Below are 117,580 nucleotides of genomic sequence, written 5' to 3' on the forward strand. Positions count from 1 at the left end.
GGTGAGAGCTCACGCGCCTGTTTTAGTTTATTCCAACCGTTGATGAAGTCAGTCAAGAACAGCCATTCATTAGCCCAGTCTTGCTAGATTGTTTACGATTCTTCTCTCTCCCTTGTCTACCAGCTTCCAGTTGGGACTATCTTGCACCAAAAAATGGGACAAAGCAGGAATTTTAGTACTAATGGCAGAACAAATGGAGGAGACTGGACAATACAAAATAAATAGTTTACCCTCAGCCTACTTTGTTACATTTTACTAGCCTAGAGCTCTTCCTTTTGGTCTCCATTGATGCTCGTACATACACACTGTTCTATTAAAGATAGTAAACTACTTGAGAGTCAGAGTACATTCTGTGCTTGCAAAAAGATCAGCTTGGTCCACTGGTGGCATCACACCTCTTTATAAGGTTTCCAAGCAATGTGAGTTTGTTCTGGTTGTGCTCTTTTATTCAGTCCTTGTGGAGTGCAAAAGCTTTACATTCAGTTATCAAAAAACTGGTCATTCAAAGTCTCAAACACTAGGATATATTGAGGAGTGGATTTCTTTAAAATTTAGTAGGAACTGCCAGTCAGGATTTGGAATGCACAATAACCCAGAGAATCCATCTCCTCCTCCATTTTCCTAAGTGCTTTACATGGGAACCAGATCCTGAACAGATTTCTAAGATGCAGCTAAGGACTCACTGAAACTTCAAAAGAGGTTTTACTGTCACATCTTAGCCCTTCATTTTTTGTTAGCATCTGGACCATCATCACAACATCTAAGTTAGTTTGTTGACCAGTTATCTGTGAAGTGAAACAAACAGTGTTGACTGCAATGCAGCATGAATGCAGTTGTGGAGATATGTGATCCAAGAGATAGAGTTATAAAATCATTTAGGTTGAAAAATACCTCTGAGAACTAGTCTAACTATTAACCTAGCACTCCCAAATCCATCACGAAACCAGGTTCCTAATGGAGATGACTCTCCATGGGCATTACAGGCAACTTGGTACCAGGCTTAGTCTTAGCTCTGAAGTGTTTAAATACTGACCCCAAAGGCCTTTCATCTCCCATGTCTGTATAGGCACCATGAATGCTGACTGCAACATATACACACAGTGTCATGCTACAAAAAAAATCTGTTAATGAACTGAAATACAACTTCCATGCCATGACAGGCTGTATGAACAAAACTTCCCTCACACCTGCACAAAACTGTCCCTAAGGCATAAGGGAACAAAGAAAAGACCTGGATTGTGTGTTTGCTCTCTCTGTAGAGAGCTTGTCTCCAAGGCTTAGCTTACAGCAAGGATTAAGGTACAGTTAGAATTAGGGTTGAGGGAAGGACAGCCTGCTGCTTCAGTTGGAATGGGCTTGCAGAAGAGCTTCAGAGAAAAGCAGTGCAGAGAGAATTTGGAAGGGAAAGTGTTTTGGTGTGGGCATTGTTGGGGTGTCCTAGTCTAAGGGTCACCCTGTGGTCATAGTTAGGGCTGAGGAAAAGAGAAAGCCTAGGGGAAGGCTAGACAGTTGGAAGAGGCTAGAAGAGGGCTCTCAAAGTGAAGTGTGAGCTGCAAAGAGAAACTGGCTTCAAGAACTTCTTGTTCTGGGCAGTAGCTGAGGGTCATGTCTGAAGCTCAGCCTCTGAGATTAAAGTCAGGGTTAGGATTGGGAGGGGGAGCCATGAGCTTCTGCTGTAGTGGGACTGTGAAAGAATGGATAAATGGAAGCGTTAGCTGGAGAATTTCATTCACAGAAGTTTTCTCTTTGACCTAGCCCAAGAGTCAGCCTTGGGTTGGGTTTATTGATATGGCTGAGATGGGTTGGCCTTGGCTGGATATCAGGTGCCCATCAAGTTACGCTCTCACTCCCCTCCTCAACTGGACTGGGGGAACCTCCTAACCAGGTTCAGCTTCACTGCCAATTTTATCTATCTTTTCCCCCCAGTGGGGTAATAGGTGCGTGTATCAGGTCATCACACACTGTCTTTGCTGCTCCATTCTCCTTCTTCCTCCCTTGCTCCAGTGTGAGGTCCCTCCCACAGGAGACAGTTCTCCATGAACTCCTCCAACATGAGTCACTCCCATAGGCTGTAGCTCACAAACCGCTTTAGCATGGACCATTTCTGCAGGATGCAAGCCCTTCAGGAGCAGACTGCTCCAGCATGGGTTGCCATCTTCTCAAAGAAGCCACCCCTATAGACCCCTGCATAACCAAAACCTTGCCATACAAATCCAGTAGAGGCTAGGGTTAACAACAGGGTCAAAAGAAAGAGAGCCCAGAGCTGCACTGAGAGTTGAGTTAGAAAGGAGCTGGGCTGCTAAGAGAACTTTGCTGGGAGACTGTTTTGGCTTGGGAATTAAAAGGGGGGGTAACAGCATTTTATTATGTTTACATCAGGATTAGAGTTAAGGCTGGGAGAAAGAGACAGCCTAGAATTCCAGCAGGAGGAGAGTAAGAGAAGGGCTTTTAAGAGGAAGTCTAAGTTCAAGGAACTTGGCAGGGCTGCCTGGTCTGAGGCCCAGCCCTGCTCTTATGGTTGGAGTTACAGCTGAGGTTATTTTTGACAAGAGTGTAGTGCTGCAGTTAGAACAGGCCTAGCACACCTGGGGTGCATGAAGAACTTTGTTGCAAGAACTTTTTGTTGTGACTGGTGCTCGGCAGTCCTGGTCTGAAGTTCACCATACAGATTGTGTGGGGTTAGGGCTGGTGCTGGGACCCAAAGAGGGCCTAGAGCTGCAGATGAAGTGAAGCTTGAGAGCAGCTGATAGCAAAAAGGTTGGGCCATAGGGATATCTTGCCTGCAAAAACTTGGTGGTGGAAGCAATGGCTGAGGGGCCTGGTCCAAGGCTCAACATAACTTCTAGGTGTAGGGTGAGGTTTGAGGTTGTTTGACAGAAGGAAAGAGACAACAGCTGCAGCTGGCTCAGAGCTAGAAAGTGACTGTCCCAGGGAAGTGTAGGCTGCCAGAAGAACTTGGCAGTGAGAACTTCCTGGTGTGGGCGCTGGCACCACATCCAAAGCCCAGCATATGGTTTGTTTGAGGCTTAAGGTTAGAGCCATGAGACACAGAGGACCTGGAGCTGCAGCTGGAATGGAGGTAGAAAGTAGATCTTTCAAAAAAAAAGGTGTGGGGTAGAGCAAATGTGGCAGGGAGAATATTTTATTGAGGGCACTGGCTGGGGGTCCTGGTCTAAAGATCTGCGTTATTGTTAAGGTGGGCATTTGGAGAGAGAGAGCCTGGAGCTGCAGATGGAGGGAGTTTAAAAAGGGAACGTGTCAAAGGAGAGGGTAGACTGGGAGAAGAATGTGGCTGTGACAGATTTTGGTGTGGGCAATGGCTGGGGACCCTGCATTGTGACTCAGCATAAAATTACATTTCCCTCAGCGGCAGTGCTAGAACTGGGGAAGAGAGAGCCCTGGAGCTCCAGCTGAAGGTGAGTTAAATGAGGTTTGAAAGGGAGCTCTAGGCTACAAGAAGTGGACTGGGAAAATTTTTACTGTGGGCAATGGCTGGAGGGCCTCAGCCTCTGTTCTATTTAAAGGCATAGGATTACAATAGAGGGAAAGACATCCGAAGAGGAGTGTAGGCTGCAAATGTAATCAAGTTTTGTCTCGTCAAGTGACCCCTGAGTCCAGCTGCATCTGTATCATGGATTCAGTGGAAAACCTGTGCCCACAGTGGTTCCTACAGGAAAGGCAAGTACAGGCAACCATCTTTGTTTGTGGCACTTAAAATTGAAGAGGAGAAATCTTTGCTTCAGACCTTGTCATGTAGATAGCCCAAGCCCTGCAATTTTTTTTTAAATTTTGCTGTAATTGTTATGGTCAAGATCTTTTGTTCTTCTGATAAAATAACTTTCTTCAGTGAGAACTCATATTTGTAGGGAAGAACTCTTTAGAATCTATGCCAAGATGACAAGAAAGTCTTCTGGAAAAAAGAGCAACTTCCTTCTTCAGCCTTCCCTATAAAAAACTGAATGTTTACTAAAATGTTTGCTATTTTTATTATTTAAAAATCAAAATGCTTCACTATATGGCTTTACTCTGGAAAGATGAAGAAAGACACATATGTGGCAGATGTTAGTCATGTTGATGTGTGCAGCATTGCACAATGCTCAGGTGTCATGTTCTAAGTGTAATGTAAGGGATAAAATGGGTACCGAACTCTTCCAAAAGTCTGACTTCAAATCTATATTTAGGCATATAAGTGACCTGATTTTATTCAAAGGTGCTGACTACTCAGCTGCTTCCACTGACTGCAGCAGAATATAAGAGATTTTTTGTTGTTGTTGTTGTTGAATCTATTTTCAAGAACAAAAATTACAGTTTAGTATCTTTGTAACACCTAAGTAATTCTGCCAGGGGGGAAAAAAAGGACAGAAAATTAAATACACCTCTGTTTTGTCCTACTCTCCATAAGATGAAGGCAAAGGACCATATAATAAATCCCAGTAACTGTTTCTGGAGGGAAATTAAACATTACTGCTTTGGATTCCTGCATAATAGATAACTTTGCTGTAGAGATCACAATGGCAAAAGAGAAATGGAGATGTGCAACATTTTTAAATTTATGTAAGCCTGTGTTGGGGTACCAGACTCATGTATTGACCTTAGTTGCCCTGAACAGCCACACCTGGGAACGCATTCTGCCCAGGACCTCCATTTAAGCTCAGGTAGGGCACAGTTTAGGTCTTTGCTTGAGCTACATTGTAGGTATACCCGTCTCCAGCTTTGTGTTCTGGTTATACCTTGCATCTCTCTCGTAGGCAGCTTGCCTGCACCTCTGTTTCTGGCTCTGGATAGACCCTGTGCCTACATCATGCCTCCCTGGATGGACCTGGTTCATCACCTCAGCTTCTCTGCGACTGCTGATGTGATGTATGCTCTTGCCAGCACCCTGCCCACTGACTGTGGGCCCGTGCCTTGTCACTGAGGGCACTGGGTGCAATGGGATGACCCTCACTTATGGTTTGTCCACCTCACGGAGCTGCCCTGCTCTTGCTCTTCCCTAAGGATCTGGTCACCTTGCTGAAGCAATGAACAGCAAGATTTACAGCAGGCAGGTCAGTCTGTATTACTCAGAAGCGGATGTATGACTCCCTTTAAAGGCACAGGAGATGTACGCTGTGTTACCCCTGGGTACTGACCCCGAACAGTGACGGCAGATGTCATTGTGTTCCTCATCATACAGCGGAGCAAAGCGTGTGTGGTGTTCGGTATTTCTGAGCTGGGCAGATGTGCCTTTGCAGGATGTCTCCTGTCACTGACCGCATCCTCTGCGGCCATGGAGGCAATGAAGAAACATTCTGCTGGGGGTGTACCAGCACGGTGAGGTCACAGGGGTGCAATACTCTAAATGGGGGACCGAGCTTTCTGTATTTGCTGCACGGCGGTTGTAAGGAACCGCTCTGCTCAAGGAGCCGAGCTGGGGCGGGAGCAGCAGGCAAGCCCTGCCGCAGAGATCCCTCTCATTCCCACAGATCCCTCTACAGAGAAGGAACTGGAACCGGAGTAACTATCACACAAACTGCACAAAGTTACGGTGTGAGCGGTCAGCTAGCTAAAGAGTAGGGCGAAGGGAGGTTCGATTTCTCAGAGGACTGGCGATGGGCGTGAGGGCCGGAGGGCAGCGGACAAGAAGCACCTTTTCGCCCGTCCGCAGGCCCCTCTGCCTGAGGGGAGGGAGGCGCGGGCGGCCCCCCTGCCTCGCTGCCCGCGGCCGCGCAGGCGCCGCGCGCGGGAACATGCGCAGTGGGGCGGCAGAGCCGGCGCTCCGCGGTTCCCGCGGGGGCGGGGCGGGCGCGCGGTGCGTGGCGGGCGGGCGGCGGCCGCTCCCCGCGGGGGGGGCGGGGCGGGGCCGCCGCGCCGAGCGGGGCCATTTCAGCCGCCAGGCCGGGATGCGCCCGGCGTCCCGCGGCTGCCCGCCCGCCGCCCGCTTGCCCGCGGGGCTGCGGCGCTGATCGCCCCTGCCCTTCTCTCCTGCCCGCCCGCCGCTGTACCCCGCACCAGCCCCTTCCACCTCTGCCGCCGGCAGCGCCATGGCGGCCCCCAGCAGCATCGTGCCCGTCATGGCGAGTAAAACCAAGACCAAGAAAAAGCACTTCGTGGCGCAAAAAGTGAAGTTGTTCCGGGCTAGCGACCCGCTGCTCAGCGTCCTCATGTGGGGGGTCAACCACTCGGTAAGCGCCGCCGTTCGACCCGCACGAACCCGCCCGCCTCGCTGGGGCATCGCACCCGGGGGCTGCGGGGCACGGGCGGGACCGGGGCAGGCACGTGCCGCCGGGAGCCCCCCGCCGGCTGTGCCCCTCGCCCGGCGGGGCCGGGAGCGCGTTACCGAGCGTGGGGTGCGCGGCGCGGAGCGGCTGCGGTGCCCTGCCCGGGCGCGGGTGATGCGCGGGGGCCGTGCGGGGTGCCTGCGGCAGCCCGTGTCCGCCCTTTGGCCCCGCGGTTCCGCTCGGTGGCAGCGGGCGGGAGGTGCCCGGGAGGGGACGGTGCTGCGAGCGGAGCCCGAGCGGCTCCGCTCCTGCCGCCGGCCGCGCGCGGGCGTCGCATGGATGTGCTGCAGTTGGGAAAAATCCCAGTTATCGGTGGGAACCGGCCAAGTTCGTCCCGTGTCCGTGCGGTTCGCTTCGGCAAGTGTCCGCTGCCGGTGTACGCGGGGGAGGGGAAGAGGAAGGGCTTGGTGTGGTAAGGCGGCAGAACTGCACCATTTGCGAAGTGCTCCATCACCCTGCGGGGACGGGCGGCCCGGGCTCCGGGACAAGCCCCGGCCGGGCGCTGGTCTGCGTTAAAATTAGGAGCCTGGTAAAGATGTCACATGGTTTGGGCATTACGAGGTTCAGGTCGCAGCTTTGCATCTTTAAATAGCCACCGTGGCAGGTTAAAAGTGTAGAGCCCAAAGATCGCCAAAAATCGGGTATCAGGGCAGTTGAGCGAAGAGTGTATTCCCTTCTGCTGGCAGAGCGAAGCCTGTACGCCTGGGTCGGGTTTGCATGGGTTACGGCTGCTGCTGAGTAACAAGCCTGTAAGAATGTCAGTGTGCAATTTGAGATCACACTACAAATTTTGAAACGGCCACATGAAACCGACGGAGCAGCCTGTAGTATTACTCACTATTCCTTTTGTTTCCTACGCATCCCATATCCCATGAGTTTTTTACCTCTGTGGATGTCTCGGTAGTTTTTGCCCAAAGCCTGGAGTCTGTGCATCAAGACTGAGCTCTGTCAGAGCTGTGTTAAACAGCCCAGTGCCTGAAGTGAGGATCATGGGGAAATGCTTTGGCTGTATGTACCAGACAGAGGAGAAGCTTCAGTGAAGTTGAATGGTCTGCTTAAGGTAGCACTGTGAATCCGTAGGAAATGGTGACAAAGGATTTCAAGTTTTCTGTAGGTCAGTTGTGAGCAGTGACATCCTATGTCATGAACTGACAAGACAGTAGTTATTTATCTACAAAGCAGAAGTATCTTTAATTGTGGAAGTGCATGATATTCTCTTTGCCTGATTTGGGCTTAAATACACACATTTCTTTTGCTCCTTTTGTAGTGGCTAGTGTTATAGAAAATTCCCAAACAGGCCTCTTTAATGCAAGCAAGCTAGTAATTACAGGGTGAGAGACTTGTACTGAATGGCAGCATGTGCTAGCTGTTCACTGTCTTCCTGAGGAGAGAGGGAGAAGATCACTGATGAAAGCAGAGATCTTCCTGTTGCAACAGCTCGTTGCTGTGTGAGTTCACAGTGGAAATACCATTACTTTTAGAGGAAAGACCTCTTCACTACAAGTAATAACCAAGTATATAGTGGCAAATGCAACACCGTATGCGATCCTCACCATCCTGCAGTCATTGTAGCGTGCATAGCTGTTCCTAGTACAAAATGTAATAAAGTGTGTTGGTAATAAAGAAGATGCAAAATTGTGAACTGAAATCCTCTCATTGGTGAGGCTCAAAAAAAACCCAAACCAAACACCAGCAACACTACAGGCTCAGAGAAAAGAGGCTTCACAGTCACATGAAGGTGATAGTTGTAGGTGTGAATATCTGTTGTGTTGTGCAGATGGCATTCCATTTCCTTACCCCACTGCAAAATGTAGTCATGAGTAATGCTTGGAGGCCCTGTGGAAGTGAAATCCCGCTGAATGAGAGAGCATGGAAAAAAAGTTAATTTGATGCGTCCAAATTAAACATCTCTTCTTGGCCAAGAATGCAGCATTGAAGTGTTGCAGGCTAGTCTGTTAGATGCTTTTCCTGTCATTTTGTAATGCTTCATGTGGCAATGTCCAGCAAATGAATATAAGTGTGCAGCATGGTTTAACTCTGTTATCACAAATAAGAGTTTCTTATGGGAGAAATACGAACCGTGTGTGGATTAATTAAGAACAGGAATTAGGAATCCTTAGGTTTCTTGGCAGAATAAACAGAAATCCATAAGCAAAGGCTAGACTAAGAGCATACATCATAGTTCATTATGGGAGTAATTAAACTTAGAACACAGTAATTGTCTGAAAAATTATATTTAAGACTGCCTGTAGTACCTATCAATTAATGAGACAATAGAAGTCTCTGAGTCTTACTACCAGTCTTGGGGAATGAGTATATATATTGAAACAGTGAAGCTGAGATGCAGTTCATACACTTCTGATACTGCTGCATGTTTTGGAAGGAAACACTTGGCAAAGATAAAAAAGGAAAATATTATTTTTCTGCAGGTTTATTAGCTTTGTAGTCTTAGGACTACACTCAACAGTCGAGTTTTGGAGGATTTTCAGAGTTTGAATGTGAGGAAGTTAAGAAAAAAACCCCCAACAAACTGTTGTCTTAACTCTCCCATCCTAGAAGGAAACATGACTCTAAAGGGAAAACCTAAACATTGGTGTAACAAAGCTGAGGGCTGACAGCAGAGGTGTGAATTCTTAATGGGAGGAAAAAATTTGCAGAGGCATGTCTGTTATCCAAGGTTCTTATCAATTACCCACACATTCAAGAAACAGTAAGCAATTTGCTGTTGCTGTTTAGGTAGAAGTAGAGAGATACCTAATGCAGAATCCTGCTTGGTAGTACGGTCAGATTCAGTAATAACTTCAAAGGGCATGTGAGAGGAGAACAAGCGAACATTACCCAATGCCTTATGAAGCAAGAAAAGATGTGTTCACGTTCAGAGCTGTAAATTCATTTCTCAGTGTTCTGACATATGCTGTAGAATGAAGCTTGCTGCTAAGTGAAAGGGAAAGCAACTGTGTCCCATTTTGTAGATCTGATTATAATACTGATGACTTGTAGCAGCAAAGACTAATTGTCAGTGCTTGGATCTTGCAAGCATCTGCATCATTAACAGTTGATTTTATCTTGGTCTTTTACCGTATGTCAAAGATAATCTGGCTGTGCTACTGAAATAAATATTTAAACTCAGTGGTTAGTATGACTTAAAGCTGTATTTTTAGCTAGCACCATAATTGTATTTAATTTACAACTGATGTGGTAGATAACATTCTTACCTCTATGTTGTCACTGCTGCTGGATTTCCAATAATGGTGGGAAGGAAGGTGGCATTTAACTTGTTTTCTGTGCCTAAAAATGAAAGCCACAGATTCTGTGTTTTCTGCATCCTATGATAATCATCCCAGGCACAATGATGGTGCGCTCTCACTAGGACTGGTTGCCTGCTTCTGTTAGGAGCTTGTTAGGGAAGCTGGGAATTTGTTGGCTTAGGTTGTTCAAAACATCACCCTGAAAAATGGCAGAAAACTAATACAAGTGGGTTTTTTTGTAACTAATTTTGAGGTAAAGAACAGACTGCTGGAGAGCTTGCCTACTGTGTCAGCCATTAAATTAAATGTATTTAGGAGAAGAGTATGAATGCCTAATGAAGTTATTGAGCATACTGTACAAGTTAGGAAAAAAAACCCAAAACCAAACAAAAACAAACAGCCCCCTACCCCTCCTCCCCCCTGGAATCTGTAATCACCATCTGTTTCTTGGATGATTACAAGCTGATCCAAAAATTTTACAGTGCCTGACTTCTCAATGGCACTTGCTGCCTAATAAGCAAGTGTGGAGAAACAAGAATACATGGATAAAATTACTTCCCCCCCCCAGCACTTTGTGGAGAACATCAGGAGTGTACTTTCTGTGGCTAAAGAATTCAGCGCACACTGAACTCCATGACCTTCTTCAACTGCTCACATGAGGCACTGTGAGCTTCATGCTACTGTTGCACTGTTCTTCTTGCTTGATATTTTTAACAGAAGTGGAACAACACCAGGACAGAATAATGAAAAGAGAGCTGTTGGACTTCAGTCTGTCAGTGTACCTCTTGGATTCCTTCACCTTACAGTTAGAAACTGGGAGGGGAAAAATAAGCATGACAAGTAAATGCATCTTTCTTCCCCTCTCATGCAGTAAGATATATTTGATCACATTAAGATTGCTTCTGTATCTGCAGAAAGCTGTAAAATGTGTGTTGTAGTCAGTTTTCAGTTTGGGGGTTTTCTTAGCTAGTATACTGGTCTTTCCTGTTACAAACTTTCATCCAGACAAATACACAAGTAGCTCACTTATTAATTTATACCTGTCCTTATATTTTAACTTGCCACTGGAGAGCTTGTTAGGTGAAGTGGAACCTCTTGGTTGTGGAATAAATCACTTTTCTTAGTCCTGACTTACCTAGCATCCCTCCAAAGAACTTTCTGTCGTGACACGTGGTACATGTAGGAAAATGGCATTGAAAAAGTGTTACTGAATTGTTCTGTAGGAAGATGAAACCCAAATAATTGAAATCTAAGTGATGCCCTCTAGAATACAAACTCCATGTTTATGATTAGTTTTCATTAAAGAAAGGGTGAGATCGGTTGACCAAAGCAAGCCCACAGCACTTAGTGCTGGTGGTATGCCTTCAAAAGTTGCAGGAACTGATAACTTCTGTTAATATAGTCTTAAATGATGATGTGACTGGTGGCACCCTGAGGATGTGGAACCATAATATTGACTCATGGCACTGGCTGTCAGTACAGCAGGTTGGTTGGAAACTGTCTTGGGGTGGGGAGGGCTACTCATCACTTGTCAGGGTGTTCTTACTATTTGTGTTTAATGCAAAACATCACTGCTGCAGCTGTGTTATAAGTGGCTTTTCAAAACTAAGGCAAAGTAAAACTAAAGGTATTAATCAAGATTTTCAACAGTGATCTTGGAAAAAAACCATGTTTTGAATTGTTTAATGAAGGTGGTGTTAGACTATGGGAGAAGGCTCTTTCTAAGAAGCCGGAAGAAACAATGTATTAAAAAGCATTGATTACATCAGAGCAGATAATAAAGCAATTAAAACGATTTTAAAGTAGTCAGTTGGGCACTCAGCCCAGATGTTTGCATAGAGAAGGAAGCAGAACAGGAAGAGCTGTTTATTGAAAACTTGGTTCTTTTTTGGGTGTCAAGCTCTGTGTGCTGCAGAAATTAATTTGATACTGCTTTTGCAACTGAGTGGATGGACTAATAAAAATAAATTGTAAATGTTATGGTTAGGTTAAGGGTAGTAAATATGCCTCCATGAAATACAAATGGGAGTGATATTTCATGTCCTTCTCTAAACTATTGAAAGGGACGCATACAATAGCTTCTGTTAGGGATGAGAGTGGGAAAACTACGAAAGAGTTCTGACAGCAGTTTCAAAACTACTTTCTATACTTTCTTCCAATCTACAAGACAAGGTGCTGCCAAGGCTAGGGTCATTTTTTTTTTTCTGTGGGTTTTTGAAACTGAATTTCATTAAGCCCAGCAGAAAGGGCTGGACAATGTTCCATGAAGCAAATAGGCAGCATGAATTGGTTTTGTTGGCTCAACTTAGTTGTCTTATTTGAGTATCCTGCACCAGATGCCTTAAGAGTCTCTTGGGTATTATTTTTTAATTCCTTGCTCATTAAAGCAGACACTTGCATTATACACATTGCCAGGGCCTGGTAGATGTTTGTTTTCTTCTTGTAGTTTCAGGGTGGTAAACTTTGTTTACAATAACTGACTCACCCCATTATTCAGTTCCTGTTCTACAGTCCTGTTTTCTGTTCTTCCTTGAAAACATCTTGTGCCTTAGGGATCTGTACATTAGCTGTACATTGTGTGACCTCATGACAACTTTAGAGTAAGGTGAAACTACCCATTATTTACAGGTCTTCAATGTAATCTTGCCAAAACTAAGCACTTGGGAGTTGTAGTCATTTTGGCTTATGGATATCTTGACTTGTTGAGAGGTTAGTCATCTTGGTTGTTAACTGTGAGGTTTTAAAGGTTTGAAAGTAGTACATATTCATCTCCATACTCCAGTATGAATGCATTATTTTATGTTTACTTCCAAGGCATATTTCCATGTGTTTCCATTTCTTTTACTTGGTACTTACTATGCAATATCTAACACAAGTTCTGATTTCCCTTCCTCATATTCACTATTGGTAACTTAGGTGTTTGCACTTGTAAAATAGTTGAAGCAGTCTAAGAAATGGCTGCCTCGCTATGGATGGTAATGAATGACAAACCTTGTTAGTTTTCATAGTTTGCATCCTGGTGCATGGTGAAATAGGTTAGCTTTGAATTTTTGAGATAGTGACTTCTTGCATGTGGTTTGCTACGTGATCATCTGTCTTATGATCTTCCTGTTGAGCCCCTATAATAAGTTAATTAGTTTTGTGTTGAGAGATTGCTTAATAAGGGTGTTGTGAAAATTGTTTGAAGTAACTGAATGCTGTAGTGATGGATCTCAAACTGAAAAGAAAACGTTAGTTTTATCTTCAAAGGGTGGGGTTGAATAGTTTGCAGTAGAAGTACTTAATGGCCGTACACCTTTTACACTACTTGATTTTCATCAGGCTTGGTGAGCAGCTACCTTGGTACTGAAGCAAGGTAATTAGTCTAAGCCACCTCTTTCGTGGGCATTGGAAGTTCCCAAGGCAATCCTAACATTCTTAACACAACTGTGAGTATATGCATGATCCTTTTAGATTGTCAGACAAAACTGAAAAAAAATCACATTCCCTTTTGTGCCATTATTAGAAATCCTGTGGTGCTCCTTGGTGAGATTGAGACTTAAAGAACCACCTTCCAGCTGCTTGAGCTAACTGGCTTAGTCTCCCTTTTCCTCATCTCCCTCCTGATGTCTTAGTCATGTGCTGTCTCACAACTCAGCTATACCTGTGTTTGCATTTTATCAATCTCTGCCATTGCAGTCTTCCTGGTTAACAAGTTCATCTGTATCTAATTTTGTTATTAGTTATTACTCAGCTCTGAAGCAATAATGCAGCAAAAATAATACATTTTGAGGAGTTTTTTAGAAGGACCATAATTCATTGAAGTTCGTGGTCCAGCTATGCAAACAACTGTGCCAGCGCAAAGAATGCGGAGTTGATGCAAAAAAGAAGAGACAGAGGAAAATTACTTCCTTGTAAGGAAGTGCCAGTTTAAGCTAGTATAAGGTTAGACAAACTACAACCTCCATAATACTGAAACCTGCTAAAGCTGAGGCTGCTGGACTGGTTTCCATTCTCTCTGGTACTGGTCTGATCCTGTGGCAAGTTCATTTGGGGAGATACACTAACAGAAAAACAAATGCAGAAAAGTGGATGGGGTAGGAGCTGTGCTCCACAAAAGGCCATATTCATGTCAGTCCCAGCTTGAAAGAGGAATTGCAAACACTGCAGGGAGCATAAAGGGAAGAGTCTGATGTATGTATACTTAGAGGTGAGTTTTTATAGCAGCTTAAGGACAGTTGGAGGGACTTGTATAGCTCTAGAGTGGACTCTTTGACTGACCACTTGTCTCCTGTCTATAGCTCAGTTTCATGTGTAGTAACCTCAAGTTAAACTGTTGTCCACAGTAAAAAAACCCACTTGAGAACTCTCACTGGAATCTGCACTTGTGATGAGGAGATCTTTTTCAACTATTTTAGTCTCTTGAAATAGACAGTTTTGTCTTTTTCAAAATACACTACTATATGGCACCCATTGGTTTCTGGTCATCTCTACAGTCTTGGTTTTTAGAACATGGTAAACCCTCTAACTTCATATCCAGTGACTGAATGTCTTCGGAAAAGTTGTAATGGTTTCCTAGGGGCTGGAGTTTTTTAGGTTGCTTTTAGAGGCAACATGTGGAAGAACTTCTAAACAATAACAATTCTTGAGAACCCTACCTTTAAATAGTCTCCTGCAGCCTATCAAGTATGTGGCTGTAACATCACTGACTTTTTTTTTTTTTTTTGTGGAGGGGGGGAGTGTTTTGGGGAGGGAGGAGGAAAAAACCCAACTTGGTTAGCCGAAGACTAGTTAAAAGAAAGTGGTTTATTAATAGTTTATCTGTACTGAACTGAAATTGAGAAATATCTGATTAGCTTGTGGTGCCAAACCTCAGTCATGTTGTTCAGTGTTTTGTAGACCCTTGCTAGATCATGTGGGTAACAAAAGCATTTTTGGTACACCAGGTTATGATGTCAGTGTTGCTGGCTGTGCTTTTTATTTGTTCAACATGCTTTTCTCTCTCAGAAATGTAAGTTTTCTGTAGTTAGTGTTTATTGGTGTTACTGTGTGGTGTGACCCTTGTGGGTTGGGTTCTGAGTGATTATAACAGAACTTTCTAGAGGAGTTGAGAGAAATAGTTGTTAAAGTTTGTGGTTGTTGAGGCCCTTTACAATGTGCAAATCTCATGTATTATGGTTTCCTGGAGCTGAGCAAAAGTTGGAAGATTTACATAACAAAAGCAAGGTTGCTAGTCTCTGAGCTTCTGCTTTGGTGTTTCTGACTTTTTGTATTTTGAGCTGAGCATAAAGCTAGTTTTGGGAGACCAAGTTGCAAAATACCAAAAATTGAGAAAACAGTTGAGTTGAGGAATGGTATATCTATTTTTGTTTCTGGAAGAGGAAGGGCTTACCAACACATGCTGTCTCAGCTGGCTTTTCAAAAGAGCTGGTTTTCTCTCTGGGAAAGACAGCAGTCTCAGACAAGCTGACTTTACTGGAAAGTCCATTCCAAACCTCCTCAGTCACTGCAAACTTGCAGGTAGAGGGCTTAGAAATGACTCACTCAAACTGAAATGTGGTGTCAGATGCTTGACACCAGCTTCCTGTGCAGTGCCTTGGGGTTGATGCTGATTAGGGTGTCCCTGCTGCTCTCAGTGTGTGTTCCCCCTGCCCTTGGTGGCAGAGGAGAATTGAAAAGAAGTTTTCTTGTTTTAGAATTCTTTTAGGTCTTAAGCAGAATTGTCAGATTAATGTGCTTTCAGTCTGACTCATGATTTGCTTTGCAGTGTGTGGTATGTTAACCAGCCTTCTCCTGTGATGACACAGTGGACAGGACCAAACAAGAAAAGCTTTCTGGATATTCCTCAAGCTTGCAGAAGACAAGTGGTAAAAGTCATTTACAGAAACAAAACCATAGTGCTTGTTGACAAACCTGTGTACCTGCTTGCAGGCAAAAAGCACTGCAACCACTGATTTTGGAACCTTTTGCCCATTCTGTTCCTGATATAGCAGCTTTCCCAGCTGTTATTTTGGGCTTCAGCTGATTCAACAATGCTGCTTTCTCTTTCTACCTATAGCTGCAGGCAGTTGTGGCTGGTTATTTCGTTTGAGTGAGCAATGTCCTTCAGGCTATGTTGGCTCAGGGATGTTAATAGGGTTCAGATGTCTGTGAGCTCGCAGAATCCTGCACCCCCTGTCACTCTTCTGCTTGTTCTGTTGCAGTACATCAAAGCAAAACAGTATTGAAATATTGAGTATTTTGACTATTGCTAATGCAGTATGCCTTTTTCGTAGTGTCAGTGTGGTGGATTTCTCTTCTCCACAATCTCTCCCACCTGCTGAGGTTTTTTCCCCATGTTACAACAGTTACCTGGTGTTGGTATTGGTGCTTTTAGTTCACTTTACTCTTCAGACATTATTTTTGTACTCAATGACTCTATCAGAGAAGTATATTGCAAGTTTCTCCTTGGAAGATGCCATTCCATAGGATATTTTTAATATTCCTGTCTTGTTGAGGAAATCTCCCAGACTTTAATATTTAAGCCAAGTTTTTCATTTTCCAGTGAACGACTTGCTGAGGTTCTTGGCTGAACGTGACTTGCTTCACAATAAAAGGTTAAGCACCTGAGCAGTTACTGGAAAAGCCTGAAAGTAGTGGTTGCTCCCGCATGATGTGCTGGTCACCTGAAAGACGAAGATTTATTGGCTTCTGATGGGTGATGGCTCCTTTACAATGGGCTGCTTCTTGCTCACTACTCTAGGGCAATGTGCCTGAGGTAGTCTTCACCCCATTATAAATGCCCTTCAAAATCTAGAGACTCTTTCCTGAAAAGCCATGTTTCTAACTGTTGTACAGGAGAATGTGTGTAATGATTGGTCGTTTGGGGAGGTGTCTTTGTATTGCTGAAGTTGCTAAGCCGTCCTTATAGTATTTGACATGTAAAAATGCTTGTTTTATCCATGTGCCTTAAGACTTACTCGTGTCATGAAAACATTCTTGTTTGATTTTTGTCACAAGATAGACTACTGTTCTTGTGGCAGCACAATGCTGGAAAGTTCAGAAATTAAAAACAGATGAGGAATATAGCAATATGTCTAGCTGGCAGACAGTAATTTATGCTGTTACTATGTGCATATGATTATCTCAATAGCAAGGCTAAAATTCACTTTAAAACTGCATTCACAGCTTAAGAGATCCTGTGGTTTTTATTTACAAGGTGACATTGATTCAAACCACCATATTTTAATGGGTGTAACTTAATGTAGTTGAGCTGGCCAAGATGTCAGGTGGAACCTGGACACAAGGGCATAGACATCTTTGTATTCAGGTGGTAGAAAGTAACAACTGAAGTACCTGGCTTGCTTTTATTTGTGTTGCCATGGGATCCCTTTTGAATTGAAGACCTCATCCAGGAGATCTGTGTCACATATATAAGCACATAACTGAGATTTCAGGATTGCTTGTTTTTCAGTCAGACTTGTATTCTGACCAATGGTGGCCTTTTGATAAGCAAAATGGAAAGGAAGCTGGATTGTCTGTGTCTTGCTGATAGTCTTGAAATATATAGCCTATTCCTCAAAAAAAAGGAATAAATAAAGTGGGGGAGTTGGAAATGTTCTATGAACATTTGACTTGCTGGTGAAGGGCTTTGAAATGAGGTCATTTGGGACACACTGATTTCTGACATGGGAAGCACTGTATTTAAATAATAAAAATCTAGGCCTTCATTAAAGGGAGAACACAGATTTGGTTGTGAGGAGTTCCCAAGATCAAGTTGTATAGCTACCTGTAAAGACAAATAGTTTTACTGTAAAGGTTTCCCTGATTTTTGTCACCTGCTATTGCAAACAGACTCAAATAGTGGTGTGAGCTGGCATGGATCATTTGGTTGATGAAATCTAATACTACGGCTTCAGGTAGGTGGAAGAAGCACCTGAGAGCCAAGACAAAGCAGGATCCTTGAGCTACATTTTCTCTACTACTTCCTTACCTTTGCTTCACTAGCTAGCAAGTCTGAGCTCAGAATTGGTTTGTCGGAGTTGTGCTTGCTATGTTTTTCCCCTTGAATAGAAGTTTTTCATGGAAGTTGCTGTGTAACCTCCCACGCTAGGCAGCTCTGCTAAGGGATACAAAGACTCATCTTTCTGGGTACTATGGAGTGTATGTGGAGCCTTGCTCCACGCTTTTGATGCATCCTGCTTTTCCACACCATGCAATATGGACTAATAGTAGTTGTTTAGGTAGGGGTGTTTTTCTCTCTCCTGGAGTGAGAAATGCTCCTCAAGTTTGTCAGCTACTTGAAATACAATTCTATGGGCTGTAACCATATAGGGTATGTAGTTTGTGGAAACAATCTCTCAGTTGTTGAAGTTGGTTTTGTCCAGGAATGCTGAACTTTCTTACAGCATAGTTGTTGATGTAGTTATGCTATACAGCAATCTCCACAATTTGTGCTAGACTTCTTGACCACTCTTTAAAAAACATGTAGTTTTATTTCAGTTTTCAGATATATCTAATGTCTCAGAGCTTGAGGTAGGGTGGATAAAAGGGACCAGAAAAACCAGGAGTGAAAATGCTCAGCTTTTGGACTCTTTGAGCATAAAATAAACAGTGTGCAGTGAGTCACAGCACTGCTGCTAAATAACTAAGGAGAGCTTGCAAGTTTTAATTTTTTTTTAATGGACTGTCCAAAGGACTGGTATTGTTGAATTTTACAGTATCTTCCAGGACAGATAAGCTGATTTCCTGCCTAATTAACTTACTGCTTTCTGAAGTGCTTCCTAAAGCTTTGAGATCCTGGGCATTTACATGTATTTGCATAAGTAATGCACAAAGGAAAGCGCTCAGGAGAATCTGACTGGGGCTTCTGGTGGAGTTGGCAGTGCTCACTGTTGCACAAGGTACCTGTTTCACAGCTTCCCCAGGGAGCAGACAGCTTTGTAGCCACCTTGGAGGGGCATGGTAAATGGAACAGTGATAGAAGTGCAGTCAAACAAATCAAGCTTGCAGCTCTGCCTTTGGGCCAGTCAAGCTGGCACAGGTCGTGGACACTGAAATCTGCTCTTAAAGCATCCAGGGTGACTGATCAGAGAGAGGTGCCCATGCTGTGGATGTCTTCAGTTTTGGAATGGTAATTGCCACCAAAAATTAGAATTAATTTTAAAATTGTGCACGTTTACTTCAAAGCCAAGTTAAGCTAACCACCAATGAAAACTCCACAACATTGTTAGTCATCTTCAGTTATCCAGGCCATGACTGCAAAATTGTTGCATGACTCTTGTGTTAGTATAAACATCTTCTACCTAAGTGACACTTTCCTTGTCTCTTAGCTTCAGCAGTATGAAACTGAAGACATTTAATCTTGTTAATTTTCCATGGTGATTTACTAATGAACTATTTAAATTATTTATTGGCTTCCACCCCCCCATCCCCTTCCAAGGTGTACTTAAGGTCAGGAGGTATGAAATAACTTAACCTGACACCAGTAATACTGCAGAGTAATACCTTCACTCCTGAAGATTTCCAAAGCTCTAAAGCTGGAAACCTTCACTCTCCACATGTGGAAAAGGGTGTTTTGCAGACTAGAGGGGAATTTTGTTTGGGGATTTACTTGGCTTTCACTTGTCTTCCTCTGATTTCTGGCCAATTTGTTATATAAAAGCATGGGTTCATCATGAGTGTGGGCCTCCCTAAAACCTGTCCTTTCCGCGGGTGAGCTCAGCTGCTAGCAGTGTGTGTGTCTGGTCAGCTGGGTCAGCTGCTTGCCTGATGAAAACTAATGCTGTGTGGAGGCAGGCAGGGGAGAGCAGAAAGGATAGGAATGAGATGCAAGCACTTCTGGGAACAGTGGGCAGGAGAGCACACTGGGAATTGAGCTGTGTGATGCCTTGCTGCAGAGATAAGGCTAAGCCTTGATCTATGCCAGCTGTGAACTGGCATAGTTCACATAGCTCCTTTTTGAGACTCTGTTGGTTTCTCTCCCTGCATGGAGGGTAGTGATTTTGAAACTTGGAAGATTGTAATGGTGATCCTCAAGAGGAGAAGCAATAGATGAAAAAGTGAAATCTGTCAGCTGCTGCTTGAACTTACTGCTTCTATAGGTTTTACCAACAGCATTATTCTAATAAGCCTCTTTATTCTTGAGCTTGTTGTCCTCTAACAACAGATACCAAGTCTCTTAACACTTAATCAATTTTTTGCTCTCTGTGTCAAGAAAAGAAGTAGTAAAATCTGACAACTTTGATATTGCCAGTTTCAATTTTAGTCTTTTAGGGGAGATGTCTTTAGATGTATTACAACAAATGCTAGGCAACAAAAATGCAAAGGAAATGAAAGTATAGTCTCTGGTATGTGATTTTGTTAAAGTCCCTTTGGAATACAGATAGTCCATATCCATGGTAGCTTTTGGTATCTTGGAAGTGCTTCTGCTTGTCCCAGTGGGAGACGCTGACACCAGTTTTAGTCTACAGCTGAACCTAAAAATGAATGTGTTGGACTTAGTCCATCATAAAGACAGTGTTCTGTCTCTAATGTTGTGGGTTTTGGAGTAAGTAATAAGGAAACCTGAACAAACCGTTCTCCTGCCTCTTTGCCAAGAAATGGGAAAGTCATTCTACTTCTTTCAGTTAGTCCTCTGATGAGACTCCTTCCTGGCATTATATGAGACTATTGAAAATCTTCACGGAAATTATATCCTTTTTTCCTATGCCTAGAGTCTCTTCCCTTCTATTTTTGAATGTGTGTCCCCTTCCAGTTTAGGGTTGTGTCCCTAGTAAATCTTTCCCCTGAGGGACAATTCATGCTTACTCTGAATAACAATTTGCCAGATAGGTAAAGCTGTATTAGGTTGCTTGCTTCTATATGTCTTTAGGGACTCTGACTGTGTGCTCCTAGTAGGAGTCTTGGAAGTGATAGCTTGTGGTTCATTTTCAGGTGTTGCTTTGCTTTTACTTTCTTTCAGCAACAGTGCTGTTGGATTGGTCCTATTCTTCTCCCCCACACCCCTTCCCTATGTGTACCTTTGGCCAAACTGTTTTATAGAGAGGAGAAAATATAGGAAATTGAGTACTTAGTTTCTGGTGGGATCTGACAAGTACTGCAGTCATTGGAAAAGGGACAGGCAGAGCTGCCTGGTGGGATGCAGGAGGAATGAGTCTGTCCCCTTGTGACAGGAGCAAACTATTGGCTTTGGTGACCTGCATCCCAGTTTTAACTTCACATGCTGGGGACACTTGTAGGCTCCAACAGCATAGAGTGCTACTCTATAGGTGCCTTGGGCAAGCAGGTATAATATCTACATGGGTGAAAAAGTAAGAGGACTCTAACTGAAATTACCTATGTTTGTGCAGCCACTGTGCACTGCCATATGTTTTACATGATCCATCTAATAGTTAACTAACTGGCTTACAAAAAAAGACCTTCAGCATCTACTGTTGGTCCAACATACCGTTTTAATTTGCCTTTGTTCAGAGCCTAACATCTCTTCTCTCTGCCACTTAATAAGAGACATGCTTCAGATTCAAGTGGTTTCTCTCCTGAGTGACCTATTTGTATTTTCTCATGTGGTCTTTCTAGTAGGCCATATCACAGCAGTATGAATTGCAGCAGAGCAGCAGTGCTACCTGTGGCTTAAGGTACAGGGGTAAATAACTCTGGTGAAGCTCTTCTCAGCTGTGTCTGAGGCTTCAGTAAAAGGAGGCTGAGTTCCTACTGCTTAGTTTATGCTGGCTCTAGTATTTGTCTGATGATCCAGTAAATCAACTCAGCTTGGTAAAAGACCAGAGACTAATCTGGCAAAAAGTCTGTGTTTTGGGCTTTTATTTTGTTCTCATTTTTGCTGGGTTCATAGGCTGAATCAACTTGCTTTCTGGTCGAAGGGGTTGTTGGTAGAAAGGGGAAAAGGAGGCAGGGCTATTCCCACTTGCCAAGTGGCAAATCATGTAATTCAGCTTAGTTGGGAAGCAAAAGGCTGGAAAAACCACAGCCTGAGCTGGTCTTGCTGCTGGCTGCTGTCTGGGTAGGTCACCAGCTGAGCTCAACAAAAGGCATGTTGAATGCCAGGGGGTGGGAGGCTGGATCTGGCTGACAAGCTGGGTCACTGCCGTAAGCTACATTGGAGAAGGCAATGAGCAGAGTTAGCACTCTAGTGCTGCATTGTATTGTACAGTAGTCTTCTGAGTTTGAAAGGGTTATTCTGACAATGACTTTTTTCCCTTTCTTATGCTGTTAGGCTTCCATACATCAAACCTGATACCTGGCAGTAGTTAGGTACTTGCAATGATGTGCTTTCAAGAGCAGCTTCTAGTCTTGTGTGAGCTGTAATGTGCATCCTTTGTGCAAATACTCTAGCTCTTCCTTTAATGATGGCAGATCTTGGTGTGGGCTTGAGGAATTCAGAGTTGAGCTGACTCCACATATGACATGTGCATCAAATACTTCCAGAGAATACTTCCAGAGTATTCTGGACTGGCCACTGAACAAGTATTTTGCTCTGTGGGGTGTTTTCTGCTTCCCTTTCTATCACTGTTTCTGCAAGACCTTTTAGTCATCACTACCTGCCTTGTTTTTTCTTTCTTTTCATAACCTGGATGTTCTAGTATCTTACCTAAGTAAAATACTGTATCATATGAAGGTCTGTAAAGAGAATTGTGACTGCATGGCAGATGTTCTTGACAGATATGCTCACCAGATTTCTTGGATTGTGGCCAAACTGACTTCTCATTTTGATATTAAAGACTTTCAGGTATTGTGATTAGTTTTAACACTTCCTCCTCCTTTCAGGATTCTCTGCACAACACTATTGTAAGAGCTATCTATTAGTGCATGCCATGACTAATGAGCAGTAGACTTGAATGAAGCTTTGGAGACAAGCATTTTGATGCCTGTCTCTAACATACTTGTAGACAGCTCTGGTAAATGCTCAAAAGCTTTCATTTTTTGCCTCAACAGATTAAATTTCATACTTGAATTCAAATCTTAGATGCTACGTATGGTTTGTTGATGTTAGGCGTCTCTAGTGCCTTTTCTACAGTTCATTTGCAAAATGTGCCAGAGTTGCATTTAGGTGGCATTGAGTATGTCTGACTGTGTGCATCTGTAGCATGCAAGTGTGCTGGTGGTGAGGTAGACAGCTACTTTTTATGTGTGCCACGAAAGAAAATTGTAAATACTGCACCAAGAGTGGAGAATGGCATATTCGAGTAAATCCTTGTAATTTCAGGGGACTTAAAACACAATCAGTGGTCCTGGCAGATGGCCAAGGGCACAAGCGGCTCCTGGAACTCTTCCAGCTGTTAATGGAGTGTGGGTTCTGATGAAATTTACTGTGGCCACTGAGTCTTGGTCTGCTTGTCTCTGTATGTGTTAATGTACGCTTTTCTAACAATTAATATTTAATTTTAAAATCTGTTTTAATACTCAAAAGCAGCTTTACAGTATCCTCACGACATAGATCTCTCCTTTATGTTAAGCACAATGGAGACTGAAACACCAGCAGCATGAGAGAAGCCCTACCATAAAAACTAGCTGTTGTAAAAGCCTTGAAATATTTGTGCTGGCAGCCTTGCAGCCTCCCAAGGAGCACCGCTGCATTAGTTATGTGAAATCCATTCTATAGTTGACATAATTAACTGATTACAAAAAATAAAATCTAATATAGTAGAATTGTGGCATGGTCAATGGGGTTTTTGACAAGACTTCAGGGTGGTAGTTTGGACATGAGCCTGCTGGATTGGCTGCTTTTCCATTTTACTGTAGCTGAAAATGTTGCAAAGAAATGGACTCGTAGGGCAATCCCTTCTACTTAGAGATACTTTAATATATTCTTCCTTTCACTGATGTAAGATGGCTTTAGGATGAGGTTATTCTTTTAATTTGGAAGAAATGGGAAGTATCTTAAACTTAAACCCCAAAGAGTAAATTCATAAGAATTGCCAGGCTCATGCCAAAGGCAAGTTCAGTTCTGCAAGAGCACTCCTGTTAAAAGGCTACAAGTGCTTTTTGCATCAATACCACCAATAGCTTGAGACAAGGGGAAAGTAGATTACTGTAGCATTTGTGTGAGTGCTGGTATGATCCTACAGAGTAGATGGCTGTATATTGGATTAGTTCAGCTCTCTACATAGAAGTATGTTAGAATTTCTTTTTTACCTTACAAATTTTTCAGGTCAAGGCGTCAGTCTAATTGAAGTCAGCAGTAAAAGGTGAAGTAATACTTTTCATGGAAAATATCTTTATGCAAGAACATAACTGCATTAGAGTCTACAAAAATGAATGGCTATGCTTCAATAAAATTATTTTAAAGAATTGTTGATGAGAAACCTTCAAGGAAGACTGTATCTGTAGGAGAAGTCACCCATGTGAATTACTTGAGAAGCTTTTTAGGTTCTTGATTAAGTGATTTTTCTTCCCAATCAATAATATATTGTACTACTGTGATGTAACTGCAGTGATGTAGAATGGGTTTTAGTATATTTGAAATGCCTTTTCATACCTTCAGTTTTGTAATTTCTGTAATATTTGCAATGTTTTAGGGTGCCATTACATGTGATATATTATAGAGGTCTATGAATTTTAAAGAATTACTTTCTGGTTATGAAAAAAAAAAATCTGATTTATTGCTGCATTTCTTTCTCCAGTCTTACTTTTGTTATTTATGCTGGTTAGCTTGCAAATTGTTGGAAGTGAGTAGATGAAAGTCTGTGTAGCAAGGCTTCAAAGCTCCTGCTAAACTTCCCAGAATTTGATGAGACTCCAGCAATACTTAACTGTGTTACATCTTTAAGCAAGGCTCCTTTGTCTTCACTATGCATTTTTTTCATGCTAAAGAGGTGAACCAAGACTCTGTAGTGAGTGGAGGCATTATATGCAGGGTAGTACCTTGATTCTTACAAAAATGGGAATGTTTACTGTGTCGAGGAGCTAGAAAAAATTATTTTGAGACTAAGGTTAAATCTAAGGGAGGTGTAACTAGGGGACTATGTTCTGTCCCTCACTGAAAAAATGTAGCTAAATGACTTGTAAGTTGCTATGATGTGGTGAGCATTAGATACACCTATTTCAGTGTGTTCTAAAGCAAGTGTTCTACTCTGAAGGAATACTGAATATTGGGAAGTGAAATGTGACTGTCAGTTGGATGTTGAAAATGCCAAGTACTAAAATGTTGTTTTAAACAGTGAAGTTTTAGAGAAAGATGGAAGAAATGATATTTCTGAACCTCCACCTTGTCTGGTGGGTAGACCAAGGTCCTCCCTTTGTAGTGTTGAGCTATAAGGTAAACTGTTTTGAAATGCATTAGTCTCATTCTGAACACCGTTATTCTGGAAACTGATGAGAACTGATTCTATAGCTAATGCAAATTTAATGTTGTGGTGTAAATTATAGCTATTCATATCTCTTTCTGTAAGAAGTGATGCACAGTCTGCAGTCTGTGGGTGGGAAAATGAACAAAATTAAGTCTGAATAATACTGTTCAGTTGTTGGAATGTTGGGGGACGCAAGACAGATATGGACTTTGGACCTCATTAATACAAGAGATTTGATAACAGGATACCTTGGCAAAAACAAGCAGAACTTTGAAAATTAGACCTAGATTGCAAGAAGATTAAATCAAAAGGGTTTACTGGAAAAAGAAAATCCCATTAAACTCTGCCAGCAAGAGATGTTGTTAGATGCATGAGTTTGTGTATGTGACTTTAACCTAATCATTGTAGTACACATTACTAGTCTCGCTTAAATAGTATGTAAGTGTTTCTATCCCACAATAAAATTGGATTCTGATCACTGAGCCAGTCTCCCCATCTCTCTCCATCACCGACATTCAGTCTTTGTACAGCTTACAGACTTTAAACTTGTTTAACTGTTGTTCAGCACAAATTTTGTTTTATACTTTGAGTATTTGAGTGTAATGTTATAGGCACATATGAATTACTTATGTGGAAACTGGATTTATTCCAGTGCTAATATCTTGGAATAAGAGAGTAAGTTGGTGAACAAATAAAGTTCAGTTACCACTCTGTTTTAAACAAAACAAAAACAATCTGGCAGAGATTTAGCAGAGCCATAAATCTAGCTTTATCAAATCCATGCTTCTGTGGGTTTGGGCTTTTTTGGTTTTTTTGGGTTTTTCTGGTTTTGGTTTTTTTTTTTGTATTGTCCTTCATGCCCTGGTTTGGTTTTGGTTTTTTAAGGGTGTTGGAGCCTAACTTGAGTTAATGGAAATGTCTGCTTTTGTAATGTGTACACCACATGTGATGTGGCCCAGCTGTTCTTATTACACACTTATCACCACACAGCATGTTTCAAACAAATGGTAGGTGAGAACAGACTAATTTGCATTTTTAGAGGAAGATTTAAGTCATTCTGGTCTTTTGTACACCATCAAATACATGTATCAAAGTCCATCTCGTTCAAAGAGATGGTATAAAAAATAAGAAAAAAAGCCTTCTTAAAAAGAAAGTAACCAGACTGCTCTTAAAATGCAGATCTCTCAAGGCTACCTAGAGCACAGTGCAGCAGGTGTAGGTACACTATGGAGATGGACTGTGAAACAGAGTGCCAGTGTGTGCCATCTAGCAGAATTACAAGAGAGCAGAAGAAACTTGGGTAGCATGGAGACAACTGCCTTCAAAACAAACAAACATGAGAGCAGAAGCAACGTTCAAATGTGTTAAAATCATGAGTCTGGTAATCTAATATAGAAATGCACTGAGAGGTTTGTGGTTAACAAAAGGCATCAAAACTGATAATGATGCTTTCTTCTTACAGATCAGAAGGGTTCCACGGCCTGTAGGAACTGAGGATGAGGATGTAAATGAAGCATATATAGTAGATACAGCTTTTGCAGGGAAATAAATTACTTGTGTCTTCGTTCAGTGGGGAGGAAAGGGGAGGTTTCAATTTTGAAACTTTTCTTTGTGAGGGACTCCTCAGCTGGTGGGTCTAACATGGTGGAGGCAGGAGAAGAGTTTGTTGATGTACCTGATAGCATTATCAGCAGTGAAGTACAAGGACAGGGTGGTATTCACTCTGGTTCTAAATACTCAGAAATGAAATAGAATGCTGATGATGTGTAAATTCTTGTATAAATCTACTGTATAAATCTACCAGTGCTATAGAGAATGGCAGGTGGGGTGGGGTGCCAAAATTTAGGTAAGGGAGACTATAGCACTTGTAAGGCTCTGGTGCAAATGTGTGACACAGTTCAGTTAATAGCATTATTTATGCAGCTATCCACTACTTCTGTCCTTGTAGTCTGTGCCTTCTCTCTTACAATATCCTTTCTGTAAGGAAACCTGCCTTCTAACTTTATGGAGGCTGATGTGGATAAAAGTGATTTAGGTGTCTCTAGTTTCTAAGTGAATTTTGAGAGGGTTCTTCACTAGCTTTAAAGGGAGTTCATAAGTCATAGCATAAGAAGAGATGGTCTTTGTACTGATAAATAATTCCTTAATTTGTGAAGAAAATAATGTATCAGCAAATTGCTGTAGGAGTATAAGACTTTGCTAAATTACCTAAAAGCCCTGGTGACCAGTGGGGAAGAAAGCTTGCTGCTGATATCAAATTAATTGGGGTAGTAAGGGTGAGGTACAGCTGAAAAGAACCACAGAAAAAGTAACATGACTGAATTTCCAGTGCTGTCATTTGTCAGGAGAACAGGTAGCTGCGTTGAGGAGAACAGCCCCAGTTTTACTTATAGTGGTGGATGCTAAACTGGCCACAACTGTGCAGGAGCAAGGTCTTAATGCTGTTATTGTTTAGTAGGTGTCAAACAAGCAATTGTCAGTTACCAGAAGAGGAATACAAAGTAGAAAAGGATGCTGTGTTACTGTGTAAATCCAGTTTGTAAATCAGCGTTTTGAATACTTTGTATCGTCTCCTCCTGCTAAAAGGTTTAGTAGAGCTTAAAGCTCGGTTTAGGGCGTGAAGGATGATGAAAAATACAAAACAGCTTTGGTGTAGATACTTGACTAAGCATCAAGAGTTGTCAGGAAGGAGATCTGAAGTCTCAAATGTTATAAGTTAAAGTGAGGACTGGGCAGGAAGTGATTTCTGCCTTTTTCCATGAAAGATGTAGAAGTTGTGTTCAAAACCACCAAGTGGTTCTTCATGCAGCAAATTTGAGACTTCATAAGATAAAAAAATAACAATCTTTATTTCATCTTTAAGCACAAATTGTTGTGATGTACAATAGACTTGCTGTCTACGTTGGAAGAGAAGAACTGAATTTTAAACTGTCAAGGTCATAGTCATCTACTTTGTCAATGACAATCTATTGCTGCTCCTCCAGTTCAAAAATAATGTGTATTTTCTATGTTCATTCTTAAACATACCACACTAGAAACTTAACTGGATTCTAATGATTTTACTGTAGTGAATTTGAAACCAATCCAAAATAAGGCTGCCTTTGTTTTTAATGTTTCTTTTGCTTACTGTAAAGCCTTTCTTAGCTGATTAGTTCAAGTTTGGTTACGTGTTTCATATTTGTTATTAAAATCCAAAGAAAAATACTACTGTTTGAGAAGTGTTGTGATTTGTAGTTGCTTTTACAAGTTTACATGGGAATGCTCTTTTGATCAAGCCTAATGTTCTCTTCCCCAGTTTAAGCTGTAGGAGTTCAATGAATTTTATGTTAGACACTATACAAAAAGCTCATCACTGGGAGCAAGGTAGCTGATAATCAAGACCGGTGTTTAGTCTCTGCTTCACCATCTACTCTTGGTGCTTTCAGTTCCACATCTGAATAATTGAACAGATGACCCTTCTAAAGGGACAGATGGAGGGAAAGCTCTGCTGAAGAGTTGATTATAAGAAGTAAATCTTGCCCTTGTCCTCAACACACCATGTCAGCTAAAATTAAAGATTGCTTCATTAAAGATTGCTTTCTTTATTTAAATCATGTAGCTGGCAGCTTGGTTAAATAGCTTTTTTAAACACAGGATTTTTACAGTTGATGGGTTTCAAGACTTCACCTCACTGCTGCATCATCCAGGAGCAGCAGTGCCTGCTTCCATGACCACTGGCTTCCTTTGCCATGTATGTATTTGTGCTGTGTTAGTTTCACCATGTACCATTTTTGTAAACATAACTAAAATCTGGTCTTGCATGGGGGGCAATATCATTATTTACTTTGTGTTGAGATATAAGAATGAGCTGTAATTTTAATTTTTCATACAACTTTTAGGAGATGAATAAAATACAAAATTATGAGACGTGACCTTTTATCAAAGTCTGAGGTTGCCCCTTGTTCTGTTTGAGTCTTAATGAAAAAATGTAATGATGAAGTGAAAGAAAGGAACTACAATGAGCGGTCAGAGGTGAAAACTATGCAATCTCTTTACAGTGTCTAACAAGAATAGTAAAATTGCTTTGATGCTTTTACTTTGGCTTTAACAGGATCTAAGCAGTTACTAACATGACTTTATGACAAAGCATCAGAGCATTAAAGGAAATCAATTAATGACTACTTACCTACTTCTCTCCATGGTGTGTAAAGGCTTTCTGTTCAGTGTCCTTGTTAATGTGAAAGGGGTTTTTTTCTTGTTCAGATGAATATTGTAATTTAAAAAAAGGCTTTCATATGACAACATGAAATTTAAATGCCTTGTGTTCATTATGTTCTGGTGGACTTGTAGTTTCCGGATAGTTTGTGATCAGATTCCCTTGCCCACTTATAAAGCAGATCTCATGTGCTCTGTAAGATTATAATTTAAATTGCTTAGACGGAGCTTACAGGAAAAGGTGACTTGAAAAAACTAGTAATTAATATAGTTGAAAGTGAGACATAATTTGATATAAAACCTCTTAAATCTTGTTGATATGACTATATGCAGTCTTGGTTATAAATAAGCTTCCATGTATTCTCAGTAGCCTGTCAATCTAATTGTTGTGCCTGATAGAGGATAAAAATGTACCTATGTTTTTCTCAATGTGATAGCTTCTCCCCTTTTTTGTGTGTTTCTTCTCACTTACTATTTTATTTGGGATTTAAACAGTTGAATCTGCAAGCTTCTTATCATCAGGCTTCATGGATGTGGACAGCATTGGTTCTGTTCCTTGATGAAGCAGCATCACAATGTGTTATTGAAACATTCAAAACTGTTCCGTTTTGTGGTACTGAAAAAATACTGTCTGTGTTGTTGACTTGTAATCTGTAGTTTGATTTAAAGGGTATTTAGAGTGTGTTTTAGAGTCATTTGAGGATATTTAGCATGTTTTAGGGTCATCAGAGTCTCATCCTTTTGTCTGGAACCTTAATGCATATTCCAAGGCGCTTCTGGTCGTACAACACCTTTGCCTCACACAGGTCTGATGTGTTGTGCTGTTAGCTGATAACGTTTCTGCTCTTTGATCTAAATTGCTGTAAGGCTTCAAAGTATATAAAAGAACTTGGACTACAGTTCCTGTAATTTACTCATATGCTGATGCATCTTGTTAGATCCAGTAACATTAGGTCCTTATAATCATTTTCACACATAGAAGGTTGTTTTATTTTCTGCTTGCCTCTATCTCTTGCATCTATGCAGAAAGAGCAAGAAAGTAGAGTAGTCTTTAAAAATAGATGTCTGGTCTCAAATTCTAGCAATACCTTTAAAAGGTGCTAAAAAATCTACCAGGTTACCAATATCTGGTAGAAGAGATACCAGCTCTGTTTTTCTGGACTCTGATCTTGGCAAAGTTGGTCCAGTCATTACTATCGTCTCTGAAAAGTGTATTGAACTCCTGTGTTTGACTTAATTCTGATGCTTGAAGAACAATCTAGCACAGGTTTATTTATCATAACCAAGAGAATGGAGTAGTTTGTGTCTACGGTCTCATCTGATGACTTCTCTAGAAAGAAGGAACATGAGCTGAATTTTATTTAACAGTGCTGGATTGAGTAGAATACACTCACTGGGTGGTGGCTAAAGCACATGGGAGAAGATACTGCAAGACCGATTCCCCAGCAGAACTGACCTCAATAAGGAGCAAGTATTTTTGTACTAAGGAAAAATGTTGAGCTTAAAAGTGTAAATGAATTTTAGTTTAAGGAAAAAGAGAGCTCTTCTTGCATTCTTCAGGATTTCGTGTATGTCTTCAGCTGTTAGTTACTGTGTGCAGGGGCCAGAAGGGATGTGGAGAAATACACCTGTTTCAAACTGTTGTGTGTTGAAAACATCTGTTGCAGTGAATGAGAGAGGTCAAATTAGTCTTAAATTTAATCACACCAGCAAATTTTTAGAAAAAACTTCAAAACTAAGTTCCTGATACTAAAGCAAGTTATGTTCCTGTCTTCTGTGGCCCTGACACAAGTACAAAGACATGTGCAATTACAAGTTTTAAGCCTGATACTATGTCTGCAAATACTCTCAGGAATCTTTTCATAAGTATCAAAATTGAGTTTTTGTTGAATTAAAATTTCCCTGTAACATTTTGCAGCCTGAATTCATCAGTAACGGCTGTCAGTGCCCCCCAGAATGAAAAATAACTCTGCCTTGTCTAGAGGGGAAAAGCAAACAATAGAAACATCAAAAATAAAAGGAAATTTAAGAGATTTGTAATGTCTTGGAACTTTCTTAAAGTGCACATAGTCAGAAGCAGGTGAGCCTCTTCTCAGGTAAAGGAGAAGCTCTTTTCTCCAAGTGGGCTCTGCCCTCCATGCCACAGACCTGTCGCAGTGTGCCCATTCCATTTTCCAGATGGATGAAGCACTCACATAGTTTCTTTCAGTTTTTTGAGAGTGCATTAAATATATTTGTAAACATCTAGATTCTCGTGTCCATACTGTAGGGATTTTAAACATATGTCATGAGAAAATACATTAAAAGGTCTCATCTAATCCATCCAGCAGAATGGTTGGGCAGCTCTTTTTAAAGGAGACAAGCAACAAACCACCCACTTACTACCTTTCTCCTGCCTTTCATTTCTTCTTCCCCCTTTTTACAAAAAATCCCAATTGCCCCCAATACCATATTTCTAAAGGGTGATTTGGAGAAATCTGACTGATACCAGATGAAGCTGGAGAGGGAATGGGATGTGACTTTTTTTTCCTTCCTGACATCCTTTCCTCTAAAACTACAACACAGTAGTGTTGTTTTGAGAGTCAGAATTAATCCTGCTATATCCAGCTGGTTATTGAATGCACCAGGCAAAGATGGGCTCAGGCTTTTTCCTGGTGGAGAGACTGAGTTGTAAAAGCTAAAAGAAGCTATTTGAAAATTAAAAGACTGTTTTTTTATAAAGTGCTCCTTTAAAATTTAGCAGGAGATTGTTCCAGGGTATAAATTCAGTTTGTCTCCACTACCTACAAAGCAGTGTCCACTGCTTTGCTCTGTCTGGAAAATGTGAAATGGGGGAAAATTACAAAAAATAAAACTTATTCAGTGATTGTTTTAGCTTCCGACTTCTGTGGGTTATCCACATGGGCTTCTTTCTGCAAGCATGTGGACTAGACATTAACTTTGCTCTTATATAGGAACAGCCAGCAATGATCCTAGAGACTGGAGCTTTCTGATAATACTTTTTATAAATGAGCAGGAGTTACTAACTTCAAACCAATGTTGTTGCACCGTAACATTCAGTAGTACTGGATTTTTGTATGTAACTGTAGCAAGTAAGGATTTTATTTATAGTATATGAAGCTACTATGTTTTTTCTTTAGATCTTTGGAGTAGTAGATGCAATTTTCTTTTCTTGTTGGGAAAGAAGAGGGTATCTTTTTGAAGACAGTAACCCTTTTAACCTCTTGTAACTATACCATTTTAGATACCTATCAAGAGATGAATTCACAAAACAGATGGTATGCTAAGTCCTCGTGGCAAAACAACAGTGGAATAAACTGCAGCAGACAATGGTTTTTGTTTTGCCCAGGATGTGCCATGGGTGTGTTTTGGCAGAAGGCGTATGGTCACTTGATTGCCAGCTCTCCTGGCAATGGTCACCATCAGCTTTAAAGTGCAGCAGTAGAGTCTGAGCCTTTAATATTCAAGAAATGTTCTTGAACATGTAAAAAATCTCAAAAAATCATTTTTGAGGACAATGAAGAGCCTGGTAAGAGCATAAATATGGCTTATTTTCTCTTATGCATTTATAGTCTCATTTGACATGCATTGGCCATTACTGGAGATAAATACAGTAAGAACTGAAATGACAGAAAAAGTGACTCTGAGAAGGTGTACCATGGCTTCCTGGTGGGACAACCCATGCTTTGATGGAAGCACAGTAGAAAAGCATTGTTGTAAAATCAGATATCTAAGGCTTTATCTAGTTTCCATTTTAATCAATAAGACTAACTGATCCTAATGGAGTTCTGATTCTCACTCTGTCCCCAAAGCCATCAGCAAGTGGACACAAGGGACTTGATTCTTCTCCCAACTCAATGTAAAAATTATTTCTGGTACTCCCTTCTCATCCCAGCTCTGACTCTGCTGCCAAATAGACTATCAGCAGCTTTGTTGGGACACAGAGTTTGGACTGAAAAGCAAAGTGTGGTTTGAGTGTGTGTTGGCTTTGATTAAAGCAGAAATGTGAAGGTACATGCCCTGTAGCTCCCATCTCCCTTGGGAAGGTGGGCTCTCCTCCTCAAGCCTAGTGCTCACCAGAGCTCCCCACCTAGACACAGGAATTTGTCCTAGTACTTCAAGAGGTGAAAAGTACAATTGAAGAATAACAATAATAAAAAAAAAGAGCTTTTGTCTAGGGTTTTAAAAATAACTTTACAAGGAGGTGCCAATGAAGGTATCATCTTAATGCCTTTGCCCCAATAAGTTACTCAGGCAAGCAGTCATCTCTTATACAATAAGGTCAAAACTGCATTTTGAATAGGGTTTTTTTTTGTGTTTAATTTGTTCAAAAGGCAACAATATCGGTCTTTTTCTAAAGCTGAAAGTGGTAGTGCCAGTAGTGCTATAGTAGTTGAAATTTTAAAGCATTGTATGCTTTTTTTCAGATTTTAAAGATCAGACTGCTAAACTGGAGTAAAAGCTCATGTACAGCAAGTACCTTGATTCAAACTTCAGATTGCTAAAATTAGCTTTGTCTGGCAGAGGTCTATTTTTAGGTGTTAAGAGGTTTTTTTATTTAAACTTATTTCACTTGGTAATTGTAAATTTGAAGATTTTTCTTTTCTTGCTCCATGTGTGAATAAAACTGAGGTATAAGAGTGAAATATGCTGCCTCCAAAGTCTTGAAAGAAAGTGATTAAAAGTAACCAGGTTGGGTAGAAAAGCGCAGAAAGCTTGTAAAAAGCAGCTTTGCTAAAGCCACTAGTCAAGACTGTTCAGGCAGTTATCATGAGCTGGTTTTCATTTTAAAGCTGTTTTTCAGTAAGCTATAAAAATTCTGAATTAAAAAGCTACTTTATGGTGAGCAATTTTCCACTGCTATTTTCTAATATTCTAAAAAGCCAAGGAAGTCTTTCATTTTTGTGTGTCCTACAAGTTTACAAGTGTGCTTGCACATACCTTACTACTCGGCGAAACATAAAAAAAATAGAATTAATACAGTGGAAAGTATATGTAGTCACTGGTAAATTAAAACAATAGTTAAAGCTCAGGCATTAAGATTAGTATGTATTCTATAAATCAAGGGGCTTTTGACGTGGGTGATGCATCCCTTCATGTTATACCCATTCTGTTTCATCCAACAGTAGTCTTCTGTTCTGAAACAGGCTCTTCCTTTGACCTCTTACTGTTTTATTACTGAACAACAAGCTTCAAGGCTACGAGTGGTTAGTTGTGACATCCCAACCATGTTTTTCAGCTTGAAATAGTGCTAATACACTATTGGGCATTTACGTGCAGAGTCAAAAGGAGAAAGAACAAGATGTATTGTGTTTTCTGTGCCTTTTCTGAATCAGAACTAGACCACAGAAAAGCCTGAAGATCTCTTGGAAACTTAATCCTTTAAGCTTATGTAGGCATGAACTCTGTGGGCATTTGAAAAAATTATGGAATTGAAGTTTTGTGAAAGACATTAGGATTGATCCAAATGAAATATGAATAGAAGTGTGCATAGTAAGGGTCTTAGAAAACTGCAGAAAAAAGGGTTAACAATGTGGCCTGTGTTGATAACTAAGGTCAGCTGTTAAATGTGAGGAATGTGCCGGTTTTGTCAAGACCAAAAGGCTAGAAAGGATGCCCATTCCTCTTACCTGGGAAGGAAAACCTGATCATGGACAGATAGCCTGACCTAATGCTCACTGAGACTGAAATTTGTGATTTTGAGACAAAGGACCACCCAATATTAATCAGTGACTCCGAAAGAATACAGGGAAAAAAAGGCCTAAAATTCTTTTTTTTATCACCAGTTGGGGACCTCAAAAATTTCAAGACTAGTTGTTTTCTTTCTGTCAAAACTTGTGGTGGAAACAGCATCTTAGTACTTTGGATTATGTGGGAGTGAGAGCGAGTGAAATCTGAAAGTGTGAAGGTGTAAAATCAACTTGCTTTTCCTTTTATTTTATTCTTCCTGTAGTCCTGTACTGGGCTGCGTGGTGTGAATTCCCCTGCAATAGCTTTCTGGAAGATAAATATTTACCTTGCTGCTATTTTACTTTACTATTTTTGACCTCTGAAGTTGTTAGGGAGCTTGAAGTTTGTTAAAAACGGGTTGAAAGATCCCTGGACTTGGAGAAGCAATACAGTATCAGGTATCTTTGCTTAAAATCCAGCTTTCTTCAGGGAGGTAGGTAGATATACAGGAGGTTAGCTAAGAACTCTGTAGCATTTATTATACAAAAAAAGGAAATAATCTTAAATTTGAGATTTCTTGTCATGCTGATAGTGTTTACCATGGCGAAGGAGCGCTTGCTCTGCCGTCCTTATCTAGGAACGGACTATCCTAGTGCTCCTGGTGAATCCTAAACATTTGTCTTGCCAGCACTTCTGATGAAAAACTGAGGATAAGACTGAGATTAAGAGCGCCGAAGTTGTTGCCTGAGTATGTTGGCTCTAAAGGATTTCTGGAGAACGATTTGCAGTAAAACATTGGAGGGCTCTGTGAGTTCTTGAAGTGGTGTCCTTCTGCCCTCATAGGCTGCTGAGAGCAGTGAGGAATGCCAAGGGGCATCGTAGAGATATGCCAGATGTACTGCCATGTGAAGCTACCACATTAAACTGGGAACTAATTAAAGTGGATACTGGAACTTGCAAAACCTCCAACTCCAGAGGAAAAAAAAAATGCTCTGACTTGTGGAGGAGAATAGGGGGTTCTTCATAGACAGTGAGCAAACACTATCTGAGGATCTGCATTTGCAAGACACTCTATGGCCAAATGTAAGGACAGGGAGAAAGGAAAGCTGCACCTCATTCTAGGAAATAACCATTTTTTTCTTGCTGAAAGCAAAGACTTAATAGTATTTAATACTTCTGTGAAACCAAAGATATTCATATTACTATGTAAGTATGTAAAGATGGTTTATGAATGTAGCAAATTATTCATGGTTGAACATAGATAATTCTTACTTGCTTATCACCACCATGATCAAGCAATGAGAAGAAAAATGCAATCCAAAATTCTCTAACAAGACCGTCAGCCATTGTTCTCTACAACCCAGTGAAAGTTTCACTTTTCGTTTCCTCACGTTAATATTACATTTTTATTTAAAAGCCTGAAAGACTACAGGGCTGGTTTATCAACTGCATCGGGCTTAAACTGCTCCCTCAGTTCAAGGAGAATTCCCACTCTTGCAGTGGTTACCAGTTTAGAGGTGTTTGGTCTGCAGGTGAAGCAGGGTTTGTGCTTGTGCTGCAGGACTGCTGCTGCCCAGGTCCTCATGCTGCTGCTCAAGCTGGAGTTCAGCCACTTAATCTCAGGGAAGGATCTGGTACAAACTGCTTAGTCTGGGGTGGGTCTGGTATCTTCAGTTGCCATCAGCTGTACATCTTAATCCACAAGCATTAGAACCCACAAAGATATTTCTGAAGAGAAATTTTGCATCTTGACAGCAAGCAGCATAGTCTCTCTTACTTTCTTAGCCAAGTTTTACTGCAAATTCTTGTCCATGCAGGGTAGTTCATGTGATGGCATCCAAACTGACAAGACTGGATTGTGGGGCTGGGGGTGTTCTCTGTCAGTAGAAAAAGTCAGACTGTACCATGGTTCTACTAAGGATTATAATCACTTTACTCCGGAATTTGCCATTTTGGACTGGAGGATTACAATTCTGTATGGTTGCCGTTAAAACATTTCAATCTAATTTTGTTACTGACTGTTCATAATGCATGCCTTTGAACTATTAAAAGGAATTTGATCTTCACATTTTCCTTACTATTTCAACTAAAATACTATTACTAGACTTTTAAATGCATCATAAATAACAGTTGTAACAACTTTATCATGCTTCTCTTTTTAAATGCTTTTTGCAAGTGATGAATGTTTAGAAAAGCATCTTTTTTGTGACAGGAAAATTAGAAGAAATACAGTTTACAGACCGACACTTAAATATTTTTACACATAAATTAGTCTAGATCTTTCAGTTGCCTCTATATTGACTGAGAAAAGAGCAAAAACTGGCCAAGCCTGGCAGTGTTTATGCAGCCTCAGAGCACTGTGTGACAATTAATGACACCATGTTCCTCCCGAGATGGGAATGGCTAGTACAGATCCTCCTGCAATGAAAAAACATCCTTGTATAAAGAGGCAATTGATGTTTTAATGAAAGAAATCAAACTGACAGTTTCCGCTGAAATCTCGTTTTAAACCCTAAATATTGAGGCCCCAGAGGAAACAGTGAGCCAGCTGTAGCATAACCTTTATCAGTAAGTTATTTGGTTTTTAGATTATAGTGCTTTGTTCACAAGTTTTTGTGGAAACTTAAAAACATAGGGAATATGAAATTCAGGGTTAAATAACTTGTAGAGACTTGAAGTCTAATGGAAATGGAATGGAATATCAGTTATGGCTTACTCAGAGAATTGGATACTGTCTTCAGGATAACATGTTTCTGAAGTAAATAGCAGGGGCTCCTGCGGTAGGAATTGATGCAGACGTGACAATGTGCAGGGCATTTCAGTGGAAGACTCCAGGTTTGTGCTACAGGGGATCTCACTGGCTCCTTAGTCCTTCAAAACACCTCTAGAAAGAAAAGAATGAGCTGTTACCAGCTGAGAAACTTGCTGCTGAGGCTTTCCTTAATCAAATAGTCTGTCCTCATCTGATGTACCCTAGAGAGCAGGTCAGTTTGCTATCTTAGTCATGGGTTGCATTTATGCTCTCTATCCTAAATATCTGTTATAATTTAAAAAAAAAAGAATAAAGGGAATGTTAATTTTCTGATATCTGGTTGGGACTACTTCTGAATTAGACAAATGATAAGGTGTTTTTAATTTTTTTGAGCATCTTGGAGATTGGTTAGTGAACACCTAAGAAAAACTTGCTATGTAGCTCTCTTGGTGCTAGAAACAGCACTCTATTTCCACTTCTACTATTTCCTTAGGGTTTAAAAACATTAGTTAACTGAGTGGTATGTCTCAGTAATGGTGTTATTTGTGCTGCTTTCTCCTTACTTATGAAGTTTTAGCGGTGAAGCATTTAATAGTTTTTCTTTTTGTGTGACATCTGGAGAAAAATATCAGTATGTTAATCTGTTTTTCTGAAGTTTTGCTGAAAATAATAATGTATGTTGAAAAAGAGGGTGTAAATGACAAAGGATATTGTTCCCCTGACCAGCAGTAGATGTTTTAGGAGTGAATTTGCTTTTTGGAGAAGACCCTCAGTCAGTAGTAGTAGTCTCTGTTTCAGCAGGAGGTGTTCATTGCTTGAGACTTGATTACTTACACCTTCCTCACCTTTTAAGATACAACTGGGATAACATGGTGTTTTTAATTCACTGCAGCTAGACCTCAAGAGTTTCAAGCCTATTGGTTTCTTGTTGCTACTGCTACTCTTCCATACACTTGTATCACAGTCTGTAAAAGTTGGTTTCTTCATATGATACAAATAACCAGTAAAGAGATTGCTTGAGTTATCTGCTTGCAGAACATAAGTGGAGATTCTAAGGACAAAAGGTGGAATACTGGAGTGTGAATGCTGCGGTAAGCTGCTACTGAGCTGTAAACTTTCAAAGAAAAATAGGCAAGGCTTCTGTGATATTCTGCATTTTTCCATGGAAGTGTTTGCAATGTGTGATGGTTTGATCAAGCACCAAAGCAAACAAAATAGAACTCTGTTCTTATGGGCTGAAGGATGTATCAAAAATAACAAATTGTGTAGTATCAATGAAAAAATCGTACACGAGCACCATCATCTTACTATGAAATATCAAGTCATTCCTGTTGTGGTATCTTTCTCTTTTAAATTACATGCACCCTTGTCAGAGAAGCATCTACAGCTGATCTGACAACAAGTGGTTAGCAATTAAATGGATCCTTTGATTTCTGCCGTGCCGTCAGCTGATGATAGCTGGCTTGAAACAGAGCAGAGATTCTTGTGGTACTGTGTGATCTCTACAGCTCCGGGTTGTGCAGAAGGGAAGAAAAATGCTCCTTTTCGTTCTGGCATCCTACAGTAGCTGATCAGAGTGGCATAGTCTGCTTCTCTTAGCCCACGGTCATCTCTGATGCTTTGAAAAAAAGTCACTGCATCCTTAAAGTAATTTCTGGATACTGTCACTGTCCTTGTCATGATTCACTTTCTTCTTGTACCGAGGCAAGCTGTAAGACAGTGGCAAGGCAGGTGGCAGTGGTCCTGACTGTTCCAAAACAATTCCAGCAGCTTGCAGTGCTCGGTGGTGTGGGAGTTACTCTCCCAAAACTGTCCTCATCCCCAGCCTCACAGGAGCTGCACAGGCCCCGCATTTTCCTTGTCATCACCACTGTAGGAGGAAAGGGAATCTCGTCTCTAGTCAGCCTGGCGGTTTGGAAAGCAGTGCTTTCTCCTCTGAAATAAAAACATCAGTCAGACCAATAGCCCACAACTGGAGTGGCAACTGCTGCCCTGAGCTGTTGTGCTCGCTGGGAGCTCAACCAAAGAGGTGGGACTGGAGGAGCTCTGCAAAGCCTGGGATACCAAACTGCAGTGGTGATGGGCTTCAGGAAGGAATAAAGGAATTTGCTCCCTGTAGAACAAATGATTCATGTAATGAACAGTCAGCTTCTTATGTTTGGTGTGTCTAGTTTCCTTACCAACCAGAAAGTGTGTGAGGGAGTTCTAGAAGCTCTCTTTATTGTATTTAATGCTTACTTGGTAAGACAGGACAAAAAACAGGTCTGCAGTATTTTGTTATATTGCTGGCTCAAAATCTCATCAACTGCACTTCAAAATCAATGTATTAAAATCTGTAAGATACTGATTTTCTAGATGTTTGGTTTCCTGTTTATCAGGCACTGGTTTGAAAGTGTGCACTGAGTAAAATATAGCCAGAGTACAGGTCTGCACTACCTCTTCTCTAATCCTAGCATTTGCAAGGACAGAGGAAGAGTATTTTGTGATGTGAGTTTACTATTCCTATTTCAGATATATCTTTGTTACTTTGAAGTCTTTGGGATAATTAGCAAGGCTTGGCATTTGTTCCTTTTTATGGAAAAGTCCATAAACCTTTAGTTCAATCAGAGTACATGTTTTGCTTCAGCACCCTGTAGTTCTCAAAAAGCACAGTAGGGATGCGTGAAAGTCAGGAATTGGCAGAGTGTGTGTCAGTGTGCTCCAGCAGACTTGCACAAGTGATCTTGCTATCTTCTCTGGCAGTTCTGGGGAAAAAAATGCTGCTCTTGAATTCATGCTAGCTTATTCATTGATCTTCAGGTAATGTAATGTGATTTCTATACATAAGAAACTCCTGTTGAAAAGTCAAAACAAAACTGAATTAAGTGAGACTAGAGTGGACTATTCTAACAAGTCCTTTCAAAGTTCTTCTGTACTGACAAATATTTATCATGAGAACAAAATTGTGGTATAGTTTCAAGTTCTTGAGTTGGAGGGAGTGTTACTGTTTTTTTAATGTGCTGAAATAATGAAACAACAGTAGTTGAAGGCAGACTCAATCCTTCTGTTTCTGTCCTAGTTCTTTTTGCTTTAAGGTTTAACCATCACTGCAAATAGCATCCAGCTCCAAGACCTCTCCTTACTTGGTTAGGGACTTCTAATGCTGTTACAGATACTCAGAGTGGTGTTACTCAGGCTCATCTGTTGCTACTGCAGGAGCAGCACAGAGTACTATGCTTCCCAGAATTGCAAGCTTTATAGCTTCAGGGATGGGCTTTGTATTCTGGTTGAGGCTTTAACTGGGCAGGGTTTCACTGATGTGCAGGTGGGGCCTATTTAAATATATACCTGTGTGAGTTCTATTGCCTCTGTGTACACCTAGGTAAAACTTCAGGTCTGATAAGGTTGAAATTACTTGCATCTATGTTCTCAGCTTTACTGCTTGCTTCCTTAAGTGCTGCTGCAGGAAACTTGAAAAACTTGCCTTTTGTTTCCAAATCTTGAAGATGTGCTTTGGATTGATCCATTGGATCTGAGCCACCTGGGGGATTTTCAGTGCATGTTCATGTTTTCAGGTTGGGGCAAGGTATTTTTAAACTAATTTTTAAACTTCCAGAAAGATGAGTGCTGTAATCAAATGCATAATGTCTCATGAGAATCTCTGATTTAATTGTTTTTTTCAGAGAAATAGTGGTAGCTTACTACTGGGGAGTGCAGTTTCACACTGTTTGGTGTTAAAGCTGTCTCCAAACAGGCAGTGAGACATAAGTTTGAAAAAATGTGATTTTTCTAATACTAGTAATTTATTATGGCTGTATGTATGTAGTACAATGAGAGTTACTACATGATAGTAATATCAACCAATAAATATGATGGTTCATAAGGATTTTTGTTGTTCAAATAAGCAGAAATTATTTAAAGAGGTAAAGTAAAAATTGAGTGAACTATAGACTCCATGTGAGCAGTAAATGCCCCCGTTTAAGCAGGCTGGTGAGTGGATTTACTACAAACACTGCTTTTTATTGGGGGCTTGAATGTTTTTTTGTGGGTTTTTTTAAACGTCGGGGGAAAGCATCACTGGATTTCTTGGTTAACTGAAGATACCTTGATGCTAGAACCTACTGCTATCTTAGCAGTATAGGATAATACCAGGAGAATTTGTTTTATTCAGTCTTTGAAAGCTTGGAAAGCTCAGGCGATTTCTAGAGCTTCAGAATATATGCTCTGTCACTTGCTTATTTATATCTGTGGTCCAGCAATTAAGACTGCCATACTTATGTCCCATTGATCTCCTGGCAATGTCCCCTTCAGTCTGAGGCAAGACACCAGTTGCTTAGATCCAGTTGATAACTTGACACAAATGAACAGAAGGACTGTCATAGGGTCATGCTGGGCACTGCTGAGGATGAAATACTGTACAACAATATAATATTTTGCTTAATTTGCTGCTTGCCATCGTGCTGTGTCACCCTGTCCTGCTGTGGCACTGATGTGGTGCAGTGATGAGCCATCTCAGCCAGTTAACCACTGAAGGGAGCAGGAGGACTCTCAGTAGCTGTTCCTGTGGCTCAGCAAGGGGAGAGGTATGGGGTGGGATGCACTAGGGTGTCAGGCTCTTTGTAGCTCCCCACCAAAAAACTGCTTTGACATTAGGATTCATATGAAAAGTGGTTTTCAGTAAAAAAGGAAATACCATTTTGAGGGCTTTTTGCCATTTCTTCTTACCGAGGCTTTACAATTGTTGTTGTTCAGCTTACAAAAAGCAGGTAAGTTTAATTCGGGAAGCAGCTGACTTAGCTCTTTGACTTAGCTCTTCCTTGCAACAACAAGATCTGGGTCAGAAAAGACTGGAACAAGAATAACACTGATGAACTTGCAGTGCTTTACTTACAATGCAGAATTACCATTTCACCCAATTATTATTCAGTCTTTTGTTTCCCTTCCAAGTCACTGTGTATGGAAGCCAGGTAACCTTCTGTTGGTTTGTTTATTTTAGAAACACGCACAACTACAAAGATGGTTGGGCAGGTGATGTGCCCAGAACAACTTGTAATTCCAAAAATAGCTGGTTTAGGTTGAGCATCATGCTGATACCTTGGGAGTTGCCTAGGTTCTCTTTTTTGTTTCTTCCTTTTTACCACTGAGTTTCTCTCTCCTTCATTAAGGAGAGAGATTCCTTCTACACAACTCTTGGCTTCTCTTCCTCTTAACCTGTCAGTATCAGTGGGCATTTCCTTTAAGTTACTGTAGTTCCAATTCTGCAGCCTAGCCCTCATTCTTTTGGATATGGGGAAGGCAGACACTGAGTGTGTGATTCACCTTTTTATTTCAGTGGCTTTGGGAGGCCGCTCCACAGACGTCGTCATAGATGTTTTTGATCCACAGCCTTTGGGATACAAAGTCAAGCAGCAGCTTATAGTATGATGTCTGTGCATAATGTTTGGTGTCAGGAGACACCAGTCTCCTACATACTGGCTGAGACACTCACAGCAGTGGTTATGTCAAAGTCAGAAACAGTGAAGGTCTCTGTAGCACTGCTTATCTGTCTAAACGCTCAATACTCCCGTCAAAGGCACTTCAAATGCCTTGTCTTTAAGGTATCTGTCCTACCTTGGAGGTTCCATACAGTATTAGTTTGTCTTGAAACTGAATATTGCCATCAGCATTCATTCTGTTGTGCAAACAATGGTGGCTTTTTTTCCCTCTTCTAGATAAAAGAATTGTTTTGTTCTTTCTGTTTTAAAGGCTCTGGCTTGTTTAATCTCAAATTCAATGTCTTGGTGTGGCATTTCAGAGTGAGAGGAAGGCTACCCACAAAAACCTGCTGTGAAACTAGTTTAATCTGTTATGGGGTTTTTTTTATTACTGATGATTCAGCAGAAAACAAATATTATTTTGGAAGAGACCCTGACATGCATTTACGAAAGACACCATTGAGATGAGTCCCCGTTCCTGACTGCTGAAAGTGTTTGCAAGGAATCTTTCTTGTGTCTGTAAACTTTTATACTCTTCTCATAATAACTTGACTTGATTATGTGTGCAGCTGCAGATTTGTCACACCTGGTCTAAGGCTTCTTGTAGAGCACAGTTTGAGGGAGGGGGAGAAGGAAATGAAGATGCTTGGCTTTAAATGCTGCTTTGCCCAAAGGCAGAGATCTTCACTAGAGCTCTAACACTGGGAGGTAAATGGCTACTGTGAACAGAGCATCCTCCTGGGATTGTTCTGGTCCTCTCAATCCATCCTGTAATCAGTTAATTATTTGTATTGCATGTAGAAACTGTTTTTATGACTTTTATTGTTGTTGCAGTCTTCCTTTTCTGATAAGGCAGATTACTGCTTCTGGAGGTTGAGAGTGTTTTGGTTTTTCCAGAAAAAGAAAAAGTGGATATTTTTAGCACAAGCTTTCTGGGGTGCTGTACGTCACCACATTGCTAAATGTGGCAGCAGGTTTTTGCCTCTGTGCTCTTGGGATAAAGGTGTGTTGCATTTTGTAAGAGTTGATCTAAGGCCTGTCAGCTCTTTCCTGAAGTATAGTTAAGCACCTCCAGTTGATTTAATTAACCACTTCTCAATGCTTTGGCTATAATTAAATGTTATTTGGGCAATGACTGATTAGAAGAGCACAGTTTGTCCTTGAATTGCAGCACTCTTGCTTTTTAGTAACTTAGATTTCCTAACTAAAAAATCTCACAAAATCAAAGTTGATGTGATTATAGGTCAAATAGTGCACCCAGGATTTTATATTTAAAGTGTTTAGGAGTCTTTCTACAGTTGAAAGTATGGGCAAATTAGTGCATGAAATAGGAAGATTCCACATGGAAATTACATATGCTAATGGTTATATACTAATCAAAAAATTAGACTCACTCTGCATGAGGTGGAAAATCTGGCCTGGTTAAGACTTCAGAAAAGACTAAATTTTTGGTGGTATAAGTGTATTTGCTAGTTGCTCTTTCTAGTCAAAGATTATTTTAAGTAATTACTTTTTTTTTTCTTCCTTTTCCCTACCTTACTTTTTTTCCCTTTTCCCTGAATACTTTTATTAAAAAACAGGTAATAATCTGTGGCTAATTGCAAAATACAACTTAAAAACATCAGAAAAAATATTCAGGAAACATAATATACTTATTTAAAAAGAGAACAGATCTCAAACTAGTTACAGTGTAAATGATGGATAATTCAGACTTGGAGCCAGGGAAATATTTTCTGTCAATAACACTGCATATTTCATGTTGAAATGTGTTGACAAGACACATGCTTATTTATAAGTCTCATCAAATGAAGTTTAAGAAACCAAAACTAAGGCTTTGTATTTTTTTTTTCTTCCTTCTTTCTCTTCCCCTCCTCAGCCTGCAGTGAGCATCACTGATAGTTCAGAGCTCTTGCAGAGGTCTAGTTCTTGCAAAAAGAGCAGCTGCTCACAGGCCTTCTGCTTGTTGTGTGTCTGGTGTGGTTTTTTTCTCTTAGCACCTTTGCATGTCCCCTTGGCTGTTTGCTTGTGTGTATTTATATTCTCTGCAAGGTAAAATGTATTTTGTATGAGAATCAACAGTCTTTATCCTTGGTCTCCAAAAGTTGTTCATACTACATAATAGTTCCCCATAAGTAGGTGCTTTGCAAATATTTGAATAGCAGAGCAGCAAAGGAGTGATAAGTGAAATCAATCCTCCATGCCTCTACAGTAGCAGATGTCTAGAGCTGAACTAGTCACCCTCGACTCCTCTGGGAATTGAAGCACCTCTTTCTCTGCACTAAGGTCATTATATCTTATTTTCTGTTTTAAATACTTGACCACGGCAAGATCATTCTGGACGCAGTTTGTTCCTGACTAGGTCACCATCGTAAGGCCCAGCTGCGCTTACCAACTTGGGCTTCATCTCTTGTTATTTCCATTGTCAGTTGAATTCTGCTTAATTAATAGTTGCAGAATTAATTGCTTACAACTTAAATGAGTGCATTGAATCTTTAAGTAGCTTACAGTTAAATCCTGCAATCAATGTGATTTCTATCTGGGGAAGACCAAAGTTTGTTGAAGGAGGATAGAGAAAGGAAAGTGAAGCAAGTGAGAAATTATGTAGGTGTTTGCTGTATTTCCTGTACATCAGGAGTTGCTAAAAGATGATTTTGGTTGGATGGGAAGAAGAGAAGAGGTTAAGAGGCTGTTAACAACTTGGTATGAACACTTGAAGTGCTCTTGGTCACTGCATAGCTGTGAGCTGGTAACAGGCTCTGGCAGGCTGGATCTTGGATTTGATTTACACCCGTGAATGGGAAGTATGTCATAGCAACTGAAACAGCAACCAATCTGACAGGTAAGTAGATGCTAGTGAAGTATCTTGGGGGTTGTTTTGGGAGCAGAATGTTTGTTTGGGGTTTTTTTAGTACAAGCACACTACTAAACTGCTTTGGAAGTACCTGCACCTCAGGTAGTGAAAGGCAGGTTTGCTTTTGGCTTTACTGTTTGCCCGAAGGCATTAATGTAAGCAGAGCACTTAAGCATACTGTTAAAAAGCACTTTGTGGCCAAATTCAGCCTGTTATTCAAATACATGAGTAGCACAAGGAAAGAAGGCAATCTGTAGTTCTTATTAAGGTAGAAAGCAAGTTGCATAAACTTCTTTGTTGAAACAATTTATTTAATGTTTTGAATATTATTTTCCTCTTTATTGCTCAGAATGCTTTCCATATACTTTTAAAGTGTTAACAATTAAGTTAATGTTTCAAGGATAAATTATACTTGTATTTTCCCCTAGGTTCTATAAAACAATAAATTTGCAGTAATTTGTGACCTCAGGAGCATCTTTCCTTTAAACACTCTCTTCTCAAAGAATCTACTAAAAAAAATTACAGTAACTAATTGTATAAAGATGGGATACATGCTATTAAAGAGCCACATAAGCATTTCAATAATTTTACTGCAGATGCATTTCTTATCTCTGAGTGGAGCCTGAAGTCCTCTGGATGTTTTGCTTCCTCCAGACCACTCATTAAAATAGAGCTGAAATGTCTGGTGTGTGAGATGGTGTCAGGAGCTGAAAGAGAGGTTATTGCAGTGATACTGATTTCAAAATATGTTCCTGTTTTTTCAAAACCAAAGAAAACGTGTAGCTGGTGACAGTTTGTGAGTTAGCACTTCTGAAAGGGAAATAGGACAATGGCTGTTTTCATATCACACTCTCTCCAGCATTTGCTTTATCAGGAGATTCTTTAAATAGCAAAATTTATACTTTCTGAAGTTAAAGTTGTTCCTGTTTCATGTCACCGACCTTTTATTACTTTTAGGCTGTAAGAGCTGTATATTTTACAGAAAACATGGCTTGTATGATACCAATAGCCAGTAGTAAACTCATCATTTAATGCTTACTTATGTCCACAGTGGATTCTTATTTTGACTGTAATTTACAGACATTTCAACAACAATTAATGCTGCCTCAGTTTGAAAGTTCTGACTTAAACTTTATCTGCAGAGATTAATTTTTCATGTTCAAACCTCCACTAGAAACATTGTCAAGCTAATTCTTGGAAGCACAAACTTTCCAAAATTGAACATGAGTCAGTGGGAGCTGTTGTGCTCTCCTGAAAACCAGGTGAGAAGTACTCTAAAATGGCACCCAAAAATCCGTGTCAGGTTGGATGCAGAAGACCCAGATGCACCAGCCATCCTTTCAAAGGGAGTTGGTTTCTGACAAGCACAGTTGATAGACAAGAGCTGGTTTGTGTTTTCCATTTGTTTGTGAAACTGCACTCCTTCTGAAACAGCTTGTACCGACGTCTCTGGCTCACGTGAGATGAAGTAAGCTATGCTGGCAGAGGTGCAATTTTCTGCTGGCATAAATTAGGCCTGCTTTGTGGTTTACTAGTGAAACTGTCAAGTGCAGAGCTGGTTATAACTGCATTACAACCTGAATAAAACTAATTTCCAGATGGTAAACCAAAATGAAATATGAGAATACAGTATTCTGTATATATGCTTCATGTGGACTAAGACTTCAGAAGAAGCAACTCAAATGCCTTCCTGGTTGGTACTAGTCCTTAATTCCACCTTACTCTTGAGGAAATTGGCTGCTTTCCTTGTGGGATTCATCTGAGCTACTTGTATTTTTTGACATGTTTTATTTCATTAAAACGACGCTGAGAAACAAAACCTCTTCTTCAGAGAGAGAGACATTACCTTGGTTGTTCATGAATTCCTATACATTGGTTCCTCTAGAGCCCATTTGCACTGCAGGTGATTCTCAGGAGCCCTTGTGTTGGAGGAAATGGGGCACCTTTTCTCTTAGGCAGTGGGCAGACATGCACAAAATACTTGTGCTTGCTTTTAGATCTTTCAGTCCTGGGTCGGGTAAGCGCAGCCACTGCTGTGGCTGGAGAGATCACAGTACAACAGCATCTGTTTATCCATCATTCAGTATTTGAAAAGATTAGTACAAGGCTCTTCTTAGCACTGGCAGATAGATGGTATGTTATTTTAGAATGTGTATTTATTTAGTGTTTTCTTTAATGGTATCTGTGTTAGTATTTGAGGTCACTTGATCTAGACAGGCTGTATGAGTCATTTTTATCCCACTGAATTTACACGTTGTAGTCCATTTTTTTACCTTTTTTTTTTTTTTTCTTTCTTTCTGTTTTTTTTTTTTTTTTCCCCTGGATTATGACCTTATAAATACAGCATATTCCTCATGTTGTGCCAAGTGCAGCTCTGAAAATTGGCTTTACTTGATCTGTCTTGCCTTCTGGGCTTATCTACTGCTAGACAGTAGAGGTGGGAGGGAGACAATACAGGGAGCCTGAAGACAGGAAGATGTCCTTACAGTGCTGGCAGCCTTCCTGTCTTTGAAGCCTGCAAAGATGTCTTCAGTCTAAGGGAAACAGAGATGAGAATTGGAAAGATAATATTCCTAGCCAAAAGTTCAGCAGAGCTTTTGGCTTCACTGCTGTTTGAATTCAAGTTTTAGAGTTTGTGGTATAAGTTTGTTGGCTGATAAAGATTTTGACATACCTGCTTCTGCAAGCCTAGGCAGAGACAGTGTGTGTCACTATTTGTTGCTTCAAAGTTTAAAAAGAAAAATTTAACACTAAGTTTGTAGAACTTCAGAATCATTAGAGTAAATGTGTTTTTTAATATCTGGCTGCCAGAAAAAGGATATATTTGTCTTGCATTTGACAAATACACAAAGTTTTTACAAGTCTTTTTATTCTAAGACAATAAATTTACCTGTGTAAATATTGAAAATTCGTCATACAGACTTGAATTAAAGAAGAACAATATTTTAAGATAAAAAAAAACCCTAATGTTTTTTCTTTCAAAAGATGTATACTTTTTGTCTTGTTGATGCTTAGGCATGGCCGTTCTTAGCCAAGAACTGAGGATTATTCTGTTTTCTTGATGACTGCTTAGCAATTGTACATTTTCTTGCTGAGAGCAGATGAAATTGTTTACTTGGGCATTAGAGAAATTTCATCCATTCAGGTTCCAAAAGGTAGTATGAGACAAAACCCATGTCAAACTAGGCTCTGCTTAAGTGACTCAGAGGCAGAAGGTTGTAGTGAATTCTAAAGCAGAAGTTTAAATGAAGTTTAAATTGATAAGCAACTGATTGGTATTGATATGTAACTGATTTTATTTTTGTTTTGTATTTGTATTTAATAAAGTCAGTACTCTCTAAGTAGGAAGTCCACTGAATGCCAGTCTCCTCTGAAGATTTTTGACAGTGGGCTGGCAGGCAAGAGTTTGTTTTTTAAGAGAGATCCTTTTTTAAATCCCCTCTGTCAAGCTCCATCTGATAAATTGCAAAGCAATGCACTAAACCAGCATTCTTTTCCTTAAGTTAAATAAAGCAGCCTTAAATGTCCTGGATACACAAACTGGAAAATAAGTTAATCAAACCAAGTTTTATACTTGACATCGTAGTATTTTTTTAGACAAAGGAAGTATTATCTGAAGACTATCATCAGTTCAACTCACAAACATGCTTTAAGATTTCAAAACTAGATCTCATCTTCCATAACATTTTTTAATTAGGGGACCAGAAAAGGAAAACAAGTCTTTTTTTGGTTTTCTTGAGTACCGATTGGTTTCTCAACTCTGAATGACCTATCTGTTCAACTTTGTTAGCAGAAATGAAGAAAATATTCTGTCTGCACCTGAAAAAAAAAAGTTTGTTACCCAAAGTTATTTTTGCAGTCCAGTAAACTTGGGGTTTTTTTAAGTACTTAAATGTTGGCAGCAAAATCAAATGTCAAAATAGTTTTATGTGCAGGAGGTTCAGTCATCAGTTCTGGTTACTGTTATTTTTCATTTTGTCGTGTGTTATACAAGGTATTGAAGTTAAAATTTCATTTAACTTTTAAATTACAATTTTGGATTAATTTTTCTTTACTTTGTAATAATCACATCTCAGACTGCAAGCAGTGCCCCCAGCTTGGGGGGCTTTAGCTCATAGTCCGAATACTTTAAGGTAAGGAATTGCAGAAGGAAACATTTCTCTGCTGCCTCCACTTCCCTGCAGCCTTGCAGTGAGCAGGTTTGGCAAGTCATCTAAATGAACAAAAAATCCTTTTTTGGCAGGTTTAGTTTGGGTTCCAGCTCTGGTTTGTCACACAACTGACAACACACCCAGGCATGTCAGAAGGGGAAAAATCTTGGTGCAAAAGCAGAAAAAAATGGGGCAGATCTGAAATGTTACTTTTGCGGCGACAGTGGCAATGTTTGAGGCATAGGCCTTTGTATGTTTTTCTGAGAACTCCTGTGGCTCACTGAGCCTGTTTTCTTCTCAAAAGCTTTCTTGTAACTAGACAGAGGTGATTCTTCTAGATTTCTTGTAAAGTGCCCCAGTATTAACTGCACATTTTCAGTCAAATTTGTACAAAATCATAAATGTTTCCATAAATAATGGTGGGGCTTCAAATACCAGAAATAAAAGCCTCAGCTTACAAGCTTGAAGTAGATACAAAACCCACGATGGATTAAAAGTATGTTAGGTGATGAATTAAAAATAACAAGCAGGATCCTTAACTTGCTGCATGTGAACTTTCCTCTGACTCTTCATGGCTTGGAGGGCCAACACATCACACCTGACCCTGCAGCCCCTTCATTTTGCTGCTGCTGTAGAAATCAGTGTCTGTGTCATTAGTGCAGATTACTGTTACTTCTCATTTTATTATGTATTTTACAAAGTATGGCTGCTTATGGTGTCAGTCTTCTTGAGAAAAATGGCAGCAGCTCTTACTGTGAGTTTCTCTTTAAAAAAAAAAACCAAATATGTTTTTCAGATCTTGATATTTAAATGAAAACTGAGGGCAGTATTTCCTTTTTAACGCTGTTTTTCAGAAGATATTTCTTAGACTGAAAATGGGAAAATGAGTGTGTGTGCACAGAGGAACGTGGAGGGCATGAGGGTGCACATTCCAGATCGCCTGTGCTGCTGCAGTGATGCAAAGCAGCTGTGAGTCGAGTTAACCGGCCCTTGTGCTGTGCAGGCAGCCTGCTCCTGCCTCTGGTCCCAAAAATATTGCTTGGTTTGATACCATGTGGCTTCAGCTCTTCAAAAATGCAATGTTGTGTTCACTGTGGGTGTATTATTCAGAGGTCTTAATTTTATTTTGTTTTTTTTTTTTAACTTGCACTGGAGAATTTGCTGTGTTCAGATTAGCATTAATGATTGAAAATGCATGTTCACAGCTCAGGGCTTTTTTATTAAATTATTTGTGTGCATATGTGAAATATGTATGTGTATGAAATTCTTGCTTAAGGGATAAATTAAATCATTAAATGTTTTTAATTTGGATTTTCACATGTGGAAATAATCAAAAAGCTAGATTTTCTTTTTCATACTGTTCATTAGGAATACATAACCTGAGTCAAATGTCAGTGATGAGAGTTTCTGTGGGGTGGTTCTGCTCTCTGAGTCATGGAAATGTGATTCCTGGGTTCAGAAGAGGAAATGAGTGGCAGCTGATCAAATACTGTCACCAACCACCCCATCATGGGAAATGCTTTTTGGCTGGATTTGGAGCAGTATTACCATGGCTAGCCTAATAGAAACTGCTGCAGAAAACTTTGTCATCACAGTTAGGTTTTGTTCTTTACAGTTCAAGTGATGTTTTGTTGCCGTCGTGCTTACTGAATGAAAAAGTTTGGTAATTTGTTTGATCTCCTTTCAGAGGCACTGTGGCACCGGTGCATGTTCAGATTAACAGCACTAAAACCACTGGGATTGCTTTTTATTTATAGGCTATAAAAAGTATAAATAGAAAGCGGATTTATGTCATCTTTGCCTTTTGAACGTGTCCTATTGTCCCCCTAAGCTTATGGAAATCCTCTGATAGCAAAATTCTGACCTGTAAACAGAAGAAAAAGGTTGCACAATTATATTCTGTTGCTTTTAAGAAATTATATTTTATTTCATATCAAGGGATAAAGAAAATGCTTACCTTGAGCCGTATAATTAACTCACAATTTAGTTGAACTAGGAGGGTGACAGGATTTGGGAGACAGTGAGCCCCTGATGGCTCTGCCGCACCTTCCCCTTACACCCCTCTTCTTCTGCAGGGCTGGGAAGGCTCTCTGGGGTTGTGAAATAATGTGTAGTTATTTAAATACTCGGCCTTCAGCAAAATCAGCGTTACAGTTTTTATATCTGGGAAGTTAATATCTCATAAGTAATGATAGCAAATTAATGAAATTTTGTATGTAGTATTACTGCCAAAATAAATTGAGATTCTGTGAGGAAAAAGGATATCCTGAGCAGTAGCAAAACCCAGCTCTTTATAACCATACCTGGATACTGGTCTTTCCCAAACACTGAAGGAGCAGCACATAAACTCGTTGCTTCAGTAGCCAGAAGCTGCAGAGTATATATCCAAACAAGTGTGTGTATTTTAATGTCTGTGAGAAGGGGAGATTAATGCATATTTTGAAACTATATACAGGAGAAGTCAGTGACCATGAGGTGGACAGGAGAGTGCTAAAACAACTTTTAAACAATCCCGGATGTCTGTTCTGAGCTTGGGCTCAGCTTGGGCTCTCTTTGGCTTTCCTTGGGGCTTTAGGGCCTTTCATGTCTTCTTCCAGATGTCATGGTGTCTTGACCAGCAAGAGCTTCTGCTATTGCTCTGAGAGCATTTTCTTAAATGAAGCCCATACAGTGGCTTCATGCAGCAAAAACTGTATGGATGGCATCCTCTTATGAAGGAGTGTTTAGATCGCTTAAAAAATCATGGGCAAGGGTATCAGCAAAAGCCAGATTTAATATTAAGTGACAGCATGACAAAGTTCATTGGCAAGATTCACTCCACTACTTACAGAACAGTTAAGGGACAGCAAGGAAAAACAAGCAACAACAAAACCAAACAAAATCCAGGCAATCAAAACAGAAATGGACTGTGTACTGTCTAGGGATGTGTGTGTTAAGGGTAGTGAGGGCGAGATAAAAAGGAGCATGGCCTAAACCAGCATTTAACAGCACTCAAATTTAACAGTACTTTACTTATACCTTTTATCTTAAACCAAATAATTTAATGAAGGAACAACACTTAGTTTATACCTAACTTATCTTACACCTTAAACTTAAATTGTCATGATTAAGTAATAAATTAACAGAGGAATAACATTTACTAGCGTTTAACCTAACTTTATAACTTGGAAGTTATACTTAGCAACTCAGCAAAAGAACAATACTTAGCAGTATTTAAGTAAGGTTAAGTCATATGGCACAAGCTTTCTTACAGGCCTATCTCACTTCAATATCCAAGGTATTTAAACATCTAAGAAAGCAGCATTCCTCTCAGCTTTGCTATAGCATATGCACACGTGTGTGCACACTGACATAAAGAGTCAGTGCAGGTAAGGCACCTGTGAAAAATTCTCCTCGGAGGTCAGTGAAAGACTCTCTTCAAATGCCCTGCATCTCCTGACGGGTGAAAGGCTGAGCCTTGAGGAGTGGAGGTTCTAAATCCAGGACTCATTGTTCAGCACTCCTCCAAGTCTGGCAAACCATGAGGGTTCTGTGGCTCTGAGAAGCCCCAGTCAGAGGGTGGTCACTGGTCACAGCCCACTGCAGCCCAGAAGAGCTCATTTTGGACCACTGTTTATAGGGTTGCAAGAGAGTGGGCTTTAGTCATAATTTGTTTTCAAAATAAATTCATTTGTTTTGAAACAAATTTCATTTGGTTTGGGTTTTTTGTTTGTTTGTTTTTGTTTTTGTTGTTTTTGGGTTTTTTTAGTCATAACTTGTTTCAGTTTCATCCTGGCCACAGTTTAAGTTAGCACTTTCTTTGAAAGTGTAAGAACGGGAACCTTATGCCATTCAGGCAAGAAAAATTTTCCAAGGCTGTCCGTAAGGGAAGCAGGAGCTCATTAGCCATTCCTGGGAGCAGAGAGTCTTTCTGACAAGCTCAAGAGGAGCTGAGCCCAGGTGCTGTTCTCAAGGCTGAGGCCTAATGAGCATTTCTCAGATCACAGTGCAGCCTGAAAAGGGTGTGGAGGGGAACGCACCACTTCAAATACTGATAAAATCTGGAAAGCTGATAACCCTCACAGGTGGCTACGGACCTGTGAGCCCAACCTCAGGCATTACACTACTTTGTGTAGTAGGACTATGTGGTAAATGCAAGAGGAATACAGTGCCACAACCAAGATGCATCAGAGAGGTGAATGGAGAGCTTTCTCTGAACCAAGAAAATGCAGTTCTTACCCATTTGGACCTCTAGGACATTATTTTGCATGGTGCTTACTTGTAAAGCTATTATTTCTCCTGAAGGATAGGAGATTTAGGTTGAGGCTAAAAAAGATTCATTTAGCTGCAGGCTAAGACATGCTGGCAGAGCAAGTTCTGTCCCTTGTGCTCTCCAATTATTCTGTTGGTCCACGCTACCGAGAGCAACTGCTGCTTTACAGAGCACGGAAATACAGGTAGTGTGACCTTCCTGTGCTTCCAGTGTCACTCTTGGTCAGTTAATTAACTTTTAAAATTAGATTTATATAATGCAAATAGCATTGCTGCTGTTTGCAGAAAATTTGCCTCACAGCTCCAGCCTTCACCTAATGCATAGTCAGAAATGGCCAGAAGGAATCATGTTTTAATGTCATCTTTTCACAAGTCAACAGTTTTCTAAATAATAACATATTTGTGAGGTTGGAATATATAAGACCACATTAAGCCCTCTTTGCAGTTGGTCTTCTTTTATACCATTGTTACTAATAATAATGTGAAATGCATTACCTTCATTTTACCAGTGTAAAAATAAGCAAAAAAATGGGCTTTTCTACATTTGTTATTACTTGTGAAAATTAATGAGGCCCATCTGATGCCTTAAATTGTTGCTTCATGGCATTTGCTCTGTATACTTCGAGGTTGTTTTTCTTAGGCAAGATGCTCTTAAAGCCTTTTTCTTCGTTATGCAGCTGAGTGTTACAGGCAAAATGGTTCCTTAGGTTTCTCTTCCCATTATACTTTGCCTTTCTGTGTTGAAGAGCAGTTTTTTGCTATTGATTTTCATTTTTCAGTTATAGCATTCAGGTAAGGCTACAGCATCTTGTTTGTTCAACTGCATACTGGAATTTTATGTTTAATTTCATTACCTCATTTTTTCCTATTCAGAAATATTAAACTTGAAAAATAATCTTAAAAGCTGTTATGAGATGAGCATTATTTAGTAGACTCCTTTAGGTTTGTTTTCTGATTTGGTTGGCAAGTTTGGTTTTTCTCCAAATCTTAGTAAAAGGATTTGTGGAATATAAGTATAATTTAATTTTATTTCATTGTGTTCTTCCTTGCTGGATGCTTCTTCTAGAATCCACAATTTAGATAATTTAGAGACCTAGCAGGACATCTGTCTGTGAGTTGTATATTTTTCTTTGTATATAGAATTGAACTTGTCTTCTTCAAACCTTTCCCTATGTCATAAAAAATACCTGGTGCCTCCTACTATCTTCTTTTTAGTCATTCTTTCATGAAGGTTTTAGGACAAAGCCAAGTGAGCTAAAAATTTCTGTTGCCAGATAAGCATTTCGGTTTTTAATTAGAAAAATACAGAGCAGATGGCTATCAGACCTTGAGACAAGTGTGTGTCTTTTGAATCACTATTCCAAGCAGTAATTGAGGATGCCCGTTGATATGGAAGATTGTCAAAGTGCATCAACCTCCCAGCACAAATTTAAGTTTCAAGAGGATGACTTGATATTTTTGCTCAAAAAATAAAATGTTCTTTTATCAGATTTGTGGGAAGCTAATAGCTTGCAAATTGTTGTCTGAGCTGTGTCCCTTGTCTTGTTGTCTTCTTAACAATTGCATTTGCAAACAAGGATGAGCTCATGTCTAAAGTGTGCCTCACAACTCATCCAAATACAAAGAACTTACAATCCTTTATAGTTTTCTTTTGGACTGAGATAGGACTTTATTTTTGTGTGCCATTTGCTACTAGAAATATTTTGCTTGTCAAAAATCTCCACTACAAACAAGTCATATTTCTATTCTTGTATTTCCCATTTCATTAATGGGCATTAATGTATTTGTACATAATATGGCATTTGACCTAGCTTTTAGGAGAATGAGGGATTATCATGAGCTGCTTAATTTATTTTTGGCCTTTGATTATTTGGCACATTACGACGTGTCAATTTTTGCACTCATTGAAATGCATAAGGAGATTCATGGGAACTTTAACCAAATCTGTGGAAATGTGACTTAGTGCTTGTCTGACAGTATACAGCTGCTGTTCTGGATGTTCTAGACTGTGCGAGTGTCCAAGAGACTTGAATGACTTAAAAGCTAGCAATCAAAATAGTTGGGAAGGAAATGCAATTCAAGTGCTTTTGTTATAGGTTCTTTAAACCCTCTCATTCCAAACTGTCTGAACAGGACTGATAACCAAGCTATAAAACCCTTTGTCTAGATTTTTGGAACCTGATACTGTAAATTTTAAAGCAAACATGAATGCTTTTTGGAAACCATTTCTTTGCTCAGTTTTAGGACTGTGTTTGGACAATATCCTGTCCAGAGCTTTCTTGAGTATGTCACAATATCCTGTTTTCCACATGGGTGCATGTACTACAGACCTTCCCTGCCCAAACAGATCCTTTTCCTGTGGAAAACAGCAGCCAAGAAGTCTCATGAAAATATCTGGGGTCTGCTGTGAAATTTAAATTTATTTTGGTTTGTTTTTTTTTTTAATTCAGAGGCAGACCATAAGACTTCACAAAGGTCTTGCTACTCTTTTTGATAAAATGTGATAGCTGATATTGAGCTGTTCATTTCTTAGTATTGCTAAATATGATATATATTTAATACTCTTATGGAGTATTTCAGATAGTCTGTGGTTAGTACATTAGGGAAAGTCTACATTAAGGCAGTTTGGAATACTCTTGGTTCAGTTTGGCCTACTCTTCCAGTATTAAATTACTGAATTTTATTGAAAGACAGAAATCTAATGATAGGCATCACCTGAACTGTAAAAAACACATAGCTGCTCTAGTAATTACTGGTAGATGTTTTGAGACATGTAAAATTGTGATTCTTTTATGTAGCAGCCTGTTACCTGGCAGCAAGGTGGTTTAAGTTTGTTTGATTTGGGGGTTTTTTTACCTTTTTTTTTTACCTTTTTTTTTTACCTTTTTTTTTTACCTTTTTTTTTTACCTTTTTTTTTTACCTTTTTTTTTTACCTTTTTTTTTTACCTTTTTTTTTTACCTTTTTTTTTTACCTTTTTTTTTTACCTTTTTTTTTTACCTTTTTTTTTACCTTTTTTTTTTACCTTTTTTTTTTACCTTTTTTTTTACCTTTTTTTTTACCTTTTTTTTTACCTTTTTTTTTTACCTTTTTTTTTTACCTTTTTTTTTTACCTTTTTTTTTTACCTTTTTTTTTTACCTTTTTTTTTTACCTTTTTTTTTACCTTTTTTTTACCTTTTTTTTTACCTTTTTTTTTACCTTTTTTTTTACCTTTTTTTTTTACCTTCATATACCTTAAAGTGCAATGATTCCAAAGACTCAGAAGTAAAATGCTTTACCCTCTGTTTTTCTTAGTCATATAATTGCATTAATTTCAGGACTTGATTCTGAATAGGTAACTGAATATTCCTTTTATAGAAGTCTTCTATGCCCTTTAAAGTCTAACACATTGCAAAATTTTAAAAAAAAAAAAAAAAGCCTGTATAGTTTTTACCTTGCAGGGTAGCAGGGGGAGGTAGAGGAAAGAGATGAATTTTTGTGTGATTGAAATGATGAAAACCTCATTTAAAACATATTAAGGAGTATTTTGCTGAACTGATTTATTTCTCTACAGCAGAACTTAACTTAACCTTTTATTTCTCTTGCAAGAATGGGTTTGAGTGTAATTTAAACTGTCAAATGACATTTATCAAATGATGGTTTTGCCCTGTAACAGGCAAATGTCTTCCACAAAATTGATTAGCTGCTGACCTCATCCACCCTTTTCAGACCCTTCAAGGTAGATTTCAAAGAGTTGTAAAATAATCACTTCACTTTCAGTTTATACTTCAGCACAAGGCGTTTACTGTCCTGGTAGCAATACCACAGTGTGTTCCACATCTGGGAAGGGGAGGATGTAAATGCCTGCCTATAGCTCTGCCTGTCACCACTCGACCTGGTGCTTTAACCTAAACCTCTACTCCTTGCAAAATAGGAACAGCTTTGGGAAGGGCTTTTACAGGACAGTAGAATGAATAAGTTGAAGAGACTTGGTCTTGTTGGCACCTGCTCTAGTGATCAGGAAAACACTCTGATAAGACCTGCAGGATGTTCAGTATCCAGAAGGTGCTGGAAGACCCTAAATGTGAGATTTTATACTCCACAGAGTTTCCTCTGTTGTGTTCTTGTTCTACAGCCCCGTTTTGTAAGACCAATCCACTAGAAGCCCATAGGCTTGCTTTCATAAGCATTAACCTACCAGTAAATGAATTAACTGTGCCGTTGAGGAAGTCTGTGGCCTGTTCAAAATGGTGACTTTGTGTCTGAACCAAAAAAATAGTTGATATTTTTTCTCTTCAGATTTCTGTGCAAGTTTCTTTGCCAAAGTAGAAGCTGTGATACAGAAAGTAAAAGCCTTGACATAAAAATCTCAGTACTGTTAAAAGTTCAGTTCTATTTTTACATCCCAATAATTTCTTTCTTCTGAAGTCTCTGTCACTCCCACTTCTTCCAAAATCAGTGTTTAAAAATACACAAATTTGTGAAAAATGAGCTTGACTTTCTGCTAGAGTAACAAACCAGTTGTAGCTTGTTTGTCTCAACAGATCAGACTGCTGTGAATTAGCTTTCAGTGCAGAAAGAGAGCTGGGAGATAAACAGCTGAAAAGAAGTAGCACTTCCACAACTTCTGCCACATCCAGCATCAGGAGCAGCAGGGATTTTCCTCTGTGTGAAACTGCCAAGAGCTGTGACTGCAATTGAGATGTTTGTCAGGCTGTTCAGTGTGAAAACACCTCATCCCTCCATAGTTTCAGCGAGTCTGGCAGGCTGATATGTTAAAATAAAAGGAAACAGCATATATGCTGTATACTAAAGCTGCAACATTAAATAAGAAAAACCCCATCGAGTATGAGGACTTCAAATAGGAAGAGAGTTTCAAAAGAAACCAGGCATTGCTAAGTAGTCTGTGTGTGATTTGTGGTCTTCTTGGGATTAAATTCTGGACATTGTGGATGGCTTTATTAGGGTTTTTATGGGGTTTTTTTAGTTGGTTTGTCGATTGCTTGATTTAGGTTTTTAAATGAGTAGTACCAGCTGTAATGTGTTACACAGGTTTCTTGCTGTAGCATTGTAGCAATAGGCATCAGCTTGTATCTGTTGGAAAACAGGATTATTGTTCTGACTCTTCTAGCTAAACATGCAATATATGCTGTAAATTGCCTTTATTATATGCAGTTTAAATATCTCATTGTCTGCTTTGCATACAAGCAATTTATTGCTGCTTATGTTCTGACAGAATGAAAACTAATGCTTAATTATGCATTGCCCTAGTTATGTGGTGTTTAGAGTGAATGTATCTGAATTAAATAAGGGCCATTAATAATGCCTAACAATTTATGATATAGTCATTGCTTGATTTCAAATCATATAAATTAGAGAAGCTTATTTGAAATGTCACCAATATAAGATGGCTTTGTGGGAACACCTCTCTGGGTGCTAATTTCAAAATCATTACCAGCTGAGTCTTACTATTTATTCAATGTCCAGTAGGCTTTTATTATTCCCTTATTTGCAGTTTAATTACAACCTCTGTTATCCTGTCAGTGTGAATTCAATGCTAAACCTGCAGGAGCAAAATGAGTTGCAATCAATTGTTTTTTGCCTGAAAACTTCTTTTTGCTTTGGCCCTCTCTCACCTCCCATGGCCAGCCACCACTCTGAGCCACAGTTTTTTGTATGCATGTTTAAAGGGGCAATGCCAGTCTAGGGCTTTTAACGTTCTTCTGTCCTAAAGCTTGTAAGTGGTCAGGAGGTGTTTCCAAGTGTCACATAACCACCTGTGTTTATACTGATATCACAAAAGATACTGAATGATTTACTTAAAAGGAGGTTTCTGGATCACTTGTTAATATCATGTGTGCATGAATTTACAAATGTTATTAATACACATGAGGTATTTGTACATAATATGCATGGTTACCGTGCAACTAAAATTTTAGTCATTCGTATTTAAAGCAATACATTCTCTAAGGCTATTTTATGGGATTTGAATTCCTCAAAGATACAGCAAGCATTGTCCCTTTCAAAAAAGACAAACTGCAGCAAAATTTTGCATTGACAACAATAATTCAAGGCAGTTAAAGGATGTGGGTTGTAGGACTAAAAGAATTTTCCTTTTCAATATGATGCACATGCATTTATTATAGAGATGCTGTACATGTGGATTCTCAGAAGTAATTGCAGTTAAATGGATGTTTGATCCTGAACCCTCAGTCCTCTGTCCAGTGAGCTCTTTTTGTTTCATTTATGCTTTGCAATTATCTCTTGTTTACCTCAATATCTTGGGCAATTGTTTCTTGCTTATGATTTTATTACATTCAAAAGCACTCCTTAGAGGAAAATGAGTATTTCTTATGTAATTATTACAGCTATTGTAACAGTTTCTATTGTAATTTGGAACACTGAACTTCCATCCTCACACACACATCTCATTTGCTACTGCTGAGGGAGCTAACTGTATTTAATGGGTAACATGAAGAATGGATGTAATACTTGTCAAAGGTATCGCATGCATCTTAACATGTTTTCTGTTGTGCTTAACTTTCAAACACAGAAAAGGAAGCAAAATATTCCTTTGAGAGAAGTTGGAAGACTCAAAATGTTTTCTTTGCAATTCATATTTAGTGTCTTTCAGTTGTGACTGTTTCTTCACACATTGATGGCAAAAGTGATGGCAAAGTAGAGAATTGATCCCTCTGACCTTTCCCTTTACTTTTAGCTTTTCAAGAGCTGGTTGGGGGGGGGGGGGGGGTGTTTTGGATATTGTTTCTTCTCCCTCCCCCCCACAATGTGGTTCCAGTTTCCACCAAGATCTAATGACAAGGGTGTTCCATTCTCTCTTGTGCACATTTTCCAGTCTGGCCTCATCAAATGTGTCCAAAAATCTCCTATTGTAGAGAGAACCAGACCTTGTACTTCAAAAGGTTTAAATTAATTAATGGTCTGTGCTGCTGGGATATGCCATTACTCAGCTGGTGTGCTATACCAAAGGTCACTTGTACTGAGTGTTCATCACCAGCTTTTTTATTTTCCTACTCTGCTAGAGAGGAATTCCCAAAAATACTAGAGGAATTACTTACGTCAGATTTGGATAAATCTTAAAAAAAAAAGGCAACCAACTAAAAACACCAAAAAAAAAAAAAAGACAAACCAAAACAAAAAGCACCCTGAAAAATTCATTCATTTCTGAAAAGAACAAAACCATCAAACCTCTGACTGGGGAATGGGGAGAGTGTACATTTACATCTTGTAGGGAGCTTCTTAGGAGAAGTATTTTGGAATTTTTTTTCTTAAAAGAATCCCCAAAGTATGCACTTACAAAGGCTTTTTTCATTCCACTGTGTTGGGGATGCATGTAAGGCCTACAGGCACAAGTAAAACTGTGCCATTATGTAGCACAAAATTTAAATATCCGCAGCATGAAAGCCTATCTGTAGATATATGCAAAGAAATTGCATATCAGCAAATTAAGAAAGCAAGTACACATGAAAATTTGATCAATGCAGTTTTGATAACCTAAAATGCAATTTTGCAAGCCAACTTTGTTGTAGATAGTTGAGGATGTGAGTTCAGCACTTCTTACAGTATTCAGCAGAAGGTGTTCTTGGGATCATTTTTGTCTGTAATGTATATGCATGTACATTTCTGCTACTCTTCATTCAAGTGTGAAATTTGTTGTGTGATCTGGCAATCTGAAAGAGATGGTAATTCTGTAAAACAAATTCAGAATTTCATATCTCTGTGTAATATATCTGTGTGTCCCTAGTTTTATTTGTACAGCAGCTAGACTGGTTTGCAGACTCGTGAGCTGCCTTGTGACTTCAGGGTGAGATTGATGTACAGCAGTATCAACTTCAGTCAAAAGCATGTATGTTGGATGTAGTGATTTTTCAATCAGTGTTTTGTTATTTTATGTTGTATTTAATGAAGTGTCATCATGATTTATTAGGCTTGTACAGCTGTGTTTTCAGAAATTTACTGGAGTTTCTTCTTTCTCTGCTGTTGGAGTGGGAAAAGAGCATTCTCCCTACAACACTGAGGAGTGGAGCACTTTGAGCTCATCCCCAACATCTGTCTCTTTCCTTTCCCTGCTCTGTTGAGAGCTGCCATGCTTCTATCAAAAACTTTTCAGGTCTTTCCAAAGAAGCATTCTTTGCACTTTTCATATGGGCTACAAGATCTGAATGACAAAAATGAGACATAGCAGGGAACATTACTGGGGCTTTAAAGTATTGAAAGGTACGGAGACCGCCTGACCTTCCTGCCAGAAGGAAGGTTTCTTTCCTCTGCTTAAGAGCTAGAGGACTCTTCACTCTTCTCCTGTTTTGTTTAACTTCAGCTCTTCTAAAGGTCATGCTTGCAGGGAGTGCATTTTTTTTCCCTCCAATATTTTTAACCTATAGCTGCTTCAGTGAAGGTTTCTCCAAAAGCCTCTCTTAAGCAGGGTAGCATTTACAGGCAATTAGCATCCTCCTGTTTGGAAAACACTGGTGGATAGGCAGTGCTAGGGAGTAGAGGAGCACACCTGTGTTGCTACCTCCAGTCCCAGTGTACATTCCCATTCTTCCATAGTGGGACTTCTCTCTAAACCCTGTAGAAAACTGCTGGGAAAAAATGTTCTCTGTATGAGCAAAAAGATTTGACTGGGTAAATTGAGATGCATGACCAGGGCATAGAGTGCCGTAAAAACATGGATAAAACTTATGTCATGGGTGTTTGGTGACTGTTGTTGTAATGGGTATCTCATTCCTCAGTTGGAAGGACCATTGCAAGCTTAACAATTCTGTCCTGTATTTATCATGTTCTAGTTAAGTTTAAGTCAAGGGTAGATTAATACATGCAATACTAAAAACATGCCTACAAAGTAGGTCATGGTAAAGTTGTCTACATTTTATAATAGAGATATGTTCAGAAGTAAATTACAGATATAAGTGGAAAAATCCTAATCTGGAGAATACTAACAATGTTAATTTCAAAGCTAGAAGGAGTAGGTGGTCCTCATAAATGTAAGAAATTGAGGAAAACCTTAGGACTTATGTGCACCTCTATTTCTAAGCAAAAAATTTATCTAATTAGATGGTTTGTCCAATGTGAGCAATCAAAGAAATGCCTGATACTGTGACTTACAAAAACTCATCTGAGTTTTGCCCTGCTGTAAGAAGCAAACTTCTGCGTATTGAACTGAAAATATGTACATTCACATGCATGCAAAATTTCACTTTATCTACAGACCGTTCAAGACACAGGCATATAAGATTTCTTCATAGGCTGCAGGGGTAAATAGTCATTGGAAATAAAGAAGTTGAATTATCTTTGGAAAGCATAGCTTGACTGACAAAACAAGAACACATTTTGCTGGCATTGTCATTGACCTTCCATAAAAAGTACACTCCAGGTGTGCTTTAAAGCACTTTATTTCTGAAGCAAGTCTAAATATGGAATGCTGTTTCTTCTCTTCCAAAGTGTCACTCTTGAGATCGTGTTTGATCTGGGAAGAATAACACTGCTTTTACATTCTTCAGTTACCTGCATTCACTCCTGGGATATATACACAGGAAATAGTAGACTTTCAGGATTAAGACATATATGTAGCATTTTTGCAAAGACAGCAGCAACTAAGTGTGTTCTGTTTTCTCTAGATCAATGAACTGAGCCATGTTCAAATCCCTGTTATGTTGATGCCAGATGATTTCAAAGCGTACTCAAAGATAAAGGTGGACAATCACCTTTTCAACAAGTAAGTACAAGTAACAATTTTGTGCAGAAGTGGGTAGCGGTATTGATATTTTTATGAAGTACTATGAACTCTGTTATTTTTCAGTGCATGGAACTGGAGTTTTGATGATTAAGTTAATCCTGAGATAAACATAACCGTCTGTGCTGTTCTAAAAAGCAACAGCAAAGGCTGCTGGGTAGAATTTTTTCCTCCATATGGTTTATTATTGTCTTATGAGTATATTAGATACTGAAGGTGATCCTTTCTTGGTGTGATTATTTATGGCTGATATAAGCATTTATTTGTGTATTTCTAAAAATATAACTTCATGTGCTCTTTATTAAGTGTTGTATTTGAATAAGAATGAGAATCTAAAGCCTATATCAAATGTGAATAATGTTCAGCTTTTTATTTTCCATAATACAAAATCATACCCATCATATAGAAGCTTCAAAAGCATTATGGTAGTTTCATGTAATATCTATTGTCTCAAAAATAAAATGCCTCATGAGCAGTATGTATAGATATATGAAACTATTAATATTGGTATGTGTATAACCTGAATTTTATTCAAGAATATATTTAGAAAAGAAAAATTTTGCTAGTTTGGGTCTTCAGCTCTGTGACAAAGGTAAAAATTACTTTTCTGTTGTATAAGTCTAAAATGAACACTAGAATATTAAAACTTGTTCTCTATTGAATGAGTCAGATTTTCTTGAAGTTTTGGCACTGTTAGTATTTTTTGATGTCACAGATGGTAGAGTAATTCTTGTATAATCCAATCTAAGAATTCACCTTTGAAGTAAGTTTAGGGCAGTGGGAAAGCATTCTTTTCTTTTGAGTGCATATTTGAAAAGTGTCAAAATACAGTTTGTGTTCATCATTGTAGTTCCTTGGCTACGACATAATTGTCTTATAGTAAGCTAATAAACATTCATTAAACATTGTGAAGAAAAACTAGATAACCCAACCTTAGTGAAAAAAAAGAAAGCATTAGAAGAGAAATTGTAAGAGAATTGTTACCCTGAGCTTTTTGTGAACAGCTTTGAGATAAAATTCTGAAGTTGCTTATTATATATGCACAGTAATGAAGTTTAATTGGTTTTATCTTCTTTCAGAGAAAACATGCCAAGTCATTTCAAATTTAAAGAATATTGTCCAATGGTTTTCCGCAATCTAAGGGAGAGATTTGGAATTGATGATCAAGACTTTCAGGTAAGTTCACTTTGAAAAAGCCTAGACTGGCACAATGCACATTTCTGTTTAACCTTTGGGCCTGCCCCAGCTTTCTTCTGGTTCCTGCCCTTCTGCCATCTTTAGTCCTCTGTGTTTCTCATTAGAGTGCCTCCATATAAGCCACATTTATTGAAGCTGCAGGGTAAGACTTCTTGCAATAAGGAGGAAAAACAATGTCTGACACTTCTGGCAAGAGATTCTATATTCAGCTGAGTCGCTTAGATAACAGTTGCTTCAGTGTTCTGTCTGTATGAGATGTGGTTTCTGAAATGACCACAGCCTTTTTTTTTCCTTTTTTCCCCTCATGCTTTTTTTTGTTACAGCAGAGTGACCTATGGCCTGCCAGCTTCATCCTGCTTCATCATGTCTCATTTTCCTGATGTTAAGAGGATCTGGAAACAAATTGCTTGTGTAAAGTAGATAGAGCAAACCAAGAAATTGCTCTAGATTTGGCAGGGTTGTTCCATGCAGTCAGAGTTTCTTTCTGCCTTTACTAAAAAAAGTCCCTGAACTCTGCTTCAGCCTGATTTGCCAGTTCTCACTGACAGTTCCCTTTTCCATTAACAGTTCCTAATGCACAGTATTTCAGTCACTGGGATAATTCCTTCTGCAGTCACACTTCAAGATGTCCTGTCCTAGGGAATGCTTACTGTGTAACCCAGTACTGCTTCCTCTCATACTTTTTTGCTTTTTTAAACTATTTTGATGTGGGCTGCAGTTATAGTTGTAATGTCACTAAGATATATTAAAAGAATTTTTAAGAAATGGTTTTAATGAGCTAAACGAATGGTACAAAATGCATTTGTACAATAACACTCCCCTTCTGCCAATGGAGTAAACTGAATGTTTCAGCCAAAGGCTATATCTGAGTCCTTCAACAATTCTTTTTACCAATTTCCCCTTTTTCAGAATCAAACAATGTGTTAGAAATGTGTAGATGGGTTAAAATGTGCAGAGGTGTAGACAGAGATTGGATTATGAATCTCAGTATACAGCCACTGTACCCTTGCTAAGACACTTTTCTAGTCTGTGGAGAAGAGGATTGTTGGTTTATTTTGGAGCTGTCATGACTGTGTTCCATGATTTTTCCTTGTCCTGTTTATGAAGAACTGTTTAAAAGGAAATGCACTGAGGCCAGCAGTTTAAATAGATGTCTCAAAAGGCATTCCTGGTTCAGTTCTGCTGTTGGACCAAGGAGGATCCTATTGCTTGAGAAGTTACTTTATCCCTTTATATCAAGATTTCATTTTCCTTAACAAAGAAGGAGGAGACACGTGAATAGTCTTAAAATTGTGATGTCAATTCATGCTTGCTGTCTTTAGAACACGGCCTTTTGACACTACTAGACAGTGGAAGGTGGAGTTGGGTAAATGTTAGAAGACCTGAGATGCTGTAGTGAGTTAAAACTGGCAAACTTGGCATAGTCAAAAACGCTGCATTCCACACCCCTGTGAAATGTTTCCATCTGCACTGCTGTTCTGCTGCTGAAATTCTGTTGTAACTGTGTTATACTACTGTTTGGATTTATTAATGATAACAGTGATAAAACAGCATTAAGTAACTGTCACTGGATAAATTGTCCATATTTTCAGATTAAACCCAAAAATACTTATTTGTTGCTATGTGTTTTGGTAATGTAACCAATCAACAACCCAAAATAAGAACATATAACTATATCTTGGGTTTTGATACAACAAAATTACGTATTACAAAAAGAAATCTCATGGGTTTTAGTATTTAAAGCATATTTAGTGAAAAACAGAAGATGGTTAATTTTAACCTAAGGGAAGACAATGTCTGCCTTCACTACTGCTTTTTTCCTCAGCCCAAGCAATTTATCACTCTGAATTCTTTTTCTACTGGACTAATCTGATTAAAAAGAAAATAAATTAAATGCTTAAAATATTAATGTATTTTGAACTCACTTTGCAAATTAAATTATTTTTACAGAACTAAACATGAAGAAAATTTGTCTCCTTGTGTGTAAGATAGGGATTATCGCTGTTAAAAGTAGAAGTTGCTTTCAATTTAATGTTACAGTCTCTGGGATTTAAAAAGGGAATCTAATATATATACTTTTTTCAGATAACCTTTATCTTCAAGTTATTCCAATAACTGGAAGTTATTCCAATTATTATTGGTTAAAATGATTCTCTTATACTCGGAATCAAACCTGAAATTGAAAAATTATTTGCAGTGTAAAAGTAAGGGAAAGCTTATGGAAGAAATATATCAAGTTACTTTCTGTGATAGTTTTTCTTATATAGCGATTTTCAGGAAGGGAGTCCTAGTCAACTGTGAACAATGTCAATCCCATTATTGAGCCAGAAAAGATTGGTTTAGATAAATAAACCAATTACCTTGTTCATTAGTCAGCCATCAGTCACAGTCTCAAAGAACATTCATTTTAAATGCCTTTGTTTTCAGAATGTTCTGCTGATATCCTTGATGAGTTGTTCCAGAGGGCAAATAGTCTTTCCTTATGAGTAAGCACTAAAAAAACAAAACCTACATCATTAAAAAAATTGGTAGTGTGTGCTCTAAGTAGTGGGCTATACTAATTTTAATTCTTTACATAGTGTTTCTCATTTTGTAGTAATTTTGTGGACTGTTTAACGCATAGACTAGGTTCACATGTGGAATAATTAATATATGGAACTTGTCTTACAGAGATCTCCTCATGTCTCTGAAGAGAGATTCAAATCTCACAAAGTATGTGGCTTTTTCCTACAAGTAGTCTTGACTTAAGAGTCAGAGGAATTCCTTAAATTGTGTATGCCTTGCAGAAAGCCATTTCTAGTAATGGCAATTACAGTTCCTGGAATGAACTCCCTTCCTTGACATGACACAAACCAACTCCCTTTTTTGAGATGTTTTTGGTAATCTGTCCCGCATCTGTCTGTATTTCTTAGCTAGTTGGACATCTCCAAGAGACATTTAGTACTGAACTGGGATTGAGGTTTTGTGGGGGTACATGTGCAGTTGCTAATACAGTGTAGACTTTTTTGTGCTTCATGCTTTATAATGGACAGCAGCATAGAAAATATAGTATGAAGTAAGTGAAATGTTGAGTTTCATTCAAAGATTGCCTATGCAAACTTATTATGATGAATGAAGTCATTAATCTAGGTTAAGAAACTTTGTTCTGATAGCAAAAAAAATCTAGAACAGTTACTGCATTAAATTAAAAACTGGTCTGGCTGTTTATTCTTAAAAGGGGGAACACAACTGATGATCAGTCAGTATGAATCAAAACTGCATTTGAATGATGGAAAAACTTCAAAACCATTTTAACCACTTACAAAGACTATAAATTATCAAAGAGAAAGAGACTATTGTTTTGTTTTGTAGTGTTGAATGTTACAAGTACATATGGATCTCTGATGGAAGATTACTTTTTAAAGTGTCAAAATAATTCCAAAAGCCAGAGCATTAAGTAATGACAGATTTTGCCTTGATAGGGTAAATTATTTGGTTTTGTTAGTGTTTTCTGATTTAATTGAAAAAGAATCCTTCTAACATTCACAGGAGAATACTCGAGAGCATTAACTGTTTCTAGTAGAACAAAAAAAATTGATTAGAAAACAGATATTGTAAAGTCTCTCACTAAGCACTAAATTAATTTTAATTTCTGCATTCCCCTCTCAGCTTTAGACACTGTAAAGGTTATTCTACAGGAAGATTTCTACCTCCTCTACCAACCTTCCCCCTCATTCTCCCCAATCCCAATTAATGAGAGCTGTTTTTCTTTGGGATTGCTTCTCAAGTCACTTGACATACTTTGTTACCTTAGAAACTCCAAGAGTAGAGTTCTGTTAGAAGAATTACAAGGTTAGCTTTGGTAAACTTCAGAATTATGAGAGATTAACAGGCAGAGAGCTCACCTAACAACCCCCAATAATCTGTAGAAAAATAGGATCTACTAGTGTTACAAATGCTTCTGCTGCTATTGCTCTGGGAAGGGAAACTTTTTTTACTGTGCTCCAACACATCTGTTCTTGCTTAAAGTTATTACTGAATCCTACATCTGGATTCTGCCAGGCAAAGGGGGAAGACTGGGTTCTTGCCCAGTAAAGTACAGTTGCTCATACCAGAGGACACCAGTGTCCCAGTGTACCTAATGACCTTCTGTTGGGGGTAAGGGAGAGCACAGCTGACTGCCCTTGAAGTTCTAGCACTCAGTGTAGTACGAGACAGGCTCAGATCTGACTTTTCCTGTCTGCAGGAGCAGTTTGTAGAGATTCTCTGTACAGGACAAAGAATTCATAAAGAACTTTTAGCAGATGGGTTCTGTAAGTTCTTTTTAATTTACATATGCTTGATATTTCTCTAAGCACTTTTCCATGAAAAAGCTTGAAAGCTAAAATAATTAATGAGAATTCCTGCTTTTAAGCAATTTCTCTAATAACAAACCATATGAACTCATATCTTTAACTTCTCTTGATAAGGCTGTTAAGGAGACTTTTCAGTATCTCCCAGAGCTTTCTATGCAGAAGGATTTGAAGTCTAGACTCATAGCAAGACATCAGGAAAACAATGCAAATTCTGGGCTTGTTTTTTAGATGTCAGCCTGCAATATAATTTTCTTTTGAGGTATCTAAACTTCAGATCATCACAATTCTTATCTCTAAATATTTTTGTTCATTTTACATGACTTATCCAGTCATAAGACATCATCTTAAGATCTTAAAAAGTACTTTGCAATCCAAGGTGATATGTTTCTTCAGACAAACAAATACTAATTAGTGCTCTCAGATGGTGCTTCTGTACTAAAATTCATGCTTTTATTTCTTGGCCCTTGGTTTGGGAAAGAACAAGCCAGCATCAAACTACAAACAGCCAGGTCAGCAACAACTATGTTAGGAGTTGGAGTTTATTCCTAAGACAATCTTCAATTAGTCCCGTAAAGTGCATTAAAAATCATCAAAGCAAGAACTGTCTTGTAAAGAAAGTACCAGTGCTAGTCATTTTATTTTAGCATAGTAAGTCTGTCAGTGCCTGAAAAGTTCCTGGGCTCGTCTGTCAGATGAGATTCCTATAGCAGAGTTTACAGTTTGTGGATCCCAAATGGACATTGACACCAAGACGTTCAGAACTGCTGACATCTTGTTTGATGTGAGTATAGGCAGTGGTGGTAGTAAAGTCTTGAACCAGCTGTAGTAACAAAACCTCTGCTGTTTGTAGTCTTTCCAGCATGTAAAAAATGAAGTTTTCAATCTAAATCTAATGTTCTAAGATTTAGTGCCTTAAGTGTCAGCCCAAATAATAATTTAGCGATGGTGGGAGTTAACCTTAGTACATATGGCAGCAGAAATTCTAACTTGTGGTTTCTCTCCATTTTCCTTAGAAAACATTTCATTTGCCTTGCTTTTGGCTGTTCCTTGCCTAAACTGAGTATCATTCACAACCAGGCATTCAAACTGGAAAACAGTAATTTAGCATGTGCTGGCAACATCAGAAGAACAAACTGATGGGTACTCCCGAGTTCTTACAGATATTGAAAGGGAAGGCATTAAGCCAAGCTTTGTAGGGCTAAAGGGAAAAGGCTCCCAGAAAAAGAGCCACAACGCTTTCCAAAGCAAGTACATGCCTTAAGCTGACAGCTTCAAATCCAGATCTATGGTCTTAATAAGATAACTTGATTTAGGAAAGACCCTCATGTTTTATTCATTAACTATTATTCAGCGAAGTCAAGGAACCCATAACCTTTCTCCTGAAAGGATAGCTCAGTGCAAAAAAGTTTGTATTTCTCTGTCAAAGTTTTTCACATCCTTCTCTGTAGTAATCACTCCCTGAATACAATTTTTTTATACATGTTCATAGGTGTTTGGAGTGTCTGCATCCATCTTAACAAGATCATAGAAGGAGCTCTGTATTTCTGATGGGTGCAGCACAGCACCAGTGGTGTCCTGTTTTCATCTTTTGGGGGTCCCATGACATTCACCATAGGCCTTTTGAAAGCCATGCTTATGAGCTGACAAGAAATCATCGTGCAAAATTGTCCAAATATCTGGCAAAGGCAGGGGAGGTTACACTCCTGAATGCACTTGTAGCACGTTACTGGTAGGTCAGGTATGTTTTTCTCCATGTCAGATTCCTTATAGACCTTCCAGTGTCAGAGATCAGTGTTGCCTGGTCATGCTTCTGCAACAGGGTTTCCAGATAAGCACCTGCCTAATGGTAAGAACAGTGTCACCATAAAAAATAGACCCAAAAATCATCCCTACCTGTCCCTGTATGACCACCCAGATATCTCTGGGTTTGGTGCTTCTGTTTAAAAAAAAAACAAACAGTGCTTTGCCTTTCTTCTCTCTACAAATCACTGACAAAACATTGTTCTGAAAATCATCTCAGAAGTCGGCTACTTGTTTCAGATTGCAGCAGATAGCCTTGGAAGCATCTATGTCAGTTGTATGACACTGTCTCTCTGATGTCCTTCTTAATCAGTAATCCTGGTCTAATTTCCATATCTGTGACTCCTGAAGTCGTGTAAAAAAGAAAAAAAAGGTTGGAAGAAGCTCCAGGTTTGTCTTGTTGGGAAGCTGTGCCTGGGCCAGAGAAGCACTGTGACTTCTGCTGCAGAAGAACAGCCAGACCATGTGTACATCATCCTCCAGCAGCCATGAGCCACTGTCAGGCTTTTCCACTGACCTATGATTTCAGTCATCGCAGAGCATCATCTGTGCACTTGTTTTTGCCTATTTGTTCATGCAAAGCTTGCCCAGAGGCACTCTTAAATAGTCTGGGATGTGATCTGATTTGTCTTTAGGGTACGTTGAGCTTGTAAAGCTCATTTTAGTTTTCCACAGCTTTTGGATGAGATCACAGCACCAGAAACCGTTGTTTGCCTTTGTCCAGACGTCATGAAATGGGGAAGATTTAAATCAATGAGAAGCTGTTAAGCCAGTCAGTTTGAAAGATTACTGTTCTTCTAAAGCCCTGGATGCTTCACCACCAGAATTTTCCTATTGCCCTTTTTCTTTTTTTTAGGAAAAGGTCTGACTCAATGGGAATTTTTATTAGGATCCCTTTTAAAATTAGTTATAGAGAATATTTGTATTATATCCAACACATAGTTCATGTGTTCAAAGTTTCTAAAATACGATCTTGTCTGCTAAAGTAGCAGTTAGAAAACAATGACATTTACATTAGGCGTGCGAGAGATTAGAATGAGCTAATTAAATTGACCTTTAAATCTCTCCACCCTCTTGGAGACTGGGGCTAATCCTTGGCCTCCCACTGTGGAGATAAAAATTCATGCTGTGAACATTTTAAGCGAAGTGGGCAGAGAAGAAGAGCCTCACCAGCAGTTTGCCTTTGAAGAGGGGAGCAATTCTTTGCCAGTTATAAATATAGCTTGCAGTTATGATGTGAGATGGGAGACAAGTTCTTCCTGTACTTCAGTGGCTTTGCTCCGTGTGTTTTCTTCACAAAAATAGTTTCAATTAGATAAAATAGCTCCAAACAAGCTTAACTTGTAACTCTTAGAAATAATCAAAGCCTCTCTGCAAATTAGCTTAGTTTTGTTGATATCTGAGATTGAGTCAGATCATTATTGTTATTTAATTACAATGGGTTGCTATTTTTATTGACCAATGTGTAGGGTAAAAATTGACTTCTAAAGGATAAAGCATTAGATAGTGTTTTAGCTGGCTTCTAAGGACTCTTGAGGATACTTCTTACAAACTATTTGCTGTGCTATTTTGTGTCTTGGATTTTTAAAATGCTAATTATTGCAGAGCTTTATGATAAAAACCAAAAAAATTATATAAATAATGGATAATTAAATAACAGCCAAAATTTAATTGTCAACAAGCAATTGACATTTCATGTAGTGAAATCTTGCAGAGGATGCAAAATCCATTCAAATGTTGAAGCAGAATAAAGTCAAAGATTTTTTACAAAACGCACTTTGATCACCTGGCATTCTGAGCCTGTCCAAAGGAGATCCTGTTAATATGGTGAGATGAATACTTATATGATGAAAAAAGGAGCGCAGAACTACAGAGATGAGGGCTTTATTCAGGGAGGTGTTAGCTCTGAGAAGGAACAAGAGGTCAATGAGGATGAGAATTTAGCACTTCAGGTTAGGAGTGGCTGCACCCTAGGGTGGATAAATTAGAAGGCATAAAAATAAGATCCAGAAGAGTTCTAACTTCTTTTTGACATCTGTTTGTTTTATACCTGAAGCTAATACTACGTATAGTTTTGATGCTAGTAGTCTTTAAAAAAGGAAGTTGAAATGTGGATGTAGAAAAAACACCAGAAAAGTGTCAAAGGAACTTAAGGATGTAGAGAATGCCATTTGGTTGGGAGTGACAGAGTCTGACCTGCTGCACTTGCAAAAATTAGAGTTAAGAAGTAAGTCATGAGTATCTTTGCAGAAAAAGCATACTGGGTACTTCAGGAATAAATATGAATGACCAGAGAAGGAAGTAATTAAAGTTCAGAATTAAACTCACCTTTCCAGTAACACAAATGGCTAAATACTAAAAAACTGTTGTGGTGGATCTTGCTCTTTTGAAGATGGAAAAAATCAGGACTGCCTTTCTGGAATGTACCTAGTCCAAAAGTAGAGATTGGAGTTCAGTTTAGGAAGTGCTGGGTGAAATAGCTTCTGATGGAAGCAGTTCTGTTGGATTCTAGTTTATGAAATTTTGCTGAAATCTTTCCTGTGAATGTCAAAGAATTGTAAATCAGGTCAAAAAAAAAATCTATGGAAAAAAAAACCTTTTTCCTTCCCTGTTAGATATTTGTTGTAGGAAATAAAATTCTGTGCAGATTGCTGAGAGTTTGGGAAAGAAGAGAGAGTGAGTCTATAGTGAAATCAAACAACCTTTCAGGTAATTAGCTGAAGAATATCCTGGTTTTGGGTGAAATGATGACATGTAATTTAGGTGTGCTGATTAACTTTTTTTTTCTCAAGAACCTTCTGGGAAGTTAAGTGCTAGTAAATGGTGTAGCTTTCAGTAATCTATATTTAAAGCTTTTTCTTTTTTTTATTATTTTATCAGAAATTAATTATGTGTATGGGACAAATTGTTTGTGATTTGTAGCTTGTCAGCACTGAAGATTAAATGAATATTTCTAGTTGCCTGCTAGTCAGTGCAGTATGGGTGATTTTTTTTTTTAATATTCATTTATGTAAGGGCACTTAAGCTTGCAGACAGTGACTTGTCAGAGGGAAACTATTTGGGAAAGAGTGGAATGTATGGAGGAATTTATCTAGTAGAGGTATCTGTGAGTTTGGCATGTTAAATGTGTCTTCAGTTGTGTAAGTAATTACACAAGTAATTTAGTGTAGTCTTTAAGTGACCTCATGAAAGTATTCACACTTTAAAAGTACAAAACCTTTTCTTTCTCCTGAGACCAAAAAACCAGCAGGCACAAGATTAAAACTTCACAAATGAGAAGTGAATGGGGAATTGGCACACTCAGAGCAGGAGACTTGCAGTGAGTTGCTAAGTGAAGCTGTTAAGTGGAACAGGGTATGCGTGGCTGACAGATGTTTTAATTGTGCCAGAGATCCAAGGCATACTGTGGAAGAGTTGGAGAAGGCTGGGAGAATCTGAAGGGTACAGGGCAGTCTGACCCTTACTTCTTTGAATTTTGAGCTCACTAATACTATTGTATAAGCAGCTGATTTTTATTAACTTAATGGGGCTAATACCTCCAACGTTGTACAGCCAGAGACATGCTCTGCTGACTCCTGGCACGGTAGGGAGGAGCTGTGTCCTAGCAAAGTGATGGTACAAAGGTTGTTACAGCATCAAACCTGGGTCTCTTGGAGGGTAAGAGTTGGGCATTTTTTATGTTTCTTCGTTTTTTGAAGGATATCCTCCCTGTTCTGGCTTTGTGGCTCATAGATCTGCCTGTGCTAAGTGAGGAGTGGCTCATTTCCCATCTGTTCATATTCCACTTAGACTTCCCCTAATTAAGAAGCAGAGCCAGAGGGAATTCAATCTGGTATTTGCCATGATCTCTCTCTGTCTCTCCTTTCCCCCTCCCTCAACCCCGTTTATATTTTCCTTTTGGAAAAGGGAGATGCTTACGTTTCATTATTTATTTCCTCCCTAGTCCACTAGAGATGCCTCACTTAAGGAGATATTTCTGCCAGGGACCCCAGTGGGTCTCTCTTAACTGAATTCCCTGCTGGATTCAAGCAGAGGAAAAGGCCTACAACTGCTCTCTTTAGACAGGTTCAATCAGTTTTGCTTCTAAGGAATTTGTGCACAAATGTCTACAGTGCAGCTTATCTTTCTTACTTTTCATACAAGTCATCGCTGAAATTTATGTGTGTTCTGGCAAAAGCTATCTGGATCCCAGAAGCTACCATTTATATCTCAAAACTGCATTCAACAGTAAGAAGAGTCTATACAATGTGACCAATACTTGTCTGAACAACAGGGGAGTACAATTCAGATAAATGTGTATTTTCAGTCTGTCTAATGAGCATGACTGCATAACTTTCTTATTATTGTCTGCCTTAAGGTAGAGTTCTTAAAAACTTGACTTAAAAACTTGAACAAGATAACCCCAGAGCAAGTTAAACTTGTTAACTTATCTGGATATATCTAAAGTCTAACTTAAAAGTGAAATTTGATACCACATGTGGTGTTTCTGATATTTCTTACTAGTTAGAGGTTTTCTAATGTCTGTGCTTCAAAGTGGCTTAAGTGCAGGACCTTCTTGGCCATTTAGTGTCTTAACTTACAAAAGAAACATTTTCTAATGAAGAATCTCTTCAATTCCAAAACATGTACTATTAACTTAGTTAATATTAGTTAGTGTTTGTATTGTGTTAATGTTTGTAGTATTAATGTTAGTATTTGGCTCAGTGAGATGCCTTAACAGTCTGATTCCAACAGGTAAGTTAGCTTCATCTATATCAAAAGGGAAGAATCATAGTGGATTTAAAAAGCCATGTAGTTTCCTCTTTGAAGACCCTAAAATCTCCCAGTTTGATCCTTTCAGTGAAGCTGTTTCTTGATCTTACTTGTTAATGATAATTGGCCAGTGAAGTCAATTCTTGTTATCCCTCTACTTAAAGATTCATTGTTATCATCACCAGGCAACAGTAGATGTGTTTTACTGAAGACTGATTTTTATCTATAAACAAGTATGACTAGTATAGTTGAGAGATGGGGTATTTTGCAAGGTACCTGGAAGGTTTACTTGAGAAGGAATTTGAACTTTTCTCTATTCACAGAAGGAAGAATTAACCATTGCAAATCATCTACTGACAAAACTCAACTATGTATTTATCAACACAAGAAAGTGGCAATTACTAATAACCTGCACAATATTATATAATTAGATTTATTTTTTTCTGCTTTTTAAACCGCACTTATTTAACAAACTTGGGCAAGCATCAAAAGAAAACAGAAAATAGTAATATTCAAAGTGTCTTCTATGTTCTGCATGCTTTTAACGTTCAGAGTAACTACATTCTGTAAAATGTGCATTGCATTAAGAGAGCTATCATGAGAGTGGGGTGTTAGTAAAAATAAAGCCTCAAAGATGTTATTTAATTAAAGGCTTAAGAAGAGGTTGTTTTTTATTTAAACATGTTTAATGTTTAAACATTTGCTCTTAATTTATTAGTAGAGTCATTGTAGCGAGGGCACTTGGGTTATCTGTGCATGTGTGGAAAGATGCTGCTTAGCATAAAAGTGGTTGGTTTATTCTGACAAATTAATATGCATGTGGTAAAATGATAGCTATGTGCATTCTTAATTAATCTTGATATAGATAAATACTAATAAAATAACCATCTACTAAAAAATAAATGCATCACTATTTGTAATCCGTTAAAACATTAATAAAAAGTAACGTGCAGCTAAATAATTATCCAGAGATGTATTTTCTTGTTAGCAACATTTTTGGTATGATAGTTGTATTTGCAAATGGATTTTCATTACGGTTAGCAATCAGGCAGAATAAATTTTCATTAGGGGAAAAAGAAGCTACTGCTGGAAAAACAGGGATCTGTTTAGATGAAGGCAACCTCAGGCCATTTCTTCTTGTCCTTTTCCTTATTACCTGGGAGAACAGACTGACTCCCACCTGGCTGCACCCTCATTTCAGGCAGTTGTAGAGAGTGGTAAGGTCACCCTTGAGCCTCCTTTTCTCCAGGCTACGCATCCCCAGCTCCCTCTGTTTCTCCTCATTACATTTGTGCTCCAGACCCTTCCACAGCTCCACTGCCCTTCTCTGGACTCTCTCCAGCACCTCAATGTCCTTCCTGAATTGAGGAACCCAAAACTGGACACAGAACTCAAGGTGTGGTCTCAGCAGTTCAGGGTTGTGATCGCTGCCCTGGTCCTGCTGGCCACTCTGGTGCTAATCCAGGCCAGGATGCCCTTGGCCTCTTGGCCACCTGGGCACTCTCTGGCTCTCGTTCAGCTGCTGTTGAGCAGCACCCCCAGGACCTTTCCCCCCAGGCATCTTTCCAGCCCCTCTGGCCCAGGCTGTAGCTGCAGGGGTTGTTGTGACCCAAGGGCAGGAGCAGGCGCAGGCACTTGGCCTTGTTGAACCGCAGAGCTCTGGCCTCTCCCCATCAATGCAGCCTGTCCAGATCCCCCTGCAGAGCCTTGCTGCCCTCCGGCCAGCTCGGTGTGTCTGCAGACTGCCTGAGGGTGCCCTGGATCCCCTCATGTGGATCATTGCTGACGATATTGAACAGAGCTGTGCCAGCACTGAGCCCTGGGGAGCCCTGCTGGATGGAATTCCATTCAGCAGCAGCCTCTGGGCCCGGCCATGCCAACAGCTTCCTGCCATCCAACAGAGCACCCGGCCAAGGCGTGAGCAGCCAGTTCCTGCAGGAGATGCTGTGGGAAATGGTGGCAGAGGCTCTCCTGAAGTCCGGGTAGGCACATCCACAGCCTTTCACCCATCCACTAAGTGGGTCATCTTATATCATGGAAGACCTGCGTTTCACAAACCTGTGCTGGCTGGGCCTCATCCCCTGGCTGTCCTGCACATGTGATGGCACTCAAGGTGACTCTATAACCTTCCCTGGCACCAAGGTCAGACTGACAGACCTGACAAACCCAGGTTCTTCCTTCTGGATCTTCTTGTAGACGGGCATCACATTTTCTAATGGCCAGTCAACTAGCATCTCTTTTATACCAGGTACAACCCAGGCCTGTATTTCACTCAAATATGAAAATCTGTTTATGAAGGATATTAAAATATACCTTAAGAGTACTTGAAACTTTGAGTTCATGTACTTCACATTTTCCTTCTTCCCCTGCTTCACATGTTCAGTGGCCGACCAGCCAATACCCTCTTTTGCAACTTTTTATAGCTAAACAGCTTAAGTCTCCTGCCAGGTTAATTGCTTTCAAGGTTTATATTATATGATTATAGTCTGAAGACTAGTGTAAAAATACGTTCAGAATACTGTGGTTACTGCTTTATTGCAATAGTTAACCTCAGAGTAATGTACCCTTTTCTCATGGGAACAATAACAAGTAATTACTCAGTAGCCTTTATTATTACTAACTGAATTATAAGTGAATAACTTAGCAGTAGTTTAATTCATTACATACACTAATGGTTACCCATGCACTTATTTTTAAAATTAAAAGTAATTATTTCATTACATCATATTTTCAATTTGTGATGAAGGCAACTGAATTTGTACTTATTTTTTGATCTTAACTTCTCTTATCAGCTCTTCATCTTGAACTATTAAATATAGGCCTGGAAACAAAACCAATTTCTGACTGTAGAGCACAAAGGGTTTGTGCTCTACCACTACCTCCATAATTCAGTCTGAAAATTAATGGAGTACTGGTATCGAGTGCAGCTTTAAGAAAATTTCATCAGTTTATAATACTTGTTTCCTTGACTAGACTTCAGTACTTTAAAACTTCTCAGTAGTGAAGTGGTGGGAAATCAATTTCAACAGAAAAAATATGAAAACAGGCAAAGAAAAGTGCTGTAATACTTGAATTCTCTACAATCTTCACTAGTGTGTGAGGTGGTGGTGTATCAGGACATATATTTGTTAAAATTGACTGTCCAAAAGCCAATGTAGAGAAGGAACTGCAATGTCTGCAGTGGTGTCCCTAAAGCTCTCTTCTGATTAGTTGAGAAAAAATGTTGATTTATAAGCCCTAAAGAGGCACCCACATCCTTTCATTCATTACCGAGTAGAGAGGATAATAGAGAAAGATGTCACTTCTTATTATAGACATCAGTAATTATTCTGGTTTGTTGTACAAGTCTAGAAATATATAGAAAGAGGTGCAAAAGATTTATTTCTCCTACATGTCATAATTAAGGTCATCATTCTAATAAGCCCTTGTAGAGCTGTGTGCTTTTATGTGATTTACTGTTATTCCCACTACTCGTGAGTATTTCTGTTGAACTAGGTAACCTTGTGGGAAAATGGTTTTATTTCATGTTAAATAGATTTCAGAAAGCACCCCAGAGTTGGGATAAATTAAACAATGATTGGAGGCCTGTTGAAATCAATGGATCTCTAAAATACAGAAACTTAATTGTATGTGTTCAAGTGTCTTCTTAAACTGGGGGCTATAGTTACCCTAATTTCTTGGTTTAGGTTATTACCTCATAGTAATTACTGACCTTCTGTCACAGGGGTTGAATCTGCATGCCCAACTCCTGCTGGAGTCCATGAGCATGTAAACAGATTTACCAATGGTTAAAGGCCTCAAATAAAACATAGGTCCTACAAAACTAAGGTTGTGTGCATTTGGTACCTGAATGTGGTAGATGAAGTGCATTGGTAATTACTCTCTCAGAGCATCATTGCTCTTCTAGTGCAATTCTGTTTTGTGACTTAGTTCATGGTCACAACATGAACCACACAAACATTCCTTCTGTAACTTGGAGCTGAACTTCTGTTGTTTAGGAATCTGCAATGTTGCAGTTTTATATAACATTTTATTTAATTTATCTTTGAAAGTAAAATGGCTTTTCACCTAGCAGGGAGAACGTTATGCTATGCCAGTGTGGAAAGAAGGGAGGTATATTTCAATTTAACGAGAGCTCTTTGTGCAGCATGGTACAATGAGGAAGGATAGCAGGAGCTGGGGTTTTCTGCTACGAGTTGGGATATACCAGATGGTTACTGCAAGTTTGTTTCATAAACATAGAAGTGTTCCAGTAGTCTATTACCTTGTTTAACCTTTTCAGAGTATGTCCATATTTATCTTTGTTTTCTCATGGCTGTGTTTCTGCCGTTACTTTTTTTTTTTTTAGTGCAATTCAAGTATATAACAATTGGCATATGTTCTTATTGGTAAAGAAAGATGTTTCCAGGCAAAAAGTTGTTGTTATACTTAGTCTAATTTTTGGGGAGTTTGTTTTTATAAGTATAAAGAAATCTAACCTAGATACTACTTATTCTCTGAAAAAAGCAGAAGGCTTCTCTTGCTTCTGTTGAAGCACCTGTAATTTTAAACTTCACTCTAAAAATAGTCCTTAATCTCTCTTCTAAATGCTATACAATCTCTCTTCTAAATGCTATATGCTCATTAACTAATTTTCTCCTCTTGAGGCAGTATGGAGGTAGGCTTATTCTTCAAAAGGATGTATTGTACAATATTGTTTGCCTGGCTCTAGGTATCAAATAATTGGAATAGCTCTGGTACTAGAACTCAGATATGTAACTGTGGTCTTGGCTGTGTACCAGATCACACTGTCTCAGGAGCAAACCCTGCTAATGTTAAGTGAAACTATAGCTATGGATGAATGGTGTCTTTATAATTCTTGTGGTGTTAATGCAGTATTCCTTCTGGATTTTTAATTACTGTATGTTTTCTTCCCCAAAGCTGATAATATATGTGTACCAATGTCCAGTAAATTCTTATTAAATGTTGAGGATGAGTTTTGAACCACTGATGAGCAAAACCTTCCTCCTCAAACGTGCTTTTCTTCTCAGAATATTTTTGTCAAGATAATGTAGGCTATGAATATGTGCTTTTCAGAATTCAGCTTGGTGCAGATGTATTGAAAAATATTTTTAAGTAAGTGTAAATTGTTTATATGTGCTCTAAATAAAAGTTACATACTTCTGTCTGACTTAATGCTTTTTTTTTTTTTTGTTTTAAATCAATTGACAGAATTCATTGACAAGAAGTGCACCCCTTGCCAATGATTCCCAAGCACGCAGTGGTGCCCGCTTTCATACATCTTACGACAAAAGATATATCATCAAAACTATAACAAGTGAAGATGTAGCAGAAATGCACAACATACTCAAGAAGTACCATCAGGTAATAAATGAACTCTAACAAGGTGTGGGATGTCTTCTTAAATATTAGAATGCAAATTTTTTTTAGAGGCTTAAAAGTTTTAAATTAATGATTATGAAAAAAGTCACTTCAGACTTTTTCCCTTTTGCATCAGCAATTTACTGTATGTCTGTAACTCACAAGGATGGACTTTTCTAAATATCTGCACTAGTGTTTCATTAAAAAGAAATGTCTATGTTATAGAAGTAACTTGGAGGCTGTAAGGTCCTTTGCCTTACTAAAAAGATGGTCTTTCTTTTGGCGGATGGACTCCCATGCTTGAAGGCATTTTATTCTGGGCTTGCTTGAAGGTGTCTGTGTACATGTGTATGAGTGCTGCAGGTAACCTTCTCTTTCTGATCTGCTTAGCGAGTATTCTGTGTTTCACAACAGATTTCAAATATTAAAGTTGTGTTTTATTAGAAATTTAAAATATGATTAATGTAAAAATATATGGTTATGATTAAAAGATAAAATATATGGATATTATTAATATAAAAGTCCTACTATTAAAAAAATTGGTTTTGATTAATTTGAATTTTCATACATAACTGTAGAGTTAAAAGTGAGTGTGGCTGGCACAGGGGAGAGCAGCACCTGAGAACAAAAGGCTTTAATAAAATCAGTGCTAGTTTTCTTAGCCTTATATCTGTTTGAATAAGTTCTAAAGCTACAGAAGTCTGAAAAGCCTCTGAAAAATCACCTAAAATATGCTATGCCATAGGAAGGGGGTTTTGTCCCTCTTTCCATCTTCCTTCTCCTTTCTGTGGGTTGGAACTCCAGGTAAAGACTTAAGGACATTTGGGGTTGGGCTTTTTAATTGTTGTTTAGGTGGTTTATTTTTTGTTGTGCAATGCTGTTGTTTGTAGTAGATTTTTTTTTAATACGTTACTTTTGTAAAACCAGTTTTAACTTCTGAGGCGGGAAGCCAAAGCATTCTTTCAGGATACTTGCAACTGAAGGTATTGCCAGCCATCTTTGTAATCCTCAAAGGGAGATCTCTGAAGGCCTTCAGAGTCCAGGGTAACTTGGGAAGCCTTCAGGATGTTAGATGTGAACCGTTTTCTCTCTTCCAGTGGTGTTCCTCTGTTTAAATAACACATGGGACCATCATGTGTTTGTTTTAATGTGAATAAATATTACAATCAGAAGTTTTCTTAAGACATTCTCCTAATGACAGTTTTACCACAAAAAAATTTTAAACCTAATTTAAATCTAATTGCATTTTGGGATTATTTTTATGTGAGTTTTCCAACTTACTGTTTTAGTTTTCATCTGAAAGGGTTTGATCTGTGAAACTGTAGAGCAGAATTAAAGTTTTAGTCTGTTTCATATTTGGCATTAGAAGCTAGTATTAATGATACAGATTCTGAGACTTCATCCAGCTGAAAAGTAATTTTGCTTTTCAAAACAGTAACTTTGCTTTTCAAGAGTATCAATGAAGACAGTGATAACATTAATGAATTTAATAATTTGGAAACTTTTTCATTAATGCTTTCCAACATCCGGGTTCATATTAGGCTAGGTTACAAGGAATAGTGATCTGAAATTTATCTCTACCAGTCACCTAATTTTACTTTATATTGGTAAATCTTTAATATAAAATAGCTCTCTCTGATGCCTCCAAGAGATTCATAAAGATACAACTTGCATTTCTTTTTGTCTCTGAACATGAAAACACTGTACAAAACTAAATACAGAAGCACTCAAGTACAAAGTAAATAAAAGAGAATTTAATTATTGGCTTTTTTAATTTAAATAAATTCATTTCAGTGTCTTCAGCAATGTATTGAACAAGATCTAAATTAAATCCACTAGCTCTAATGACAGCTGACACAGTGTCCTCTGTGCTGCTGCTGAAAGTTGAATGCTCGGGATCACTAGATACAGCAGCTTGTCCTCCCATTTCTCTAGATGTTTTTCAGGCATGCAAAGGTTATCTTCACTTGCTTTTCAAAGTCTAATAAACCCATTGTCCTGGTGGAAAGGTATTATTATTCCCTTGACCAAGTTGCCCCACACAGATTGGCCTCAGCCAAATTGTCCCACACAGTTTGGCCTTCTGCCAGCTAACAGTGCAGTGCCAGATACCATCCACTGGCACTTGAGCCCATTAGTGGTGCCTGTTGTGGTTTTTACTTGGGCCAGCTTATTGTCTCTCAGATAATTCTGGGCAAGAATAAAGGTGTTAATTAAGATGAGTTAATATTCCTACTTAGGAGTTTAAATGTAAGCATCCTTTTTTTAAAGAGGGGAGCTTAATAACTTAGACGTGAGTTATTCCATTCCAGCTGGAACTGATGCCTGAGGACACTCCAAGACCTGTCTGTTTCACTGGTGTGGATGTAACTTTATGGTTCTGTAGGATGGCACAGTTGGAATAGAATAAGACTTTTCAGATGCTGCCCTGGTACTCTTGTAGAAATCTTTGTTAATAAAACAAGTTCTCATGAGTTTAGTTTTATTTTGGCGTAGTCTCTTCTGCCAATACAGGAATTATCAAGTTCCCTCTATTGATTTTCCTACTTTACTGTCCAATATCTTTCTTGATTGTTAATAATTGTACACTAGAGTGCCAAATATGGGATTTTTAGGGAGAAGTCTGCTTATTAGCTTTTCTCCACTTTCAGTTCTCTGATTGTCACAACACTCACCATATATGTGAAAATTCTTGGCCGAGTTGTGTTTCACAGCCTGAGTGTGATTGGGAATGGTTTGGAACTTCTAGTGGCATGCCCCTGCAGCATATCCTGTGCCAGTCTGCCCTGAGAGCAGAGCTGTATTTTAAAGATTCAGCCTTCTGAGAAAGGGAGTGTGTATACCCAGTTAGGTAGTACAGGGATCATCCTGGAAAGGACAGCCTTTTTCAAGTGCATGAAGTCTAGGGAAGTGGTTTGTGTGAATTTTAGGCTTTTTCTCCCTTGTTCCCCCCAAAGGAGATGAAGTTAGATCATCTGTCCATTAAGAACTGTGTCTTGTAAACCATTATCTTGCACCCTCTTTCAAGTGCCCAAGAAGGCAGTAATTATCTTCCACTTCTTCTGACATAGGTATGAGTGAAATTCGTGCCATTTATGACAGATGATCTCTTTCAGGTTCTGTTTTCTCCCGTCTGCAAATTCATTCCAGGTTCCTTTCCCTGTTTGAAGCTCTGAATGAGTTTCATTTAAACCATAATATTTACTCACCTGTTTCCTTATTGAGGCTAATAGCACAAGGCTGATAGAATCATTCTAGACCTTGAAAGTACCCCTGTCTTTGCTTAGGGACCAAACAAGCCTTGTCAAATATTTTCCATGACTGCTTGAACTGCTTAACAATAAATACCAGAGGAGACATCTATCTTAAAACAAAGAATGCTGGAGAGGGAGCCATCACGACGCACAAGTGTGAGACTCCATGTGTCCTTCATTCACCAAAATGGTTTTGATCTTGGCATTTGCAAAAAAGCTGTTGTTTTCATTGCACCTTTTTGAACTACAGAGCTACCAGTGAGGCATCTGGGAGTTTGTGTGGTTGGCAGAGAAATACAGTGCAGCAGCTTTTCCCATGAACCTCTAAAATCTAATTCCAGGTATCAGTTATTTTTTTGGAAAGTCACCAAAGGGTTAGATACGGACGTGTACACTGCCATTGGCAAGTAGAAATAAAGGTTATTTTGTCAGTAACTGGGCATCATGGAAATGTATAGTTCACAAGCCCATGCAGTTCTGTTAGTCCTTCCTCTCTCCATCTGTCTGAAGGTGTAATAACCTGTCTGTTCTTTGGAGCTCAGAGGAGCTGAGGTTGTAATTACACAGTCTCTGTATGTGGGAGTTTACAAAAAGAGCGGGAATAGTTCATAGCCTGTAGATACTTGTAAGTTTAAAAATCCCAAATCTAGACTGGTGTTTTTAAATCATCAAAGATGATATGATTGAAGATTCCAAGCCCGGGGCTACGTGCTAGAAATGTGTAAGTAACTGAAAATGAACTGGGTTTGAAGGAGTGTTAGGAGAAGTTATAGAAACAGCTTATATGTGTATATATAGTGATTCTGACTTAAAATTGTTGAATTGTAAATAATCTTTGCAATTGTAAATTATACTTGCTACTCAAAATCATGAGTTTTCAAAAATCGTGTGCTTCTAAAATTATTTACCCTATGATGCTTTTTTTTTAAGTGGCAGTCAGGCCCACAACCTCAGACAGATGGTGAACACTTCAGTCTAAACACTGACACTTTCTGTCAACTCATCAGATGAGTCTGACACTTTTAGTATTGAGTAGAAACACTAGAGATAATTATTTTCTTTTCCAAAGTTAAAAAAAAAAAAAAAAACACTGAGCAAAACAAACCATTAAGCAAACAGGAGGAATTATACTTTTCACCATGTTTAAAGCAGCAAAGACAAGACTAATAAAGACCATCATGCATGGATCAGCCTTCAATCTGTATTTGAAAGACAAAATAGCCTAGAGCTAGGTTTTGAAATGTTAGGCTAAATACAAATATATGGCCTGCTAGATTCTTATGCTGTGACTAGCCATCTAGCCAGTTTCTAACTACTGTAATAATTTTTGGTACATAGTTTGAAATACTGCTTTTAGTCACATTTATTGATAATTTGCTACCAGTTTGGACTGCTTGTATCATTGGTATTGTCAGTTATGACTAGAACTCCTCTCACCACTCTTTAGTGTTACTCAGCTGAATGTCATTTACTTATCAAATCCAGTAGAACCATTGATATGCTCAAATACTTTCAAGTATTAGGAAAACTACTGCTGTATGGGCTCACAGATGTAGTTGGACCATTTAAAATTGTGGAAGTTAATCAAGGATGTTTATGTTAAATAGTATTTGAGAGCAAAATCAAATATTCATTGGAAATACCTCCAAATCTAGTGCAATCATGTTTTAAACCTAGCCTCCTTACCCCAAGAACATAGACCAGAAAAATGAATTTAAACCCTATTGCTACTTTTGGCATTGTAAGGAAGAGTTCAGCATAGTCATCTGTGATAAGTGTGTTGTCAGAATTTCACCCTGTGTTTAAGGAAAGGGTAATACCCTGCTTCCTCCTCAAGGAAAACTTTCTATTTCATCATATATTCAAGTTATCTTTATATATATATATATATATATATATAATATTGTCCTGTGCAAAAAGTTCATGAATTTATATAAAATATATATTGTAGATATTACTGTATTTGTAGATATTTTCTAAAGTACAAATGTTATTTTCAAGGGCAGAAATCAGTAACAATTGAGTAAAATTCTGAAGGCAGATTCTATAGTATCTGAAATGTCAGAATCGAGACATTCTGCCCTTTCCAGTGGCATCAACTTGCTTTAAATCTTAAATTGGTGTAAAGGAGGAGTCCTTTGCTCTTTGAGAACAGATGATGGGCAGGTTAGAAATTTTTAAAAATAAAATGAAGCAATTTTAGTGTCTCTTTTAAACACTTTTTCTTCTTCCTTAAAATTACCTCAGAAGGGATGACTTCTCATTGCTGATACCCAAGTAACTTTAGTAAAGAAAAGAAAAGCCGTCTCAAAGCAGGTGAATGGGAGAGAATTGTTAGCATACAAACCTTCCAGCATAAAGCTCCTAAAAGGGACCAGAGTGCAGGTCTCTTCTAGGTTTTCTGTCAGCAGCTGTCCCTGCTGAAGGCACAGTTCTCTTCCCTGCACAGGTAATTGTATGCAGAACTGACACCTATTGCACTGCCTGTTTGTCTCCCTGGCAACCAGCAGAAATAGTGGATAGTGGTAAAGGAGAGGGACTGCCCATTTACCAGACACAGCAAACAGTGGAGTCATGGGGAAGGGAATGGGAAAAAAAGGAAAGAATAGAATGAGCAAAAAAGGGGAAATGACAGACGTAAACAGGCAGAAATAAAAGGCAAAACAAAAGCAGGAAAATACTTTCCTCAGCTGCTGGAGGGGAAAAAGTATGAAAGAAACAGGAAAGCAAACTAAAGGGAGGAAAATGTAGGCAATAAGGAGAAAATGGGAGAAATTGCACCAGTAGCAGTGTTCAGGGCTACACAGGAATCAAGGAACAGCAGTAGATTGTTGTATGCAGTATAGGAGAAAAATTTAAATTGTAAATAGATAAATATTGAAATAGATAAACATTATAGTAGGCTAAAAACAATTTTGTCAAAGAATTGATGACAACATAGACTGGAGAATAACCCAGAAAAGAAAGTGGGGACTGGGATTTTGCACTGGATGGGCTTGTCAAGCTGGTAGGTTGCTGAATCAGAGCTACATTAAAGTTTGTATCATCCTCCCTCCACATCAGTACTTGCACAGATTATCAGTGGCTTTCTCCCAACCCCCATCTCTGCTTTTGCTGCATGAGTTTCATTCATATATATTACAAAAAAGAAAAAAAGGTAAAAAGGCAAAGCAAGGCAGTGTGATGTAATGCTATTTAAACATAAACGTGAAGATGAGATGGAGGTCCTTGACTGTGTATGTCCTCAGATAGTAAGAGGTGAAGATTTCTGGGAGGTTTGCAAAGAAATGCAGTGAAAAAAGCCTTTCAGCAGTTCCGTGTGAGAATCCAGAGGCAGCACAGAACACAGCTTCTGTCCTGTGCTAAGATAACTGACTTAAAGCAGCTTTGATCTGAAAAAACAGGAGAGGCAGAAAAAGGAGACATGAGAATGTATGTGTTCTCATCCAGTCTGTGTTTCACCTGCATCCAACAGGCCCACTCTTCCTATAGAAGAGGTGACCCTAAAAATGGGAGACTCACTAGGGTGATTATCAGATGGAATTGCAGAGGGCTGATATGCAAAGGGGCCACACAGACTAGAATTGTAACAAAAAAAACCCACACTGAAAGTCTTCCCTGAAATACATTTCATAGGTAAATAACTACACAAAATGGCAGAATGGTCTTGTCTGCACTGGCTCTGTTGAGGCCTGAGTTTCACCAGGCAGGTGTTTTCTGTTGTTTTTTTTTAATATATAAAAGTTATTGATGTTGTGCACAGCACTTTTCAGAAGAGATCAATCCGCACAGTGAGTCGTAGCAATGTGAGGTATGATGTTCCTGGTAACAGATCTGCAGCCTAGATAATCACAGTGGTGGTAGCATTGAGATCACACTGCACTTAGAAGTAAAAATAACTGGCCATGTCTGAAACAATGCGAAGTGTAAGGCTGTGAATCACAAGGCTTGTATATAAAAACCTGTATATTTATTGATTATTTCTTTAAATGAAATTATTTTCTTACATGGCTTATTTGAAGAAAACAGCTTTGTATGCCTTGAAAATCTGAAACTTTCCGGTGTGTGCTGTAATTTGGCTAATTAGTCCTTGCAATATATCACATAAGTACCCAATACATAATAGTCTGTGAAATTATTAGGGTACAGGAAAATGGCAATAAATTGAATATTTATAACTGAACAAGTTTTCAGTCTTTTTCGGGGGGAGTGATTCCACATGTCAGTGCTTGTGCACAAAATGTGAATGCTTATACACAAAATTAGTGAAGGGTATTTCTGACTGCAGACAAGAGGATATAAAATAACAAGTTCAGCACAAAAATTACTATCAATGTCTAGGCCTGCACAATGTCCAAAATAGTTTTGAATAATTATGTAAGTTGCTTTTCAGTTTCTTTAGTGGTAGCATCCTGGTGAATGTATAGACTTGTCACATAATTCTGCTTGAATTATCAAATGCTTGTCCTAATCATGATACCAAAATTTGTGAAAATTATATATAAAGGGGTAACAGAGAATGAGCCTGTTGTGTATTTCTGAATTAATGTTTGCCAAATAGGGCTGTGAGCAATAGGAATGCTGACTTTTCACGTAGAATGTAGATAGATATAATTCAGGATTTAATCTGCACTGATGTCAAATCATTCCACAGATGAACTCCAAGTGGAGAAGGAGAAATGGTAGAAACAGAAATTTTATTCTGTGTTTTTCCAAAAAGAGCCAAAAGTAGTATAACTTCTTTGCCAATAAATGGTATGCATTATATTATCTTTTTATGTATCTGATACCTTACTAGCATTGCCATGGGGAAGCAAGAAGCTAGTTAGATTGGTAAAGTTTTATTCTTAGCTAAGGCATCTTGAAGCTGTTTATATTTTTATAAATTTATGAATATATATATTAAATGTAAGTTAATTTATACAAAAATTAATGAGAAAATAGGCTCATAAAGAATTTCTAACTAATTTTCAACCTGAAGCATGGGGTTCAAGAGAGTCTGGAAATTTCCTTATTTGAAATATGCTGCACAGCTGATGAAACGTGTCAATGTGCTGATGTTACTTTACTGTGTTAATAATAATATTGTCCTCGTGCTGTGCACAAACATGAAAATTGTCTGAATTAACAAAAAAATTATGGGGTGTTTATTACAACACTCATTTAAAAAAATGATTTTGTTGCTGCATATAAAGACTTGTAAATGTATTAGCTGAGTATTAGTTTTATTTAGCAAGTCTGCTTAGTAGAATTGTTTTAATGTTCTTTTTAGAAAAAATTAAGGGAGTGAAGGTCTTTTTCTGTCACTGAAATTTAGCAGTCCTGTTAAGCATGTACTGGCTTATTTTCTAGGCTCACTTTTTTTCCAGCTGTGAGTGGGAAACTTCAGGAAATCATTCCTAAAAAGCACCTTGAGGTGACTAAATTGCTACTTCCTTTATATCAAGATGGACAAATTGAAAATCTGCCAACCACAGTCACCAGTGCAAGTCCTGCTGGACTCCCACCCAAACAGATGACACGTTTTGCCTCCTCTGTGATGCAGATATGGGGGATTGATAGTTGCAAAGGTAGGAAGCTCTAGACCAACCTTGTAGACGCTGAAAGCAAGTGGCATTCCTCCCTCTTTCCTTTGTCTCCCCATCAGGATAAGAAATACTGCCATAGGAAACACTGAAATAATTGTAGAGGCTTTTCTTTCAGTTGCAATGGCATGAGTGTCCACAGTCAGCTGCAGATAGGAAACAACGGTGCAGTCCCTGGTCTGCTTTGAGAGGGAGAGTCTGCTTTGAGTCTGGGAGAGCACAGCCATGTCCCTTTTTATCAAGAGGAGCAATACTTGCAGAGCTTCTCATGCCTTGTGTTCCATGCTGGTAACCCTGCCCTTTCAGAAGTCTTTGTTTGCACACTAAGATAATGAAACAACAGTGCTGGCAAATGGCAAACCCTAACCTACAAACAGGACTGAAGCAACTCTCACTAGTGGCCTTTTTGTCCTCATTGCATAGTACAGAGCAGTTTAGGAGGGGGTTGTATACTGCTAACCAGGTTATTTATTTTATGATGTTACAGTGGGTATGGTGCTCGTGCTCTGCTAATGGCATTGCCGTTTTACGGATGGGTACACTTGGGACCAGAAAGGTTAAAATTGGAGTGTTAGCAGTAGCTAGGGTTGAAGAGACAGTTTAAGTGTCAGTACTGTGACAGTCACAGCTGAGAGGAAGGGCATGGGGTTACAAGTTTGGTACTCAAGATGCCTAGCTGGCATTCCTTCACATGGCACAAACTCTGTATGATTTCAGGTAAAGGTTCTGCATCTCAGATGCCCATATGGAAAATTGGAACAATAGTGGTTATTTTAATTCCAGTTCTTTTAGAAGCCATAAGATTAGAAATGGCTAGATCTATTAAAGAGTTGAGTAGCTAGAAATTCTGTGACACTAAATTCTTGTTGAAAGCTAGATTCATTTTCATCTTGTAGAACATAATCATCTTAAAGTAGAAGTCAGTTAATAAATGTTTCTATAGGAGCAAACCTTCTTACTTTATAGAAAGCTTTAAAAAAGTATTTACCTTTAGAATATAGGCCAAGTACTTAATGTTTAGTAAAAAATAATCAATGCATTTTTGCTAGTATGGATTAGTACTTTTATGATTGGATCTTTAACAGAAAGGATGGTCAGAATAGGTTGTGTATCCTGTAATGTGTTATAACTGTTTTGTGATGTTGTTAACAGCCCTATGACTCTGAAAATCCTCCAAACTGAGAACTTCAGTTTAAAACTTCAGTATTTTTTAAATACAGAAATCCTCTCAGGTGCAAAGTGATCGATCTTCGTGCACTGCTCGTGACTGACCTTGGCCTTTTACTGCCAAACTTCTGTTTGTGTTTTGAGACATACAATCATACTCCTTTCCTAAGATTCTGATTTATATTCACTGAGTCTGTGCAGCGCCTTAAGATAATTTGCCTATTCATAGGCAGTTGTAACTTAAAAGTGCTTTGCTGTGAAGTGGCGCAACTACATTGGTGACTTTGTTCTGTGCTTCAGGGCTTGAACCTCCAGTACAGCTCCAGGGCAGGCAGAAAGCAGAGTTACAGCCCAGAATGTGCCAGCAAGATTTAACAGGGCTCATGAGTCAGTCAAAATTGGGTTCAACTGGCAGTCAACAATTTCCATATTTGTTGATCATTTCCTTTGTTTCTTGGTGGACAGGATTGTTTTCAGGAGTCTTAAGTCAGTTTTTATTTTGCCAGTGAAAAGGTCTGTCTGTGATATGTGCAGATTGCAGTACAAAGTTAGTGAGAAGAATTCCTTAAAATTAGCAGAGGAGCCCAAAATTGTAAAATCTCCCGGGTTTCAAGAGCTTTCTTACAGTATCTGTTACCAAATACTACCTGCCTTTGTTAAATGTTTGAAATGGCTTATTCAGTTAACTTGTTTTAAATTCTTCTAACATCTGTGTTTCTGATAACTGGGTCACTTTGGCACAAAGAGCAGCAGCTTCAGTACACAATTAATGTTTGAAAGCTGGCTGTTGGTTAGATTTCATGTTTCGTGTTTGGGCCTTGGGTTTTTACATTTTCTCCAAGTCCCTGTTTGAGACTTGGTACAAACAGAAAGAGGAAAGCTGACAAGTCCTTGCTGGTTTGCATCATTGTGGCCTAACTTTTCCTTAGTTCCACAAGATATATAAGTGAATGTTTCTGAGTAGGATTAATACAGTATGGGCATTTTTATTCTGGGAATAAAAATTCATCCTTCAATAGTTCTCATCATCAGTGTATGTCTGCTTTTTCTGCTTCCTCCAGTGGTCTTTCTAATAGAACAATTACTTGTAATGCAGGTGATTAGGAAAAAAAAAAAAAAAAGACAGGTTGCTGGTGACAAATTTTTTCAATGTTAACAGCCCATTTGTAATGGATAATGGTGACCTTAAGGAAATATAAGGATTCATAAATAAAAAAATACAGGGAATTTGCACTTCATTGCTCAGCTCTATTGACCCCAAAATGCAACCACCACATAGGAACTAACCGAAAGTTGGTGATAATAAATTATACCCCTTGCTGGTGACAGCACCATGAGTGTTCATCATAATAAACAAACACTGAGAATGGAGAAACATACAATTTAAATATGGTGTAGGCCAACACGGTATGGGTTACAGCAGTGTGATGTTCAAAAAAATACTTGGGTATTGACATAACTACCAAATATATGCTGTCTGCTTAGGTTTGCTTTTTGTGTTAACATAAAAGGTCTGTCCAATGGAGTCTCCTCTTTCTAGGGGAGTGTCTGTGGAAGTTGAGAGTTATAAGTTAAGCAGTTTATGATTTTAATTTTTAAACACTGGCCTAAAAAGCAGAATAACTTCCTCATGAGGGGGTTTATTTTTGCATAATTTTTGAAGGTTTGTTGCCACACAAATATTCAGAAAAAAAATTTGTTTCTTGGTATTTTATATCTAAAAATATGTTTATGTAATATATGTCAATCCTAATTTCTGTTTTTTCTTTTCATTCTGCAGTTTATTGTGGAGTGTCATGGGAATACACTTCTTCCCCAGTTTTTGGGCATGTACCGGCTTACTGTTGATGGAGTTGAAGTATATATGGTTGTTACAAGAAATGTGTTCAGCCATCGTTTATCTGTTTATAGAAAATATGATTTAAAGGTGAGAAATAACTGCTGGTTAAATAACTGACAAAGGAGCTGAAAATCTTTACTATAAATGTTAGATTATGCTGATGCTTGAATATTGCTCAGCATTTTAATTAATTTTAAATTGTGTTCTGCAAGAGCCAGCATAACTTATTTCATTCTACACATAGGTTTAGCAAAACTGAAGGGTGGTTTTATAGACATTATAGAAATGTATCTGTTTTGTGCATTTTTAAGAGCAGTAATTTAGCCAGATATGTTTGCTAAATGTTGCTAGTGGTTAAAGGTAAAACTCTTCACACTAGTACAATAATAATTCTGCTTCTTATAGGTTTTTATGAACATTATGGAAAGCCACAGTTGATTCTGCATTTATAAAACAACTAAATAGAATCATTTCAATAAATGCTGCTGACAAAGTAAACCTATGGCAAAAGTACACCTATGGCAAAAGCTTAATAATTTATCCAATACTTAAAAAATAATTCAAGTGAAAAGGAGAAGAGAGTCTTTGAAAAACCAAAACATCTGCTTTTGTCATAAGATCTGTTTCCGTTTTGTTTCAGAAGCTTTATCTATAAGCTCATTGTAATTTTGACAGTAGTTAATATACAGGGCTTACAACAAATACCCAAAATGTAGTCTTAGTCTTTCTACCCAAGGGATGGTATTTTAATTTCCTCTGTAAAATATCCCCTTAGAAACCTACTTCTTTCTAATACATTTAATTTCTATGTGCTGAACCACTAAGTGCATCTGCAAGCTTGCTTTAAGATGTTCATTTATCATTCCGTATTAGGAGATTTGTAATGCTATGTAGTGCACCATCCTTTCCTACTGTCAAGTCTCCTTAGTGATTGCTTAGATAGTTGACCGAACTTGATTTATAAGAACTGATTTCCTGATTGTCAACAATTTACTTTCTGATATTCAGTATTATTGGCAGCAGTTGTTAGCAGAGAAAGTTTGGGTTTTTTTAATTTGAGAGAACTGTGATTTAGAGCATCATAATGTACAGATGCATTAAAAAGGGCATGAAAGCACAACAGAAGGAAACAGTAATTATATACACTATGTTCTTAACATTGGTGTCAACAGCTCTTTATGTTAGTTACCTCTGTGAATGCTTCTGTAGTCTATTCAATTTGTCCAGCTGGACAGCATTGCTTTAATTTCTCATGCAATTCAAATTTAACATCAATATCATATTCCTCAAAACAAACCCCTTCACTGAACAGATTTATAGTGACACTGAATTTATTATAAATGTCTTTTTCTTGATATTCTTTGCTATGTCATCTGCAGTTGTAGATTCAGAGTCCTTTTTTGTACATGAATATTTTTGACACCGGCTTAGAACTCACTTTGCAGCACAAATCTCCACCTCTGTAGATACAAGAAAAAAAGACCAAAAATCAGCACAGGATTTCAAGGGTATTTTTTTGGCCATGGATGCATTTTGTTAAAATTATTTCAATGTAATTTTTTTACCAAATGTCAAATTTGACATCCTCCCTACTTTTTACTATTGTGAATCTTTTTTTCTTTTCCTTCAGTTTGGTTTTCAGTTGATTTTTTTTTTTCTGGCCAAATAATCTGTTGGAGCACAGAATACAATACAAAAGGTGTCTTCTAAGTAAACTGAAATGTTAGGCTTTTACCAGGCTTTATTATCAGTTAAGAATAATTCAATGAAATCCCTGCTTCTAGGCCATACATAATAACTAAGAGATATTGTCCTGTATATCTTTTCTCTCCATCACTTCTGAGTTTTCTAAGTTTCTTTCCATAAACAGAATAAAACATGCTGTAAAAGGGTGTGGTTGGGGATCCTCACATTCGTTAAATTAGTAGGACTCCACTCCAGCACTTCTTTACACAATGCACACCCCTTAACAAACAGCAGAGCTAATTTACCCATCTTTCAATGTCCAGTTACCATATTTGTGGTTACTGTTTCTTGCAGTGCTGTTACATGATAAACATGTGCTAGGTATTTAAAGGTGGGGTCCTGCTCCAAGAAATTTTTAAGGAAATATATTCAGTCCTTTTTTTTGTCAGCTCCAGGTTATTCAGAAAGCACCATGTTGCTCACTAGTTTTAATCTAAAAATGAATTTAAAAAGAAAATCCAAAATGTCTTTTGCAAGCACTGAAAGTCTTGTGAATCCACAGTTGGTCTCTTCTCTTCTTTTTCCTTCATGTTGCTGTGATATGCATTGTTCTTGTTTGTACTTTATGATCTTTTAACTACTTTTTGTGTTAATATTGTGTGACATCCTTTTCAAATGTGTGTTACAAATTTCCAGACAGTTATACAGAATAGGCTAGTCCATAGCCATACAGCTAAATTGGCACAAAAAAAAAAAAAAGATGAGAAGTCTGCCCAGCAAACTGAACTTCCAGCATGATACACTCAAAATGAGGTTGAAAGATGAGGAAAAGCTCCAAGGAGGACAATAGAAGTAAAGTGTTTGAGGATTTAATCCATCTTTCTTCTTCATGATGCATCTTCTTCACATGATTGTAGTAGTTCAGCAGTCCTGGACATTCTACTTACCATATCACCTTTCTTTAAAACATTTCTCAAGTTCAAAAGGATACAGTTCATCCCCTTTTTGACCTGTTATAACATTTTCAAATTAGTTTCTGACATATGCACATTTTTAGATCCATTTTTTCTGTTTCAGGGCTCTACTGTGGCTCGAGAAGCCAGTGACAAAGAAAAGGTATGGTGCATTTCTGTTTCTTTTTCAATTAATTAACCTTCTAGCCAGACTCAGAACAAGCATAACCAGTGCTATTCTGACCCTTTCCTTTTTTTCTGCCATATTCTTCCCTCTTGAGTTCTACCTTATCCCTCCTTTATCTGTCCTCTATTTCCTGCAGACCTTTGAACATTGGTTTGCAAAGGTGTTGTCATTTCAGAGGTAAGTGAGCCAATCCTCTACCTCCTCCTTTTCCTTTTCTCTTCTCTTAGTTTCTTCAGGGCCTGCCCTGTGCTAGGAAAACATCAGAACTTTGTTCCCTTCTCTCCTGCTTCATCTTCTTTCTCTTCCTATTTAATACTGAGATTTATGAATACTCCGTGTCAGTTAATGGAATTATGTGATGGGACACCACTTCTAAACTGAGTGCAAGGATGAACCAAATCTTGAGTTATGAGAACCCTTGGGTATGTAAAGGTCATACAAATGAGCAAGTGACTGACAGACTTAGGTGTACACGTAGCTGTAATGAAAGCCTCCCTCAAATTCTGGGCTAAAATTCTGTTCTGAACAGAAATAGATTGCTTTATTTTTCTTCGCCTCCAACTTCAGTTCTTTTGGAAAATTTAATGTTCTCAGTTTTTCTTTGTGGTTTTAGCGAAATAGCCAGATGGCATTTTAGGAGAGGTTTCTCTGGAGATTCTACAGATAATTGGAAGTGTAACATAGTCTCCATCATCTGAGACTTCTTAGATCTAAAATTTGGGCAAGGTCTAACAACCCATGGCCCTTGTTTTCTTAATTTGTCCAAGCACATTCCTCCTGAATTAGCATGAGGTCATTCAAGAGTTCACTTAAGAGACTTGATTTTCTGTTGTCCTCAAATTCCATTCAGATAATTTGTTTTTCTCCTAAGCAGTAGTTGTGCCATGCCTGCCTCGCTGAGTCTTCTACAGATCACACAACTGCACTAAAGGAGTAAGGGACATGCAGTAGCTGTCAGTTCTTGCTGCATGAAAAACATTGTGCCAGGTTTTTCCACCTTTCCTAAGGCATGATGGAACACTTAAAATTCTTCTTAGCATTAGGCAGTACCACAGCCCCACCTGCAAGCTGCAGTTACCATTCCCAGCAATAGCTCTCTTCTGCTGAACCAGGCCCTCAAGATCTTGTCTTGAATGGTCTCCTTTCTTTCTTTTGTCATCTGTTTTTGTTCTTGTTTAGTGGCAACTGTAGTGTTTTTAATGTGTAGGGAGTAACCCTTCAGTGTCTTAGAAACAATACCTAATGTCATTGAAAACTTCTGCTGTACTATTCAAATAATTTGATAGAAAGGATGAGGACAAATGATTTGGGTGGGACTGCTTCAGGTTGCAACATTAATGCTTAAATTAAATTTTAAAATGTTATGTGTAGTCAGCTATACAGGAGCTGATACTATAGAGATGTTTAGCAAAGTAGTTTTGAGCAATTTCTGGAATATGCCTCGTAATAATAAATTAATAATAGTACACATACATGTATATTGTAGTTAATGCATTGAGTACATATATTGTCATTAATGCATTGAGTGAGAACCTTAAAGAAACAATGCCTTAATTTTGCCCCTGTGTAAGTTCATGGCAGAATGACTATTGAATTTGCTTATAGATAAATTGAAACAAATTTATGTAGTTTTATGTAACTGCATAAAACAATTATTCTGTAAATTTAATATTAAATCATAACTTCCATAAGGCAGATAACAAAAATTCTGATCAACTTCACATCTAGAACATTCTCTTTGATTTTGAGTACTTCCCTGAAAACAATGCATAAATGCCTCATCCCCCTAATTCTTATTCTGCTGTTTTAATGGTTTGATTTCTTGGGGATGGAACTGCATAAAGGCTATTGATGTTGTAAGCAGACAGTCTGAGGCTTTCGAAGCAGCTTTCTGTCACTCATCATTCCCCTCAAACTCCGGTGCAATGCAGCAGGGAAGTGACAAGCTTGCATTCAGAAAAAAGATTTCTAAGAAAGGAAATTATTGGGTGGGCTTCTATATTGATAGAGGGAACTATGTTTTACACTTTGAGACTCTTAGGGATTCGAACAAGGCAGAATTAGTATTTTGCTTATTACATGGGTTTTATTTAGGTTTTGGAGTCTACTGTTTGATTTGAAAGGGCCAGAATACATTTTGCCTGTGCACTGCAGATGTTCAGAAGATTTGTCATCACTATGATCTGAATCTCCTGCAGTAGGCATGACAACAGATTTACTCAGACTACTCAAATCTAACACACAGCTTTTAGGTTTAGATAAAAACATACATTTGTATGAATAGACAAGGAAAGTTCGGTTCTGAAACTCTGAGCAGTGCTAAAGAGCTGCTGTCACAAGAGGTATCTCTGCACATTCCAGGGCCTGAGGACTCTGTTGACCTGAATATGTAGATGATCCATTATTCCTGAGTGGCAAGTGGAGCCCTGTAGCTTGGTTTTTTACTTCCATTTTCTCTTAAATAGATGTCAGTGTTTCAAACTTTTTGTTGTCATCCGTGGGAATCTCAAATCAATCTTAAGATTTGGAAACAACTGGAAAGACTTGACTTGAAGGGGATGGGGGAGGCATTTTAGCAAATTCTCTAAAGAGATTTTGGCATCTCCTATCATAGAAAAAAATTGCCTGTAGGGATTAAACAGAACCAGACAATCTGAAAACCTGAGCTGGTGTAGTAAATTATTAGCTAATTTTTAGCCAGATGCAAGCTAAATAATCAATTGATTAATATTACCTTGATATTAATTTTAATACATTTCAATTAGTGGCAGTATAATTACTTATTATAACTGTATGACTATTCACATGTGAGAGAAATAAAGGAAGCTTTTGGTATTAAAATGTATGGCTGAATTGTCTGGGAATGGCTAGTTATTTAAATGGGCTTTGAAGTAATAATCGAGTTGCAAATTACAACATTCAAATAATCAAATGGTTTTCAGAATATTAAGCATGATATATTTACTTCTCTTAAAGCTGCAGAACTCAGAAAATTAAAGAGCAAGTCTTTCAGTCACATTCTAAAGCAGACTGTAAATCTTAGATAAATTACTTTGTAAAGGCAAATCTGGTGAAATTTCTATTCTTGAATCTTCTTCCTATCAAACTAAAAGTTATTTACTCAATTAATAAAGAAGAGACAAATATGTGAAAAGATTTAATGGATAAGAAACCAGAGATAATAGTACAATTCTTCTTTAGCTTAGTAGTGTAAAAGAGGTATTACTATTCTAACATTTTTTTAAATCATAAGTTTGATTTTACTGAATTGAAAATCAAAATTGAGTTGAAAATCAAAATCCGAAAAAGTGTTTTAGGATGAAAAGTTGCCTGATTGAGAGTGGTACTTTTCCATCCTGTTTGCAGTTTGCCTCCTGTTTGACTGTCTTCAGCTGTTTAATATCCTAACATATGGATGAGCAGTTCATAAACTGTCATTTTAATGTTTTGTGATAATTAGTGCATAAACAAGCACCAATCCCTTAAATTTCACCTTAAACACACAATGTCTTTCATTTGTGTTACAAACGATACTTTTAATAATAAAGACATCACTTTCTTGGCAACATGTATCATAACATACATTTACAGATGCCTTGGATTTTAAAAAACAATGTTTCAACAGTTGTCAAATTCTGACAGCTGCTCCTTTTTACTTTTTGGGCTTTACTGCTCTTTTTTAAATTTTTATTATTTTAACAGCGGGCATTTTCTATTCATTCCTGGGACAATTTTGCCCTCTCAGGTGAAATGAGGATTATGCAGAACTCCCCTGGTGGTCTAGCAATTATGCCATGCTTGCAGTACAACATCAAATTAGTAGTAACAGCTGAGTCTACTTGTACTGATAAAAGAATCTAAGCTCTTGCTTCTGAGTAAGCAGTTCAGAAAGAAATTTGAAGAAGAAAAATAAATCCTAAATGAACTGGTGCCTGCCACATTTCATCTTTCTCAAGCAATTCTAGAGATTATCACATGTTTTTAAACCAATCTAAAACTGGTTGCATTGCCACCTCTGTAGTATTTGTTTCATGAATCACCATTTGTAAGTGCAGTAAAATTATAGTCAATGCAATTGAATGAAGGACTTTCTGTTTGAGTGTCTTTTGGGAAAAAGATTGCCATAGTTGAATGCTATGTTACATCTTAATGAAATTGTATGCAAAGTACATAGCTATGATAATAATAGCTATGTTTAATAATATGATAATAATTAGATTGGAAGTTGTCACTAGATGTTAGCTTTGTGTTTAACTTTATATATTACAACATATAGTAATTAACTGATTTCTGAGAGGAAAGTATAACCTAAGCAAGAAGGGCTTTAGTAGAGGAACACAGGAACAAGATCACTCAGTCTTGACTCAGTTTTTTTTTACTTTTGGTGTCACTATGTAAAACATTATTCAAGGTAGATCATTCAAAAAATCTGAGCTATTTTTTCCTGCTGTTTTAGAATTACTAATTCCAGGACATTTTTGTACTTACCTCTTATTAGTGATTTCAGTCCACTTCCTGTGCTGATCTCTTGTGATTTGTCTGAGATTTACCTGTGAAATAAATCTAAATGTTGTAATGTACAGAAATTACAGAAAATTTTAAAACATCACACTCCAAAGACAGGGAGAGACATTCAGGGTTTTGATTTCAGCATTTAGCCTTCTCTGACACCCAACCCCATTACAGTTTTTCAGAACAAATCACTAGTTTGCCTTTGTTTGGTTTTGAGGGGTGGGGGTGGTTTGTTTCATTTTTGTTTAGAAGTCTGCTTTCCATATGTTAAAAGAATATTTAAAATAACAGGGGAATTTTGTGTTACATTTTATATGTTGCATGTTCATTTTGCAGCAGGAAGACATTAATGCTAAGGATAATTCTGGATGCGTTTCCTTGAGCATTGAAAAGACAGTTTCTATTTTGGTACATGCTTGAGTACTTAACCCTTCTACAGCGTCCTGCACAATTCTATTTTCTCTACAAAAAATGCTTGTTGTACTGGCTAAAGTCATTCCAGTGTTTACCTTCAGACACTGTTTTGGGGTTACAGCTCTATTTCCATTGCCTTTTACAGACCTGTGATGTCAAGTTGAGCTGCAGACCCTTTGTATCAGAGCCCCTGTCTAGGGCAAGGTAATTTGTACAACCAAAGTTTGGACCCAGCTCACAGAACTATTGGAGGCAAGAAACTGCATCGTTCTAAAGGAAGTTATTCTTCCCTCTTGTAGATCTAGTAACTCCAGAGTTTTGATTCAATTCAAAATCACCTGTTCCAAATTATTCCAAACTGTATTTAGTATTATAGCCTTTTTTTTTCCCAAACACTGCCTTCCATATATGCTGGTGAGTCCAGTACTTAAGAAAATTAAGGTGTATGTAGGCCATTTGCTGTTAAAAAAGTCCAGGGTGTGGGCCTTCACTCTTGGCAGATGTTTTACATAATTTTCAAAAGTTATGAGTTGTAAGCCAAATTTTTCCATGATTAGCTGCAGGAATAATGTGACTTGTGGCTAGTTCCAGAGAAAAAAATAAAACTGCTATGCAACATTTCTCCTAAAACCTAAACCTTGTCTTTGTTAGATAAGAAATTGCTGCCAAGTCATGAGGACAATTAGTCTTTTTTTCCTTTTTCAATCACTTATTTGGAAACTTACCTGACCTACAGCTATTTTAGCAAGTTGCTTCCAAAATGCCAGCATTAATGTTAGCTGTGACCATTATTTTTATGTCATGATGCATGCAAAATTCCCTTGGCGGAAACAAAATTGCTAATATTCATTTCAACTCATTAGGATAGGATGCTGAATTGAGATGTCCTAAGAGATATACAAATCTGTTGCCGTGTTCATCTAGAAATAAAACTTCACCTGGTTCTTAAATTCCAAGTTGTTTTTTTTTTTTAACTCAAAACAGTATCAGCTCTTATGCTATACTTTTATTTTGAATGAGGCTTTACACATTCTGTCATCTTAGTTACTAAGAAATCTTTATTGATTTTTCAGCCTTTCAAAGGCAGTGAAATCTTCCTGCCATTAAAATTCTCAGTGACCATGGCAAACTTTGGAATGCAAACCTGAAGTGTGCCGATAACATGCTTTTTTAATAGCTAGGTGTTTTATATTTGTAAAATCTGTTGTGCCTTTCTTGCATCTTTAAGTAGGAGATTAAAAGCAGTGGAGGTGGTTCAGAAAGAAAATCTATTATTAATTTAGTGGAAGTAGTTAGATGCTCATCTCCTGTGCGGCTCTTAAAATATTTAGTTCTTTAATGACAGTAATATGTTCATTATAATGAATTACATTCTAGGGGAATCATTTTCCAACAAGGATTTTGCTTCATTGGAAATATTTGAGACATCATAAAAAATTAACCACATCAATTATTTCATTAAAGCAAAGCTTCAATTTTTTTCATACAGATAATGTTCTGAACTGCCACAATGTGATTCTATTTGTGTTTATTTCAGCATGTAAGAAATGAAAATAGCAGGATTTTTCAACATGAATGAATGTGTTATTAATTTGGCATAACTACAGGAGCCCCTCCTAGTTGAATATTTCATAGGTTTTGATTCTTAAATTCACAAATAAATTTTAAGACAAATTTCAGTAAAATACTATTAGAAACACTTCTGCCAGTGGCTGTCATTAGTATTATGTGGGACTGCACCAGTATCTTAGGACTATTAAAATTCAAATTAATAGGGAGAATAATATTGCCTAGTACACAAAAAATAAAAAGGGGGGGGTGTCTAGTAACACCTAGAAAGAGGGAAGAGAATAGGCTGGGAGGCATTATGCAGATAATGTAGTGAGGGCAACCACTGGCACAGAGCTTTTTTGCTTCAGTTGCTCAGATGGGACCCACAGCTTTTACTTTGTACTTTTTCTTCACTTGCTTCAGCGCTGCCTTTTAACTCGCATGACTCTACACTTGCCAAATCTTTACAGCTATGGGTATTTGGGTGAATAAAAATTACCCTCAGGTAAATACTGTCAGAGGGATGATCGTGGACTGGGGAACCTGCATACAAGGCAGTGAAGAGTCTGGCTTTTTGGGAGTGCTGACTCACTGCCCAGAATGTCCTTGGGAGTACCCCTTGGGTCTTGTGATGACAGGCAAGAGCTGCAGCAGCGGCAGCTTTGCTAGCTCACTTCTATTAAAAATAGGTTAGAGACAAGGTTAAAGTGAAGTATGGCACTTGCACAACTGGCTTAGCAGCCCTAGCATCTTCCAGAAAAGACACTGCTTGTAATTTTAGTTTATTTTTGCCACCATAGGACTGTCCTCAGTGGCGAGGCAGCTTCCCCTCACAGCCCACCGCCGGTGTCACTGGGGCTGTGCTCTGCGGGAAGCCTGCGGCAGAGCCTAGAGGCAAACAAGCATCTCAGCATCTTAACCACAAGCACATCCTCCCTCTGTGCTCACCCTCCAGCTTTAAACAGCACTAGTAGGGGGGGTTTTCTGTGTTAATGGGTTTGTTTCATTTTAACCTCTGCCTAGTTTAATCAATAACTTGGATATACTAGGTGGAAAAATAATCTGGGGAATTTTTAAGTGATTTTTGGGCTAAAAATAAAGGAAGCTTCGTTTCCTGCATTCTTTTCATTATTGCTTCATCTTAAATTATTTCATCCAAATCTCCTCTCCATTCTTAAGCATCCCACGCACTGGATTCCATCCTCCAGTGTTGGCAGCATCCCTGGATCCCCAGTTCCGCCTCTGCCGAATTAGCCCTGTCCATGGGACACTATGCTCAATTGAGTATGGTAATCTCTACAGCTGTTAGCCTGGAATGCTTATCTGATGTTACCCCTGCTCGTTTTTGTCCTAAACCTCTTACTGAGTAGGCCAGAAAGAACATCAGTTTGTGCTTTGCAGTCATATTGTGGTAAACAATTCGTTGTGAGCTTCAAAAAGTGTCCAGCATTGTTTTTGAGTAAAGCAGGAGAGCACTGCTGAAGATTCCTCCTTGGAAGTGGAGACTGGGCCAGATGAATGGTTCTAGCTCCATCTCAGCAGCTTGGGTGTTTGGATTTTTTGGGTTTTTTTTTAAAATATAAATAGAGGATTGCTATAAGAGGGTATTTTAATGTATCAGAATGTTCTAGATGCTAGTCAATAATAATTCAAGGCAGCCAGACAGGGACTTTTTTTTTTTTTTCAAACTTCATAGGTATTGGGATGCCATGGATTTGTAACTAATTACAATGTTACTAATTTCTCAAGTGTTTTTGAGCTGTTATTGGAAGAAAAGGATCACTTTTCTAAAGAAAAATAGCATTGTGGGATCTCAAGCAATTCATAAATTCCAGGTCCAAAAAATTAATTTGGGCACTTGGGGAACTGAGTATTTTGGCCATCTCAATGCAACAGCTCAACAGCAAGAAGAACTTTTAGCCATTGTGAGGATCTGTAAGGGCTCCTCAGAGTCTGCTGTGGTGCTCATATTTTAATGCTGTGCTTTCCAAGATACATGTATTGGAGTAGAGGAAAGAAGCTCTCAGGTTCTTTTCCTTGCTGTGTCATAGGAAGAAAATAAACTTTATGAAAAATAGCATCTCCAGTAAGATTATAAGCAATGTCTGACTAGTTAAACTTATGGAGGACATTCCTGTAGGCTGATGGTTAGCTGCCTTTTATTCCTAGCAGAAGGACTTCCTGATTAAGGGGAAATTATTTTATTCAGGGTACTCACTAGTTCTTAGCCCTTGACAGCTCATAGGAATTGCAGCACTGGTTGTTCTGTAACATTTTCTTTGTAAAGGAAATCTATTCTTCCATGCTACTGATTAAAGGTGGGGCAGGGAGAAAGGCTGTTCATTGCTCTTAATGCGCCAAATTTTTAAAAGCTCTGATTGCAGGAGTTAGTATTACTTCTGGCTTGCTTGACCAAATGTCCTGAAGGGACTGCTCTTTTGTTTGTCAGTTTGCTGGGGCTTTTTGAGTAAATTTCCAGTCGCTGCCCATTAAAAACAGAGCCCATTTGAGGCATTGCAAATCACTTCATGAGGGAGTTGAAGATAAAGTTGCTCCAACATCAAGAATATTTGATTATATATTGAAGAGGCAGTGGTCTTCTCTGGCATTTGCTACTTTAAAGCAGAATTTCATAATTCAATATTCATTTGATGCTTTCCAGTGACTATTTGGTATTGGGCACTTGTGAATATTCACAGTAGTTGTGCAAAATGCAATCCTATCTAACTTCCTCTGTAAGACCTGTTGCAGGCCCTTTGTTATAAGGAATAGATTGTTTTAACTTCACTTACTGCCAGTTGCTTTGACAAATGACATCTTGGAAGAAGCTCGATGCAAATCAGTGTTCAATGCAAATCTGGTATTGAGTGCAGATTTTGTCCTAGCTGCATTTGCTGCCCAGTTAACACATGCCTTCTAGCCTGTTTCCAGGAGAGGTAAGATGAGGAAAGAGCTCTGTGGGTGCAGTTGTGGAGAGCTGTGTGCTATGGAGGAGAGGCAGCTCAGGGGTGCCTTCTCAGGCAGAGGGCCAGCAGCTTCATCACACTCCTCTTTACAATCCTGCTCTTACAGGAATTTTGGTTTGTTTTAGGCCAAAGAGCTGCCGACGTTCAAAGACAATGATTTTATTAATGATGGCCAAAAGATTCATATTGATGAGAATAACAAAAAGATGTTCCTTGAGAAACTCAAAAAGGATGTTGAGGTAAGAATGTGCCTGTTCACTTACATGTGATTAAAATGTGTGGCAAATTATGGATATCCCAGGAAATCATACCTGTAATTCATTAATAAAAGCTCTTGTTTATAAAACTGTAAACACTGACTGTTTTAAATGAAACACAATTTAAACTTTCAGGAGTTGATCACTGCTTTGCTGATGTGATAAATGGCTTGCTGCCATAGCTGGTTGCCATACATTGTTCCTGCCTTGATGATGTGATGTTAAAATGATGGTACTGCTTAGTACTTAAATGCTTTACAAGCCTAGTGCTTCCAAATGCCCCCGAGAGAGAGGTGAGTATTGTTAGTTGTATTTCACAGGTGGAGGTTCCACCAGGGCTAAGGCCAAATATGGGCTGTAGTCCATAATAGAGGAGGGGCATCTCCCCTGCTCACAGCTGTGCATGCCCTTTTTGTTTCATTTTAGTAATCCAGTTTTAAATCATTCTAAGTATCACAACAGTAGAGTGCTTCAGTAGTCTAAATACAGCAATTGGATTCTCATTATCCTAATGCAGTCTTTCATATAAATTTGTATTTTACTTGGCTGAATGTAGTAAATACTTGAAAGAAAAGTGTTAATGTATTAATTTAATGAAATATTTTTACTGATTTTGTTCAAATAATAAGTATCAGACTAACTTGTTCACACTACTTGCCTTTAGTTTGCATAATTTAAAATATTTTTCCTAAACACAGTATTTTGCAGCTTTATACTCAAGAACTAAAATCTGTTTTCAATTGAAAAGGCAGATTTGGAAGAGACTTGGTGGCAAAATGTGTCTGTGATTTAATAGGACTTTTAGCTATTTATATCAAAAGAGCTCGGTGAATTGACTTTCCAAATTCTTCAGATTTTATCTCATTAGTTGTACAAAACGAAATACTGTTACTTTAGAATTTACCCAATCATTTGCTTCTGAGGAAATATAATTTCCCATCATAGTAACAATGGGAAATTTATGGTGGTGAGGACGATGAAAACATAAATACTTTGTGAATATCTATGTATGTTTATTTTATATTTAAAATATTGTGCTCTACTGATGTCACAGCTCTAGAGATAAGTTTATTTGGGTTTAAATTTTGTGCTCTTTTAACATGTACTGCTGTCGCTGACTACTGCTTTTACAGCAAGGAGGTTGCAGATGTTATCTTAAGTGTGTGGAAGGAGTGTGGAAGATACTTTCTTACCCCAAAAAGTAGATTGTATATGATCTATATCATTTACCAGACTGGAAATGTAATGGCCGATTCCAGGTTATGACTTGAGAGGTTGGTTTTATAGGTTTGAAGTTTATACAGAGAAATGTTTAATATCCATGTAAACCACTAGTGTGAAGTGATCTGGCTCCTGATTTTGACAATGGCAAGCTATTCTTTAACCTTGTTTTTCTTTTGTTGATGCTTTTTGCCCTGAATAGATAACTGATAGACACACTTTGTAACCAATGTGTAAAAGCTCACATTTCACTACAATGAAAAGAAATGCACAACACATAATATATTATCTTATCAGACAGTATTTATAGTTAAACATATCATGGACTACTATTCTCAGCTATATAGCTTTATATCTGTTCTTGTTTTTCATTAAGCTTTGTTTCTATATTTCTCTCCCAATCAAGTCCTGTGTCCCCTTCCTAAGTTCAAACACGAGTTATTACTGCTGTTTTGATGTCCCCTTGTCTGTTTTCCCATCTCCTTATTCCATTGCAGGTGTCCTGAGAAAAACTACATATTTTTTTCCATTTAAAATCAGATTTTTTTTCCTTGTGCTGATCTCCCTAAGTCTTTTTGTTGTTAGCAGCAGCACATTTTTTTCCAAGAGCCATTCTCTTCTAATTGTAGCTCACTGTTTTTTTCCCAAGAGTCCATTCTCTTTCATACTGTTCTATATTATTATTGGTAGATTTTTTCCCTGTATTTACCAAGTAGTGAATAATATACCTGGAGTTCTTCCACCCCATTTTCTTTGGCCAGTTTCATTTGTTTCTATTGTACATTGTTGTGCATCATCTCTTCAAACTTAGATCTCTTTCAGTCTTGTGAGAGTCTATTGTTTTATTGTATTGAAATAAATGATACTGAAATCTTTAAAAAACAGTTTCTTCTTCTTAAAACCTCCTCTCAATCTCACAATATTTCTTCTAGCACTTGCATTTACAGTTATCTCCAGCTTGTCTCTTTTCTCAGAATCAGATTTTGACAAACTGATTGAGTTTCTCATTACCTAGTATTTTATCTTTTTCATGCCCATCACTCTCTCTATGCCAAAGTCTAGCTTGAATGCCTTCTTCCCTGGTCTGCTCTAACTTCCTTTTTATAACCACTTAGAGTTTATAAAAACTGGAGCAATTTTTATTTTCAGCCACTTTCTCTGCATACCACAAGCATGGGCTTCACAAGTTTGAAATCACAGTACTGCTTTTAAGCTGCTGCACGCCACTGTCCTGCCTATCCTTTGCCCCCTTGAGCTGCTTACCCCATTTTCCTGCTTTTATACCTTTCTTATTTCCATCCTCCTCTTTCTGCCTTATGCTGTTCTCCTCCACTAAAATAACTCGTTGTTTGTACGTAGAGTGTACTCATCTTTCAATTTCCTAAAATCTCCCATCCTTATTCTTTATTCAAAACCATCCTTTCGTTCATGTACATGTTTTGCTTTCATGATGTAAATCATGAGCCTGTTGCTGTGAAGAGAAAACAGCCTCATTTCATGTCTTCAGGGTGTGAAACTTCACAGCTTTCCACTGCAAGAATATTTGAACATTTTTTATGATTCTTTAATAAGACTTAAAAGGGATTGAGAGGGTGGGTTCAGCACCAGATCATAGCATGCTCTACACCTGATAGCACAAAGGCTGCTCTGGACACTGAGTGGTGACAGAGCAGTCCCCACCTCAAGTGCTGTGTCTGGTTTTAGGCACCACAACATAAGGAAGCTGTCCAAAGGAGGGCAGAGAGGATGGTGCCGCAGCACCAACCCTGACAGAGTTCAAGAAGCATTTGGTCGATATTCTCAGGCACTCTTGGGGATGTTTCTTTACAGCAGGGCCAAGAGTTACACTTGATGATCCTTGAGGGTCACTTCCCACCCAGGCTGTTCTATGAATCCAATTTAACTGAAACACGAGTCAGGAGTAACAGTTGTTGGCTTGCAGGTAGGCTGGTCTTCACTGCTCACAGATTTTTTTTTCCCTGAGGCTTTTGGAAGAGTGAGCTACAGAATAAGTTTCAAGTAATTAGTGTGCTGCTAATACATTTTAGTAAAATTAGGTATCTCTTTGCCAGCTTTATCACTTAATCTCCCCTTTTGCTCTCTCTCAGAAGTGCCTTCAAAGTTTTTCTCAATTGGTGACACCTTTTTGTAAGTGGGGATTATGTTTTCCACCAATATTGATAGACTGCTTATCGCTTTCTAGTTCCTTGCTCAGTTAAAACTTATGGACTACAGCTTGCTGGTTGGAATTCATGATGTTGAAAGAGCTGAACAGGAAGAAATAGAGTGTGAAGAGAATGATGGAGAAGAGGAAGGTGAAAGTGATGGGACCCACCCTATTGGAACCCCTCCAGACAGTCCAGGAAATACACTGAACAGCTCATTGCCTTTGGCTCCAGGGGAATTTGATCCAGCTATTGATGTTTATGGAATAAAATCCCATGAAAGTAAGCAGTAAGAAATATTTCTGTGTTAAGGTGGTTTGATCCTTGCATCAGAATTCTAAAGTCCTCACAACCATGTAAAGGCAAATGTAAACTGAGAAACAGAAGTTCACTGTGTGGAAAAGGAAATTTGCTCTTTGGTGGCAGCAGAAAGGAGAAGATTTCTATAATGCTTGGCTATTCTGGTTCACCAGTTCTTCAGCAGTTAATTCATGGGGTTTTCATCCCTTTCAGAAAGTCTAGTAACTATAATTGGTCTTTTCTGGCAGATAACACTGTTAAACACAGTTAAAAAGAATGAGAAAAGCAATATTCCAAGTTATATTTCATTTTTTTGGTTGCTTTTTGAAAATTTGTGCAGTCATACCAAATTTCTGTGTTGCAGCTAAGAAAGTCATCATAAGGAGTGTGTAAAAAGCCTAAAACTGAGTTTAATGTTAGTGTGTAAAATTAAGTATAACTGGGTACCTGTGGCTGTTCAATACAGGAAAGTTACCTTTTCTTTTTGTTTATAAGCATTGACATGGATAAATGCATGGTTTTGTTCATAAAGAAAATATGATCTTAAGCTGCACCAGGGGAAGTTTAGGTTAGATGTCAGGAAAAAATTCTTCACTGAAAGTGTGATTGGGCACTGGAATCATCTGCCCAGGGACATGGTGGACATCTTTAAAAAAAGACTGGACGAGGCAGTCAGTGCCTTGTTTCAGTTGATGAGGAGGAGTTAGGTCATAGGTTGGACTTGATGATCTCAAAGGTCTTTTCCAGCCTAGTTCATTCTGTAATTCTCTTTGTTGACACAGAAGCATTACCTTTCATATAAAACTTCCTAGTTTTTCCACAAAGATGAAATCCACATTACCTTAACTGAGCAGTAATTTCTATTTCTGTATGCTAGTTTTTTATTTTACACTCATTTAGAGGATTTTGCATTATATATGAGTGCAGTTAAACTCTGAATTAAGGACAAGTTGAGCTTGTGGTTTTTACACATCTTGATTATGACTGACATCGACCTGTCTCAGCTGCTAATTGAGTCGTACCAAGTCTCCTTTGTTAGGAGAACTCGTTGTTAAGATGTTTCAGAAGTCCTTCTTACTGCCCTGTTTGCTGTTGGCAGATGCTCCCAGGAAGGAGGTGTACTTCATGGCCATTATTGACATTCTTACTCATTATGATGCAAAAAAGAAAGCTGCCCATGCTGCAAAGACTGTAAAGCATGGGGTAAGTATCTGGGTTGGTTTCTTCCTCTTACTCTGTTTATATTCATGCCTTTTTGTTTAGTACCCTGATATGGAGCAGTTCAGTAAAGCCAGGGAAAGGGCAAATAAATCAGATTTTTTTTTTCAATTTTTTTCAAGTGTAATGTGCAATAAAAATGTATGGAGTAACTGCTACACACTACATACTGAGAGTGGAACTCCTTTTTCAGTTGTGGGCACAGCTTTCTCACCCACAAAGAACTCTAGTGAGATGCTTTTTAAGACCTTGTCCTAAATTTGTGAGATGCACCTTATTCTTGCAAACAAAGCTGTTCACCACTCTATGAAAGCTGTCATGAATCTAATTTCAGATGCAGGGCCCTAATGATGGTTTCATTGTTTGGTACAGCCTGCTGAAAGTTAGTTCTTCAGCATATAACATGGCTCACTCTAGAAGACTTCTTCAGAAAAAAAAGTACAATTTATAAAATCAGGTGTAAAAATATCGTTTACATACTAAATACTCAGAGACTGTTCAGTGAAGGCTTCTGCTTGACTGCTATTATTTAATTTTGACTGAAATTGCTGCTTAGCAGCACACGCCAAAGAACCGTGGTGAAACAGTCCAGTCTCCCAGATTTATGATTTATGTCTAGTATTATTGCTCCTGTGGTGATTTAACTTTCAAATTTCACTAAACTTCTTAAAAAGAGCATATTCATTCATGAGACTTAAATCCCTCCTATGTCTAAGTATCTAAAGGTCGGGGCATTGTGAGAAATTTTAGGCAAAGGGCTCTGGGCTTTTTAGTTACAGTAGAGAATGATATGACCTGTAAAGGCCTGTAGGAGATATTTTTTGTCTCTCTAAAGCAATGCTCTCATTACTCTCTGTTTTCTGGGCAGCTGAAAGTTGATGCAGACCATATACAGCCATTATCTGGCAATTATTACGGAACTTTGAAAGTAGCAGACTTTAAAAACCTCACACTTCTGGCTTAAATAACAGATAGAAATATGTTGTGAGTAACAGCTATGATTATTGAAGCTGTTTGTGATTAGAACTTATTACAGAATATTACTTTCATGCATTCATTTTGTTTATTTCTGTGTCTCCATCCTGAGCCACATGACACTGAAGTTCATTCATTAGTTGCATGCATGCAACTTGCCTCTTTTCTAAAACAGAAAAAGTATAAATTAAAATGTGGGTAAGGCTCTGAAAAACTCAAATAAAATATGAATGAAATCATGACTTCATTGAAATAACAATTGTATGGCTTATTCAGTGAGTCCAGATTTAAATGCATAAACATTGAAAAAGTGTAACTCTTACCATGTATTTCAAACCAGGATGTGTAGCATTCAGATAACAATATGTGTTACACAACTGTTGACGTGCCAGATGGAAGTATGGCTATTCAGTCTTCTCTGTATGAAGGCACTGCTGCTCTAGAGACCAGAATCTACTGGTGGATCGGTGGGTAGCATGGCTAATGTGCTGTTAAAATTCGTTTAGAAGACTGAAGTACAATGAAAGTAAAGAGAAGCATGGAAAGTAAAAAGAAAATTTTTGAGAACTGGAAGATAGCTGTCACAGGGGTGAGTACTGATTATCAGTGTCCTCCTGTGAAGCCTAAAAAGGCACCAGTAAGGTTCTGCTTGAGGGCCACAATTTACAGTTTGTGTTTCTAGTCTCTGGTTCTGAAAACTGCACATGAAATTTATGAACATCCTCAATGACAAAAGCATCAAATAAAACACTGGTTCTTCCTTCTTTCTTCTCTTGTCCCAATTCTCTGTATAGGCTGGTGCAGAAATTTCAACTGTTAATCCAGAACAGTATTCAAAGCGCTTCTTGGACTTTATTGCCAACATCTTGACGTAACCTATCATGTTACATAGGACAGACACGAGACCTGGGGACAGCAGCAGTGGCTACAAGTGTAGGGAAAAAAGGAACTCAGAGAAGCACTCATCTTACAGAAAGCAACCCCTTTGTTTACATCTGCTGGCAAAGATGACTGAAGTGGGGTGGAGTACTCGCTTTAACAGCTGCCTGATATTCCCAGCATAGTTCTAGCTATTTCTGACTCTTTTGTGTGTGCAAAAAAAAAAAATTTAAAATAATTTAAATAAATAGAACAGCTTACTCAGAGTGCACTGTGACAGTAATACTCTGATGCTACCAGCTGAAATGGAATAAATGAGCAAAGAGGTGTGGGGTTGGGGTGGGGAAGAGTAAATGCATGTTAATTTTACAATATTGATATCAAACTGTAAACTGTGGATCAGTTTATATTTTGAAAAAAGATACATGACAGTATTCTTCATGATGATGATGGTGATAATAATGAAGACCTTACTGCGAATGTTACACTTACACCCTGCACACTGGCACTCCTTAAAAACACAGCTGCAACAGCCCTTGGTGCCGGAGGCTTTTCCCATTTGGTTCCTAGCAGTTGGGTTTTTTCCTTTTCTTTCCTCCCTCTCTTTTTTTGTCTTCTTTTTCAGCACATTGCATCAGGTAGTTCAGCTTCTCAGACATCTGAGAGCTGGCATCTCTTACCTTACAAAGAGCTAACATAATTCATGCTATGTGTACATTTTTGCTATAGTAAACTTACGTTAAGGGAAAACTTTGCTTATTTCTCTTTGTTACCTGAAGTTTTCATTTGTTTTATATTCTTGCAATATAGGAACTAATAATGTTACAAGTGTCAAAAAGTAGCTTATCTGAAGAAGTGCATAGTTTTGGGCAATAGTAGCTCCATCTTCTACCCATCCTGAAAGATGTGCACACTGATAGCAATTCCATTCCCTTGTAATTTACTGGGAATTTGAAGTTTAAATGCTTATGTTGTACTGTTGAAATAGCAGTATTTTATTATAGATTATCCCTTGAAAAATGAACCCTGAATTTTACTGTTTACATTATTAGGAAAGCAGGGATATTTCTGAATTTCAGAGCCGTGTACAATATAAGACTTTTGAGTTTACATGTAAAGTTATTTTGCAGTACAAATGAAGTCATGTTTGTCATCTTCCAAGAGGTAATATGCAGTAGTGTACTAAAGTGAATGTCTCGCTCACCTCCATGATAGACTCTTTTACAATAAAATGAGAAAGGATATTTTGGAGGGATTTTTCCCAAGGTTGTCTTTCAGCATCAAAATGACCTGTTCTACCATTTACTCAATTTTGATTGTATAGTACATTGCCTGAAACTGTGCTGATCATGTTTAACTTGTTTAAAATTTTTAAACAACATTGTATTCCTTCTCCTCTTGTACTTTTCCCTGACAGACTCCATGCTTGAAAGAGACAAATTTACATATGCTTAAAAGTTTATCTACTTATACACTGTGCTAAAGCTGTGCCTTTAAAATTTCTTTATTGAAATTGTTAGATTTTGTAGGCAACATCAGAGAAGTCAAACCTCCCTCTCATCGTTTCTAACTGGGATCAGGAGTGCCAGCATGCCTTCTCCATAACCAATGTCAGTGCTGCTCAGCCTGCAACTGTGCATAACCTGTGTTGTGGTTCACTTCAGAGGAGCCCCTACAACAGCAACCCCTTAATTACACTTCCAGCGGCCAAAGGCAATACTATCCCTCTTGCTGTGTACTAATTTTTCTTCCTTTCCCCAACCTTTCCCACAGGGTTTTTTGTTACGTTTGACTTAGTGATGTCTGCAGCACTGTAATGTATGTGTATACTTTTGTATTGTATGTATTTAAATAAGTTGGTACTGTGGCTTGATTTTATTTTTTTTTGTCCTCTCCCCAAACACCCTGGTTGTCTATGTTCTCACCCAAGTTTCGTTTTCTGAAGCTTCTGAAGGCATGAGGCCACAGGGAGACCCTGGAGTAAAAACAAGGTACTCAGAGTACATATTTAATTGCGGCCAACGAGTGTACGTTCTAGACCATTTTAGACATTTACAGCTTTCTTTTTGTCTGTGTAGCATTTTTGTCACTCACTCTTGTTGATAAACTGTTTATTTGGACAGGGCTAGGAAGACTCATTATTGTGTGTGTTAGTGCTTAGATTACACTCCAACCATGAGCAAGGCTTTATAAAATAAAGCACTTTGATGACTCACTAGGTAAATCCTTCGTTCTTGTGTTTCACCTGTGGTTTTGATTGCTTACAAATGAATTTTGGATGTTAAATGCCTGTATCACAAAGGAAAAAAAAAGAGAAAATTTAAACTTGAGATTTTTCACTAGATTTTAACATGCTTCTTCCATGCTTACTTTAAGGGGCTTGAAACATTTGGTCTCTGGGGTTTTGAGCTGAGACTGGCTCTGAGAGCAAATACTGAGGTTTGTAGTTGGCAAATCTGTGGACGAAATCCTAGTATTAATAACAAAACAGCAAGATCATCCACTATAGTTAATTGGTAGAAGGATCGGCAGAACTTTTTTAGCTGTGGTCTTATACTAAACCAATTATTTTAAAAGTATTTGAGAAAACGTCCAAACTTCCATGGGAAGGAGGGAGGGATTTCTGTTCTAGAATTTCAAGACTTTGATTGTCGGGCCTTCCAGTGCATGATACAACCTGTGCTACATATTGTGGGCAAATGGCAGAAAGGTGTCTTTTTGTCTTGGTTCTGACTTAACTTTTAATTCTTTTAATACATTTGTAACTTTCTGTTTTTTTTCAGTTTATTGCACAGATGTAGCAAAACAGCATTTTCAGCAGTATTACCTGTAAAATACATGACTAAATTAATGATAAAGTAATTAACACCCCAAAGACAAGGTGGCTGAGGAGCTGTTCTGTTAAAAGTAGGTGAAATGATAGAGACTGGAGAGATTCAGCTTCTTAATTACTCACTTAATGATGTCTCTAGTAATCTAAGGTTGCACTTCACACAGCTGCTCCAGCTGCTGAGAGTTTAGTGTCAACATGGTGTTCAAGGAATGCTGCTCAGATGACGTGGACCATTGGCCACGGTGGGCAGCAAGCAGCTGCAGGACCCTGTCTTTAGCAGAAGTGTGTACATGGCAATGTGTAAGAAAAGGTTCTCTTTCCTGAAGGCAGGAATGGTGTTCTGCGTGGGAGATCCAGCTGGCTTGTCAATGCAAGGACTGCAACAAAATAATTGAATTAAAAATTCTTGGAAACAATAATTTTCTGTGTCCCCTATATAATCTGAACGTATAATCTGAGTTTCCTGCCCCCTCCCTTGTGCACACTTCTTTTCCAAAGTAATATTAGTTAGCAAGTCCCTTCATCAAGTGGGACCATTGCATTCTGATGCAAAGCCTGCCTTTATCCAGTGTCTGCTCTCTATATGTGCTGTCCCTTTGGTTTCTCTCAAACTCATATATTTAATGGGGGAAAAAATACAAAAATAGGGAGCAGTTAACTTAAAGGAGAAATCTGTTTCATCTCTGTCTGTCCTGATTTCTTTATGGCAGGAACTGTTTCTGGCAGTCAGCATATCCCTTACAATGCCAAGTGGCAAAGGCCTTGCGTGTGACATGAAATCATTAACAATTGCTTTATTAAAACTGTTAAAAAACAGGTCTGGAGAGGACTTGAAGAGGTAGTTATAGTCTGTCCCAGAGCAGTTCAGCTATAAATGAACATTGGTGGAAATAGGGTTAATCTTTTCCAGGGAGCTATTTCCATGACTTCCCTGTGCTATCTCTTCCCATGCCTCACTAGCTCTATCATTACAAAGATTTTTTTTCTAAAATCTTACCTGACTACATTACTATGCTTTAAGCTCATCAATATTAGTTCTATCTACAGTGGACTCTAAGAACAGTTTATTCTCTTCCTCTTCCAGTTTCTCTTGATGTGATCCTGCCTCTGTGTACTGAACAATGTAAATATTAGCTTTTGCACATTTTAAATTGAATATTCTCTCTCTTATTTAACAAAATTATCAGAATGGTTTGAGCAAGGCAGAATGGCCTATTCCATTTTCTGTAATGCCTGATTTAAAAAAAAAAAAAAAGTTAAAATGGTGCTTCTTGAATTTCTGGTTTTAGAATTTCATAGCCATTCATTTACCGTCTATTAAAAAAATTGTAATAATTGCTGTGTGCACAAAGTGCAGTTTCAAAATGAGCACAGCTAATCCTTGGCTGTAGTTGTTGCTATAACTGCAATAAAATACTGCTTTTCCCTTTTCCCAAGCTAAACAATATCATAATCTTAGCTTTTCTCATCACCTTCCCTTTTCACAGCTTCCTGTCTCATCTCCATTAGTGATAATCAAATAAAATAATTATTTGGCCATAAGTATTAAGATACAAAAAATACTTCTTGCAAGGTGGCATAAATTCATTCTTACCCAGTACTCTGAATATTTGTAGGCATTTTACTAATTGCCCAATATGCTTTCAGTTCATAAAAAGCTTCTACTTTGTTTCAACTCAGTCCGAGTCGCTCATAGTGACTCGTTTTATTTACCAATGTGTGTCCTATTGGAATAAATGGTGCTTGTGTAAGAACCTTGTGTTTTGAAGAGGTTTAGCACTTCCCCACAAGCCTGGAAGGTAATTTAACTCATTACATTTCTGGTATTTCACCTTGCCCAAGGCCAAAGCACTCTACTTTCTTTTCCGTTTTATGTCTTTTTAAGTGGATGCATAAAGCTATTTTGTTACAAGAATATCTCAGTCACTCTAATGTTTAGAGTGCATGTGTCCTACCGAGGCAGGGGGAAGGGCTAGCTCCAGGGGCTGGGCTGACAACAATTCTTGTTTGTCTTCCATCACCTGAGGATAACGGGGTCACGTTTGATTCTGTTCAAGAGAAAGTCCTCTGTTCCCAAGATGTGCCTGTTTGTCCCAGCACCTTGGACTCGAGTGATACAAAAGAATCCTTTCTGCCAAAGAGGTGTGATTAATTAGTGCCTACTTCAACCAGGCGTTTTATGCTAAATTGAACTTTACACTCTGGGTCAGGTGTCTATCTTCTTTCACACTGTGGAATTGCTTAGCAAAACCAAGTAAGTCTTAGATAGAAATTTATTTGTACACCAGCTGCACCAATGAATTTGTATCTAAAATGTTAAAATATCAAATTGTACTGTGCAATGGTGATC

At 38.5% G+C, this 117,580-nt stretch overlaps 1 protein-coding gene across 3 annotated transcripts; it reads left to right on the plus strand.

Annotated features, from left to right (window-relative positions):
* The first annotated feature begins 5,831 nt into the window (after positions 1-5,831).
* On the plus strand, positions 5,832-116,984 carry PIP4K2A (phosphatidylinositol-5-phosphate 4-kinase type 2 alpha). 3 transcript variants are annotated; one of them, XM_038163055.1, is made up of 10 exons: positions 5,832-6,161; positions 63,708-63,805; positions 64,903-64,999; positions 81,118-81,270; positions 93,054-93,200; positions 95,877-95,915; positions 105,508-105,621; positions 109,064-109,307; positions 110,425-110,528; positions 112,313-116,984. In XM_038163055.1, exons 1-10 carry the CDS (start codon positions 6,021-6,023, stop codon positions 112,391-112,393), a joined length of 1,218 nt encoding a protein of 405 aa, XP_038018983.1. In that variant the 5' UTR covers positions 5,832-6,020; the 3' UTR covers positions 112,394-116,984. The 3 variants fall into 3 exon arrangements, with proteins under 3 accessions (XP_038018983.1, XP_038018988.1, XP_038018991.1); XM_038163060.1 differs by lacking the exon at positions 112,313-116,984 and adding an exon at positions 111,859-112,302; XM_038163063.1 differs by lacking the exon at positions 5,832-6,161 and adding an exon at positions 28,350-45,676.
* The last annotated feature ends 596 nt before the right edge of the window (positions 116,985-117,580 follow it).

This window comes from Motacilla alba, chromosome 2 (genome assembly GCF_015832195.1).
Source record: "Motacilla alba alba isolate MOTALB_02 chromosome 2, Motacilla_alba_V1.0_pri, whole genome shotgun sequence".
NCBI classification, from domain to species: domain Eukaryota; kingdom Metazoa; phylum Chordata; class Aves; order Passeriformes; family Motacillidae; genus Motacilla; species Motacilla alba.

What these genes read in the sequence shown, in the direction of transcription:
- PIP4K2A (XM_038163055.1), top strand. Translation starts at nt 6,021, where the DNA reads ATGGCGGCCCCCAGCAGCATCGTGCCCGTCATGGCGAGTAAAACCAAG. An exon ending in TTGATGATCAAGACTTTCAG is followed by an intron (nt 65,000 to 81,117) that starts GTAAGTTCACTT and finishes ATCAATTGACAG; the next exon opens with AATTCATTGACAAGAAGTGC. An exon ending in TGGAATAAAATCCCATGAAA is followed by an intron (nt 109,308 to 110,424) that starts GTAAGCAGTAAG and finishes TGCTGTTGGCAG; the next exon opens with ATGCTCCCAGGAAGGAGGTG.